This window comes from Anolis sagrei, chromosome 1 (assembly GCF_037176765.1).
Source record: "Anolis sagrei isolate rAnoSag1 chromosome 1, rAnoSag1.mat, whole genome shotgun sequence".
Taxonomy (NCBI): domain Eukaryota; kingdom Metazoa; phylum Chordata; class Lepidosauria; order Squamata; family Dactyloidae; genus Anolis; species Anolis sagrei.
In genome coordinates this window covers 84,812,750-84,956,928 of record NC_090021.1, presented here as the reverse complement: position 1 = coordinate 84,956,928, position 144,179 = coordinate 84,812,750, and the positions used below count along the sequence as shown (strand labels likewise).

Here is a 144,179-nt window from a genome sequence, read left to right as displayed (position 1 = left end):
TTACATTTTACAGTTTTTTAAATGGATTCCACTTTCTTGCTGAATAAGCAAAATGGACATTATTTTAGAAAGTTGGAATAACAAAACAAATTTGAACATGAGCATTTCGACTAAGGTTTTAAATCTCTAAACCAGCAGAAGTCAAGGTTCAGTTATCAGTACATTATCTTAACCTCATATAGTGAATAAGCAGTAGTTTTGGTGAAGATGGGGAGAGCATTGTCATAATGAGATAGATTACTTAGGGCATCAAAATAAGGCCCACATCTTTATTGCAACTAGATGAAGAAAGCTGATTTGGGATTATATAAAGAGCTTCACTAATGCTAAGCAATACATAGCCCAGCTCTAGGTGGCTGATGCTTTATAATGAACAGTGTTGTTCTTGGGCAGAAGCTGGGTGAAGGCAACTTGCCAAGATGATCCACGTGCCTTTGTTAATTGAGAAGCTTCCTTGCCCTAGCTCTTTTAACTAAAAATGAGTGTGTGTCTCCAGAGGCGGTCCTAGGTAATTTTCAATGGTAAGCAAACAGTATTTTGGTGCCCCCCCCCCCAAAACCAATCACTATCTATCTATCTATCTATCTATCTATCTATCTATCTATCTATCTATTAGGCCTGGGTAACAACGCAAAAATTTGTTTCTAAAATCGTTTTGTAATTGGGGTTTTTTTTTGTTTCGATATTTAAAATAATTACAAAATTTTCAAAAAAAAAGTTCGGTATTTACGAAATTTCGTAAATATTTACAAAACATTTTGTAAAGATGGCGCCCTTTTTTTCAATATTTTTTAAATTTAATTATTAATTTAGTAGAATAGGGAGGAGAAATTAAAATTATTATTAAGGAGGGAAGGCAGGCACTCACTCTGGCGGGCCCTCTAATCAAGGTGGTCAGTTGAAACATTCACACCTCGCTCCAGCAGACAAGAGTCCTTTGTCCCACCCTGGTCATTATTCCACATAAATATATAAACCCTTTTTCCTACTTCCAACAGACCTCACTAGTAGAGGATGCTTGCCATAGATGCAGGCAAAACGTCAGGAGAGAATGCCTCGCTCGCCCCTCTCGCTCGCCGCTCGCTCGCCCCTCTCGCTCGCCGCTCGCTCGCCCCTCTCACTCGCCATAGATGCAGGCGAAAAGTCAGGAGAAAATGCCTCTAGGCCATGGCCATATGGCCTGAAAAAACCTACAACAACCCAATCAGGGACATCTGTAATCACCTCTCAACAAAAGATTGCTCCAGGCACTGCCAGGCCATCAAATGCTAATCAAGGTGGTCAGTTGAAACATTCACACCTCGCTCCAGCAGACAAGAGTCCTTTGTCCCACCCTGGTCATTATTCCACATAAATATAAACCCTTATAGATATAGACTTCACTACCTCTGAGGATGCTGCTTGCCATAGATGCAGGCAAAACGTCAGGAGAGAATGCCTCGCTCGCCCCTCTCGCTCGCCATAGATGCAGGCGAAAAGTCAGGAGAAAATGCCTCTAGGCCATGGCCATATGGCCTGAAAAAACCTACAACAACCCAATCAGGGACATCTAATCACCTCTCAACAAAAGATTGCTCCAGGCACTGCCAGGCCATCAAATGCTAATCAAGGTGGTCAGTTGAAACATTCACACCTCGCTCCAGCAGACAAGAGTCCTTTGTCCCACCCTGGTCATTATTCCACATAAATATAAACCCTTATAGATATAGACTTCACTACCTCTGAGGATGCTGCTTGCCATAGATGCAGGCAAAACGTCAGGAGAGAATGCCTCGCTCGCCCCTCTCGCTCGCCATAGATGCAGGCGAAAAGTCAGGAGAAAATGCCTCTAGGCCATGGCCATATGGCCTGAAAAAACCTACAACAACCCAATCAGGGACATCTGTAATCACCTCTCAACAAAAGATTGCTCCAGGCACTGCCAGGCCATCAAATGCTAATCAAGGTGGTCAGTTGAAACATTCACACCTCGCTCCAGCAGACAAGAGTCCTTTGTCCCACCCTGGTCATTATTCCACATAAATATAAACCCTTATAATTATAGACTTCACTACCTCTGAGGATGCTGCTTGCCATAGATGCAGGCAAAACGTCAGGAGAGAATGCCTCGCTCGCCCCTCTCGCTCGCCATAGATGCAGGCGAAAAGTCAGGAGAAAATGCCTCTAGGCCATGGCCATATGGCCTGAAAAAACCTACAACAACCCAATCAGGGACATCTAATCACCTCTCAACAAAAGATTGCTCCAGGCACTGCCAGGCCATCAAGTGCTAATCAAGGTGGTCAGTTGAAACATTCACACCTCGCTCCAGCAGACAAGAGTCCTTTGTCCCACCCTGGTCATTATTCCACATAAATATAAACCCTTATAATTATAGACTTCACTACCTCTGAGGATGCTGCTTGCCATAGATGCAGGCAAAACGTCAGGAGAGAATGCCTCGCTCGCCCCTCTCGCTCGCCATAGATGCAGGCGAAAGGTCAGGAGAAAATGCCTCTAGGCCATGGCCATATGGCCTGAAAAAACCTACAACCACCCAATCAGGGACATCTAATCACCTCTCAACAAAAGATTGCTCCAGGCACTGCCAGGCCATCAAGTGCTAATCAAGGTGGTCAGTTGAAACATTCACACCTCGCTCCAGCAGACAAGAGTCCTTTGTCCCACCCTGGTCATTATTCCACATAAATATAAACCCTTATAAATATAGACTTCACTACCTCTGAGGATGCTGCTTGCCATAGATGCAGGCAAAACGTCAGGAGAGAATGCCTCGCTCGCCCCTCGCCCAAAATCTGGCTACCAGTACCCTCTAAAATAACCCTCTAAAATCAGAACAATAAATAAAGAGCAACACTAAAAAAGGGGGGGAATTCCTGACATGAAGCAATCAGGGCCAGTTAACCGCTCTCAACAAAGGATTCCTGGGCAGCAACTAGCTCGGCTTCGAAGCTGCAAGGCCATTAAATACTCATCAAGATGACCAATTGCAACATTCACACTTACCTCAAGCAGACATGAGTTCTTTTTCCCACCCTGGACATTCCACAGATATACAAACCCCACTTGCCTAGTTACAAACAGACCTCACAGCCTCTTGAGGATGCCTGCCATAGATGTGGGTGAAACATCAGGTGAGAATGCTTCACCAAGCACCAAAGAGCATTCTGAACCCCACCAATAATAGAACTGAACCAAACTTGGCATACAGGACTTTCATGACTAACAGAAAATACTGGAGAGGGGGTTGGGAAAAATAGACCCTGACATTTGGGAATTGCAGTTTACCAAGCACCAAAGAACATTCTGAGCTCCACCAACAATAGAATTGAACCAAGCTTGGCATATAGGACTTCCATTACCAAATACTAGAGGGGTTTGGGGGAGGCATGTACAGAAGATGACATTTGCAGTACCTTTTGACCAGGCCTCCTTGCTGCCCTGAGAGGGGTCCAGGCTCAGATGCAGGGAAGGAAAGGGAAAGCGAAAGAAAGAGCCTGGCTGGCTGGCTGGCTGCCTCCCTCCTGGCAGCACGTGGAGGGAGGGAGGACTTCCCTCTCGCCTAGTGGGCGGGGCCTGCGCTTCTCCATTAGAAGAAGGCTGTGGAGGGCGCATGGGGCCTGCAGGAGGAGGCGTGGCCTAAGGACAGAACAGCGCCCCCTGGCAAAAAAAGTATTCCGCCACCGCTTACTTCGAGTAATGGACGGGCCGCCCCTGTGTGTCGCCATGCAACTTGTGGATTCACTTGCTGCAACTGTTGCTGCATTTGACCTAATATTAAGTATTTTAACTACTCTTTGACCAAAATAATGAAAGTATTTTATGCTACAACCACAGTTCCCCTTTAATGAATTAATGGTTTGCACTGGAATCTCCTCTTCAGATTCACAGAACAGCCTATTGATGTGTCTAGTGAGTTTTCTGGCTGCATGGTAAACCATAGAGCTCACCGGACATATTATATTTTAATCTACCTCAGGAAATTGTTCTGTTGTTAAAAAGAAGATATCACAATGAGAACAATAAATTACACAAACAGGAATGTTGGTACTTGAGGACCAAAAAAGGGGATCCAAATATATGTTCTCATTTATACGTCTAGCTACAGATGTGAATGATAATTCACATGATCAGGCATGGTGGCAATTAACCAGCATAGTGACCTGTATTATCACACTGCTGCTATTGTTGTGCAATTGCATTGCTTCGACAGTATGAGGATATATGGGCAGGTCACCCATTCAGGTAAGAGCTCTAACTCTGGCCATTCACTGTGCTGCTTCTCCTGTGGGTTTTTTAAAAAAATATTTTAAAGTCACTGTACAATTCTGCAAAGTGGAATTAAAGAGAAAATGAAATCTTTCATTCAACAATGATGGAAGAATGGGAGAGGACAAGGATCCTTTATTTCCCCTGGCATGCTGTCACAGAAGTGCCTGGGACTATTGCACCATGTAAATTGCAGCTAGGCAGGAGGGTATTTTTCCCTAGAGAAAAGGGGATAGTAATATATGCTAAAGCCAACAGTATTCAGTTATTTAAAAGACAGTAGAAGAGGGATATAGTCCTCCAACATCATAACTGAAGCTTGGCCCAGAGACTACCATAACAAGCATGGGATATTTATGTAGGTGAAAAATAGATCTATGCAAGAGAGCTGAGAAATGTTTCTCTTGGAGCCACTAGTGGACCAGCTCCACTTGGCAGATCTAAACATTCCTGCAGCCCCACAAGTCCCTTCTGCCTGCTGTTTTAGTGATTTGTGATGGCTCAAGCCTAAGTGCCACACCATGTGCCTACCAGAAAAAGAAAAAAGACAGTTGTGACACCATCAAGGTAATGAGGAAAGAGTTTCCTGGCTGGGAGACCCTGGAGAGTCTGTGCTGAATTAGAGTATACTGCAAACTGCTGACCTAGATACATAGATGTTTATGGTCACCACCACCATCTCCTCATATGAAAATGGGGAACTGCCTCATTCTGAATCAGACTGTCTACTTAGCCAAATATTGTTGATGACCATTCATTCTCCATGATTTAAAACAGAAGTTTTTTTTATGCTTTTGATTCCAACCTTTGCTCCTCTTCCTTCCAGAGGGAAGAAGCAACTATAGTAATGAAGCTGTCGGCAGTCACTCTTCAGTGCTGAACTCTCTTGTGTACTACAATAAGGATCTTGATAGTGCAGTTCTATCCTTGCCATCTCAAAAACATCCAGAAGTATGATACCAGGAAAATGCTCAGAGGGTTGTCATCTCTAGTAAGTTTATCTGAAATTAGAACATTCCTTAACTTCAAGGTGTTACAACAAAGCATATGGGACAGAACAATGACAGGCTCTTATATTACTGATTGGTCAATTGATTCACACACTTTTCAGTCATCTATCCTTATCAATGTCCAGCGGATATACAAATATATTTTACCTTATATAACTGACTGGCTTATTGGTTTGTTGCTTGCTTGCTTCAAACAATTTCAATTTCCCATTCATATGGATATAATTTAAAAAACAATGGCCAGGTAGGAGTCTCTTGCTAATCTGGTATATCCAGAAATCTTATGCCTTTTCAAATTTTGATGAGGCTTTGTTTAGATGAGAGGGGAAATATAAAACTTTCATAGAAATAGACAAGATAGTTTCTCACTTTAAATTGAAATTGAAAGGAGCTTTAACTAGGTTTTCCTATTGATCTACCCTCCTAGTAGCCAACTAATATAACTTAGCTGGGATCTTCATATTCTTCCAGTACAAAAACAAAAATACAGACATTCCACCAGTCTCTCCTACAACATCTGTGGGCTTACTGCCAATGCTAGTAATGTTCCCTCAGTAGCCAAGTGTATGAGAAACAAACCTGTATGCAATGATAGTAAAAGTTAAACAACATTACTCTAACTCAATATGGACCAAGTATAAGTTTTCAACATCAAGCTATGGGGTATAGCTATGGCAAGAAATGCAAAAGAGAATATTGGCCCCCAATATGAATTCTGCCCCCTCACCATGAAGGCATGAATTGTATATCAGCTTATACTTAACTATGTAAAATCTCCTGACCTGTCCCCACAAATCCTGATAGCAATATTATTATGGTTAGGTAACTATTTCAGGCCATATTTATCACTGCTTTGTCATGATTATGCCACAGTTTTAACTCATCCCCCAACCTACATTTACCAGGCATCAGCTGCATGGGGGAAAGGAAGACCATCATGTCTAGGCTGGACTATTGCAACGCCCTGTATGTTGGCCTTCCTATGTCTACAACCCGAAAGCTCCGTATTGTTCAGAATGCGGCAGCCAGGTTACTCACAAGAACGCCCATGAAATGCCACATAACACCAGTGCTGCAACATTTACATTGGCTTCCAATTGAGAACCGTGGCCTGTATAAGATGTTAGTTCTGACCTTTAAAATTCTTTATGGCCAGGGTCCATCGTACCTTAGGGACCGCCTCTCCTCCCATCATCGGAGGTCGCAACGACCAGCCCAACGTGACTTACTCTATATTTAGTTAAATATGAGGTAATACAGGCTTCCAGATAAAATGTTCCCTTATTCTCCAAATATCTAGCATTGCAATAATAATAAAACTTCACTTTAGTATTTTAGAAATACAGTTTAGATATCCTAAAGGGGGTGGAGGAGGGGGTAGGTAAGCAAAACAACACAAACAGAATTCCAGGTGTGAACAAGTTTCTGCAGTTATAGAACTACACGAACTAAGAAAATTTCATTTAGGAGGGCTTGCATCCTCTCTTTCTTTTTTTTTACTATACATTTTCCCCTCCTTCATTTACATTCACCCCTGTGCTCCCTTTCTCCAGAGCCACCTCTTCTTCTAAAGTCCCACCAAAAGTTCAGTTCTTCATTTGGAGGTAAATTCCTGTCTTCTTTTTCTAATACTTTTTCTAGAATTTTTCTCCAGATACTTTCAAAGTCATTTTTACGTAATCCCTTCTTTACTTTTAAGTTTGATGTTAGCTTCAGTGCCATTTTCCAGATTTCTTTATACCATTAATTAATCTGTATTTTCATTTCCCCTATCCAATATTTTGCAATTAATAATCTAGCTGCTGTTAATAGCATGTCTGTTAATTTTTCCCTTTTATCTTTCCCATTCTCTTTTTTTAATTAAAAGTAATATTTCTACTGGATTCCTCCTAATTAGGAGGGCTTGCATCCTCAAACCCACTGTGTACAATCCACTGTGACTTCCTCCCTAAATATGATTGAATTGATTGAATTCCCTCATCATAACACTAACACAAGTATTCTTCTGAATTTGAGGATTGTTCTTCCATTCCAGATTCCAGCCTTTTTCTGCTTCCCCTGGGAAATTTACATTACACACAATTATAGTGCTATGATTCCATTTTAACTCCCATTACAAGATCCTATGGAATTATGAAGTTTGTGGTTTGCAGAGGGACATTTAGATAGTCAAGATAGTCACCAGGGATATGAAATTGACCCAGCAATTGCTTTCTTCTAATGTAGTGTAACAGGGCCCTGTTCCTGTGACTTTATAGATGTCTTCACACACTTTTATTTGCCATTGTGCAACACACAGCAGGCCCTGCCCACATTCCTCTCAAAGTGGAGAAGAAGCATCAAAAGGCACTTTCTCCACCACTACAGGGAGGAAAGTGTAGTTTGTGTAGTCCCATCTTCCCCTTTCTCCTTCTCTTTCTGCCATGTGTTGCCACCCTTTTGCCATCTGATAGGGACAGGGTGCCAACACACTCTATCTTGTTCCCACCATGTAATGGATGAAGGAGCCCTGCATGCCTTCCATTTTTCTGCACAATTGCATGGCAATCTCCCTGGGGAGATTAGATTGGCAACGTCCCTTCTTTCATTTAGGAAAAAGTTGAAAACCTGGATATGGGACCAGGCATTTGGTCATTCTGGCAGCTAAAGAAAGACTTGATGACAAGCTGGAACTTGACGAGACGGAATGGATCTACGGAACTCCGCTGAGCTCAGGATTAGCCTACTACTGTGTTTATTGTATTGTTTTGTATTGATGATTTAATTTTTAATTTGTAATTGTTTAATTGCTTTTATATATGTATGTATATGTGACAAGGCATCGAATTGTGCCTTTCTCTGTAAGCCGCCCTGAGTCCCCCCTTGGGGGTGAGAAGGGCGGGGTAAAAGTGACGGAAATAAATAAATAAATGGCTCAATACAGCTGTGTGAATAGGTCCTATGTTTGTCCACACCCTGCATCCCATTACATGACTGGGCATGCACTCTTGAAAGCTCTGTAGTGACACTGTCCACCCCAATAAAGATTGCAGGTGCATTTGCAAGTATGGGAAATAAATGTAACTGGAATTTGGAGACAGCCTTGGTACCAGAGGGATCTCTAAGGGATCTTCTCATTCAATTCCATCCTGAGCACAGGTGAAGAGAAAACTAAGGTGTATATGCTCTGGGTCTCCAACTTCCACCATCAAAACAACAATGACAGTGGCATGAAAGTAAAAAAGTCAATGCTCTTAACAAAGAAACAGTTTTTAAAGGAATGAGTTTATGAATAGTTGTATTTTTTCTGAATGAAAAAGCCAACGATGCACATCTCTGTTGGGATTATTTACTTTTTGGAGAGACATCAGGAATGTACTTTCCGAAGTACTGGAAGAAGATGTACAAAAGACAGTATTGGTGATGATATTCCATTCATACTCATATTTATTTTATTGCAAAATATGAAAATCTAAGTTATATTGGAGCGCAGGCAGTTAGCACTTAAATGCTAAGATTCTGCTAGACAAAGAATGGAAAAACAATACCATTGGCCAAATATGGAAATGCAGAAATGTAAGTACTGAAATACTATGCTGATGTGCAAGTTGGCCTACTTAAAACATTTTGAAAGAAAGAAAGGCTGATTCAAATGAGAATCTTGTTGACACAATAGGCTCCTTTCATACCTTACTGAAAAAGACCATGGCTCAAAAAAGTGTTGTGGTTTGTGACTGATTGGCAGAACTGGATATAATTAACCATTAAATATATGCACTTTGAAGTGGGATATTTTTGTATGTTGTACCTTCTAGAGTTATTGTAAAAGATTCATATGTGGGACACATAGCTCAGTAGCTAGCTCAGTATATAACTGACAAATGCTGTAGTTAAGTTCTATTATATAAATTATTATAGTCTACCAAAATCTTTTTAAAGACCTTGCTGCCACCTTGTATGTTCACTGCTTTTCATTTGAAGGCAAACAGCAACAGTCCCCATTCGGGGGTTGAGAAGGGCAGGGTACAAATGTTGGAAATAAATAAATACCTGGAACAAGAAAAAATGTTTTTCATGAATGTGCTCTAATTTGCCTTTTTATGGAGCTTGGGAAAGTTGCTTTATCAGAATACAGCTCCTGGGATTCCAGTAATAAAAGTTCATGCTAGTTAGGGGTTTCTGGGCAGGCATGTAGCCAGGGGGGGGGGGCTCGGGGGGCTTCAGCCCCCCCCGAAATTCTCATGGTGGTTTGCGAAAAGGCCTTACTGGTGCATTATTTAAACTGTTATGTTTATTAATATCATGATTTGATCACCATTCTCAATATATCCCATATGTTTGGGGGTACTGGGGTAATGATACAAAAGGTTTGCTAGGCTAGACCCTCTTTCACTCAGACTCAGCCCACCCCGAAACTCAGCCCCCCCCCCCGAAACCCCCCCTGAAAATTTTTTAGCCCCCCCCGAAACGAAATCCTGGCTACGGGCCTGTTTCTGGGCATTGTGATCCAAAAAAGTAAATTCTCTAGATTGTAGTTTCTGGACAAACCAGCTCATCCAACTTTTTCAGCTACTTTTGAAAACTTCTGCCTCTCGATTTTCAACTGCTTTTAAAATTGCCCAGGTTTTATCTCTACCTCCGACTTTCCTCCTTTATTCTCATCTTACTTCAGTTACTTGAAAATTAGGCAGCTTCTACATAGTCACATAATCCAGTTCAGAATGTGGATTAAAGAAATCCAGGTCCACTCTGGAGAGTCTCCACACATCCCTCAATGACAGTGAAAAAGCTCCTGCGGTGCCCACAAAGCTCCCCTTGCTCAAAACAAAATATCTTTTTTTTCTTCCCCCATTTGGAGAAAGGCACTGGAATCAGCAGCTCATCAGATGAGAATCAGCAGTGAAGTTCATCTTGTAACAAAAGCAAAAAGGGGAAAGCAATTTTTCCCAGGGAGGGAGGGAAAAGGTGTTTGTTTACCTTCCCGAGATAATTATATCTGGTTCTTTTATTTGAATTTTCCAGAAGTGGTGCTGTTTACATGAGTGTTGCACATGTTCCTCCCAAATGTCTGCTCTGCAGCATCCATATATTGATTACTAATTTCTGATTTTCTCCTGACTTTTTTAAACATGTGCTTTCCATGTGGATGCACATGTAAGGGCATGCATTTTCTATCTTTCCCCTCCCTCCCAATCCATCTCATTCTGTATTTTGCAGCATGTGTAGATGGGACCTCAGTTCCAAGGCAAAAGTAAGTTTGAACTCAATTAACTCAGCGGGGGATACAGGAGAGAAGGGGATGGGATTTTGCGCTTTCTGGTAAACAAAAGCAAAACTGCTGCAGCGTTATCTACCTTGTATGTTCTTTCTCATTAGTAACTTCTGCTATCTTCATGCTGATACACCTTGGCCACATGTGTCTTGGTTTTCATCTGTGAAATGTTGGAGGGTATGGTGCTTTACTGTTTGTGAATTCTTTAACATGCTTTCTTGACAGGTCCCATTAGAAAGAGATCACCGCAATCAATTCCCCATCTAAGGAAACATAAATCATAAAGCAAAGCAGGATAGTCATCTAGGTATCATTGGGCTACAATTCATATCCTTTTTTACCATTGGCAAAGCTGCCTAAGAACCTCATCATACTGATGAATCCTTTCCTCCTGTTGCACCAGCAATCACCGGTGAAACAGAAGTTGCGTGTGGCACCTTGGGGCAAGCTGCTCACCCTCTCTTCTTCCCGTTATCTGTGTTATCTGATGAGGTGCATCTAGATCTGTCACCAAAGAGAAGCCCCATCATGGTAAGAGGGGGGGAAAACCCTGTGTGATGAGCTGGCAAGCCTGTTTTAGTTTACTTTAGTTATTGATAAGTTATTTAGTTTAGTGGTTTTTACTACATTTACGCTTGCTAAAAACCTAAATTGTCAGTATCACCAACAATACCCTTGACATGGAAATGCCTTGTTAAAAGTAACTTTAGTTGCTGATAAATTATTTAATATGAGACAAACAATCAATATGTGTGTGTGTGTGTGTGTGTGTGTGTATAATTTACTCATTATTTCAAAGTGTTATTTCAGGGAGTGTTACTGGGGATATTTTTGAAGTGATCCTTTTTAAAATATATATATAATCAGTTTAACAGTAATGGATAGTGGTACATTACTTAGGAATGATCAACAAAGTGTTGTCAGTATGTTGGCTTCTTCAGTAACACCTCCAAGTCCTCAAATAGCTATCATTCATCTATATCAAATTGGTGACTTTGGGGAGAATTTGAAGCTTTGCTTACATATCCAGACATTCTTAATACCACAGTGCTGATAGATTTCCCCACATACTTCAAATGGAATTTGCCTGCTCAAGCCTTGGTATGGCCTATTCAAATTGTTTTATCGAGTGTGAGATTAAGTTGTTGTGGCAATCATGCTTTTAGCTTCAGAGTTACACTCCCCCCACCCCCCAAAATTGGACTTATCAGAAAAAGCTTTTGAGGTATGTGTGTTTTACTTTAAGCTCACTTAATACATACACTCGCATACACAGAGTTCCTTATCACAGCCTTTGTTTGTGTTTGGGCAAATTCAAGCCTTGTTGAACTTTGGATAGGGAACCTAACATATTAAAACTCAATGAAAAGAAAGGGCTGAAATAAATAGGAACGACCTCAATTTCTATGTTTAGACAATGAGATTCTTGAGACTAAGGGTGCTTTCACACTACCCAATCACAGCACTACAATTCCACCTTAACTTTAACGGCTCTATCCTAAGGAATCCTGAAATTAGCAATTTAGGGAGGAGCACTTAAAATTTTAGCCAGACATTTCTAGTGATTCTACAAACCACAAGCTCCTGGATTCCATAGGATAGCTGTCAATTGTGACTATAATTGTGTGACATTAAAAGGTCCCAAGACTGCTTACAACACAAAGAATTTTATTGCAGGATGTCTCATCACAATCACATTCTTTAAGGACATAGAAATACATCAATATTGGAATATCATACCTTGCTGCAATTATGCAGTTGTTGATCCAAGGGCCTTTCCACACAGCCATATAACCCAGAATATCAAGGCGGAAAATCCCACAATATCTTCTTTGAACTGGATTATCTAAGTCCACACTGCCATATATTCCAGTTCAAAGCAGATAATGTGGGATTTTATTCACCTGTGTGGAAGGGACCCAAATTCCACAATTAGTCTAATACATTGCCTCACTTCCTTTTAATCTGCTGTAATAGAGTTTTTATTAGTCTCATGTAATAAAGTCCTGGGTCAATTTTTTTTATCCCTTCCCTTTCTCCAACTAATACCTCTACTTTTCTTAATGTTATACTATGACTAAAACAAAGATACAGCTCTTTGTTTTTGTGAAAATCAACCACGTGTGAATTTTGCACAGAATAGGTCCCAAATTGTGAATATTATTGCCATTACAGAATTCTTATCAGAGCTTCACTCCAGCAATCTCACCTAAATTGTTTATAACATCTTTTATTTAAAAAATCCTCTGGCAACCCTTTTGCCTTTTTTGTAACAATGGGCCCTTCCACACAGCCCTATATCCCAGAATATCAAGGCAGAAAATCCCACATATCAGTGTGTGGCCTCAGTAACCCAGTTCAAAGCAGATATTGTGGGATTTTCCGTCTTGATTTTCTGAGATACAGGGTGTAATAGATTCTAACCTTTGCTGGCTAGGCTGAAGCCTGAGAGTCAGTGGGCTGGGTCTCCATCTTGGTAGGGCAGCTTAGAAATAGCTGACATCTTAGTATAGGCAAGGAGGCAAGGGGAGGAGTCAGCCAACTCCTGATTGCACCAAGGGGAGGAGTTGGGTGAGAGTGAAAAAGGCTGTCACTTCTGACAGGAGGGGGAGATGGGTTCTGTCAGAACAGGGAGAAGGGTTCTGACAGAAGAGAGAGAGGGATTCTAAGAGAGACAGGGAAAGATTCTAACAGAGCAGGGAGAAGGATTTCAACAGAAAAGAAGTATTATAGGCAGGGAGAAGGAAGCTTTTGAGTGAGTTGATCTGATAGGGAATAAAGAAAGGGACAAGGGCTTCAGTAAAGCTTGACTAGGAGAGTCAGTGAGAAGACTTGTCAGCTTGTATTTAGGAGAAAATACAAGTAGCCTTATTGCCCTATAGTGGAGAGGAGACTAGAGGAAGTCTGGTTACTCTGTAAGACAGTCAGGGTGACTGATCTTAGAAACACACTGTTTCAGAGGGTTGAATAGTGTGAAGGAGGTAACTCACTTCAAATAAAAGCTACTCCTTCTGTAGAAACCTTATGTCTAGTAAGCCTGAGCCTCAGTAACAAAAATACGCGTGTGTACCTCTCATTTCATGAGTTGTCATCTTCTTAAAGTTAAATAAACCTGTTATTAGTTCATCGTTAACTTGTCTCTGCCTCGGTCTGTCATACTTAGTGAAACCAAGTCAGCCTAAACATCTTTATAGCCCAGTCAGCAAGCAAAGGAGCCCAAAAAGAAGAACCAGAAGCCTAGGCACATATTACCTCAAATACATTCACACCTTGTTTCCTCAAACAGTAAAATTGAGGTGGTGGCGGCAAAAATCTACCAGTATCATCGGTCTCTTACATCAGTAGTAATTCCCTCACTCAAATCCCTGTCACACAGGTGTGATAAGGGACCCCTCGCCTCACGTTCATCCTTACATTGGTGTCAGCGGTGGGATTGAAAGGTTCCCCCCTGTCACACACATGCATTGAGGGTCCCCTCGCCTTTCTCATTCTTGTTTACACAGGGCTGTGTGGAAGGGCCCTAAGTTAGCTTCCAAGGTAATTTCCCAGGACAGCAAATTCTATGGGGATTTTTTTAGGATAACAAAATCCTAAAAAGTAAAGATATTTCCATGGGCACAGAATACAGGCTTTTGACCAAGCTTCCATTAGCAAAGACTCTAACAAAGAGATGTGGTGGCATGTCTGCAGGACAATGCAATAAAACTTGAGGTAGGTAAGAATGGGATTCTGCTCTAACCAATCCTACTATAGCTCTGTGTACTTGCTTTTAACAGGCAAGGTAAACAGCTGCTGCCCCCAGAATCCCTGACTGAGTGTGTGTGAACAGCAAAACAGAAAGAAGAGGGGAAAGCAGTAAGTGTGATTCATCAGTTGCTCTCAGTATGGTTTTTTTTTTAAGGAGATCTACAGATCTGAATACCAAACTGGAAATAACAGGAAAAGTGGATGCTGATGAAAGAAACAAAGAAATATTGTTGCATACATTTTGAAGGAAATATTCAAGTGATCTCTAGAAGGTTTGAAATAAATTTAATGGCTTATGAAAGGTTTATCTAACCTGATTGTTTCACATCACATGTTTATATTGTTTCTTGAGATTTTAAAAATTTCTGAAACATGTTGTCTTGCTCCTCTTTTTGGGTGAGGAGGCAGGGAGAAACTGAGTCCTAATTTTTCAGTGTTATTTCCGAAAACCCTACCTGAAATAATAACAGGAAATTTTATTTATACCAGCTTTTCCATGTGCACAGAGAACCACTGGACTGGAACAGATTCAGGAGAAAACAGTAGCATTTCATTAAAAACATGTATACTTTGCAACTTGTTATTTTAATGATTAAAAAATCACAGCAGTTTCCATTGTCTGGTGAAACAATATTATAAAATTCACTCTCTTCCCTTAATGAAAAGGGGCTGGAATTTTTGGCTAATTTCACTGCTGTAATGATTTATCTTTGATTTACTTATATGGTTGGGGTAAACAGTAGTGTGATGATGTTTCTGTCTAGATTGGATGATGAGATTCATATGCTGCAAATATTTTTAGCTTTAAAGTGGGTTTGCTGCCAGCATATAGGCTATATCTGAGACATTGATGTTCTCATAAATTGTCTTGAGCTTTCTGATTAATTCATTTGCACATAGTTTATGTTTACCATCACAAAACAGTCATGTTTCCTGAGTCAACCAGGCTCTGCTGCTTTGATACAGGACTTTTTACATCATCTTAATTAATTCACATTTTATTTCAAAGTTTTTGTTGCTACTTTAAAGATATGTGAGTTTGCTTTGTTCATATGGGATTTTTTAAATGAAACACATACTGTAACTGTAGCAAACATTTTAATGTATTTGAACTAACACAGGTTCTTAAGAGCACAGTAAGACAAAAATAAATTATTTTATTAAATAGCACAAAAGCAGCCACTGCTAATTGATAAAGAATTCATAAAGCCTTGCTATAAGAAATAACTGTAACTAAGCCCTTTCCATGCACCTGTATAAATAATAGGAAGCATTGGACCTCCCCACAGACTCCCCATAGAAACTTAGGCCTGCAAGTCAGCTGCAGCCTCTTGGGCTCCTTCCTCTGGCCTTCCCCGTCTCCCCATTCTCTAAGCATGAGGATACAGTGGTGGAGAGCATGAGGGACCCCACGCAGTTGCATGTCATGCTCTCCACACCCTCCTGTTATGCTATGCTGGCTATGCTGGGAGGCTCTCCCCAGTTTCACCATCCCCCTGTGAACTTCCATCAGCCTTCCCCCATGCCACCCCTGGCCTCCCCCTCTGTGCCAACTGCCCCTGGACTCCCCCCATGCCTCTCCCTCCTGGCCCAGCCTGGCATGTGGCCCCCATGCTAAAAGGTTTGCTCACAGCTGCTTTGGTGTATAAAAAGTTATTTTTCCATATTTGCAGGTTTAACTTTTATGGATTTGCTTATTCATTGATTTGATTTGTGGGGTCTCTTTAAGAATCTCTAGGTCCTCTAGTTTAACACTCTGGTCACTTTCTAGTAGAACATGATCCTAAAATCACTCTGAGGACCTACAGATTCTTAGGTATTCTTAGGTTTAAAAGTTAACAATTTCTAATTCACGTTTTCCCATTTTTGTGGGGTCCTGCACTGTAATCCCAGTGAATGTGGAGGGAAGATATCATCAGGTCTAGGGCTGAAATCCTGTGGGTGTAATACACATGTGCAAATTCCTCATATGTTCAGTTGTGATTTTAAAGGTGTTCTGTAATGGACCGTAGTGCCTTTTGATTGCATGCCCCTGCCCACAGGATGGCTGTATGAAGGTTCTTAGAAGGTTCTTGCTTACACTTTTGGTGAATTGAAAGTTGGAAATGCTACTTTTTGTGGCTACAATTTAGCAAATCCTAGAAACTCCTCAGCTAAAAGTAACCACAGGCCACGTGGTTGGGAAACAATAACTCCCAAAAGTGATATTTTCAACTTCAGCCCTCCATATTATCTGACTCCTGACTTTTTCAACAAATCACAGTTAAATTGTTCAAAATTTAGGATTTACATAACAGTGAATGTGAATTGTCCCTGAAAGGAATATTCTTATTCATCCTAATACACCACAGAGAAAGATGTCATTGCTAGTGAGTTTCATGAGATGCTATAAGACATATTGGGGGCTACCACCATGATTCATTGGCAGTTAATAATCAGTAGTTACTGTCTTTTCTATTCCTTTATTTGCTTTCTCATGCTATTTGTACAGGAGAAGCTTAGGACAGCATACCAAGAGCTGAGTTTAGGCAATGTGAGAGTTCAACCTGTATTATTTCACATATCAGAAGGAAAACAATGAGATTATGTTAATAATGTGTCCATAGTTGTTTTGTTCTGCTGATTTTTCAAAAGTGTATGGTGCATACTGCATATTCCAATGTTTGAATGCATTTTACAGAGGGGAACATTTATTCCTTTTGTAATAATACACGTACTCAAGGTCATAATGTATTTTATTTTAAACCTCTTTTTTACAGATATTTTTTAAAAAAATGTTCCACCTTTTGTGCAGATACCCAAATATATCCTTGAGTAAGAAACAATATTCCCACCTAATTGCCTTTGTTTCAGTGTTAAGCAGAAACTTGAACAGTTTCAGGCAATAATTCCCAGGATACTGATTAGGCAAAGTGTGCAAATGGTCCCATAAGGACAATGGAATGTACTAGACTGCCATTATTAGGTCTCTTTGGGTTTCGCAGCTGCATTGGTCTGTAACTAAAAGCAATGTCACTTGGAGTGTGGTATGAATCATTTTCCATCTGCTACCATTGCACGACCAGGTGGATCCAATGCCCCCCTTTTTTTGTCTTAATTCTAGCCATGGAAACTATTGAGTCGCAAGTAGTGACAAACTTAAGTGCAATTATTTGGTGTTATTGCTATTGTTTTATGCCTTCAAGTTATTATCAACTTTTGGTAACCCTATCATTGGGGTATTTTGGCAAGATTTGTTCAAAGGAGGGTTGTTTTTGTCTTCTCTGAGGTTTAGAGAGTGTAACTTGTCCATTGGGTTTCAATCCTTGAGCAGGAATCCAAACCCTAGTCTCCAAGAATAATAGTATTGACAAAGTGGAATGTATCCAGAGGAAGATGACGGAAATTATTAAATGTCTGGAGATCATGCCTTATGAGGAGCGACTTCAAGAGTTGGCTCACCATCTTGTCCATGTATAAATATTTGAAAGGATGTCATAAGGAAGAGGACACACTTACCAAATTTGTAAATGGCAGCAAATTAAATGAAATAGCTAATACCCAAGAAGACAGGATTAAAACAAACTTAATGGTTTGGAGAGCTGGTCTAAATTGGACATGGGGAAGATATTACTTGAAGGCAATCCCTCTTAATATATATAAAATTATAAAAATAATGAAGCCTATCAAAAGTCAATAAATAAAAAATGTATCATGCCAGCATTTGAGTTTGTTGACTTTCAGTGCCAGGGAAATATCGCTGTAAATGTTTCTTCTGTCTCTTTCCTGGGTAAATAAGAGCATGGACCTAGTGAAATTAGGTGAATGAACTTATCTGATCAATTACAACTTGAGGGGAACTGTAAAACAGCTTCAACCTTTGCCATGTAATAAATTGGATGGTTATAGTCATTTCTATAGATAATAATGAGAAAAATGGCCTGCATTAATATCAAGTATCCTGCTTCCACTGAAGAAAGAGAAAATTGCTATACCTGCCATTTCATATTAATTTCTGTCATGTTTTTATTTCTCCTCTCCAGGGAAGTTAAAAAACTAGAAGAAATATTTGTGTGCTCTTAAAATATTTCCTGAAGTCAGTCAGTACCATATGTTCTTAAGCAACAAGTTGTTCTCTCTCCCTGGGTCACTTCTGATGGTATTCGAGCTTTCTCATTAGTGTATTTGGACACCATATACTTTGCATTTTCCTTACCTCCAATGAAATAGCCGTTTGTCTTTTCTCCCTGTAAAATGTATAGTGTCTGAGATATAATACTTTCACTGACTTTCCCTTATAATGTTGTTTTTGTTTGAAGATCTTTCACTAGGGGTTTCTGCATAAAGCCTCTAAATGTATTGACCATAGTGGTCAGCATTTTTAAAGGGGAGGTGGAAGAGAAAAGGGGAATGATTTTCTTCAGTCTGTTAACCCAAATCAAATCGATACTGTGCTATGTATTTACTTTTGCAACTTGCATTTTGTCTAACGCCCCCAGAGCTTGGTAGGTTTTAATGATCAGAGGAAACAACAGTGGATACCGACACACCTGCATTTTTAAACAGCGGTTGCTGGTAAACAGTTGTCAAAAGAGGGGGGGGTCTGCATTAGGGGAGGAATCAACAAGATTAGACCCCAACAGGCTGTGTCCCTTACACCAAACGATCAGGCAAAACTTGTGGCCTGCCCCAATGTTGTGACTCAGACTGATTGGCGTCCATAAAGTATGTTATGCTCATTGTCACTTGCTAGTATTCTGCAGTAATTCAATAATTAGGTTGTGCAGGACTGCTTACAGAAATGAGAGGGATTTCCATTTTTAGTTGCTCTTTGCTGAGATCAGATTCAAAGCTTTTCTTCTGCATAAGCTATATTTTTCTATATTTTTATTATTTGTATTTGGTTTTCAAAATTTCTTTCAGAAGCTTATAGGAGTTTTCGTTATGATCCAGGCTCTGGGCTAATATAACAACATGCTGGGGAAGACAAAGAAATATCTAGTCCAACATTCCGTTTGCACTATGACTAACCAGTTGTCTGTAAGTGAAATCCATCTGAGGGATTTCAACTGCTTCCTCCTTCTTGCACTCTACAGGAACTGATACACAGAGGCATACTGCCCCTATAGTGACAATGACATATAGCCATTTTGACTAAGGACTTTATTGCACATAGCTGCCATTCCATGGCAGCTATACAAGCAATGATAGTAGCTCCATAACAGTATACGCACCCTCGTTATCACACACCACTCTATTTGCCCAACTGTACAAGTTCACCAGTCCGTGGTCCCAGATTTGTATTTCTGCATAGCCTCATAACCTGCCTTCTCACAATTCTGTTTTGTGAAATTTGATTAATTTTTCAAAACAATTTTACAATTAAAATTTTAAAGCCAAATATTACTGATTTTTTTTTTAAAAAAAAAAACAAACAACTTGGTACTGGAGATGGGGTAAGGGCAGAGGAGGAGGGGAGGAGATATCCAGCCCTTGCCATCACTTCAGTGCTTTCATGTCAACACAGACGTGGAACAGCCTCATCAGACAAGGTGGGTGAGAGGAATGTTGTGGGATTGGAAGCTATTGTTGGGTTTTATTGGTCAGTAGTGGAGCACAGGTTACTGTGGGGAGGAGGCAGACCGGCAAAGTCTATCAAGGCATATAGGGGAGTTGTTCCAATCTTTAGTCATTTTGCTTTTTTAGGTGTGATGATCAGAATTGTATACATTATTCTACAGATGCTCACACCATACATTTCTATAGGGACAGTGTAGAATCAGTAGCTTGATTTCTAATGCTTTTTCTATTTATGCCCAACTTTGAATTGGCCTTTTTTCACCTTGCAGCAGCAAGACATTGGGTTGATATTTTCATAAAGATGTCACCACTAAAATCCTTGCTCAGTCCTTGCTAGCTCAGATACCATCATCCTATATGGAGAGTTGGGATTTTGATCCCTCAAAATGTACACTTTTTTTCACTGAATGTTCATTTAACATTTTAATGTCGGAAACTCTTTAAAGTTTTTGTTTGTATCACCCCAAAATATTTGTTTTCATAAGTAAATATGACCACAATATGGTACCCAACTTACTCTAGAGCCCTTTTACGCTATACAATGATAACATTATAATTCCATATCAACTGCAGTGGTTCCCCCGACACCTCTCCAAGTCCATGTGAAAGTCCCTTCCACATTAACAACAGGAATGGATTTCCTATCACATTCTGTCTTCATTTTGAGAGGGACTGCAGAGGAAAATGGAGACATTTGGGGTAGTATAAAATTCTGGGGTGCAGGGCAGAATGGGTGGCTATATGGGGTATTCAGTTTGGTATAGTTTAGGACAAGTACAGGAATCATATAGGTTCTCAGATGTTGTTTAGGTCCCTACAGCTCTTGCAAACATGCCAACTGAAGAGAAATTCTAGGCGTTGTGACTGAACAACAGTTGGGGGGGGGGGGATCCCCACCTGATTTGAGCCTTCAGCATTAATATGGTCCTGCAGCTCAAATAGACTTCCAGCATAATCATGCCATTTTCAGACAAATCCAAAAGAGCTGCTTGTTTTCTAGCTTCTGCCACACTGATTTTGAAAATACTGTGGTCAAGATAATATATTAATAAAATATGTCCACTATGTGTGTGTCCAGTGTTGACATTGCAGAAACCACCACCCATTATGTCAGCTAATCTTTACAGGCTTTCTGTCTCATAAGCAACATGCTTTGTTTACCCAGGGCTCAGCTGAAATATTAATAATTTTCAACAGGATATGAAATGTGTCCATAAATCTGAAAGCCTGTGGTCTGACAAGTCTCCTGCTCTTCATAGCACAAAAAGTGATGGAGGCCCCTTCAAAGGCAATAGGAAATTATGGCTCTCTATATAAAAACTGTCCTGCAGTGATAGTCGAAGGTTACAAAATCTTAGCCCAGAATCTTATATAACAGATTGGGCAATGGAAGTGAAAAGGGTTCCTGCTCCAATTTGGGAAAGTAAACCTCTTTTTTACTACATGGAAAGCTCTCTTACTTAATAATAGGCTAAACTTCAGTAATATGTTTTAAATAGCTGGATTTCTGATCCTTTTACACACCAGATGATTAGAACTAAATGGGGGAAACAGAAGACATGCCTGATATCCTCCTCTCTTATGCGACTACACTCCCATGACCCATCTACCTACTGAAGAGTTAATGTCTTTGGTGGAAATTATTTGGTTTGTAAAAGGACTCCAAATGTCATTTACAATTCTGTACAATCAGGGTGATAAATTACACAGAGAACTTAAAGGTTGTATATTAATTAATTAATTAATATATTAATTATATAGTTATATCAATTTGATACATCTTTTACTGTCATGGTCTCATCCTAAGGATTCCTCTGATTCCTAGTTTACCTTGGCATTTTGAATTTCTTAAATTGTTATGTAAGTGGGTAGAACTAGCTATTATTTTCTCCCTCCTCACATTATTTGAATTGCATGAGGAAAACATCTCAATTGAGTTATGAACAATGCTGAATGTATTTATATATAACTCTCCCTCGCCTGTTTTAAATGTGAGGAACAGTAGTGAATCTCTCAGGTACAGTAATCGAATTGGCACGGCAGAAGCTGAACAGTTACCAGCCCCACTTTTATACCTACAAATAAATAATCTAGCAGAGAAAAGAAATAATTTAGTCCTTTTTAAATAGCATATAATAGTAGTAGCATTATTTACAACTTACAGTGTAGAGAATAAGTGTAAACTAGCAAACAATGAGAATAAGTATGCAAAGGTTACTAACTCTAACATATAGTCATCATCATCTTTAATTACTTATTAATCGCCCTCCATCCGAGATGCTCCAGGTGATTTACATTGCAGAAATTATACAGGATAAAACACATACATACAAATATTAAAATTAACATGGGTCAAATGCTCTCATAAAAAGCCAGGTCTTAAGTGCTAGGATAAAATGCCCTAAGTCACACATGGCTCTCAAATAGGAAGGCAAGGAATTCCATAAGGCAGGAGCAGAAATAGAGAAGGCCCTGTATCTGGTGCTTTCCAAGTGCACTTCCCTAGGACCTGGTATATAGAGCAAATCGCGTTGGGATGGTCGTGGCGACCTCCGATGATGGTAGAAGGAGAGATGGTCTCTAAGATACAATGGACCCTGGCCATATAAAGTTTTAAAGGTCAGGAGCAGCATCTTATACAAACCACGATACTCAATTGGGAGCCAGTGTAGATGCCGCAGCACTGGTGTTATATGGCATTTCATGGGTGTTTTTATGAGTAACCTGGCTGCAGGCCAACATACAAGGCGTTACAATAGTCTAGTCTAGATGTGACCGTGGCATGGATTATTGTTGCCAGAGCCTCATCTGACAGGTAAGGTGCCAGTTGCCTCGCTTGTTGTAGATGGAAAAAGGCCTGTTGGCTGGCAGCAGCGACCTGAGCCTCCATCGTCAGCTGCGAATCCAAAACGACACCTAGGCTCTTGACGGTAGGTGATGGAGAAAGAACAGCGCTATCAAAGGTGGCAACAGATGGGTCGGACCTATCGGGCGGCCATGCCACAGGATCTCAGTCTTCGCCAGATTCACCTTCAGTCTGCTAGCACGTAGCCAGTTCGACAGAGCCTGCAGGCATAAGGTGAAATTTTCAGGTATTGACGTTACTCCAGGCTCCAAGCGCAACAGGAATTGGGTGTCATCCGCATATTGATAGCAGTCCAGGCCGAATCTCCGAGCCAAACTGGCAAGGGGTCTAACGTAGAGGTTGAAAAGAAGAGGGGAGAGAATTGCCCCTTGGGGTACCCCGCATAGGAGGGGGGAACTTTCGGAGACTTGGTCCATATATTCCATGCACTGACTCCGATTTCGAAGGAATGAATTGTTATATATACTGACTCCGATTTCGAAGGAATGAATTGTTATATATACTGATGTAATAAAATGATGTCCCTTATTTTTTTTAAATTGCAAAACCAAGGTCTGCTTGTTGGATTTTAAAATATTTTAAAACTATGAATAGTTGATTCCATTAATACGAAATCCGTGGATACAGACGGCCAACTTTACATGCCGTTATATTGTTGGTAGTATAAATAAGATAATAACTGAGATTACTAAACACTTTCCCTCAAAGTACCTATATCACATCAACCTGAGACTACAGTGCACCCTCCAAACTGGTTCAGTACACTTCTAACTAAATTAGAACACATGTGCATTAGATTTTGAGATGCAGAGAAAAATCCAATTTCTTTTTATTACCCTTATACAAAATTTCAACGAGTTTTCGGAGGTGATAGGCTTGACCCATCAGGATTCAGCTTATGCACAAGAGTTGACTCAGCAAGTATGAGTTTCCTTCAGTGAATGCCACTGGCAGGCTTCTGTGTCCTTGTCTCTCACGTTTACTCCAGATTTGCTGTTTTAACACAACTTTGCTCACTCTTATACAGTTCATCAGGAATGATCCCATTCCATGCAATTTTCATTCAACATTCCTTTTCATTCAACAACTCCCATTTCCATTTGTTGGAGGCAGGTTGTTTATACGCAAATTGCAAACACTTAAGAGAATTAGTATAATTTTGCTCACTGTCAGTTTATAACAATTCAGTCAATCAGCCTTCGCCTTCACTCTGCTCATACTGTATATCATGTATTACTAAGAAAGGAATGAAAGTCAGGAGTCTTCTGTCTAAACCAGAGACAGACTTGATGTCGATTAGTGATTCAATTTCATCTATCCCACATTAACCTTACCAGCTCCATCTGGTTTTCCTCCTTTTCAGTAGTCCAGAGCAGCTAAAGATTTGCTTTTAATGTATTGTCGAAGGCTTTCATGGCCGGAATCACTCAGTTCTTGTGGGTTTTTTCGGGCTATATGGCCATGTTCTAGAGGCATTTCTCCTGACGTTTCGCCTGCATCTATGGCAGGCATCCTCAGAGGTCTGCTGGAGCTGGGAAAAAAGGGGTTTATATATCTGTGGAATGACCAGGGTGAGACAAAAGGCTTTTGTAAGTTGGGCTAGGTGTGAATCTTTTCAACTGACCACCTTGATTAGCATACAATGGGCTGACAGGAACATGAAAGGCATTGCAGACTACTCCAACCAGAGAAGTCAGCCATAGCAGAGCACCTGATGAACCAACCTGGACACAGCATCTTATTTGAGAACACCAAAATGCTGGACCACTCTCACAACCACCATGTCAGACTACACAGAGAAGCCATTGAAATCCACAAACATGTGGACAATTTCAACAGAAAGGAAGAAACCATGAAAATGAACAAAATCTGGCTACCAGTATTAAAAAATTCTAAAATTAAAACAGCAGAGAGAAAAACAGGCAGGGACATCTAATCACCTTTCAAGAAGAGTTTGCTCCAGGCACTGTCAGCCCATTGTATGCTAATCAAGGTGGTCAGTTGAAAAGATTCACACCTAGCCCAACTTACAAAAGCCTTTTGTCTCACCCTGGTCATTCCACAGATATATAAACCCCTTTTTTCCCAGCTCCAGCAGACCTCTGAGGATGCCTGCCATAGATGCAGGCGAAACGTCAGGAGAAATGCCTCTAGAACATGGCCATATAGCCCGAAAAAACCCACAAGAACTAAAGATTTGCTCTTTGTGTTGCCTCTACAAATTTAGAATCAATAGGTCAAGGGAGATAGCAAGAGTTTCACTGCACAGCCATTTGAGAATAGTCACTTGGGGCAAAGCAGGGGCTTTAAGCAGGTGTGACAAGAACCTGAGTACAGAGCTGTGCTCAGAACTGACTTCCACAATATCCAACTGCAGGGATTTGCTTCTTGGCTGCAGAGATGCCACTGGCCAAGATGGGGTAATTCCATTTATAGCATACTTCTTTTCAACAGTGAAGAAAATGAATCTAAATCTATTTAACAAATATGCTGAAGATGGGAATTGTGTAAACTTCCAGGAGCTGTTACTGTGGCCCCATCTACATAGCCATATAAATGCAGTTTCATAACACAATTTAACTACATTGAACTGTATTATGTAGCAGTGTAGATTCATATAATGCAGTTAAATTGGATTATGAAACTGCATTATAAAGCAGTGCAGATGAGGCTTGTGATTCTCACCATCCTTGCCATTAGTGATATAAGATAGGGCTGCAAGAGCCTGCAGCTCAATAATATAATCTGAACCAAATTATTCTCACCCTGATCAAGATTTTAAAGATGTTCTTCGTTCAACTTTTTCTGTAAATAATTACCTATCACTATACTAAACATAAATAAATAATAAACATTGTGGTTTATTGACTGCTGATTAAAGTTCATCAAATATATATACCCAGTATACTCCTATAATCTACTACATTGTGTGCTGTTGCTATGTAGTTTCCAAAATTACTGTAAATGTGTGTTTTAGTTCAATAACAGATTGCCTATCGGGAATGCTGATACCTGAACTACTACGTTCTTAAGTGAACTATTTCCTTCATTTCACCAATGCCCTCTTTCTTGTGTCACACACAATTTTTCTACTCTCATCCTCCCCTCATTTTAAGAAAAGGGGCAGTTGCTTGCTTAAGATGGTGGGAAGGACCCTTATTAGGTGCATTTAAGGCTGTTGAAGCCTTGAGTTGTCCAGACTTGATTTAAGCCACGGGGCATGGCGCCTAGAACACTAATGAATCTGAATTATGATTGGATAGCTTTTTTCTTTCTTTCATTAGTTATCTCATTTTTGTATCAAAGCCAGTCTAGAAATGAAGCAAAACATGCCACTAGCAATTTTAGCAGCATCAATAAAACTTTCTAAGGCAAAGCCACTAGCTATCTTTCTCATGTCATATTGCAGGTGTAGCAGAACTGAGGTTGGAGAAATCTCAGCCTAAGGCCACCCAGAGTACAGGAGGCTGACGGGGGAAGTGGGATCCTGTGCCACACCAACTCTTATAACAAGAATAATTACTACTTTGAATGAGCCAAAACCACATACTAACATTGCCAATCCAAGTCAAGAAATTAGGTTTCCATGGTTAACAGGACTTCTTATTTTTATGGGTGTTTTTAAAAATAAAACAGAGAACATACTGGCCTGATTCTTATGGCACAGCTATCTGCTTAAGCCAGTATTGTTACCCGCTAATGGGGGTACTTTTTTGAAGAATATTTTGACTCCAGCTTGCAAAAGTAACTTTTTTTAACTATAGGGAGCTGTAATTCCAACAAGTAATATTTCCCAAGCTCCACTTCTAATTAACAGTGCAAATTAATGCTGTTCAATGTAGTAAAACATTCCCGAAAAACAATTCAGTTAAATTAAACATTCTTTAGTTAAATGATAATTTAAATGCAATTTTCAATGGAGAAATTGTGCTTGACTCAGTATAAATAAACTTCTTAGATAAGAGCATGAAATGGACCATGCTGAATGACACCAAAAGGAAGCATTCTGTTTCTGTAGTGGCGAGTCTGATGTTTGTGTGAAGATCATGAGGAGATAGCAATAACTTGTGTTCTCTAGTCTCCGGCAATAGTGGCTGGTGGTTATTTTTCATGCCTGTGAGGCATGAAAAGTTAGAGTGAACTTTAATGGCACTATCCAAGACATTCGGCCCTATTCTCAGCATCTTTGATAACTTCTTAAATATCTGACAAAAAGATAGGTTGCAACCCCTGCTTCAATGATATAGCAGCCACCATCCATCACTGGCAGGCAATAATTGCTATTTGCCAAGTGACATTTCCTTTTGGTGGAATATAAATTACATATTGAGAATGGTAATACTCATGTGTGAGAGATAACTTGGTTTTTTAGTAAATAAAGAAAAATAATGAAAGCCAGGCATTCCTAGAAAGGAAACCATCATCCAACTATTGGCCCGTTCACCAGTACAGAAATATAGCACAACTGCCATGGTTCCATTCTATGGAATATTGGAATCTGCAGCTTAGGTGGCAATGTACTTTACCTTTCTAAGCCACACAAAACTATAACTCCCAAAATTCCATATGAACCTTGGCAATTAAAGCAGAATCATAATGTTGTTTGAAGGAGACTGATAGAACTCAGAGGCACATCATGTGCCTCAGAACCATCATGAAAAATGCCAGTTCTTAGCCACATTGAGGCCATACAAGGGTGTCCTGAGTCACCTCAGCAGTGGGACACTTCCTCACAGACCAGCTGTGTCAAAGCTGATTCGATGGGGCTGTGCATGGGGGAGGTTTCCACCCCCCCCCCCAATTCCCCAATTCCCCCATTCCCTGCTGTCTCTTCTTGTTTCTTCATCATTCAGCGAGTAAATCAGCTTGAGCAGTGTGAGCCCCCTTCCTTTCTTACTGAATGATAAAGAAACAGGAAAGGAAGAGCAGGCAGCACCAATAAGTAGAGATTTCCTTGCCTTTGGGTATGGGATTGGGGGGCAGGAAGAGACTATCTGAGCCCGGAGGAGTGCAGGGTAGCTGTGGGGACACAATCCTGGATCTTGCATAGGGATTGGGATGGTTGTCCAAATGGCCCAAACATAGCAGAGGGTTCGAATCCTGCTGCAGAATTCTGACTTTCTCTGGAGTTTTTAACCCGGGTCCAGTCATATTAAGTGGTTTACACCAAATTCGTATTAGCCTGTGTGTATTGTATGGATGAACCAGGCTAAAGTGATTCCCACACTGCATTATATGGCAGTAAGGATGTGTTTTTTGGATAAAGTTAATTTGCACAGCAAAACTATTTCATATTATTGCAATTGTGATTTCATCTCGAACCTTGTAGAGCAGTGGTTCTCAATCTGTTGGTCCCCAAGTGTTTTGCCCCACAACTCCCAGAAATCCCAGACAGTTTACCAGCTGTTAGGATTTCTGGGAGTTGAAGGCCAAAACATCTGGGGCCCACAGGTTGAGAACCACTGTTGTAGGGCTTCACACAGAATTGCCAGAAATGAAACTCTTCTACTTCATATCAATGTTATATTATTTTTGTACCATTTTCCTCCTGGTATTTGCTGCTTATGTCACATATTATATAATCCATCTATGTAAGGATAGAAGTTTATACTCTTTATAAGATAGAAAGTAATTCATAAAAAATATGCTGCAACAAAATCTGACACAACTTTCTTGTTTTGCTTTTCTAAAAGCTTTTAGACGTATATTTTTCTTGGCTACAATAGACATGTACAGTCCCATAATGTGGATCACACAATAAAGGGGACATCAAAACATCTCTCCTTTAATATAGAGAAATTTAATTCATTTTTTTAAAAAAAATCCCAAAACATAGAAAGAAAAAAGAATACTAATCTAATTTACTTGTGGAAAGAAAAATCACTGCATTGTGTTCCTGCCAGTTTTGCTCCTGATTTTGCCTGTATATCCCAGAGAGAGAAAGAGAGTAATTTTGTTGGAAGGTCTGTGTGGAAGACCTTATGTGCTGCAACTCAAACCATGTTTTTAAAGTTATTTTTTAAAAAAATAATGCAATTGAGACTACACTATGATTTTATTGGAACTGTAAAAGAAATATGATTTTCGCCTTCAAAAGACTGTGAAGGGGGGAGAATAATTCTGTTGTTTTTCAGAAGATCCTATGCATAACCGAGCTCAGGCATATATGATAATGTGCTAAGAGACTTACTGCTGGTGAGAAAGGACCCTTTGTCACTAGGCTCAAACCAGCTGCCCCGCCAGCCCTAGAATACAGCTTCTCAAAAGCAGTGTATAGTGAGAAGAGAAGGGGAAAATCTTGAAGTCCATGCTAGTGCCCTTCCACTTTATTTATTTATCGTGTCAGAAGCAAATTGAGAAGACAGGTATAATATATAAAAAACCACAAAGTTAAAAACTTGGCATTATGCTAGATTTCCTTTGACCAGAAGCTGGCCACTTCGAGTCCCTCTAGTGTGGCTGTAAGGAGGTCCTGCATTGTGCATGTGGCAGGGCTCAGGTGGTCTGTGGTTTTCTTTTTTCCACACTCACATATCATGGACTTCATTTTGTAGCCCCATTTCTTAAGCTTGGCTCTACATCTTGTGGCGTTAAAGCGCAGTCTGTTCTGTAGCTTCCAAGTTGCCCAGTCTTCTGTGTACTCAGGGGGACAGGAAAGAAGCCTTGCTGCAGGTTAGTGACACATCTGGGTATCCCCTGGGCAATGTCTTCATAGATGGCTGATTCTCTCACACCAGAAGAGACTTGCAGGATGCAGCCCTTCCACTGTACATCATTATAGTACTATGGTTTTGTGTTAACTGTTGTAACTGCATCCTATGGAATTGTGAGTTTCAGTGTAGGAAGGACCTTTACCATTCTAAGACAGTAAATGCTAGTTTCTTACCAAGCTAACAAGCCCAGGTTTCCAAAGGACACAACCATGATAGTTAAAATAGAATCATAGTGCTATAACACTATACTGTGGAAAGACCCTTAGTTTCTCACTCTGTTGCCTCCATGCTCCTCTACCCACAATCCCCATCTTGCAAACTTAAGTTTGACACAGTTCTTGTGGGTTTTTTCGGGCTATATGGCCATGTTCTAGAGGCATTTCTCCTGACGTTTCGCCTGCATCTATGGCAGGCATCCTCAGAGGTCTGCTGGAGCTGGGAAAAAGGGGTTTATATATCTGTGGAATGACCAGGGTGAGACAAAAGGCTTTTGTAAGTTGGGCTAGGTGTGAATCTTTTCAATTGACCACCTTGATTAGCATACAATGGGCTGACTGTGCCTGGAGCAAACTCTTCTTGAAAGGTGATTAGATGTCCCTGCCTGTTTTTCTCTCTGCTGTTTTAATTTTAGAATTTTTTAATACTGGTAGCCAGATTTTGTTCATTTTCATGGTTTCTTCCTTTCTGTTGAAATTGTCCACATGTTTGTGGATTTCAATGGCTTCTCTGTGTAGTCTGACATGGTGGTTGTGAGAGTGGTCCAGCATTTTTGTGTTCTCAAATAAAATGCTATGTCCAGGTTGGTTCATCAGGTGCTCTGCTATGGCTGACTTCTCTGGTTGAAGTAGTCTGCAGTGCCTTTCATGTTCCTGGATTCTTGTTTGGGCGCTGCGTTTGGTGGTCCCTATGTAGACTTGTCCACAGCTGCATGGTATACGGTAGACTCCTGCAGAGGTGAGAGGATCCCTCTTGTCCTTTGCTGAACGTAGCATTTGTTGGATTTTTCTGGTGGGTTTGTAGATTGTTTGTATGTTGTGTTTCCTCATCAGCTTCCCTATGCGATCAGTGGTTCCCTTGATGTATGGCAGGAACACTTTTCCTCTGGGTGGATCTTCATCTTTACTCTTGTGGCTTGTTCTTGGTGTTGCAGCTCTTCTGATGTCTGAGGTGGAGTATCCATTGGCCTGTAGAGCCCAGTTGAGGTGGTTCAGTTCAACTTGGAGGAGGTGGGGTTCGCAGATTCTCACCCTGGTCATTCCACAGATATATAAACCCCTTTTTCCCAGCTCCAGCAGACCTCTGAGGATGCCTGCCATAGATGCAGGCGAAACGTCAGGAGAAATGCCTCTAGAACATGGCCATATAGCCCGAAAAAACCCACAAGAACTGAGTGATTCCGGCCATGAAAGCCTTCGACAATACATTAAGTTTGACAGTTTTTAAGTACACAATTTAATCCCAAAATAATGTAAATGTAAATTAACCATTCACCATTAACACACATTTTGAGTGGAAACAAGTTTCATTTCCTTCAAATGAAAAAATGATGCCACTGTATCAGCTTAGATTAGGAAAGACCTTTTCTCAATCCAAAAAAGTCAATGTGAACTGTTTCTCATTATTTTATTCCAAATATTTTCATATGTTTATTACATTTCTATTTCTCATTTGTCTTTTAAGTATACATCCACATTGGTCTTCATGAATAAAATCCCGAAGAAAGGTTTGCAATCAATAAACAACTTATAATTGTTATTTAGCAGCAATATTGGTCTATAGTTGTTTTTTTATCATAGACAAACCCACCCCAATTTTGGTTGCTGGCAATTTTTCCCACAGGGAGCAGGGTTTAAGCTGGCTAATCCCACATCCTCCCACTGACCTTTATGGGCTCTTCTAGTTGTATGATTCTGTGATCTCTACTGTGTCTCCTTTTTTGTGAACCTACAGTATATTCTGGCGTATAAGACTACTTTTTAACCCAAGAAAATCTTCTCAAAAGTCAGGGGTCGTCTTATATGTGGGTGTAGTCTTATGCATGGGAGTTGTCTTAACTCTATATTTTAACTGGAAAAGTTGGGGGTCGTCTTATACGCCCAGTCGTCTTATATGCCGGAATATACGGTAACTTGGATGTCTGACATTCCTCGCTTCATATATGGTAAAAAAATTATTGTAATTCTGAGTATCTCTTCATTTCTTTGTGAGATTAAAATGATAGTCTGATGGTTACTGTATTCCCTGAGGTCCCCATTCTTGGGGACTGAAATTCCTACCAAGTGCTTCCAGTCTGTGGTTTGCATTCCATATTTCTTGACGGTTTTTTCTGTCTTTATAGCTTGAAGTACCTTTGTCAGTATGCCAACTGGTCCTAGTGATTTGTTTTTCCCTAGAGCTTTGAGAGCACTGTCCACTTCCCTGTCTATAATTCTGGGTTCATTTTTAAAAGAGTTTCTCTTGAGGGAATATGCCTTACTTTCAACTGGATATAATTCTTGAGTGTGTTGCTTCAATTGTCTTTTTATTTCTTCTTGATAATGTCTCCAGTTTCATTCCTGAGTTCATCTGGTTACCTGCCTACATAGTAGTGTGCTTTGTTCCTTTACAAGATCTTCAAATTTTATAGATTGTAGATATTATTTTGTGCTATGTATGTATGTAGATATTATTTTAGTGCTATTGTTGATTTAGTGTCCTTAGCTTTACTTTAATCTTTAAAAATAGCATTTTAATATCTGCTATTATTACATCTTAATATCTGTGCTACAATCCACTCCTTGTCTTGTTACAGAGCGAATGGAGCTTTCTGCTTTGTTATTTAGTTATATATTGGCCAACCAGTGATGTCCACACATAACGTCATCTGTTCAGTTGCCTGAAGAGTGAGTTTGCAATTTTGTGCTCTCAGAAAATTTGATATGTTGTTCTCCTGCTTCAGTCCTTCATCTTAGACCTAACTCTGAAATGTTCTGTTTCTGCCCTGTTTCTTGCTTTTGATTTCCTATTACTTATGATTATCAACATATCCTTTTTTTATTTGTTTTTAGGGTTTTTTTTCCTGATCGCTCACTTCTTTCTTTATCACTTCTGTGGTGGAAGCATAAACTTGGATTTCATTATATTGGTTGGTTATACTGATAAGTACCATGACTCTGCATTGGGAGATATAGCTACCATGATGAATACTGTCTCCAAAAACCTGGAGAGCAGGACAGTATGACTTAGTGCCCTCAGTCCTCTCCTTGTAGTGAAGTACTTTTCAATAGGACACTGCAATAGGACCTCACATGGTTTGTGAGTGAGGGGGGGGGGAGAGAAAATATGTTTCAGGATATCGGCCACTATTGCGTCTGCAAAAAACCGTCCGGCGGAGCTGTTTCGGGTTGTCAGAGGTCTTTTAACTCCCCCTACTCCAGGTGGGAGCCCTGACAATTCGGCAGCGCGCTGTGAAGCATTTGCTCGGTTCTTTGCAGACAAAGTCGCTTTGATCCGCGCTGGGCTGGACACCACATTGGATGCAGTCTCTGTGGATGTGACACAAGCACCTGCTTGTCCGATTTTGTTGGATTCTTTTCAGTTTGTGAAACCCGAGGATGTGGACAAGGTACTTGGAGGAATGAGACCCACCACGTCCATCCTAGACCCCTGCCCATCCTGGCTTCTGAAGGAGGCCAGAGGGGGATTGGCCGAGTGGGTAACGGTGGTGGTTAATGCCTCCCTTCGGGAAGGCAAGATTCCAGCGAGCCTAAAACAGGCTGTTATAAAGCCGCTGTTGAAGAAACCATCACTTGACCCCACTAAATTGGACAACTTTCGGCCTGTTTCCAATCTTCCCTTCTTGGGCAAAGTCATGGAAAGCGTGGTGGCCTCACAACTCCAGGTATTCTTGAGAGACACGGATTATCTGGATCCGGCACAGTCTGGTTTCAGACCGGGACATGGTACCGAGACGGTCTTGGTCGCCTTAGTGGATGATCTGCGCCGGGAGCTAGACAGGGGGAGTGTGTCCCTGTTGGTGCTCCTGGACCTCTCAGCGGCCTTCGATACCGTCGACCACGGTATTCTTCTGGGGCGCCTTGCAGAGATGGGTCTTGGGGGCACTGCTCTGCAGTGGCTCCGGTCATTTCTGGAGGGTCGTACTCAGAAGGTGTTGCTGGGGGACTCCTGTTCAACACCACAGCCGTTGACCTGTGGCGTTCCTCAGGGTTCCATCTTGTCCCCCTTGCTGTTTAACATCTACATGAAGCCGCTGGGTGAGATCATCCGGAGTTTCGGGGTGCGGTGTCACCTGTACGCAGATGACGTCCAACTCTGTCACTCCTTCCCACCTGCTACTAAGGAGGCTGTCGAAGTCCTGAACCGGTGCCTGGCCGCTGTAATGGTCTGGATGAGGGCGAACAAACTGAAACTAAATCCAGACAAGACAGAGGTACTCCTGGTCAGTCGCAAGGCCGAACAGGGTATAGGGTTACAGCCTGTGCTGGACGGGGTCGCACTCCCCTTGAAGGCGCAGGTTCGCAGCTTGGGTGTGACCCTGGATTCATCGCTGAGCCTGGAGCCTCAGGTTTCAGCGGTGACCAGGGGAGCATTTGCACAGCTTCGGCTCGTGCGCCAGCTGCGCCCGTATCTTGGGAAGTCTGACTTGGCCACGGTGGTACACGCTTTGGTCACATCCCGCCTCGACTACTGCAACGCTCTCTACGTGGGGCTGCCCTTGAAGACGGCCCGGAAGCTTCAGCTAGTCCAACGCGCGGCAGCCATGTTGTTAACGGGAGCTGGACGCAGAGAGCATACAACGCCCCTGCTGTCTCAGCTCCACTGGCTGCCGATCCGCTACCGGGCCCAATTTAAGGTGCTGGTGTTATCCTACAAAGCCCTAAACGGTTCCGGCCCAAAATACCTTGCAGACCGCATCTCGGCCTACGAGCCCACGAGGGCCTTGAGATCATCCGGGGAGGCCCTTCTCTCGGTCCCGCCTGCCTCACAGGCACGTCTGGCGGGGACGAGAGAGCGGGCCTTCTCGGTGGTGGCCCCCCGGCTGTGGAACACTCTCCCTGTTGAAGTTAGACAGGCGCCCTCCTTGATGGCCTTTCGTAGGGGCCTGAAAACATGGCTCTTCGAGCAGGCCTTCAACTGAGTGTATCTTGGAACGACACTGGAATGAACTAGGACTATGAATTTTGGCTATGACCCCAGGACTTGACGAAGCGGATTTTTAGTATAAGTATATGTTATGTCGTATTGTCTGGTTTGTATTGTCCTGATTTATTGTACACTGTCTTTTTCTGTTGTTGTTCACCGCCCCGAGTCGCCCTCGGGCTGAGAGGGGCGGTCAATAAATGCAAAAAATAAATAAAATAAATAAAAATAAATATCATGCTTTTTGAAATAGTACAGCAGCCACAATGTACTCCAAAATGTACAGTGGCATAAATATGGTTTATGACATTATAAATACTGAACAGGATACTAGCCAGGGATTCCATGAAATCTCATTAATTTTTGCTCAGACTTCACATTATATCCCCTGACTGTTTTTGCTATTTTTACCCCACTATTCATGTGACTCCATTCCTTCACAGATTGCCATTTCCAGAATTAAACATAATGTAATTATCAGACTGAAATTATCCCATTCCTGAGGACTTGGCTGTCTCACTCTACATATTGCAAAATTTTGATGCTCAATTTCTTGAGTTACAATGTCCAAATTTCTCTGATTCATGATTTCTACATTGTGTGTTTTTATTTAATGCTTTGTACATTTTGGGGCTTTCATTTACCCTCTAAGCATGTCACCAGCTTAACATCCTTTTTAAGTCCTCTTAGAATTAGCAGTCATTGTCCTTTCCTCTCCCCCAGTAGCTGGTTAAGTGCCTTCTGACCCAGATATCCCATTTTCCAGCACTATCATTTTCATTACTTTGGTTTGTGTTATCATAGGATTTTCAAAGTAAAATACATTAAGAAGTGGTTTACTGTTTTCTCCTTCTACACAACATACTAACAAATGTTAGCTGACCTTTTCTAACATATTAGATTGATCTCACATTTCTTCCTGCATCAACTAGGTTGGACAATAAAGAAAGAATGATGTATTATTTCTATAAATAGAAAGAAAAAGTTGATTTAAACTCCCTTTCCAAACACCTTCGAGATCTAAACATTTGTTTTCATAACATCCTAAAATTATACAAAATGCCCAGGGGAATGACCCAGCTTGAAAATAATGTGTCCCTTTATTTATTTAGTTTATCCGAGTTCTTCAATCTTAGTTTTCAGTTGACAAAAGTTATGTTTAGTTAAAATAAAATAAAAATCCTTATTTTTTTAGACTATTTAATCTTATGACACAGATATACAACTTTAAATAATGCCTTTTTGAGTACCATTAGTATTTGTCCAATACAAGTACAAATATGCACAAACAAAGGCTACTTATTAATAAGCAGGGATAAACTAGATAAACAGGAAGCACACAGAATGTTTTTAGAAAGGCACATGGCTGAAATGCATGAAACATAAATAAACTTTCTTAGATTTGACTCCCTCTAGAGTATTTTTCAGGGAAAAGCTTCATAACAGAGGTTTCATTTTCATTAGAGAAACATTCTAGCAGAAATCCCACAAAAATGTCCTGGTTTTGGCTTTCCTGAACATTCCTTTTGAAGAAAAAAAACCTTTGACTTCTGAAAAAATTATATGGTGACAGTATATTTTAATTACAAGGGTAACGTGCAAAAAGTACTAGAAGTAAAATCTGTAAAATGTTTTTAACAAGCATTGGTAAAGGCTCATGTAGGTCCAGCAAATCATTCCACACAAACCAGTATGTTGTATCATTACAACTCATTATGTCACCTTTCTCTGGCATCTGAGATTGCCCTTGCCCAATGAACATGCTCAGAATGTGTAGACCATCAGTAGAGGTCAATTGACAAACTAATTAGGTCCACCTAATTAGTTTGCCGGGCTGGGTTTCAGATGAAAACCTAGACAAAGAAAAATAAGGTGGGGTTAGTTCATGTATTGAGGTAGAAGGGTGAAGAGACCATCCACATTACAGAATTATAACAGTTTGACACCACTTTAACTGCCTGGCTCTGTCCTATGGAATCCTAGAATTTGTAGTTTGACACCAGAGTTCTGCGATGAAAAAGGGTAAATATCTCAAAGAATTATAAATCCCAGGATCGCATAGTATGACAGTTAATGTGATACCAAACTGCTATAATTTTACAATGTGGAAACAGTCAAAGTTTGGCTTCTTCAAAACCATTTTTATGGTTTTCGACTCCGTCTGACATTTTGAACTGTCTTTTATCTGGCTCAAAAGGATAAGGTGATTTTATTTTCCCCAGAAATGGCAACTAGTCATTTGCAGAAGGTGGGGCTGTTCACCATTTAACATTTTAATAACATTTTTTTTCAAAACAAGAACAGTTCCCTCATCCCTTAGCATCAAGGCAGCCAATGGACTGAAAATTGCTCCACAGTTGTCCATCCTTGAAGCTCTATGGCATTATATCTCAGACAAATATCCCCACATGTCCCTCAAGAATTACAGAGGTAAAACACACAAGAAGACTAATTGAGTATACCGGTTTCAGTGGCTTCATGACATGATTCAACAATATACCAAATCACATCTTACATCTCATACTGATCAGCATGATTACAATTTCCCATAGTCACAAACCAGCTGAATCAACAAGCTACCAAGCTACCATTTTTTTTATTTTAAAATGTTTTTCAACCGAACCTTAATTAACAGCTTCCATGCATTATTTAGGAATAAACATATCATTAAGATTACATTGGCCAACACACATTTTTGTTCCTCAAACGTTAGGCCATTTCTGGATATATTTGGCCTGCTAATTCCAAAAATGGTACCAGTTCCACCCTTTCAGCTCTAGTTTATTGAGATACAGAACATATGCTATCTACCCATTTTTATCTGCTCATTCATAGAAAAACATGGTAACCATATCTAGGAAATTAGAATTGATGTAGTCTATCCAATGCAATTTTCTGAATCAGGGCCCCAAGTAACCCTATGAGCAAGCCTAAAAACCAAGACACCAAGGTTGTTGGTTTTTTTGGGGGTGGGGGGTGGGGGGTGGTGGACTATGTTATAGATGTAAGGTTGAGAAATATATGTATTAACAGCCAGAGACTATTGATACAATGCTTGATCTAGCAGCAACATTTAAAAAGAAAATAATATTTGGGTGACCAGTAGTATTTCAGCTAAATTTCATTAAAGAGAAAGAAATAATTGAGGAACCAAAATATACACATGTTTGAGATAAAATATCTGTTGTTAAATTTAAGGAACCTATCTGTAATGCAATTAGTCCTAAGCCTAGATACTTTATTATGCTGGTTGTTAAATTACAGTTACTATAACTGTAAAAAAATACTGATTACTGTAAAAAAATGTTCATGTGTATAAGAGCATTCAAGTCACTTGTTAACTTATAGAATTTCATAAGATTTTCTAAGGTGAGGAATACTCAGAAGTGGATGTTCATGGGTGGTCTCCCATCTGAGTACTAACCAGAGGTTATCCTGCTTATTTGTCAAGATTGGATGTGATCTGGTGCCTTTGGGATATTTAGGTCATGCTGATATACTGATGTACTTTAACAAATGTTTAAAATATATGTCAAGGGAAGGGGGGTTTGTTTTTGGTCTGATATATCTCGTAATAAAAAGAAACCCAATAGACAATGAGAATAAAAAATTCCAGCAGCTGCTAGGAATTGTTGAAAAATAGTGTGGGGAAACTGAAAAACATTGTTTTAGGAGCTACAGCAACACAGATGCTACCTTTAACCTGCTTCAAGGGAGAAAATACTATTATGTATCCAAACTAAGTTCTTAAGTAGTAAGACTTCACAGGTTCCAATGTTTCTTTGGAATGTAGTTTCCTTGGGATGAGGTTACTGGAGACTAACATATCTTCTGTTTTGTAATGTTTATTACCAAATATACAGATTGAGCATAAACATTAACACTCCTGTGTCCTAAAACTCTGGACTTCTGAGAAATGCAATTTGGTGCCATAAAAATCCTTTCCACTTTCAATTTTGACCTTTCCTCAGATTAGCTCAGAATCTGATTCTGACCACAACAGCTGCCTTGTCCCTGTCAAAAGCTAAACTTGCTCCTTCTTAAGAAACTGCCTGATGAGCTCATCTTCCAGAGGGAAGGGGGGACCTAAGCCCTGCTTTTTCTTTTCTTTTTTTTCTTTTCTTTTTAAAGATATCTCCTTCTTGATCAACCCTACTAGAGAGAACAATATCTATAGTATTGTTTTAAACAAGAAAAGAAGAAGCTGGTTCTGGCAAGCTTGACTAAGCTGGTATGGGTGGCTTTTTTGGAGGGGTGGTCATGGACTTATTGACTCTGAAGCATTCTGGTTAGAGCATAAATGGCCCTTTTTTTAAAAAAAAGAGAGAGATTCCTCAAGGTCCACATCTGGATTTGAAAAAAAAATGCATTTTAAAACAGTGCAGGGGGCTGTAAAAAGATACGTTTCATTTTCCAGGAGATTCCTGCAGAGATAATTCATCTCTCCTGTCTTTTAACAGAAAAGAAATGATCCAAGGAAGTGGGAATGGATTTCAATGGCTACAAAACAAAACAACCTTGATGAAGCCCCAGAACCACGATTTCTCTAAACCTGCTTTAAGGATTCGACCCTTTATCCATTTATCCACACTGGGGAACTTCCTGCATGCTGAATGTATTTCAACTACTGCTATTCTCCTTATGAACACTGGCAAGTGCAGAAGGAAAGGGTCTCAAACACAGATGCACCAACTAAAAAAAAAAGACAATCACAAATGCATCAACAAAAGACATTTGGAAATAAAAATAAGTAATAAGTAAGAATAAAAAAACCTATAGAAAAAAATGAACACCCCAAAATTAATGAGGCCTTATGCTGGCTCAAGCATACCACCTCATCACTAATATGGCCTTAAACCTTATTAGAGAGAAGAGAAGAAAACTTCACAAACAGCATAACAGAATGTATGATATCTTTCCCATGCTATGATTTTCTGACATGTGTAAGAACTTGCATCACTTTCAGTTAATTGGCAATAATGCCTTAAAATTATGAATTCAATATTTCTCACAAGCAGAATGTCACTCTGAAAGTACCTTCTAGTTCTATGGATTTTGGCTGGAATTTTTAAAATTTTATGCCATTCTCTTAAGGTTTTTATTACCCTAAAAAAAAGCAACAGAAAGCATTGAAAATGAAGGCAGTCCCCAAGTTACAAAAAGGATAGGTTCTGTAGGTTTGTTCTTGTTGAATTTGTATGTAAGTCAGAACATGTACTTTTTAAGGTGTAACTCCAGCCAAAAACATAAATGTTTTAGCTTTGGATTGTATAGGGAGGGGTCACCACCCCTTTGATGTTTGTTTTGCTGTATATGCTCCTGTTCAGAAATCTCACTTCATGTTCTGTCCCTGTGATAATTTGATTTTTTTTAAAAAATGACTTGCTGTGGAAACAAGGATTAATGATAAAGCTTCAGTTGAGATACCTTTTCACCATGATAACTCTTTCAGGACTGAATTTCCATTCCAAGGGGTAGCTTTACCTCATTTTCTGTTATCTCACCCCCATTCTTAACTATGAGATATTTGTTAGTTGGTTGTTTGTAACTCAGGCACTGCTTCTGTGTAACAAACTGTGTAACAAATGAATGTAACTTTTCAGCACTGTAACCAATGTAAAATATGATAATGAGAGGGTTATGATTCTAGATCTGGGACATAGCCTAACTGAGCAGTGGTTATTGTGAAGATTAGTTCTTGTGAACCAAATGAGTTACAAAAAATGTAACTCAGAGCACTTTTGAAAAGTTATTTGTTTATTTATGGCATTTCTACCCTGTCTTTCTCACCTCGGAAGGGACACAAAGTTACATGACTTCTAGACTCCCCCAGTCAACAGAAACACTGACTATTGTGGCCAGGCCCATAGCCAGGATTTCGATTCGGGGGGGGGGGGGGCTGAGTTTTTTTTGGGGGGGGGGTTGGGGGGGGTGAGTTTCGGGAGGGGCTAAGTCTGAGTGAAAGAGGGTCTACCCTAGCAACCTTTTGTATCATATCCCCCATGCACATGGGATATATTGAGTATGGTGATCAGATCATGATATGAATAAACATAACAGTTTAAATAATGCACCAGTAAGGCCTTTTTGCGAACCACCATGAGAATTTCGGGGGGGGGGGGGTGAAGCCCCTCAAGCCCCCCCCCCCCCCCCCCCCGGCTACATGCCTGATTGTGGCTAGTGGAGTTCTAGTCCAAACAGTAATTTTTCCAAGCCCTGCCTCAAAGTGAGACTTGGTTTCATGGATAGTAGCAGAACTTTGAGCAGAAAACCAAGGCTGAATGGCAAAAAGATTAGCAAGATATTGCTGAGTAGTTTTTCTCTAGAGATTCCTCTTAGGGCCTGTTTGCCTAGGGGAAGAGTTTTCTTAAACAATAGAACAATAGCCAAGAAGATCAACACCTTGTCTCTGATAAGGGTGTTCTTGTGTTTGACAGCTTTTAATGAGGGCAGCTTAGGATCTGAAAGTCGGGACACTCAAAAGTCTGGTAGGATTTGCCTCAAGGGCTGCCATTTGCCACCCAGTCCAGCTCCGGATTGGGAAGAAGTTAATTTGGGGATATAATGCCCAGAATTTCCCAGCCAACATGGTATAGAAGATAGTGTGGTCTTTCAGAGTATAGAAGTGGCCACCACTGTTAAATAGAATACAATGAGAGGCTGATCAGGCTTTGTCCCACATTGTTCACATTTTTGGGGTTTGGATTCCATTCAAATTCTGCTTTTCTGCCTTAGTAACAGGAAGGGAAAGTTAGTTCTTAGTGACAGAATGGACAAAGGAACGTGAATGTTGTTATACCAGCTAGTTTAGGACTTGCAGTGCTATCTTCTTATGCTAATAGACCCTCCAAACCAACCAGGTCCAGCAACTGCTTGCCCTTTTTGTTTATTTAAATGACTCTGTTGTTTGAAATGATTGGAAGAGGGTTCTTCTTATCTTGAGCCATGCAGTCTCTGACTAGGATGCTTTACTTAGCTGTTCTTAGCACCTCATTAATTAGCAATCTGACCAAAGTCAAGCTGTTTTGCAATTCTGGGGCCTTTGTCAAAAATGATCACAATCCTGTGCTGGAATGTCAAAAAGCAAGATCTACCACATGCAATATTTATTTCCAAGGAACACAATTGGCATTTTAATCACAATCAGTATAAATACGATTCTGCCTATCATGACTTCACCCATATCAGGCAATTCAAACATTTTTATCTTGGTGCAATATTCCCTTTTTCCAAGTCATATCAATGATATCCCTAACAAATGGGTGAAAAAACACTCACAGATAGAAAAGGACATAAATAAATCATTTTGTTGATGAGTGCATACCTCTGGAGATAGCTCAGCTGCTAAGAATAGCCATGCCATTAAACAAAAGTAAATAAGAACAAAATATAAGTGGGATCAATGCAAACCCAACAGTCATTAGGGCAAGGGAAACCAGTGTAAATCCTTCAGTAGAACAGTGCTGGGTTTTATCTAATTAAAGGCATCACAAATATAATTTAAGAGATGTCTGCAGTGCCCCCAAACCCATATTGTACAGCTGTCCCAGTAGCAATATATTGTACTATCTGGGGGAGGTATTACATTTCCTTTGTAATTTGAGTCTAATGAGCAGTTTTTGCACAATGCCTCTGATAGTGTAGAATAGCCAAATCATGTCAGAATGAACTGTTACTGAAGGATAAGAATTGCATGAGAAAAAAATGGTCTGCATTGAAACTTACTATTGCTTTGGTCCTGAGGTATCTTGACCTCCTTGTTGATATGCCATTCTGTGGGTAGCCCATTTCCTGTCATTTACCTGTCTGTGGAAAGCTGCATTATATGTGGCCTTTAAAATTGAAGATCAGGGGGCACTTTTTTATTCTGCTATTTTTCTGCCTCTTGTGATCCAATAGTTTAGAAATATGTGCTATGTTTTTATTTCATTATTTATTTATTTACCCCAATTATACCCTGCCTTTCTCAATCCTGTAGGTGACTCTAAGCAGCTTACATATATAAGCAACAATTCAATGGCATGTTTTATGCTTATAAGACCTGTTCAGTACTTTTTGGTTATTTAGCATTCATCTGTCCTTCCTAATAATGATTACTGTTGTCTGCTCAAAAGGTTGATGCTGTCCAGGTTTTAAAAACATAATTAAGGGACAGTCAAAATTAATGACATGCCTAACTGACTATCAGGAAGCACTTATTAACGAGTTTGCTTTCTACTAAACACCAAAGAAAGTATTGATTGCAATCATGCAAGTTTTTCTCTGTAAAGTTAGCATACTGTCCACACACATAAATTACATGATATACATTTTTCTGTCTTTATGAAGGTCCTGCACTCAAAAACATCGGGGTTCTTTTCCACACATCTTGTTCAGTCTACATAAAAGGAATTTCTTCCCATCCATCAAACAAGACATCTCTTATAATAAGGGATATCTGCCAGTCTACCAGGGTAAACATGGGAAGAATTTCCAAGGACCTCATCATGCTTACCTCTGGAAGTGTTGTACAATGTTTCCACTCCAGCTGGAAGATGGATGGGCATGCCGCCCATCACATGACACAAAGGTAATTTGACACTTCACTCTCAATATGGGAGGCTTCCTGTGCCGTGCTGGATCCAATAGAGACAGCACACTTCTGCGCTGCCTGCACAACGCTTCCCCTATGTGATGAGGAAAGCGCCTCTGTGATGCAGCATTGCATGATGCAATGGATTCACCCTAGCTGTCCTCATTTCCACAACGAAGCCAGGCAAAGCAGGACACTTTGCCTGTCTAATATGATGAGATCCCAAGAGGGATGCCAACAAGAACTAGTATTCTGCTCACACTCCTCTTTTGCAAAGACATTGCAACACAGAAAAGTCATAGTTTGAACTAACCAATAGAAATCTGTTGCAAAAGATTCACACTACACAATCATTATATTATGATTTTACTTTAAATGCCGTGGCAACATCCCAGAAAACTCAAAGTGACTGTCCCTAAATAATAAAAACCAGAATTCATATGATGGCAGTTAAAGTGGAATCATAGTGGTACACTCATGGAGTATGAAATAAAACCCATCATTTCAACATACCAATGCAACAGGTGCATGTGCAGATGTTTATACAAGTGATCTGAAACTGATAGGAAAGCTGAAAAGCAGCTTCAACATTTTACAGATGAAGCTGGGAGATATATCGCTAAGCAGCAACAGAGTGTGGTCAAAACAGAAAATGTTCTTAATGTGAAAGAAAACATAAACTAGTGACCTTGCCACACAGCCGTCGGAGGTGTTCCACATCATAGAGGGCTGTGATGAACCCAGCACCCCTCCCCAGCTGAGGAGAAGCATGAGTGCCTCCCGTGTTGCCCTGGTAGCGGCATGCACCAACTCTGCCCTCCACAGAGCCATGCTGGTGTCATCTGATGGGAACCAGCTGGCTTGGTGACTAACCAGGGCTAAATCGGTGCATGCTGTTGAATTTAGCCCCATGTGAAGAGGTCATTGGAGATGCTGCAGTTTGCCTTTGCTTGAGCCTATTGGGAAGGGCAAGATTTTGAGCCTACTCTCTCTCACTGAGTTAACAGAGTGCAAACTACTTTTATACTTTGAACTCCGTTTGTAGCCATTGAGTCAGCCAAGAACAAAGGGGAGAAGAAGGAGTATGATAGAAAAAGTGTTCCACCTTAAAAGCAGGCTCAAGACTGTGCCTGCCAAACTGGGACAGTTGGATTGTATGAGATTTTGGAATTCATGAGATCATTGCCAAATTTGGAAAGATCAAATGGAAAAAATAGGGAAGGTTAATACCTGAAGTGCACACTTCCTTTCTTTGTGCTATCTCTTTGTCTTTGGGCCCTTCCACCCTATATCTCACAATACCAAGGCAGAAAATCCTATATTATCTGAGTGTGGACTCAGATAACCCAGTTCAAAGCAGATATTGTGGGATTTTTTGCCTTGATATTCTGGGATATAGGGCTGTGTGGAAGGGCCCAAAGTTTTTTCCCCCCTCCTCTACAGACAGTCCCTACGTTATGAACAAGACAAGTTCTGTGGCTTGTTCTTAAGGCCAATTTGTTTGTAAGTCAGACCAGTTACATATATATGTATTTATATAAACATACATATATACACACATACATATACATACACATATAAGCTTTGGCTAGCATAGGGAAAGGTTAACATCCCCATCACGTTTGTTTTGCTGTCTTTGCCCCTGTTCAGAAGATTTCACCTCATTTTCTGTCCCTGTGATCATTGGAGGTTAAAAAATTTGGCTTGTTGTGAAAACAAGGATTGTTTTTGTTTTTTTCTCATGCCAGGAGCAACTTGAGAAACTGAAAGTTTTTTCTGTTGTGAGAGACTTGGCCGTCTGCAAGGATGTTGCCCAGGAGACGCCCAGATGTTTTGATATTTTACCATCCTTGTGGGAGGCTTCTCTCATGTCCCCACATTTATTTATTTATTTATTTATTTATTTATTTATTATATTTATATACCGCTTTTCTCAGTGGTTAACAGTACCAAAATTCAATGCTCAAAACATCATGGGAGCTCACCCACGCTCTCTCCGGATTCGAACCTCTGACCTGTTGGTCTTCAATTCTGGCAGCACAAGGGTTTAACCCATTGCACCACCGGGGGCTCCTACACAAGGATTGGTGATAAATTTTCAATGGAGACACCTTTTCTCCATGATAACTCTTTCAGGAGTGAATATCTCTGCCATGAGAGTAGATTCCTCTCACCCCTATTCTTAACTATGTGTCTTTGTAAGTCAAATCTTTTTAACTTGGGCACTGCCTGTATATTAAAGCTCCCAATTTCCTCCAGACTGTTTTAGCAACTGCATCACCCCAACACATTTATTAATGTCATTCATTTATAATCGTTCTTTCCCCCTTTTTCTAATAATGGAACTCAGGGTGGCTTACAAATTATAGAAATATATATATGCAAATGTTATTGTAAATGAATTGAACCATTTGTAGAGTGAAAAACATTTATAATTAATCAAAAGACAATATATAAAATCAACAGAATAGTACCTCCTGAAAGCATGTCACAATAAATCCTAAAAACCTAACAGAATAGTCTTTTCTTACTTGCAAAGAGGGTGTCCTTCTAGCCTCTATAAGTAGGGAGGTCCAAAATCTGGGATCAACCACTGAGAAAGCTTTCTCCCGTTTCCATCAAAGAAACCTGAAAAGGCCATGAGGAGAGAGAAGGGCTTCTCTCAAAGATCTTTCAGCTAATAAGTTCCTATTCTTTTATAGAGTCATGGCATAGAATCAGCTTTCTGTTTGACAAATAGAAGTAATCCTTACTAGTACTATTGTCTTCATAAATCAACTGGTATTATTTATTCTTACCCTTGACAAAACGGTGTCATAAAACTTTCCCAACACCTTGTTCCATTTATGGGCAGAGAATTGCACAACTATCTTTATCTGGTCTCACATTACAGAAAAGATGACCGAAAGGGACGAAATCGTGTCTCCCCAGCATGATAGATTCAAGTTTGCTCATGAAGTAATCTTAGCTTGTTTCACTTATCACTTGAGGGGATTCAATCAGGTGACAGCATTCGTCTGGCATGTATTTCAGTTTTAGAATACAGCAAATATTTTAAACTCCAGTTTCCTTTTCAGTTCCATGAAACTACAATACGCCAATAGAATCCAGTGATGTTTTTTTTAAAAAGAAAAAATAGGTGGAATTGACTGTAATATTGATAAAAGTTTTAACTCCTTGAGTAGAACAGTTAATATGATCCATATTTACTCAGTGTAAATTTCACTGGTTACAATGGAAATTGCTTCCTAGAGTATATTCACTGCACAATTAAAGTTTCGGTTTGTGGAATCCTGGGATTTGTAGTACAGAGAAGCACTTGACATTCCATAGTGCAGAGCTTCTTTAATCGTGGGGTCCCCTTAGCTCAATGTTGGGGTTGCAAAAGGATTATTCCCCCCTCCCCCTCCAGAGCAGTAGCAGTAGTGCCATTTGCTGCTATCAAAGGGGGGAAAGAAGAAGCCCAGTTTCAGCTGCTAAAGCAGGGGTCCTCAAACTTTTTAAACAGAGGGCCAGGTCACAGTCCCTCAAACTGTTGGAAGGCCAGATTATAATTTGAAAAAAACATGAATTAATTCCAATTCACACTGCACATATATTTTTGGTAGTGAAAAAAGCACCTAAAACAATACAATAATTAAAATGAAGAACAATTTTAACAAATATAAACTTATTAGTATTTCAATGGGAAGTATGGGCCTGCTTTTGGCTGATGAGATAGATTGGCCGATGAGATTGTTGTTGTTATTGATACGTGCTTTCAAGTCATTTCAGACTTAGGTTGACCCTGAGCGAGGGCCGGGTAAATGACCTTGGAGGGCCGTATTTGGCCCCCGGGCCATAGTGTGAGGACCCTGTGCTAAAGGAAGGGAAATGAGGCCAATCAAGGCAACTGATCATGTGAATGGATAAGGGATAAAGGAATGACCAGGCAACAGAGGAAAGGGAGAGGAGAAATAGGAAATGGGATGAGAAAAGGCAAAGAAGGCATGTAAGAGTGAAGGAGGGGGAGAAGAAACCCCACCAGCCTCTCCTTTCCCCCAACTGCACCCTTGTTTTGCTTTCGGGTTTTGTTTTGTTTTTGTTTTTTGGTATTTTAAGGGCTGCACTTTAATCTTCCTGCAGAATTTGGCTCTCAATAGGATGGGGCCTCTGCATTCACAAATTCAACCACCCACAGCATGCACCCCTCCACACACACATACTTAAGGGGTTTGATTTTTATATATTTAGAAGTTAGTCATGCTCTAATTGATATATCCATAGTACAATTGGTCCTCCATATCCATGGATTTAACTATCCGACATTAAAAAAATTGATTTGTACACCAATTTTACATACCTATATACCCGGGGTCACATAAAAAAGGGATTGCAAGTTGAAAAAAATTAAGGAACCCTGAATACAGCTTTAGAGCAGTCTGGAGTCCATGCCTCAGTGCAATGGAATTATGGGAGTTGTAGCTTTGTACAATCTGTAGCAAACTTGACCAAAGCTGGTCACTTGCCAGCTATAAAACCCAGTATTCCATAGCATTGAGTATGACAAAGTTGTGTCAAACTGCATTAATCTACAGTGTAGAATGATGAACCCTAAAGTTTTGGAGACCAGAGTTCAAATCTTTGCCTAGCTAAGAAGACTCATTAGATAGCTCTAGTCAAGTCACATTTTCTCAGTCTCAGATAGTGGCAAAAACAACAAATCTTGTCAAGAAAACCTTGTTACCTTAGGGTTGCCAAAAATCAGAAATCACACAACAAGAACAACAACAACACCACATGAACATCTAAACACTAGGAAGAAACTCCTGGTGGTAAGAACTGTTTGACAGTAAAATATACTGCCTCGGTGTGTAGTGGAACCTTCTTTGGAAGTTTTTCCTAAACAGAATGGATGGTCATCCATCAAAAATGTTTTAATTGTGTATTCTTTACTGACAGTGGGTTGTATTGGATGGTCCTTCTAGTATCTTCCAACTCAATGATTCTATTACAGCTCAAAAGTGATATGAGATTATGGAAATTGGGGGTGCCACCCTGCCCAGCACTGTATTGTCTACTAAAGCCTACAAGATTTTAAGGCAATCTACAGACACTTTCATCTACAAAGAACATCAGACACAACCTCATCCCCTCCACTGAAAGTTACACAGTTCTGTTCTTTGAGTTCATTCAGACGATGATATCATGCCTTAATCCTTTGTTTGCAGCATGAAATTAACATCTATTGATACCTATCCCAATATTACAGCAGATTTATTTCAAAAGCTGAATGTCAGAAACAAAAGATGTATGTTCCAAAACATGTGGGAATAGAAGAGAATAAAGAATATGTGAAAGAACTGTTAGTTTTAGATTTAAATCATTGTACCTATGGTATCTCAGAGTTCAAAGACTGCTATTAGCAATAATAGCTAAATGAAACCTGTTTGGAGATGGAATGCCTCTGAACTCCAGATGTTGGGGACAAACAGCAGGAGAAATCTGTTGCCTTTATTAGACCCTTCTTGTGCTTGTAAGTTTCCCAAAAAGCATCTGGCTAGCAATTGTTAGAATGCTGGATTAGAAGGAACTTGGGTCTTATCCACTGGGAATTTCTTGTATTTTAAACACTCAAACAGTCAGAATAATGGGTTTATATTAGCATTGTCTCGCCTGCTGAACATTTATAAAGTGATAGTTGTTTTTGTTTTTCTGATTCTTAAGTGCTATGAGTTAATTTTAAGATCTCCTCTATCCTTCTCATTATCAGTTTTTGGCAGAACTTGAAAAGTTACACTTTTGAGACTACAATTTTCAGTCTATGCTGGCCAGGAATTTTAGGAGTTTTATTTATTTATCTATTTATTTATTTATTTATTTTGACACAGCTTTTCTCAACCCCTGGGGGGACTCAAAGCAGTTCACAACAAAGTAAATGGCAAAATTCAATGCCTCACAAAATATGAAATACGTCACATGACTAAATTAGCATATAACAATAGATTAAAACCATAACATCTAACAATAGATTAAAACTATTAGCATATAACAATAGATTAAAACAATAGATTATAAACTATAAACTACTTCAAAAATAAACAAACTGAAAGTAATATTTTCAGTTTTGTACTATTGTATTCTGATATCTTGTCATATTTAACTTTTTTTTTTTTGTCATGTCAGGAGCGACCTGAGAAACTGCAAGTCACTTCTGAACTGCATAAGAATTCCCCTAATAATTTCTGCCCCACCAAATACAAACACTATGGTTTCTTAGATATTTCTTTTCCTTCTTCAGTCTACAATTTAAAGGAGTATTTCTATCAGGACATTAATTACTACACTGGCACATCATCACTATCTTTCCAGAATACCCTTGGACTACACACTCACACTCACACATACAAACACAAACACAACATATATCCCAATTACAGAAAGATCTGCATGAACCCCTTTCCAGATGACCTATACCCTTGTATAGATAGTCCCCTCTAACAACCTGAACCAGAAGTCACCAGCAATATAATTTACCTAGTGTGTGTCACAGTGAACATGTCATCTACAGAAACAATGGGACAAATAAGAGGAAATGTCAAAATGCGCACGTTGGCCTACTACAGGGGACTATGGGCCCTTTCACATAGCCTTATATCTCAGAATATCATGGCAGAAAATCCCACATTATCTGAGTATTGACTCAGATAACCCAGTTCAAAGCAGATACTGTGGGATTTTCTGCCTTGATATTTTGGGATATAGGGCTGTGTGAAAGGGCCCCAGGAGATAAATCTATAATATTGTGTTTTATAAGTGTCAACCCTCAGATCCCACCCTGGAATACTAGAAAGAACTATATAGCTTCACAGAAGACTTCCCTATAGATTTGTGATATCTATGTAGTCATTCCTCAAGATCCTCCATCAGGCATTTAGTATTTTTTGAGAGAAAAACCCAAACATAGCAACACTAGCAGCAGCCCTATTGGGTGGGGATGCTGATGTCAACTCAGTTGGGATATTGTAGTACATGGATTAAATTCTCAGAAAATATGCCACCAATACTACTATACAAGGAAAGCCACTAATTACCCGAGAAAGCGCTATGATTTTCCAAATAACATCATTTCAACCACTATAGATTCTCCTTTATTATACATAATATGGAAATTCACATCCAGCCACTGAGCTCTGTTACTTTGTATTCATACAAAAGTACTTTAGTGCTAGTGAGAACATATATCTCTTGATAAAGGGTGTTGCCATCTGCACATGTTTGGCCACAGTATGCCAAAATCCTTGTGGCTGATCAGAAACAATTCCTTATCTGCAAGGCCTTTTCTCTCTCTGAGATTTCATGATGTTCATGATGGACTCATAGAAAAGAGTCACTGATGAAATTCCACCAGAAGTTTAATACTTCTTACTGTACCATCAACCTCACACAAGATCACCTTGGTCAAAACATTAACTTTCTAGACAACACTGTACAACTATATAATGGACATATAAAAACCACCTTAAAGCAGACACTTACTGGCAGGCACACATCCTTACATGCTTATAGCTTCTGCAGAGAGCATACCATAAAAACTATTGTCTACAGCCAAGCCCTACAATACAACCAAAGCTGCTCAAACTTGTTGGACAGAGATTCTTCACTTGAGGTTTTAGATCATGCATTTCTCAAATTACAATATTGACCCAACAAAGAGGGAAAAACAGACCAGTGAAGCTAGAAGGGTATCCAGAAAAAATCATCTACAGAACAAATCCAGATTAGCTTGCCCTTGACATCTTTCAACTATTGTGAAAAGGCATCAATTAAAATACCACCTCCTGATCCCCTTTTCATTTCCATCTCACATCTCCCATATTTATGCACATTCAAGCATATGCATAAATATCTGCCAAGCAAAGCTGTACTCCATGCTTAGCCATGTCAGTCTTGTTGCTGAAGGTGCTACCAGATATTTGTGGTTGTAATTGGCCCTATTGTTCTTGGAATTTTTACTGCAACAGAGTAATGCAGAATTGAAGTTTCCTTTCAGGTGATTTTTAGGAAGGAAAAACCCATGTACAATAGGAAGGAAGGAAGATTGGAATCTAAAGTTGTAAATTTGGGGGCAGAAGGAGGAAAAATAGTGGTCAGCATATCTATATTCATATGTCTTAAAATGTGTCTGTATCTATTCAAGTTTTTTTTAATTGTGTCAGAAGCAACTTGAGAAACTGCAAGTTGCCTCTGGTGTGAGAGAATTGGCCATCTGCAGAGATGAGGGTTTAATTCATTGTGCTACTGCAGTTCCTATCTACTCAAGTATCCAAACATAAATATATATGAATGCGGTGTGGGGTGTTACCATTTGACTTACTAGACCAGGCATAGGCAAACTTTGGCCCTCGAGGTGTTTTGGACTTCAACTCCCACAATTCCTAACAGTCTCAGCCTACCAGCTGTTAGTAATTGTGGGAGTCGAAGTCCAAAACACCTGGAGAGCCAAAGTTTGCCCATGCCTGTACTAGACACACTCTATATGGAGGTTCCCAAATCTTCTGTCCTTAGGGCTCATTTGAGAAAGCTGGAAATGACTGCCATTAACATAAGTACAGACATGAAGCCAATCACAAAATGGTGACAGATGAAAGCAGTTGAAAGTTATCAATAACTTTTTATTTTGATACATAAATATATTTGAGAGTTGCTGCTGCAGCCATTTATAGCTAGGAACAAATTCCACCATTCAGCTGATCTCAAGTTAAGTATAGCTGTTGGTGTCTCTCAGTAGCTGCCTCCAAAGCTGAGAGAGTATTACTCGTTCAAAGTAACCCACTGTATTTCCATGGCTGAGTGAGGATTAAAGCCTGGTTTACTCAAGTCTTCATGGCCTCCTACAGTGCGAATGTATTATGAAACTGCATTATATGGCAGTGTAGATGGGGCATTACTTATAAATAGAGGTATTGGTAGGTTGTTGTAGGCTTTTCAGGCTGAATGGCTATGTTCTAGAACAGTGGTTCTCAACCTGGGGTCCCCAGATGTTTTTGGCCTTCAACTCCCAGAAATCCTAACAGCTGGTAAACTGGCTGGGATTTCTGGGAGTTGTAGGCCAAAAACATCTGGGGACCGCAGGTTGAGAACCACTGTTCTAGAACATGGCCATACAGCCCCAAAAACCTACAGCAATCCAGTGATTCCAGCCATGAAAGCCTTTGACAATACAGAGGCATTGGTTCTGGAGATATACAAATTATTCTTTTATAAAGTTCTTACTACTGCAAGTTCTATGTGGACTTTTCTCAGAACATAAACAGAGTTTATTTTAATGATAATCAGATCAAAATATTTCAGATAATTGACAAGCATATAATCACCTCAGTAAAGCAAAAACATAATAAATGAATTAAACCATGTGAGTGTGATATTTAGCCTTTACTTCAAAGACCTGGGATGGGAAAATGTCAGATTTCTTCTTATATCTTCTGTTTTATGTTTGAGGCTTGGGCCTCTTGCCCCACATTCTCTCTCATCCCCCTGGTAACCAGCCACCGTCATTCCCACTCTAAACCTTCTCCCTAATAAGGCTCATTTAAGAGGCAATCCAAACTTAGCATGGGTGGAATAAAATTTATGAACCCCATAGGATAAAATGGGGCAAGAAACCACATTTTTACAATTACAAGCATCCCATGCTACTACTAATATGCTGAACTCTGAGCTAACCAACCAAACACTTTCCTTACACATATTATGCAATCAGAGAAATCAGCTGCCAAATCTAACCCCTGAAAACTCTATAGAGGAGAACCAATTCCTATGAAGAGGTTACTTTGTAGTCTCAAATTCAGCATGGGGAAACCTGAAATTGATTACATAGAGATCCTATATTGCAGTTTTGAGGCCAATGCATCTTGGCATTTTGTGTGTGTATGTGTGTAGATACGATTATATCTATTTTCCTTCCTATTTCAAAAAAATCATTTGTTGACTGTAGAATCCTAGCCCATGAGCCCAATCACACTACACAATTGTAACAATATTGCTCCATTTTAACTGCAATGGTTCCATCCTAGTGAATCTTAAAGTTTGTCACTTGGCAAGACACCACAAATATCTGCCTATTATAAATGCCACTTCTTAATCCGTCAAACCCAGGAGAGAAGCATGACAATTATGTTGGAATATATGAAATTAAAATTTTACAGTATCAATAGGTCCATCTGAGCCCCCAAAGTGTTCCTTTTATTGTTAAATGCCTTCAAATTGCCCTACACAATGACAACCATGTCTATAATATGATTTGCCAGGGTCTTCCTCAAAAGCTGAGAGAGTGTAACCTGCCCAAAGTCACCCTCTTCATTTTCCATGTTACCAGGGCACGTGGACTCTGGTCTCCTAATTGAACTAATTTCAATTCATTTTTATACTTTTGGAAAGGTTTTATCTATTTAAATGTATGTATATATTACCTCCCCATCTATAAGGATCCCCTAGGCAGTCAACAGATAAAAACAATTTAAACAATACAAAGACATTTTAAAACACATTAAATACTCTTTAAAAACTCCTGTTAGTACTCTAAATACAATCCTAGAATCTAGTTTTAAAATCTTATTGGAATAGCATTAATGTTTTATCATAGCAAAACTTTGGGAAGGGAGAACTAATTTGGTTTTCTTGGATTAAAAACAGGAATGAGAGAAAGTATTAATAGTCACAAATGCAGAAATTATATAATATTATCAGGATTACCAGCAAAAGCAGCAATAAGAAAAATAATTGCCACTATGGTTACCTCTCACAAATGCAGTCACAAATGAAGGGTCAAGATTTTATGTTATGCATGTGTCTATATTCTAAATATATCCACATAATTTATGTTAATTTGAAACATGGGTTTAAAATAAATTATTTTGAATAGGCACAAAATGTTTTTATTTAACATATTTTCATTTGGAAAATCACGACAAGTTCTTAAAACTGTAGACTTACTTCTGATCAGTTTCTTCTCATGGCAAACAAGCAGGCGTACACCAGCCAACCTAACTTTAAGATTGCTGCTAAAATTATTATTCTTTTCTTTTTATTGTAAAGCATGACTTGTTGTTTCAAGAGTAACTATTAGCGGAACATTTGTAGTGGGATACTCAATGCACCTCATCCAGTACCAAGCCATACACATCCTTAGTAATGTTTTTTATTTGGATGTCACTTGTAAATTGTAATTCCTATATGTCACTGAATGCAGTGGCAGTAATAGAGACATAAGCAACTAGCAAAACTGAAATTATATCTTTGAATTACAATATCACCTGTACAGCCTAAGTATATTTATGTTTACTGGCTCTTCATATCATGCAGATGTTCTAGAAACATGTATTCACAGAGCTGTGGTTGCTTCTTTTAAAAGGGATGGCCCAGAAGTACAGTACCTCAAAAATGAAAGGAGCTTCTTCTGTGGTCACATCTCAAAAGAGATATTTTGGAGACAAAAATGATAAGGAAAAGAGCAACCTTAATGGTCCAAGACCACTAGCTTAGGTGTGTATTTTTTTAAAAAAAAAAATGGATAATTTCATGGAGGATAAGCTATCGATTGTTCATAGTCATAACCAGGCCCGTAGCCAGGATTTTGTTTCGGGGGGGGGGGTAAAAAATTTCAGGGGGGGTTTGAGGGGGGGCTGAGTTTTGGGGGGGCTGAGTCTGAGTGAAAGAGGGTCTAGCCTAGCAAACCTTTTGTATCATTACCCCAATACCCCCATGCATATGGGATATATTGAGTATGGTGATCAAATCATGATATTAATAAACATAACAGTTTAAATAATGCACCAGTAAGGCCTTTTCGCGAACCACCATGAGAATTTCGGGGGGGGGGGGGCTGAAGCCCCCCAAGCCCCCCCCCCCCCCCGGCTACATGCCTGGTCATAACTTAAAGTTTACTTATTGTTTCAAAAAAGGCCTAAAATGTCTCTGAAGGGGGACATAGTGAAACCCCTACCCCCCATCCTATTTGGTGGCATTTTGAAAGGAAAATCTATATGAATGTCATCTGAGTTACAGATTAATTCCATGTGTCTCTAATCAGGAATAAGTTGTAGTGAATTCAATGGGCCTTGCTTGACAGATAGTTGTCCAACCTTAGGTTGCAGTCATTCAACATAATACATGTAATAATAATAATATACTTTATTTATATTCTGCTCTATCTCCCCAAGGGGGCTCAGAGCGGATTAAAGAATATATATATGGCACCCATTCAATGCCATTATACAATTAACAAAGACAGACAATACATAGACAGAGGCAAAGCTTCCCTCTTTTTCATTTCAGGCATCTGGAGGCTGTGCTTGACTAAGCCATGAGGAGGTGCTGTTGTTCCATTTTTCCATGGCTAGGAGCCTATTGTCCATGGGCACCTTCCTGATCGAATTGCCGTCATGTCTTTAGGGGTGCCTTTTACCTCCCAACCATAGTGAAACCTATTTATCTACTCACATTGCTGTTTTCAAACTGCTAGGTAAGCAGAAGCTAGGGCTGATGGCAGGAGCTCACCCCAACCCACAGCTTGAACTGCCAACCTTCCAGTCAGCAAGATTTTCTGTAGCTGGTGGTTTAACCTGCTGTCAAGAGTATGCCTCACAGAACCTAAGAGCTTACATTTTCACTAAATACATATCTTCTATTTCCCTTGCTGCAAGGCTTAAGTAAGGAATAAGGTTGAAATCAGCATAATTTCTGAATAAATGTATTTAAGATCAGGTGGCATATTATAATTCAATCCATTATAATTCAATCCATTGATAGCAATGAGTTGTCTTTTCATGCTACTTCAATTATGCTACCTGAACCCACCTAATGATAGGGCCAGTCCTCAGTTACTCTTCCCCCTCTTTCCGGATGCACCTACACCATACAATTCAGGCAGTTTGACACTACTTTTATTTCCATGACTCAATGGCATGCGATCCTGGGAGTCTTAGTTTGTGATGGCACCAGCAGCCTTTACAGAGAAGGCAAAATACATTGTAAAACTACACCTCAATGATAGCATTGAGTCATGACAGTTAAACATTCCAGTCATATCTAAGAAACTACAGCTGATATGGTCTATCCAATGCAATTTTCTGAATCAGTGCCCCAGATAACCCCAGGAACAGGCCTAAAAGCCAACACACCGAGATTTTATTTTTGGTTAGGCTATTTTATTATTGTTACTATTAATAATCCTGCCTTTAGCTTGACACACAAAGTGGCTTTGGGCATTAACAGATAACAATTGAAAACCCACACAAGACAAACCTTAAAATAGAATTAAACATACAAGCAGTCCCTGAGTTACAAACATCTGACTTACAAATGGTTCCTAGTTAAGAATATGGGGGAGGGGGGCGGGAGACAACAGCAAGTGAGAGAAAGCTACCCCTTGGAAGGGAATTTACTCCTGAAAGATTTATCATGAGGAGAAGGTGCCTCCACTGAAGCTTTCTCAGCATTCCTTGTTTCCACAGCAAACCACATTTTCCAAAATCCAATTTTCACAGGGACAGAAAGTGAGGTGAGATCTTCTGAACAGGGGCACAGACAGCAAAACAAACACCACAGAAGTGTTAATCCTTACCTATGCTCTCCAAAACTTTAAAGGAGTTACACTTCAACAATATACCTGTTCCGATTTACATACAAATTCAACTTAAGAACAAACCTACAGAACCTATCTTGTTTTGTCAATGGCTTTTTTGGTGGGAATAATTGGGCTGCTGTGAGTTTTCTGGGCTGTATGGCTATGTTCTAGAAGCATTCTCTCCTGACATTTCACTCGCACTATGACAGGCATCCTCAGGCATCCTCACCAAACTCCAAATCCCAGCATCGTCATTTCACTATAGGATGCAGCCAAAGCAAAGGGGCATGGTAATGTTACAACTGTATTGTGTGAAAACTAAGGCACCTGGCTAAGACTATTCCCTAGAGGCCAAGGGAAAGGCTGTGGAGAACATGGATTGCTGTGAGTTTTCCAGGCTATATGGCCATGTTCCAGAAGCATTCTCTCCTGAAGTTTCGCCCACATCTATGGCAGGCATCCTCAGAGGTTGAGGGGTCTGTTGGAAACTAGGCAAGTGGGGTTCATATTTGTTTATTTATTTAAACTTTTATATCCTGATCTTCTCAACCTCCATGGAGGGACTCAGACTGGTTGACAGCAAGGATTCAATGCCACATATATCTGTGGAATAACGTTCAGGGTGGGAGAAAGAACTCTTGTCTGCCTGAGGCAAGTGTGAATGCTGCAATTGGCCAGCTTGATTAGCATTAAATAGCCTTGCAGCTTCAAAGCCTGGCTGCTTCCTGCCTGGGGGAATCCTTTGTTGAGAGGTATGAACGTTCCAGAGATATATAAACCTCACTTGCCTAGTTTCCAACAGACCTCACAACCTCGGGGAATGCCTGCTACAGATGTGGGTGAAATGTTGTGAGAGAATGCTTCTGGAACATGACCATACAGCCCGGAAAACTCACAGCAGCAACCCAGTTGCTAATCTTGTTAGCAACTTGGGAACTGCCTGTGAGCAAGTCAATTAGAAAGAGTGAAAATACCCTAACATCTTCATGATGATAAGTTATGTCGGAGTGTAAGGCGCAGTCTCGCTTTCCCTTGCTTTGGAAACGAAGGCGACTTCTCACCCGGTGGTGGGTGACCCAACTCAGGCTGGGCGGCCCAGTGAGTGGATAGGTGGGCGCTCCCTCCTCCCCCTCCTCCTCTTCCCCCCTCCCTTTTTCCCTCCGGGCGGGGCTGCCCTCCCTCCCTCCCTCCTTCCTCGCGCGCTCCAGCCGGCGATTGGAAGCCGCGCGCGCGTATCCCATTGGCGAGTCGCTTTTCCCTTTCCAAAAAACTCCCTCTGGGAGGAGAAAAAGAGGCTCACGCGCTGGCCGGCTCAGCCTGGCCGGGGCAGAAGGGCCGAGGGAGAGGCAGAGAGAGAGAGAAAGAGGGAGAGAGGCGCCTCCGCTTTCCTTCACACCTTGAGCCGGTCGGGGTGTTTTTCCTCTTTGGCGCCTAGTGGGATGAAGCTCCTGCGCTGAGTGCCCTTGCCCTCCAGAGATGCTGCCGCCTCCACCCCCAGCGCTTCCCGCGGCCCCATGGGCTTCTCTGGGAGCTTGAGGAAGAGGCGGAGGAGGACGGGGAAAGGGGAAAGGGGGCGAGGACGGCAGCCTTCCCCGGGAGCGGCGCGTGCGGCCCTCCTCCCTCGCGCACCATGCGCCCGCGCGCCGGGCCCTTCCTGGCTCCAGGCCGCCGCCTGCGCCCCTTCCCCGCCGCCCCTCGGCCCCAGAGGCTCCCGCTGCTCCTGCCAGGAGGACGTCCCTGGGACGGGTTGACAGGGCAATAAGAAGAAGACGAAGGCGAAGGCGAAGGCGAAGAAGGACCCGCGTCGGCGCTGAGGGACTTCGCTTGGGAGAAAGAGGAGGGCGCCTTTCTCCCCTTCCTCGGACAGGCTTCTCCTCCTCCTCCTCTTCTCTCTCCTCCTTCCTCTTCCCCCCAAAAAGGACCCCGCGGGAGGTGAACTTTTCACAGGGTTACTATGCAATTGCGACTGGTGTCTTGGGTCTTTATCGCGTGGAACCTGATGGAATCCGTCGGCAGCCGGCAAACCCCGTCCAGAGTCCGGCGGCAAGGAAGAAGTAAGTGGGCGCCGCCTCCCTCCCTCCCTCCCTTGGGGATCCCGCCGGGATTGCATCCCTTGCTCTGGGGGCAGCTACACCAGGCACCCTCCAACTGCGGCCCTCCAGCTGCTTGGGCTTCCAGCCCCCAGGAGCCCTAATGAGGTTGTTCCGTTGTCAGGAATTCTGGGATTTGAAGGCCAAAACAGCTGGAGGGCCGCAGTTTGAGGATGCTTGATCTACCCTTCCAATGGGTGCAGTTTGAGCCATGCCTCAGTGCTATGGGATCAGGGGAGTTGTAGTTTGACAAAGGGGGCGGGTGCCTTCTCAAACTATCGCAGGATTCCGTAGCATTGGTATCCAACTGCATTCATTCCCCAGTGTAGATCAGGCCTGGGCAAACTTGGGCCCTCCCGCCAGGTGTTTTGGATTTCAACTCCCACCATTCCTAACAGCCTCGGGCTCTTTCCTTTCCCCTCTCAGGCGCTTAAGCAGAAGAAGCCTGAGGCTGTTAGGAATGGTGGGAGTTGAAGTCCAAAACACCTGGAGGAAGGCCCAAATTTGCCCATAGGCCTGAACTCGGTGCAGCCCTTGTGTGAGGAAGGTTCAAGTCCAAAACACCAGGAGGAGGACCCAAGTTTGTCCATGCCTGGTATAGATACTCACTCTCTCCCTCCCTCCCCCCCTCTCTCTTTCTGTCCGTGTGTGACATAGGAAAGGTAGTGACCCTTGGGTGCTGTTGAGCATTAGATCCTATACTATTCAGACCTTCTTGTCACCTGGCATCGGCTGAAATGCAGCACAGTCCTAAGCATTTCGCCTCGCAGCAGGTGTGTCCCACTTCTAAAGTATCTCCTAGACTTGCTCAACGAGACAGGCTCCCGAAGGGAAAGTGTTTCAAAAAGCCTCAGAGAAGGGTCGCGGTGAGAGCTTTTGCCGGTATCTCCTTCCTTAGATGCCCTTGAAATGTATCCTCAAAGAGTCCGAGCCAATTGGGCCAAGGGACTACCTCATTGTCTTGTCGAAGGCTTCCATGGCCGGAGCCACTGGGTTGTTGTAGGTTTTTCGGGCTATATGGCCATGTTCCAGAAGCATTCTCTCCTGACGTTCCGCCTGCATCTATGGCAGGCATCCTCGGAGCTTGTGAGGTCTGAGGATGCCTGTCATAGATGCAGGCGAAACGTCAGGAGAGAATGTTTCTAGAACATAGCCATATAGCTCGACAAACCTACAACAAGCGAGTCATTGTCATTCTGGATCGAGGATCTGAGAAGCCTCGCGTCCCCTTGACTTTTCCTGCTTGGGACAAGCACAAGGAAGATCTCGCTTTGGTTCCCGGGGTGTCTTGGGATGAGCAAAGGGATCTTGGGCGGGGGAAAGGATCCCACCATTCCCTCCAACTTAGTGGGGAAGTAAGGATGCGAAACATCCAGAAGAGAAACACATTTAGAAGAGGGAAACATGGGCATTACTGACGGACCCTTACAAGCCGAAGAGAGGAGAGACTCCCCCAGATTTCGGCTGCCCTGGAGACTAATAGCGGCCTCACCACACTAGAGAATGAATCCGCTTTAAATCCGGTTGCTGCCTCCTGCAGAATTCTGGGGCTTGTAGTTTAGAGAGGAGCCTTTAACAGGCTCACTAAACTACAAAGCCCAGAATTCTGCAGGAGGCGGAAACCGGATTTAAAGTGGATTCATTCTCCAATGTGATGAAGGACACTTTAGGATCAATGGCTTCAAACTATATAGGAAAGGAGATTCCACCTGAACATGATGAAGTTCCTGACTGTGAGAGCTGTTCAACAGTGGAACTCTCTGCCCCGGAGTGTGGCGGAGGCTCCTTCTTTGGAGGCTTTTACACAGAGGCTGGATGGCCATCTGTTGGGGGTGCTTTGAATGCGCTTTTCCTGCTTCTTGGCAGGGGGTTGGACTGGATGGCTCATAAGGTCTCTTCCAACTCTGTGAGTCTGTGATTCCTCCATCCGCTTAGGAAAGGAGAGGGGCAAGGCAAAGGAGGGCAAGGTGCCCATCTCCTCCACCCCCGTCCGAGTGTGTGTGTGTACTATCTGTGCCTTCCAGTCTTCCCTGACTTGTGGCAGCCCCGTTATTTCCAGCGCGGTTTCTTAAAGCCAAGGAGGTGGCTTTGCCAGTTTCTCCCTCGGAAATCCATCTTGCAGCACCTGGCGGTCACCTCTTGCTTAGCTTCCAAAATTAGGTGGAAAGGCGTAGAACCTCCTCACTTCTGAAGAGACTAGTGGCTGGAGAACTTCAGTGTATCTCCCCTTGGTTGTAGTAGGAGGCTTTCCTTGCCTTTCCTTGAAGCCTAGGAGATTTCACGCCTCTCTAGTTTCCTGAGAGAGAGTTCCTGCTCATCCTCGGAGACTTTCGGGGCTCTGTGGGGTCTGATATGCAAAACGGAGGGGGGTGGGAGAGACTCCTCTTCTCCAGCACCGTCAAAACCTAATCGGGATATAGGGAACTGGGATTTTAGAAGCAAGGCTAGAGAAACGGATGGGCGGATATGGCTGGGAACAAGAATCGAAAGAGTTGACAGAGTTGACTCTTTTTTCGTGCCAGGAGCGACTTGAGGAACTGCAAGTCGCTTTTGGTGTGAGAGAATTGGCCGTCTGCAAGGACGTTGCCCAGGGGACGCCGGGATGTTTGATGTTTCACCATCCTTGTAGGAGACTTCTGTCGTGTCCCTGCATGGGGAGCTGGAGCTCAACCCGCTCTTGGGGATTCGAACCGCTGACCTGTCCGGCTCAAGGGTTTAACCCACTGGGCCACCGGGGGTTTAGAGTTGACCGAGACCAGAGTCAAGGTTACTGGTGGGGAAACCTGTGGCAACTTGGGTCTCCTTGTAAAGTGGAGAGAAGGAGAGCGAGAGAGGAAGAGCTGATCACTAGTAGAGGTCTTCCCCACTCCATCCCCTCCTTTTTCCATCTTCATAATGGGGAAAGCTACCTTCCCCCACAATTTCGTCTCCTCCTTTTCCCTCTGAAACTGCCGCGAATTGGGGGTGCGTCTCTACACTATAGAATGACACCGCTTCTTAACTGCCGTGGCTCCAGACTATGACATCAGGGGAGTTTTCAGGAGCCCCGGTGGCGCAATGGGCTAAACCCTTGTGCCGGCAGGACTGCTGATTGAAAGGTCAGCGGTTCGAATTCGGGAGAGCGGGTTGAGCTCCCTTCGTCAGCTCCATCTCCTCGTAGGGAGGGGGCATGAGAGAAACCTCCCATAAGGATGGTAAAGCATCAAACATCCGGGAGTCCCTTGGGTAACGTCCTTGCGGACCGCCAATTCTCACACACCAGAAGCGACTTGCAGTTTCTCAAGTCGCTCCTGACACGAAAAAAAAGGGGGGGGGAGTTTTAAGGTCCGCCTGATGAGTCTCCGCTGTGTTTCTATTCCGCAAGGGATCCCCGGACAAATGCCCCCCTCCCTCCCCGCTCTGCCTGTGACAGGGGAGGCTCATGATCCGAGGGACAAGCCGGCGATGTAGGGCTGATTCCTTCTCGAAAGCTCCCTCAGTCCTTTGAGTCTGGGAAGCAGGGACTTCTAGAGGCAGCCTGGCTTTGGTTTCTCAGACTTTTGGGTCGCTGAGGGATCCCTGGGAGGGGGAAATCTTCTCCACCGGCCTCTCTTCTATTCCCCCGCCGCCTCCGCCTCTCCCTCAGGGTCCCTCTTCACTGCCGAATGCATGCAGTGTGGCTGGCTCAATACTCTGGAATCCTGGAGGTTGCAGTTTAGTGAGGCACCAGCACTTTTTGGGCAAAAGACCTTGTAAAACCCCTCGGATTCCCTAACATTGACCCACTGCAGTTCAAGTGGTGTCAGTTCTGCAACCTCAGAGGCAAAGAAGAATCTGATTCAGTACAGTCACCAAGGACCTCATCACACTAGGGAAAAACTTCACTTTAAATCCGGTTTCTGTCTCCTGCAGAATTCTGGGGTTTGTAGTTTAGGGAGGAGCCTTTAACAGCTTCACTAAACAGCAAACCCCAGAATTCTGAAGGAGGCAGAAACCGGATTTTAAGTGGATTTTTTTCTCTAGTGTAAAGAATGCAAGAGGTCCTTCCCTTCTTCATAGGCCATCCAATGCTAATCAAGGTGGTCAATTGCAACATTCACACTTGCCTCAAGCAGACAAGAGGTCTTTCTCCATCCTGGACATTCCACAGATGTATAAACCCCACTTGCCTAGTTTCTAACAGACCTCATAACCTCTGAGGATGCCTGCCATAGATGTGGGCAAAATGTCAGGAGAGAATGCTTCAAGCACATGGCCATACAGGCCGGAAAACTCACAGCAACCCAGGTTCTCCACAGTCTTTCCCTTGGCCTTGGAATAGTCTCAGCCTGAACGCCTTAGTTTTCACGCCCTACAATTGTATCGCTGTGATCCTCTTTTGCTTTGGCTGCATCGCATAGTGAAATGATGATGCTGGGAGTAGGAGATTGGTGAGGTCCTGCTTCTGCCTCCGTCTCTGGTGCAGTTGGTGAGGACTAAGGAGAAGGCCTTCTTGGTGGTGGCCCCCTGGCTCTGGAAATCTCTTCCTAGCGAGATCAAACTGGCACCTACCTTGTCCTCTTTCTGCAAGAACCTAAAAACACAGATGTTCCAATGTGCCTTTGATTAGGCAATTCCAAAGAATTGGCCCTTTAATACCCAAGTTCTGGCACTTTAGCATGGCCCTCCACTCTACAATCCTGGTATTATGAAGCCCAAGGACTTTACTGTCCCATCCCTGCCACTGAATTTTGCACTTTCCCTTAGGTCTACCTAGGAATTTTGCACAAACTCAGAGCCCTCTGAACTCAGCACTTTTGTTGCTCCCATGGTACTGTTCTCATGATGTTGTGGTGTGATATGTTTCTATTTGGTTGTGTTTTGTTTTTATTTGATTGCATTACATTTTAACTCTGTGCTCTTTGGGCTTGTCCCTTTGTAAGCTGCCCCGACTCCCTTCAGAGAGATGGACGCGGGGGTATAAAAATAAATTTGTTATTATTTGAAAGACAACAAGATTAGTCCACAGCAGACACTCTGCTAGCTGTTGAATTGGATCACAAGTGTCTAGGACTCTGTGATGTATCAGCGAATGATGCGTGCAGATCCCAGTAAGGTGGCCTTCTGCAGCTGGCAGTTGGTAATTTTGTCATTGTATTTAAGTGCAGACCAAGTTCTTTAGGCACTGCACCCAGTGTGCTGATCACCACTGGGACCACCTTTACTGTCTTGTGCCAGAGTCTTTGCACTTTGATCTTTGAATCCTCATATCGTGCCAGCTTTTCCACTTGTTTCTCTTCAATCCTGCTGTCACCTGGGATTTCAACATCAACAATCAATACTTTGTTTTTTAACATGATCGTGAGGTCAGGAGTATTGTGCTCCCAAACTCTGTCTGTCTGAATTCAGAAGTCCCAGAGTAGTTTGACGTGTTCATTTTCTGTAACTTTTTCAAGCTTGTGATCCCACCAATCCTTTGTTGCAGGCAGGTGGTATTTGTGGCATAGGTTCCAATGAATCATTTGAGCAATGGTGTTATGCCTCTGCTTGTAGTGTGTCTGCGCAATCTTTTTGCGGCAGCTGAAAATGTGATCAATTGTTTCATCTGCTTCCTTGCAGAGTCTACATTTGGAATCTGTCATCAACTTTTCTATTATTATTATTATTATTATTATTATTATTATTATTATTCCTAGCATCCCTAGAATGTTGCGATGGGAGCCTAAGCAGCCTCCTTGGGTTCTTGTTTGGAGTGGGTTTCTGCGCCTTTCCCCTTTGCTTTTGCTTTCTGGCATGACATGTGGGGAGGGAACCTGGCTCTTCCACACAAGGATTGCTTAATTAATGGGGTGATGATGAACCGCACACATGTCTGGATGAGTTTCAGGAAATCCAGCCTTGAAGGCAGCCCTGGCATCTGTTCTCCAAGGCAGGATTTGTCAACATGCATTCAACCATCATATTGTACTTTTCTCCAAAACTTTTCTTAAATCCTAAAAGATTCGCTGCCCTTGAAATGGGATTGCATCCTCCTCACACAAGACCTGCACTTAGACCAGGCACATGGGCAAATTTGGGCCCTCCAGGTGTTTGGACTTCAACTCCCACCATTCCTAACAGCCTCAGGCCCTTTCCTTTTCCCCCTCAGCCACATAAGCAGCTAAGGGGAAAAAAGAAGAAGTCTGAGGTTCTTAGGAATGGTGGGAGTTGAAGTCCAAAACACCTGGAGGGCCCAAATTTGCCCATGTGTCTGGTCTAGCACCTGCACTCGTTGGCAGAGAAGTCTGAAGACCTTCTCAAACTATGACTCCGGTGATTTCATAGTATGACTATTCCTGGTGTCAATCAAACTACAACTCCCGTGATTTCATAGTATGACTATGCCTGGTGTCAATCAAACAACGACTCCCATGATTTCATAGCAATGAGCCATGCCTAGTGTTTAGACTGCGTCACTCCTACTCTGGCTGTTGAGAAGTACCTGGTGCGCATCTTTACTCTGCTAGGGTTCCAGTTCTATAAATATAGAAGCCTGTCTCCCCTATGGATTTCTCGATGGCTTTCTTTTGTCCAAAAGGATGTTCTTTTGCTCAGTTTCAAGGTGAGCTGGCTTCCTCCTGAGTCCTATGATGCTCGGAATCGCCTTACCAGTTTCTTGCCTGGCAACTTAGTTCTAAAATTGTGGGTGGAGCGCCCCCTCGTGGTTCCTGCCGCAAGCGCACGTCCCTTCCTCTTTTGCAGGTGCCGAAAGCTTGTTGCCTGATATCTATTTGCCCCAAGGCCAAGGAGGAGGTTGCAGCACTCCCCAAGGCGCCCCACTTCTCCTCTCTTCTTACCAGCAATGTTAGACTTCAAAGGCAACCTTCTGGGTCCCTAAACTTGTACTTTGAGACAGCAAAGAGAAAGGAGGATAAGGTGTGGGGATCAAATAACTATAACACAGTATTTCTTAACTTTCCTAATGCTGCAACCCCTTACTACAATTCATTCACTGGTCCGAATTTGGCACAAATACTCAATATTTCCAGATTTGAATACTGGTGGGGCTTTTTTTGGGGGGGGGGGTAGATTTTGTCATGTGGGAGTTATAGTTAATGGGATTTATAGTTCACTTAAAATCAAAGAGAATTCTGAACTCCACCAATGATGGAATTGAGCCAAACATGGTACACAGAATTCCCATGACCAACAGAAAAGACTGGGTCTGATGGGCATTGACCTTGAGTTTGGGAGCTGTAGTTCACCTACGTCCAGAGAGCGCTGTGGACTCAAACAATGATGGATCTGGACCAAACTTGGCACTAATACTCAATATGCCCAAAGGTGAACACTGGTAGAGTTGGGGGGAAATAGACCTTGGCATTTGGGAGTTGTAGTTTCTGAGATTTATAGTTCACACCAAGAATAGAATTTGGCTGAACTTCCCACACAGAACCCCCATGATCAACAGAAAATACTGTGTTTTCTGATGGTCTTTGGTGATCCCTCTGACACCTCCTCATGACCCCCAAGTTGAGAAACACTGTTATAACAGGATCAGAGAATAACTTAAGAGCAGGAGATAATGGCTTCTTATTGTTCTCAAGCAAAAGATCTACTTCAAAGGGCCTTTTTCTATGACTTTAGGTCAGAGGGGAGATAAATAATCAAAGAGAGCAATTTTCAAAGGTGACTAGAAAGCGATAGTCACATCTGCATACTTTATGCATCTAACAAGAAGTGGTGCCAGCTTTTAAAAAAACCAAAAACCCCAGGGATGCCATCAAGCCTTGTGTCTTTCTCCTGTTTGTTAGTGGATTTTTTTTTAATTCTGAAGCCTTCTTGAGTCATAGCACTATGTAACACAATATTTGTTCTTGGATTATAAATGTCATTTCTGAATTCATTCTGTTATAAAAACATGGAAGAAATTTATTAAACTGTAAAACTTTGTTTTTGTGGGACATCCTGTAGCACATCTTGCTATAGTTTTTCTGTGAATATCTCATCAAGTCTCAACCCATTCAACATAGTTTGTGGCAGCCACAAAAATGAAGTTTCTGGAGTATAACAATACTTTCAAAGCAAGTACTACACAATTAAACAGGAAATAACACTTTCAAACTAGGAACAGATTTATTTTTCAGATTTTGTTACATAGTGTAATTAAACTAATCAGTTGCAGCACATATCAATCATAAGAGAAGATTTTCGTTTAATTCACTTTTCATGTGTTTCCTTTAAACAGACAGGACTAAAATTGAGGATTCTTCTACACTGTAGACAATGCAGTTTAACAGCCATGGCTCAGTGCTATGGAATATTAGGTTCAGCGAGGCACCCCCACTCTTTGGCAGAGAAGGCTAAATAAAGACTTTGCAAAACTACACCTCCCAGGAGGCACAATGGGTTAAACCCTTGCATTGGCAGGACTGAAGGCCGATAGGTCACAGGTTCGAATCCAGGGAGAGCGCAGATAAGCTCCCTCTATCAGCTCCAGCTCCTCATTGCGGGGACATAAGAGAAGCCTCCCACAAGGATGATAAAACATCAAAATATCTGGGCATCCCCTGGGCAACATCCTTGCAAATGGCCAATTCTCTCACACCAGAAGCAACTTGCAGTTTCTCAAGTCACTCCTGACATGAAAAAAACAACTCCCAGGATTCCACAGCATTGGGCCATGGCGGTTAAAGTGTTGCCAAACTGCATTAATTCTACAGTGTGGGTGCAAGGGGCTGTAGTGTTTTTCATACTCCTCACTTCAAGCCAGAAATGGGGAATGATGGAGGAGACTATTTAGAGCAGACATGGGCAAACTTCAGCCTTCTAGGTGTTTTGGATGTCAACTCCCATAATTCGTAACAGACTGTTAGGAAATGTGGGAGTTGAAGTCCAAAATACGTGGAAGGCCGAAGTTTGCCCATGCTGGATTTAGAGAGAATGAGCATGGTCCAAGAAGTGAGTCTGATGATGAAATGATGGGGAAGCTTCTCTTGTCTCATTTTATTTATTTACAGGGTGCTCTTGGTATCTGCCCAGGTCTGGCTCCAGGACCTCCTCCATGGATACCAAATTCCATGGATGTCTAAGTTCCATTGTGTTCAATGGTGTAGTAAAATGGTGGCCCTTATATACAATGGCAAAATCAAGATTTGCTTTTTTGGATTTTTTTTGGGGGGGGGGCGGGATACATGCTGTGAATGGTTCAGTTCATGGATATAGAAGACCAACTGTATTTGAAGTCTCCCCCGGCTCTTCATAACAGCCTCATGGAATTTCTGGCATTCTTTCTTTGCCAGCTTTGGACAACAGAACCTCAGGCCTTACCACAAATGCCTTTTAAAACTCCTTTTTAGATCCGGACTTTGAGAGTTTACTTATAAGCCCAAAGGCTTGGACAACCAGGCCACAGCCAGTGGAACAATAAAGAAACAACTCTGACCACATCCCTATAAAATGATGCTATGTGGTCATCCTCTGCTCGTGAGCAGCCAGCAAAGTATGGAACAGGGGAAATGAAGTAGAATTGCCCCCTGTATTCATGGGGGGCTTGGCATTCCTATGCAAACCAACAATGCCCGGTTAACAATCAAGTTATTTTTTAAAGTTTTCCAGAGCAATTATGATGGGTATTTTGTACAAGCAGATGAATCGATGAAATAATTCCCAGAGTAAATGACAACAAACTTCTCTCGACGATCATTGTAGCTATTCCATGAATATCAGTTTTACTTTAAGGGACTTGCTTATTTTTTTTCCATCTTTACATTCTGTTTAAAATGCTGACATCATTGAAAGAAATAAATATTGTTAAACTTTTTAATTATTTTTATTGGTCAAGGACCAATGAATATCTTGTTTGCAATATGCTTATGTAGGATCTCTCCCATTTTAGCGGATAAAAGTGTACTGGTCCTTCTCCACAAAAGTTAAACTTTACTGTATTTACTTGGGTTATATACAGTACGTGAATATTATGAGTTATACATCAGTTATGGAGTGCTCTGAATGTTTGGTCACAAGTTCTGTAACATTCTATCATTTCTAAAGTGACAATAAGTAATTATAAGGATCAGGACCATTCAGCAGCAAGCATTAAGGACTTAATCACCTGGCTAGCACTGAGTAATTCATAGCCAGGGTTGGGGTAGCTGAAAGAGTAGTAAAGAAGCACAAGCTTCTCTGTTGGTTGGGCTGCTGGAGATGGAGATACAGAGAAGGAATAAATGAAGAAGATCAGAGAAAAGAGCTAATACTGAGGAGTATGAAGTGTACAAAAGAAAGGCTGAAGAGAGTCAAGAACATCTGCTAGACTTTTAAAAATACTACTGTATAAAATTTTCTACAAAAATACAAACTAGGTTTGTTAGCTCCTTAACGGAGGGGGAGTGCTTCCACTGAAAAGGGATTTACTGCAACATTTAATATATATAAAAAACTTTTAAGATTAACTTACTGTATTGTTTGTTTGTAATGATGGCAGCTGATGATTACAAGATGGTACTCAAATGTATAATCTACTTTAAAAAATAATGTTATTTACCAAAATTAATTCAGAGCACAACCCTGTACTTGTTTACTCAGGAATATAATTCTCTCGAGTTCAGCAGGATTGCTGCTAGAAACTCACCTGGCAATAATTCCAGTCAACTGCATTAGGATTTGGCTTGTTTTAGACTTTGCCACAGATTCCATGGGTTACAGTAATTATTTGAATTTAATTTATTTGCCTCATACATTATTTCTGTGCTGGTAATCATGTTGTAAGAAGGTTGAAAAGATAACACGACATTTTCTCATGTCATTTCCCTATTTCTCCTTATTGTTCTGAATATGTTTATGTTCCATTCCTCTGTTTTTATTTTAGGTTGCTTTTGTTTTGTAGCTACTGATTTGATATCTTGTTGTTTTTAAATATGTTATATATAAGTTAAAAAGTATAGTTGAAACAAGTAAATATTTTCTTCCCATCCTTTTCTCTTTCCAACCCCTCTACCAGTAGTGGGAATATATGGCTCTCCAGTTATTTGTTAAGCTCATTATTCTTAGCCACCATAGACAAAGATGGAGGCTTGAGATTTATAGTCCTGTAACACAAGCATTTACTGACAAGAATAGGCCTTTATTTAAACACACACACTTCACTGCTGTGCTATGATTCCAAACAATCCTTGGTTGTAATACTATGCTATGTATCATATCATATCATTCACATATATATAATTTGAACCAGAGATTGAGACACAAGAGCAAAGTGTGTTTCTTTTTTTTAAATCTTGAACTTAGAGCTTTTATCTCCCCTCTCCCAGTGTTGTTTCATTCATATACAGGAAGGGTTTGATGCTTTCAGTGCTAGATTTAGTGAACTATAATTGAGTATGGCTCTGAATCCATACTCAAACCATGGTTTGGGAACCTGGCGTGTTGAGGGACTTAAAGAAGGGCCACTGAAGACAATCTCATTGCCTATAGCTTCATATGAGAATATTAGTCTTAAACTATATAGGGATTTAAATATCAAAACCAAGAGTTGGAATTTGTAGAAGGAGACTGAAGGCAAATCTGTAACTAATGCAGTTCTTCAAAAGTGATGAGATGTGCCTGAAATCTGGTCCAATCTAACTGTAATATGTTACATTAATTGAGACTGCATTACCACCATCATTTAAATGAATGTTTCTAGTGCATGGATAACAATGATCAGATGACAACAACCGGTTTGACACATAAGTCAGACTGTAGTTTGTTGATTCTGGCTTGTTGTTAGGTTGGAACCTTTTCCTAGAAAGAAATCATGGTATGTTAGCCAGTTCAAATTAAAGATGCTTGCAAACTCTGATTTATATAGAATCAGAGCAATGATGTAGTGTGTCATATATCTGTCCCTGCTTTGTTTCTTCAATTGCCCATTCTAAAAATAGGACAAAATGGTAAAAAGCAAACAGGCTAGAAATAGGGAAAACAAACTACTTTGTTCGGTCACTTGTGAAAAAAATATATAGCTATTGGAATAAGACATAGCTATCAGAAACTCTTATAGCTCTGTGCCACAGAAATTGCTTGTGCCCTTGCACAAGCCTCCACAAGATCTCCACTGTAGAGATCAACAGAAAGTTTTATTTTTTCCACCACAAGAATCAGTATCTTTCCTTAATGGACTTAGCAAAATGATAGGCAACTTAGGCTAATCTGAGTGTCATTCCTTTCCTTAATGTTAGTAGGCTGTACCCACCAATTTTTCAAAACCCTATCACCCTAAAAGGTTAATGAAAAAGCTGATCAGAACCCCTTCATGCTCATTTGGCCATTTAAAGACTGTGCAGGCATAGCTTTTGGAAACCTGAAACTGACTTTAAAAAACCTGACACCATCCCTCTGTGTTCTAGTGATGCATAAAACTAAAATATTTTTTACTACTTGACAAAAGGCAGACATCCAATTCCTTGCTGAGCTCAGGCACTGGTTTAGCACTTTAGCTGCTACATCTGAATTTCTTAAAACGGAGGGCTCTTAACATTTTGTGTCATCAACATTCACTACTAATGATACTTCATGTTTTCTCATGCAGTTATTATACAGCATGAGTGAGAGATAATGTTCTATGCTATTCTTGTAACTTCTCTAGATTAAAATCTAGGCAGATTTTTTTTTGTGTGTGTCAGGAGCGGCTTGAGAAACTGCAAGTCGCTTCTGGTGTGAGATAATTGGCCATCTGCAAGGACGTTGCCCAGGGGATGCCCGGATGATTTGATGTTTTTATCATCCTTGTGGGAGGCTTCTCTCATGTCCCCATATGAGGATCTCGAGCTGATAGGGGGAGCTCATCCGCCTCTCCCCGGATTTGAACCTGCGACCTGTCGGTCTTCAGTCCTGCTGGAACAGGGGTTTAACCCACTGAGCCACCAGGGGCTCCATCTAGGCAGATGATAAATCATGAAAATCAGTGTTCACAATTCCAGTCTCTCACAGTTGTTAAGGAAGGTCATTGTGGTCTGTGGAATTACAAGCCACACACACCAACACACTCTGCTGTCCTTCTGACACAGATTCCTTCAGGGCAACAGGTTGAAAGGTTGTCAACCAAGACCAGGATTGAAATTAAATGAAGATGAAGAGAAGGAGAAATGTCATATACCACAGAAATGGTGGGTGGATTTGTTTTGTAGTTCAAAATGTGGTATAAGTTGTAGAATCAAACCAAATATCACTCCCAATACCAGTGAAGCATTCACTTACTGTAACTTAATAGTTTAATCTACAATCAATCTTCATTTCATCATCCAAGACAATGACATTATTTGAACAAATTTAAATGCATAAGAGAAGCTTTTCAGGAATTCTATATAAATAATAATAATAAAATTGTATTTGTATTCTGCCCTATCTCCCCAGGGGGACTCAAGGCAGATTCCAAAATACAATGGCAAACATTAAAGGCCTTCATAAGGCAAACAAGTACCAACATTATAACCCCAGAAAAGCCCCACATATTAAAACATTAGAATCTTATATCAATAAATTAAACCACTCATAATCAAACAAGAATTATACAATGATGTAAAATCTGAACGTAAAACATTCACATTAATTTACAAAAGCCAACCATCATTCACAAAATTGTGTAGGTTGGTTTGTGGTTATAGTGGTTGTATGACCAGTGATAGTAACTGGGCTAGCATAGACTAGAGAAGCCCGAGTACAAAATAGTTCATGTCTATTCTATACCTTAAATCCAACATTACTTTCATCTAGAATGGGCATGGTGAAATGAATGAGGCTTGGTAGCAAAACTGACTTTTTTGCAACATCAATCTAATTCCATTTATTTCTTTAACTCTGTCTAAAAGAGATATTAGGATTAGCCCTATAGAGAGTATGATATTGCCCCCAGGCAATCTAACTCCAGTTGATCCACAAATAACCCATCTTGGTCCCCATTCTAGGAGAAAGCAAGGTGGAATTTTAATCAATCAGTATTCTTCCCCATCTTCCACATCATCTCTCTTCCTTCCCTATTGTGTCTTCTTCTGTCTTCTTCCTTGCTTGTAAGATGTAAATCATTCCAAGGAAGTTCATCTTGAAGAGAAGCACTATGTAATTATCAGAAGCCCCTTTAATTCCTCATAGTTATGTACTACTCAAGAGGATGATATCTTTATTTTCAAAATGGATTCTCTTCTTTTTAGTTATTATCATTCCTGCTCCCTCTATTAGCTCCCTCTATTAGCTCCAGCTCCTCATGTGGGGACATGAGAGAAGCCTCCCACAAGGATGATAAAACATCAAAAAAAATCATCCAGGCGTCCCCTGGGCAACGTCCTTGCAGACGGCCAATTCTCTCACAACAGGAGCGGTTGCTCCTGACACAACAACAAAAAAAATCATTTCTGCTCAGATTTATTATTACTTTAAATATGCTGATAAGTCATAATAAGTCAAACTTCTCTTAAGGTTAAAAAAGCCAAAAGATTATATTAGGAAACGCTCATGCAAATAATACTAGTTAGAGCCCATATAAAATACTCAAAAACACCTGATACTATCTGATCTTGGAAGCTAAGCAGGGACATTCCTGGTCATCACTTGGATTGGAGACCACTAATGAATACCATATGCTGTAGGCTATATTCCGGAGGAAGGAATTAGTTAAGCCACCAATGAGTATTTCTTACTTAAGGGAACCCCACAAAATTAATGGGGTTGTTGTAAATTGAAAGGTTACTTGATGGTACACACGTGCATATAATCCCTGGTTAGTATAATCTATGCCATGAAAATTAAATAGACTTAGGTCTTCTTCCTAACATTATTGTCACACTACTTTTAACTGCTGTTGTGGAGCCATGAATTCACTATGAATTTTCCATTCATAGAAGAGATTAGTGTGCAGCTTATACCGGTGAAGAAATATCAAAGACTTTTGTGGAATCTTAAAGATTTAACAGACTTAACATCATAAGCTTAATGGACAAGGCGCTACAATAGCATATTCCACAATAAAGCTTCCAGAAATAGATCCTAAGAGTAATTTCTAGCACAAAATATTTATGGAAGAAATGTTTATGTCTTGTCTCCTTTAAGTCCTGTCCCTGGAAAGTGAATAAAGAAGACACGGGGATAGTCCTAAACAGCGTGGTATTCCTGAACAATGTGCTATTTACCATGAGTCTTCCGAAGATCAGAATTCTTCCAAATTGATTGGACTTCTAGCCATTGTCTTTGTAGTATAACATGTCTCCGTTGCTTTATTTACTTAACACCAATTTAATTCAGTTTTAGCAAAGGGTTCCATGTTGCTTTCTTTTGGTTTGTTACTGCCAAAAAGCTATCTTATGTAGGAAAGTCTGTACTTTGCCAAGGACAGAAACTATGTTAAAAGATTGTCATTTTTGGTAGGATTCAGCAATGTTTGCCTATTTAGTGTTACCTGGCAACATCAGGTTCTGCTTTGCTTTGGATTTTAGTGTATTTGTAATGAATCCAAATATAAATCATAATCATAATAATAACTAGCTGGTGTAGAAACACCTGCACCACATCCTTGAATCCCTGTTTGCAAATCTAAACTGCAAAACATGGCACTTTAATATATTCTATGTAATTTATGTTTGTTGCCAGGGCATTCAGTGATCCTACATAATTTACTGAAGAGAACTTTAAGAACATGATATTTGATTCCTATCTGCTCTATGGGCCAGAGAAAGGAAAACCATCCAGATTTCTTGCAACAGCTCTCCCACAGAGTGACTTAGCAACAGTAAACATAACCCCAGTGCTTGTTCCCCAAAGCGACAGGCACCAGAATCTGAAAGTACTTTATAGCTTTTACTACACCTTCTTCACATTGTCATAACTCATTTATAAACTTTGGAAGAAGAGTGGGGAGGGGGGAAAGAAACATGGAAACACTTTAGTGCCAACTGTTGTGGAATCCACTTTTTCAAATACAGTGTAGAGCAGGGGTCCTCAAACTAAGGCAGGGGGCCAGATGCAGCCCTCCAAGGTCATTTACCTGGCCCTTGCTCAGGTTCAACCTAAGTATGAAACTACTTGAAAGCACACAATAACAATGGCAATCCTATCTCATCAGCCAAAAGCAGGCCCACACTTTCCATTGAAATAGGAATAAGTTTATATTTGTGAAAATTATTCTTAATTTTAATTATTGTACTGTTTTTAAATGTTTTTGCACTATAAATAAGATATGTGCAGTATGCATAGGAATTCATTCGTATTTTTTTTCGAATTATAATCTGGCCCGCCAACAGTTTGAGGGACTGTGACCTGGCCCTCTGCTTAAAAAGTTTGTGAAATGGTGTAGAGCAATATCAAATCCTCACGATCAAAGCATGATTATACAGCTGTAGGAGTGTGATTGAATGTAAAATGATCCAGGAAGATGCAAATCCTGTCCCTTGCTCTAAATTTTTAGAGATTTGAGGAAAGTGAATAGTTAGTGTTGAGGTGTGAAAGCAATAAATTTGCTTCCCAAAAGTCAATTGCTCAAGGTTCGGTGCTTTCTCCGAGAAGATTGCTTTTGTTCTATGGGCTTTTGTGTCAATATATGTAGTATGCCATATTTTTGTTCATGCCTCAGAAGTAGAGTAGAATTTATGAATCTAATTCAATTCAACTGTTTCTTTTTCTGGACTTTCTTTGTAATTTCATTGTTTGAGGACTCAATCTGTAAATCTTTTACTGTATGTTCAGGAAGTTTGGAATGTTTTACAAATGCAATGTCATATTTGTCTCAATTTATTTCATATGTAGAGATGGTCTTGTTTATCCAATGGCAAGTGTAGAAAGGTATTGCTGGCACAGGATGACATACATCACATTGGAGTCAGAGCAAATAAATGCACCTCTGATGTTGCAAGCTATGTTATTGATGTTGTAATATTGCTTCCAAAGCAGTTGTGGGGACACACTTGGTATCTGGCTTCATGGCAGATTCTTGTCTTTATACTTATAACCATCCATATTGTGTATCCTGTTAGTTAGTGGGGAGTATTTCAGATTTGTAGGCTCTCTGTAAGCTAATAAAGGTCTGCCCATCCAGAGTTTGTGAGAACTTTGTGTTATTCTCAAGAATTGGTTGTAGAATGTTGATGATGCATTTGAGACTATAGTCTCAGCTGGGGTCTATTGGTGATAATTAGGGGTGTGCAGTCATTTTGTGATTGTGGTCTTTTTAGCCATCCACAGTATCTGTAGAACTCTATTCTAGCACTACATTTCAAATGAAATTATTCTCTTCCTGTCAGTTTTCTTGATATGTCTATTCAGAATCAAATTTACTATGTTCAAGAGGTGTTTTTTTCCCCTCCCCATTATATGGGAATGCCATGCTTCAAGCATGATTATTTGGAAATAAATTCCTTATGTTCCACTTATACTCAAATATACACAAAACTCCCAGAAGATGGGGCTGGGTTCTTGAACTCCCCTAAAAGTAGGCTATGGGCTGGCTTGTAACAAAAAGGAGCCCCACCACTATTTTGGACATTGGTTCCATTGCCAAACTTGTTAAGAAGTTCTACTGTCAAGAAGTTCTCAGAATATGTTGCAATAAAGTAAGATTTGTGCAAGTTTAGACTGTTAATTGTAGAAAAAATAAAGAACTTGAATTTCATTTTCAAATAAATACTGGAGAAGAGGATTTGGGAAATCCATTTGATTCTTTAAAATTATTATTATTATTATTATTATTATTATTATTATTATTACCCCACTTTTCTCTCCACAAAGGTATCCCAAAGTGGCTTACATTAAAAGCATTTGAATACAATTTAAAATCTACAAACACACAAATGTTAAAAAAATATTAACATTAAAACAGAAATATAGAGTATGAAAACAAAGCAAGTACAAAACTAAGGAACACAGTGCTCTTTAGTGAAGGGAGTAGCGGTAAGTTACTGAATATACAGCTTGTAGTCATCATAAAGTTAATTTATATCTATATCTATACACATAATAAAAGTGAAAAATGTGTATGTCTGTATGTGGTGGAGGCGCCCACTTACACAGACAGTTCTCCCGCCTTCACAAACAGGCGATCGTTCCAAGTGCTGAGAAGCCTCCAAAGGCAGTCCCTCAACTGACATTACAGGTTATAGCAAGCACCATGAAGATGTAGCCCAAATGCTGCCAATGTCTTCCCCAAACACTATGGCCCATCACCCAAGGAATGCTTTTATTCGGAGATAATTTCATCCTAGATTTGATGTGTTTCTGCCACCACAGGCAGGCATCCCAGGGTTCCTTGTGTGGAATTTACATGACCCTGCCCACTGCCTCACCCTTAACCCTTTCCTACCCTTTCCTATGGCACACAGCAAACACGAATTGATCAGCAACTGAACGGACAGGAGGGGTTTGGGGGACTGACTCCACATGATGGAAATTGTAGCTCACCTTGCATCAAGTCAGAGCACTATAACCCCCATTAACAGTGGATCTGGACCACATTTGGCATGCAGAACCCCCGTGACCAAACAAAACTACTAAAGAGGTTTGGGAAGAATTCCTCTTGATTTATAGGAGTTCAAGGTACTGGGATATATAGTTCACCTGCAATCAAAGAGCATGCTGAACCCCACCAACAATGGACTTGGCACTAACTTGGCACTCAGAACCCTCAGAACCAACAAAACATACTGGAGGTCTTTGGAGGGATTTATAGGAGTGGTAGTTCTCCCACATCCAGAGAGCACTGTGAACAGAAACACTGACGGATCTGCACCAAATTTGGCACACATACCCGATATGTGAACATTTGAATACTGGTTGGTTTGGGGTGGGATTGGCCTTGACATTTGTTAGTTGTAGGTACTGGGATTTATAATTCACCTGCAATCAAAGAGCACTCTGATGCCCATCAATGATGGACCTAACTTGGCACACAGAACCCCCATGACCAACTGAATGTCCTGGAGGGATTTGACGGGACTGACCCACCATGGTGGGAGTTGTCATTTATCCTGCAGCTGGAGAGCATACTGAACCCCAACAAAGATACATTTAGAGAAAATTTGCGCAACATTACAAACTTTTAAGTATTGATGGAGTTTCAGGGGGTTAATCTGGCATGATGTGAGTTTTAGTTAACCCACAACCTTACGCATTTTGTAAAATAAACAATGTATTCTTATAACCTGGGCAATGCCAGGTACCCAAGATAGTATAAGAATAAATCTTAATTGTCTAGTGTCAAGTCAGAAGTATAAATCTTAATCTAATATACCAGGTCATAAGGGAAGAATACTTGCATTGAAGGTCAGGTATCAAATAGTGTGCATGCACAGTTGAACAGGCCCGATGTGGAACAGCACTAGAAACAACGGAGCATGTAAAAGGGAAATTTCATCAGAGTTCTTTTGATTTTTACACAGGAGATATAAAGCTCAGCTTATCTCTGACTTTGGCCCCATCTCCCTTTATGTCCGTTTCCCTTTAATGTGATGTAAGGGGCACATTAGCCCGGGGTGTCCAAAAGATGCACCAGGCTAATGCAGTTTAACCAGAATAAACCAGGAAATCTAGGCTTGTTCCAGGTTAAAATAATACCTGGAAAGACTTGGACCTTTCAGGTATGGGTCCTTTGGGAACTGCCTCTTGGGACTGCCCCAGGGGAAGTTAGCACAGCCACCCCACCTCCATGGGCTCAGGTAACCCAGGAAGAAACGATAACGGTGGCACCCTCCCCTCTTTGTCCTGTTTTGCTCCAAACGTACCGCAAAAGCCTCAAAATGGAGAGGGATTGGGTAATTCCTCCTCCAAAGCTCCTGGCATGTCATTTTGATATGTCAGGAGCTCCAAAGAAGCCTTGTGCCTTGGTAATGAGGTCACCCCCCTCCCCCAATGCTGATTGTGAATTGGTATGAGTGAGGATATGACCATCACCACTTCCAGAATGGCAGAGTTTCACCCCCTTGTGTGGCTGCTAAATGTGTGTGGCTTTCGTATTTTAAAATAATGATTCCACTCAGATTTGGGCCAGTGTAGAAGGGACCTTTGGTGAGATTGTGCTTTGAGTTAGCAATTGATTGCCAATAGAAGGAACAGCCTTACTTTAAATTCAGTCGTTATTTGAACATAATGGAACTTTTGGAACCCTCTAACATTAATCAAACTGGATTTAATATTTTTTCATGTTAATGCTGAAATAACAAAAATAATATCACTCCAAAAGCTGAAGGGAGGCTATTTTCACCAATACATAGGAATCACCCTAACATATTTATACTGTTTAGTAAAATACAATTGCATTTTCTTCTACCATAAATATATCCTCTATATTATAAATAAACAGCTTGCAGGCAACATAGAGCTAATATAAAATAATAAATCTTAACAACCTAATGTCAGGTCAGATATATAAATCTTGATCCAATATCCCAGGTCAGAAGGGAAGAATACTTGCACTGAAAAAAAATAACAAGCACCTTCCAATAACAGAGGTCTTACATTTTTTAGCATTTAAAAAAAAAATACTCTGCTGCTATTAAAATGATTTGAACAATCTCTTCTTAGAATTTCCAAAAGAAAAATAAACATGTGGGACAGAATTAATTTATAAAATGCTCCAAGGTTTATCTTGGCAAATCCTTTTCCACCAGTGAGATTTTTCTCTCCCTTGCTTTATTCCAGAAATACACACAATTACTCTCTTTTATTTTTCTTATTAAAAGGGAAACATTATTCAATGTTAATATAATAGAGTAAAACTGTACATTCTATTTATAGCTACTCAGAGAAACTATTATGATTTCTTCAACACAGAAGGCTCCTATTTCAAATGAATATGTGTAACAGAGAGTCCTTCAATGAGGCATTGTAGCTGTAATCATCATTGATGTTAATGTGTGTTTTGAAATAGAATTCATGCTTTCAACTTACTAAGAAGTCATTTCTAATTGCAAGGAATACTAAGCCCATGTTTAAGGTCAGTACTCACATGTTATTACACAATGATGAAATAGTATTCAATGTATTAGCAGCTGTTTGCAGGTTCAAGTGACATTAGTAATAATAGTTGCATTTATTTATAGAGTTTGTTTCAGTATCCACAGATCTTCACATACATTTGCTATCCTTGGAGATGTTATAGTAGCTACTTTGTTCTTATAGCAACTAGGGCCCCAATCTACACTGTCATATATAATGCAGTTCAGTGCAAATAATTGTATTATATGAGTCTACACTGATAATATAATGCAGTTCCAAACCGCATTATTTGACATGGTAGATAGGACGAAAGACAATCACCAATTTTGTGCAGATAACAAACTATCTGCTTGCTTGTGTTCACTTTATCATCAGAATCAGAAATTATTTTTACGTATGTATTTGAGATGCCTGTTAAGAGTTTTTATCATTTCTTAAGTAACAGATAGTGCAAGGATCGGGGCAACAGGCAGTGGGAGCCAGGCCACCTGGCAAGCATTGAGTAGTTGCACTCAGGGTGGGGTAACTGCTGGGATAATAAAAGAATAAAAAGGGATTACTCCTTGTGGTAGATGTTGGTAGGAGTTGGTAGTGTGGGAAGGCTGGAGCTTTTGCAAAGGTATTGGAGTTCTAAGAGGGTTGTGGCTTGACGAGAAGAATTGGACTCTGTATATGTGTGTTTTTGTATAAACTCTGCTACAAAACAACCATGTGAGTTTGCTCCTTAGTCGGAGCAGGCCCGTAGCCAGGATTTTGATTCGGGGGGGGGGGGGGGGTTGGGTGTTTGATTTTAGGGGGGGGGGGCTGAGTCCTGGACCCATCTTCACATTTTATTTATTTATTTACTCCATTTCTATCCCACTCTGAAGGGGACTCAGAGCGGCCTTACAAAATTGGCAAAAATTCAATGCCACATTACAACATACATAGCAAATAAACATAAAATAATAAAAACAAATAAGCATACAATACAATTATAACAGCATAAAACATAGTGCCTAGCCCCATGACTGTCATTAGAGTTGTATTCTATATATCACTATACCCCAAATGACTGGTGGCATAGCCAGGTCTTCGGCCTTTTCCTGAATATGAGGAGAGAGGGGGCCATAGATGAGGGGCTACCACTGAGATAGCCCTGTCTCTCATCCCCACCAATCACACCTGTGAAAGGGGTGGGATTGAGAGCAGAACCTCCCTGGCTGATCTTAACACTCTACCCAGTGCATAGGTAGGGAGAGATGTGTTGCCCCAGTGAGCATCAGAAGTAGAAAAAAGCACTCCTCCCCAAAAATGGCTGCCCTGTTTATGAGGAGGATGTGATCCTTTTGTTTTGTGAAATCTGTCTCTCTGTATATGTCTCTGTTTGATTTTTTGATTGTACATTTGTTTTATTGAATAGAAAATAGTTATAAAAATGCCTGCCCTGGACAGCATTCATAAATAATTTATTGTCAAAAATAAATTTCTGTGTTAGACCTAGTACACATGAGGGAAACAAAAATCTTCTCATTTTTCTTCATTTCTGAACAAGTACCCTTTTATATATCTGAGCCTAAGTTGGAGTTACTGTGCTAGTTGCAATTCTGTGGAAGCACAGAAAATGGGCAGAAATATGTTTTTTTTTTAAAGTGACTTTCTAATTTTAAATGTAACAAAGATAAGATTTTGTAAATAAATAAATAAAGCAAATGACACAATTTTTGGTAAAATTAATCCAGATAAATTCCTGAATAAAATGTATACTGTATTTTCAGTGCTCCACAAAGTTCCTTTATCGTGGCTAGAAGATACATAATTAATATCTAGGAAATCATCTCTATGAATTGATGTAATATAAGAATATATGCTTCCTTGGTGTCATCCTATCAATGCTCGCTAAGGAGTAAATTCCATTGGGGACACCTTCTAAAAGCATGTGTATGCTGTTTAAATATAGAGTACACAGTGACCTTCAAAAGAATGGAGAAAAGATGTTGAATCACTGCTGAAGTATATTGAGTCTTAAGTCAAGAAAGTAAGACACAACTACATGAACCCACTGAAACTAACATAACCATATATGGTGGATACCAGAGGTTCACTGAGGGACCTTGTTTGGGAATTCTCTCTGTGGCTTCAGAAACAAATGGGTGTGTCAACAAGCACCTGAGAGGCTGTGATATATGGCTGGTGGGTTGTGTTGTTTGCTGGGTCACCATTTGTTCAAGTCAGCAATAAAGTTGAATGACTATGTTTCCTGTTTGGCTTTTTAAAAAATTCTGCAGCCAGCTCTATAACCCCTAAACTAGGATTGCAAGTGGTTTTTTTTGTAATATACAGGCAGTCCCTGAGGTACAAACACCTGACTTACAAATGACTTGTAATTAAGAACAGTGGCGAGACAACAGGAAGTGAGAGAAATCTACCCCTCGGAAGGGACATTCACTCCTGGAAGAGTTGTCATGGAAAAGGGTGTCTCAACCAAATTTTTATCATGAATCCTTGTTTTCACAACATGCCAAATTTTTCAAAAATGTGGTGAAATCTTCTGAGCAGACAGCAAAACAAACAAAAAAGAGGATTAACAATTCCCTGTGCTATCCAAAGCTTAAAGATATATATACTTCCAGCTTGAGTTGCACTTAAAAATGTGCATGTTCTGACTTACACACAAATTCAGCTTAAGAACAAACCTGTATATGTTCTGAGGGGGGGGGGGGAGGACTTTAAAGTAAAACATATTTTTGTTGTTCTTTCTGTGGTGTGAATTTAAAGAAGAAGAAAAATAAAAACATGCATGACAGAAGCTCTGGTTTCGGAAGGCTGTAATGTAAGGGAGACTTTCTATGGTAGTTGTGTGATGCTGATAGTGTGAATTCCATTATATCTGTAAAGTTTAAGAGCTGATGAGCAAATATGCAAGATGTGACCATTGAAGTAATTGTTACTATTAAAGTGGCTAAACTCAGCTTTTGAATACATTAGTGCACACCCAGAACATGCTAAATACTTTCCTAGAGTTATGTTCATTGGCAGTCTGCAAAATATCAGTGGTAGCTGTAAAATCATATCTGGTAAGAGACAATGTTTTACAACAGCAACAACAATAACCATATAAGCCTAATATAATTCTATATAGAACATTCATTATAAGTCTTTTGCTTCTATATTTTCATGCACTGGAAGAGGACATAAGCAGCACCTATCTCTAGTACGCAAGAAACCAGTTGCTCTTGAGGGAACTGTCCTATTTAACTATGCTTAGTGAGCCAGGACATGGGACAGACATTTGGCATGAGGGTTGGCATAAATCCAACATTTGGCATGAGTGTCCACATAAGTTCAAAACACATTTCCTTCTAATCACAAGAGAGTTGGTTGGACTTCTTAGATATTGGTTGGCCAAGATCCAAAAGAACATGGCTTCGGACAGTCCCATATCTCCAAAAATACAGATTTCATGAACCAAAATTCTTATTATAACTAGCAGACTAATGAAACTGAAATTTCAAGAATATTTTGTGATATAGCTGCTACTTCAAAAGAAACAACCTTGTTTTATGTATCAGTGCATTTGCAACCACTTAAACACACCTAAACACTTTTGGAATACCATATAGGTTATATAGGGGTTAGTTAAACTAAAAGAAATATGGAAAGATGTCATAGGATCATGCTTTACAATTCAGAACACAATACTTCTATTTTGAACACTTGTTTGTTGAAAGAGAACCAGTCAAAAGAATCGCCACTTAATTGCATCAACGTCCTTGAAAACTAGTAGTTTTTGAAACACAGTCTAAAAGGATAACATAACGAGAAATCAAGAATAATATTCTCCCTCAGAGTACAACACATATGCAGCAGTAAACTTCAGGTTTGAATGAGATTTATGTGTGGGGAAGAATACCCTATATACACAGGCAAAACGAATGCAGTTGATATTGTATTCCCCTTTCCCCCACCATACCTAGCCAGCAAAATTTTCTGAAACAGTTGTAGTAGCTGAGAAACTTATGTACTATATTTATAGACTTCTGCTATTGTGGGCTCCCTTTTCCTGGACAAAAGATAATAATACAGTCTGCAATCCTCAATTATCAAATGTATTAAATTTTATAAACATCTTATCTTCTATGACAGGATGAGATTGAAGTGAAGTGAGTCAAGGAAGTAAATTGTCTCTGCCAACGATAATTGTGATGCTTTCCTTGAAATGTCTACTAGTGTTTTTTGTGAAGTGTATTGCAATGCCATTTAGATTTCTTATCAAAGCAACCTCAAGGTACGTTGACCATGTAAAAATACCTTTAACCTGTGGTTTGTTTTCTTGCTCAAAATGACCTCCTATAATTTCTCCTATAAATTTTGGAGAAAATCCGTTGACTGCTTGAGGAGAGGGGGAAAACATATCCTTTTTCACTGGATAAAAAGAATTCTTTTCAGGGTATTTAAAAAATATCTTGGATGGTGAGTAAGCAATGGTAGTTCCTGTGGCTAATCTGGAGGTTACTTCTGTTGTGTTAAAAGAAACCTACAGACTGGGTAAATACTGCATCCATCCTTGGTGGGCTTTCTCTTTAACTTTGGAAAAGTTCTATAGAGCCAAATTTTCTGGTTTGATCTTAACCTGATTTTATAATCACCTAAATTTAATTTTGGGACTTGGTTTGTTTGTTTTTTTTCCTTTGAGTACTGCTTCTTAATTGGAGGGCATTTATGACATGATGCATATCTTTCTCTTGTGCAATTTTGTCAACTTCATTGTGCTAGGGTTCAAATGTCAAGGGGAAAGTTTAAAGTGTCATCATGCAGATGTCAGAAAATACAGTTTCAGAGTTTTTTTTTATAGACTAGCAAAATATTCACAATGTTTTGTTGAGAATTGTAAGGGGAAAAGGCAGAAACCAATGAATATACAAACATGACATCAAACCCAGTAAAACTAAGACATTGGGCAGAGGTTAGCCCCAAAGCTTTATGATGACAAGATCCAGAGCTTTCTAAGGGGTGGTAAGGTTGGGCATTCACCAGGGACCAAATATTAGTAGAAGGGCCATTGCTTTAACAAGTTATTAATTCTATTTTGCACTGAATATTTCAAAGCGGGCCTAATAATTCCCAATTTGCTTTCCTCTGACTCTTCTATGCTGTAGGGCCCCGCAATCCCTCATATAAATCTGACCATATTGTAGTAGTAGTTTATTTGTAGATTTGGCAAACACTGTGTGTATGTCTAAGCATGAAGGCTGTGAAGAATCCTTTATTTTCTTCATAGTTAAGTTGTTACCAACAGTGTTTTATTAAACCCAGTCAGTGTCTTAGATATATAAAATACATGGCTTACACACATTTGGAAAATTATACTTCCTCTTTTCCAAAGTTTCACTGAAATACTTCAACAGCCATCGTAGCATGTCTGGCATGAATGGAGCATTACAGAGGTTTCTGAGGCTAAGAGTTTGTGGGGGTTGATCAAATGGAGCTTCTAATTTTTCAGAGTTGTACTCCAGTGTTTTCTAATATATTCACCAGAGCTAATCTATATATTGGAACTAAAAGAGACTGTCAGGCCAGTCTGAAATACTACATGAAGATGCCATCTTTAGTGTGACTGATTCATAGACTTTTGACACTCATATATGGTCAAAGTTTTGGAAACTTCTTTCATATTGTTATCTCATGAAACCAGTGGTGACTAACAATGTAATGTAGAGGAAGATAGCAGGTCAACAAATCAGGATTGGGGGGTGGGTGGGAAAGTTCATGGGTGGAGTTGGTAGGGACCTCCTACCAACACCTGTCTACCAAAATCACTCAAGGAGTAATTTATAAATATTCCATATAAACCACCTTGAAGTTGGCTTGCTGCCCTTGACTGATAATGAAAAAGATACCAGTAGAACAGCAAACAGTTGGCATAGAAAGGTAAGAGACACACAAAGCCACAGTTTGCAAGAATTTGAACCCTGGGCAAAAACAAGTTAATGCGACCCAGGTAATTTATTCAAAGACAACTCTGAATGCAAAGCCACACTTTCCCATCAGATAAAACATGTTCTTTCCTCTCTAACATTCTTCCCATATGAAATGAAATGAAATAACTCTTCAAATGCTTCCTACTTGAAATTGTTTTGAAGCATAGCAGTAACATGAAAAATATATTGTAATATAATTGTATTAATTACTGTTAGAAGTACTGCTAACAGATGTGTGTGTGCCTTCAAGTCACTTGCCAACTTGTGGTGGCCCCATGAATTTCCTAAGGTTTTCTTAGGCAAAGAATACTCAGAGGTGGTTTTGCCAATGCCTTCCTCTGAAATATAGCCTACAGCACCTGGCATTCACTGGCAGAAAAACACAGCAATATCTAAACCATCTATGTCAATTTTCTTGGCGAGCCTCCAAACTAAAGTCTACAACAGGATATTTCTTATGCTAAGAGAACAAATGGAGTGGGAAAGCTGGGCTATACTTAAGGGGAAAGTGTACTTAAGGGGAAAGTGTTTAGCAATGTTAAAGAGATTGTATTTTCAAGAGCCATGGAATAAGAAAACGAAAGATACAAATGTGAAGCAGATAGCAGAAAAGGGTAAGCAATTGTGAATGCTCTCACTAATGTCTCTTTTACTGCATAGTCTCATATTAAATCTCCCTCACTATTTGCACTTACATTCTATTCAATTTCTTTCAAATCACCATGTCTTGTCCCTGTACATTCCAACTGATGTGATACTTTTCATATGGGAGTAAACTGAGGTAATCCTATCTTACTATATTCTGCCCCTTTTTTCTCCATGCTGCTTTTATTTCATAACAGCTTCACATCACTTTGTACACATTGTCCACAAAGTGGAGGACCATGTTGCTGGCCACTCCACAAATGTTAAATGAATACAAACTCTTTCCCTTGGATGGATAATGTAATGTGGCTTGCATTAAGCACATTAATTGCACTCACTACTACTTCATGCTTGCTTTAAGATTTGCTCCTTGCTATAAAGGCAGGAGATGCCTTTCATTTATTTAGAGTCATGTACTACTCGGATATCATGCAGTATCAGAAATTGTTTTTCTGCCCTAAACATTCTTTCTACCTGAGAAAAAAATATACCACAAAATCAAATGGGGTCAGGATGGGGGAGACTATGCAATTATGGACATTGTAAGTCAATGGGTGATACCTTCAGGTAAGAACAGATGCAAAAGACTGTGATGCGCACACAAGAAAACAAAGGATTAACAGATGTGCTCTGGTTTTAATGAATGATACTATAACGTTTAAGATTTTTGAATTCTAACCTCAAACCCCACAAAATACAGATGGGGTAATTATAGTTTGGATGCCATGATGATGACATAGGGAGGTGAGAGAAGTCATCACAATTTTCATAGACAAAGGATTGTGTTCATGTTTGCTCTGTGATGATCTATTGCAGACAGTAGTTGCAGTGCTAGATACAGGGGACCAGGTTAAATTCTACAGTGGTGTACAGAGATGTCTGTTGCAGTAATGAATGTACTCTCCTTCAGCAAGACAACTAACAATCCTCTACTAAAAGTTGGACAAGTGAATAGGGGGAAAGGCTGAGTTCAGCAAATGAATTGTTACCCATATACCAACTTAACGTAGTGGAAAAAATAACTGTTAAATGAATGTTTGTAATACTGGAAAGTAACTTTAGTTATTATTATTTTTTACTTTTTGCAAAAACACAGTAGTGATGATAGGGATAGGTACAGATTTATTAAGGTTGAGACACGCACTATGTGAACTGAATATTAGGAGGTTGGAAGAAGTGCATGTAATTGCTTTATGGAACTATACTATTTCCCCTTCAGAATCTGCCCAAGGCTGAAATTTAACCTTCACCTAGGACTTCATCACACACAATAAAATCAGTGCTTCTACACATTTAGGAAACAACAACTGACAGAGTTCATCACATACAATGGGTTCCAGGTATTTCACCATTTCTAAAGTATGCTTTTTCCTACACTTCCTAAGTCGAATAGCAATTGACTTCTTTTTCAATTCCCAACATAGAGATGTGTAAAAATGCCCAATTTACTGTGTGGTGGGAATTCCCCCTTGTTTGCTTGTAAACATAATGATGACTTCAACATGGATGGAGGAGCCAAGATGGGCAATATTGATCCCTTTCTTCCACTATTACCGTTTTGGGACTGAAGAGAAATGAACTGAAATTTATCTCTTTTAAAATGTAAAATAGACTTACCTTTTGAATTTAGAGCTTTCTGTACCTATAAAAAGAAATTGTAATATCCAAAGAAAATGGAAAAGGAGACAGTGGGAGGAGAAATATGTCTCCCGTGTGATGAGGATGCAAACAGATAATTAGAAAAGAAAGCGGAAAGAAGAAAAAAGTGTGATGGGGATAGGAAAATCATCGATGTAATTTCAAAATGGTGCTTTGCAAAACTTAAGAGAAAAACAACAATTCTGAACACTTTACTTATCCTGTGGGATGAAGTCCCTAAATTAAATGTAATCCTTTTTTATTTATGTGAGAAAAGAACCACTAAATGTGTCAGATTTATGCTGTTTTAAAGGGAGAAGCTTTAAGAATCTTATGTTCTAGTTTCTTTTTTCTACATGGGGTATTTTGTGTTCAGCAAGACTGAATCCACTTCAACAGTGTTGTAGCATTGATCAGCAAATGTCAAAGAGCTTTCGTCATTGTTACTGACAATTTGAGGTACTGATAATTTGAGGAAACAGGCTGTTTATGTAAGGGGGATTGCACAGGGAGGCAGAAGACCTTATGTTGCGGGATCACCATCTTGTGGATGACTAAGGCTAGGGACTATCTGTGCACTGGGAGAGGCATCTAGCAGTCATCATTTGAAACTGTATATCCCACCCTTTCAAATGGTTAGAGTTTCATTCTTGCGTGGTTCATAGTTGCAGAGATATCATGATTTGAAATCAGTTCTATCTCTTTGAAATATTCTGTTTACCTAGTGACTTCAGTTCATATGTTTTAATGGGAAATATTTGTTTTAAGTGGTTCAAGTCCAATATAAATGTTTGGGAAATCTTCTGAAAAAGAAACCTTTCCAGCGATTTTATTGGCTAATGACCCAAAGCAGAGATTTAAGTATAACCATAACTTTTAGACAGGGAAAATGAGAAACATCACACTTTGGGGGAGCTGGTTCTCTGTGGAGTTGTCAACACTCAGCTAGATGTTTCTGGAGTCAGTTTTGTAGGTCTCTCCAACTGAATATTCTGTTGGGATATTATTAGATCAGAAAAACTAACTCAGTCAGCATGGTCCATATATTATTATAAATATTTTACACAGCAAGTCTCAAAGTAGCTGTAATTTCACGGTCTTAGGGTAGCATAACATCATGAAGCAGTTCTTCCCATCAGGGATGGTGCATCAGTGAGCTGAGTCTTCAAAGAGCTCAGTGACAGTCTTATTACACCAGGGTTGCACAACTGCAGAAGACCCTCCCTGTAGGGTGTTTATAGCCACTTACAATTTGCAAAGCCAAGACCAATGGTTAAACCTTTATTTACTATTGTTGCTGCTATTATCATAACTAAAGATGATGTCATGAACCAATTTTTAGGAAGATGTTGTAGGAATCATCTTTCAGAGAGTCCATACTCAAAGGGGTACAGACCCTCTGCTTTTGGGAACAAGCCAAAATGTTGTGTTTATGTATACAAGAGAGGGAGCTGTGTATACATTTGTGAGCAAGTATATGCAGCCTTCATTGTAAGTACTCTGTGCTGAAAAGTGTTCTGCAAATCCTTTGTCTTCAAGACATTTATAACATATGGTAACCCTAAGCCAAACCTATCATGGAGTTTTCTTGGCAAGATTTATTCAGAGGGGATGTACCATTACCTTCTTCTGAAAATTGTGACTTGCCCAAAGTTACCTAGTGGGTTTCCATTAGGCATGTGCATTCAGGCTAAAGGGCATGCCGTTTTCGGGTCCGTTTCTGTCTGACCCCTCATTTTGTTTACCAGAAAGTTACCCGAAAGGAGAGGGGTGTTTTCTGTTTCATTCAGCAGAGATTCGGCCCATTGGCTACAATGGGAAATTTAAAGGCTCAATCCACAGCCATTTTAAGGTCTATCTGCATGAAACCTACCCCAGTTGTAGACCCCATTTACAAATGTAGGCCTGCCAAGTTTTCAGAAAAATTTACCAATTAACTGATTTTTAAAGAATTGTTTTAAGTTTTAACCATAACACTTGGGAATTGTAGATGCTGGTTGTGTCTATTCTCAGCCAATCAAAGCATGGACACCACCAGACTTTTTATTGGATGAGAGACACACAGAGAGAGAGAAACTTCAATTCCCATCATGCTCTGAGATGAACTTTCAATGGCCATCCTATGCTAGTGCCACTGGGAAAGTAAGTTTCCAGGACCTTCTCTGGAGGAGGAGGGAACTTTCCAAGAAAAATGGAGGAGGCTTCTTCTGCCGGGGAGAAAAAAGATGCCACAGATCCCCCTGCCTCAAGTAGTTTGTGGACTTAACTCTTTCCAAAAATATTGTCTCTCTGAATCAGTTTTGCTGGTCTTTGTGTTTCTCTCTTACTTTTTCTGTTTTCGGAAATTAAACAAAAATGGCCCTCTGAAAACTACAAATCTTTTTGTTAACAGTGATTTGGGACCAAGCCTAGTTTCCATGGCTGAGTAGGAATTCAAACCCTTGTCTTCAGAGAGGTTTGCCTTTTGTCTTTTTCTTCAGCTGAGAGATAGCAAAAGGCCACCCAGCAAATTTCCCTGGCTAAGCAAGAATTCAAACCAGTGTTCAGAGTCAATGTTCAAACCCCTTTACCCTCCTGGCTGCCATAAAAATGTATCATAGCAATATGTAGCCTTTTTAGTCTCATTGATAAAGAACTGAATCCTTTGTTTTGTCTTCTCCTGATACGTATTTCTAATTTTCTTTGACCAGTGTAAGGATAATTTCTTCCTTTCCTTACTAGTTCTAAACATTTTGAGATGACATTTGCTAAGGCAATGTATGGACTCCATGTTGCAATACAATTTCATTATAAAGAACTTTGGGTATGCTGGTAGATTCCTCATTATTACAAGGTGGGTGACATCAGGGGAATATATTGGTTACAAGATTGGTGGTCCTGCTTCTTGGCAGGGGTTGAACTGGATTGCCCACAAGGTCCCTTCCAACTCTATGATTCTAAGAGGATTTCAACACAAGCAAGAATAAAAAACTTGGTTCCAGAAGGCCAGGGATTGATTTGTTCCTACAAATGTTGGTTGTGGTGTATGACTTTATGCATAATGCATCATTCCGATATGGTCTATGTGCATTTGCAGAAATTGTGTTTCTTTGATAACTGATTGCAGAATGTGGATGTTTCTCTCTCTGCTTGTCTCCAAAGAATGAGAATTTGGTAAAGAGGATGGGGTTTATTGGGTATTTCTGTAGAGTCGATGGGTGAGTGAATTCCTGTAGTAAATTGTAACTCTCTTAGGTTTCACAAGATTTGGCCCTCAGTTAACAAACTTGCATTTTAGTGAAAGGAATAATAAACATTATGGGTCAGCAAATGCCAAATGCCCCCTAAGGCCTAAGATCTTGAGGTAGCGCACTACTAATCATTGCACTCTCTGAGGACCTCATCATATTACCAATTTTCAGCATCCTAGGACACTTCCAGGATGCTTGGAAGACAGAGCCTGCTCACCATATGATGTAGGGCTACTCCCAGTAGGGCTCTGTCCTTCTAGCATCCTGGAAGCATGCTAGGATGCTGCCCAAAGAGCACAGAAGGCTTCCCATGTTCTCATAGGATTTATTTATTTATCCATCTATCCATTTATTTTATATTCCATCTTTCTGGCAGTTGATGCCATGAAGAACATCACTGCATTGGATGCCAGTTCTTTTAGATTGGTCCAGTCTAACTTAAGTCAGATGGATATCCTTCCTCTGCACAATGTCATAAACTGCCAGAAAGATGGAGTATAAAATAAATGGATGGGTGGGTGGATGGATGGATGGAAGGAAGGATGAATACATGAATAAATAAATAAACTTGATTGGTAGATGGATTAGGCATGTAGTGAGAAGACATGGCTTAAGTAAATGTTCAGTCAAATACCAACTAACTCAGCAGAATTAAAGTGAAATGGATAATTTACCAAAACAGAAAAAAACAGAGAATCATATTACATAGATAACTTGAAGCTAATATTTTGGCTGCTTCCTTTTTTTGCCCAGACTTCTTACAGATGGGCCAAATAATTATTGGCAGATGGTCCTTGGGAAAATAATAAAGCGTGCCAAGGGGTAAATAAATTGACCACAACTGAAGTCTTTATGGATGATGGAAACCTGCACTTTTTGCAGTTCTTGGCAAGAGCTAAGATTACAGATGTGGCTGCTTTACATCGTATTGTTAGCTGAAACCAAACACAAGATTGACTTCAGTCATCTCCTAGAATCATAGAAATATAGAATTGGAAGGGACATACAGTCAAACCCTCCACCATACAGGAGTACATTCCCAACAGATGGCCATCCAGTCTCTGTTTAAAAATCTCCAGAGCATAAGATTCTGTCACACTCAGGCAGCATATCCCACTTTAAACACCTCTAACCATCAGGAAGTTCTTTCTGGTGTTTAGGTCAAATCCCTTCCTGTGGTTTTATCCATGCTCTATGTTCTAGTGTTTAGAGCAGCAAACACATGTCCATAATACATCATTTCAAATATTTTAACAATCATGTCATCTCTCAACTTTCCCTTTGCCAGGCTGAGCATACCCAACTCCTAAGCCATTCTTCATAGGGCATGGCTTCCCAACCTTTTCCGATTTCGGTCACCCTTCTGGACACATTGCAGCTTGTAAATATCTTTCTTGAATTGTGGTGCACAGAACTGAACACAGTATGCCAGGTGAATTCTGAGCAAAGCAGAACAGAGTGGGACTATTATCTCAATCGAGATACTATAGTCCTATTGATGCAGTCAAGAATTGCATTGGCTTCTCTATCCTTCCCCCCAACTCATGTTCAGCATAGCTAAGACAGAGCCCATTAACATTTATGTTGTCAAGCCAGATATCACCAATACAATATCTGTGCATTCAATTTGTTTCTCCCTAAATGTAGTACATAACATTTCTCATTGTTGAAACTCAGTTTGTTAGATTTGGCCCAGCTCTCTAGTCTGCTTAAGTCATTTTGGATTCTGATCTTGTCATCTAGGGTAGTAAGTACCTCTTCTAATTTGGGGTCATCTGCAAATTCATTAAGAATTCCTCTATCTAAGCAAGTTATAACTAATTTGAATAGCACTAGGCTCAGGACAGAGCCTGTGAGGCCGAACAAGTCACTACTTTTTCAGGATAAAGAGCAGCCATTGGTGAGCACCTCTTAGGTTTGGTCTGCCCTAATTTGATGGAAGCAGTGCTTCATATCATACGATCTACCTACCTTCCCCTGGTGGCCTTTGTTATTTTTCTGTAGCTGCATGATTTGTGTTTCCATTTTCCATTAATCAATAGGTTCTCATGGAAGTGCATCAAACCATCTTAGCTCTAACCTCCCAGTGCCTCAATGCCAAAAAGAAAAGAGCCAACACGAGAAAATTCACTACATGGGAATGATTATAGCCACCAACAATGGACATTATTCATATTCTGAAATAGACCTCATGACCTTTTCAGTACTCTGAGCCCCTGAATCAACATACTTCTGTGATCAATATTCTACCTCAGGAAACTGAAATGGCTTTATCTTCAATTGCTATCAACAATAGATTTCCAACACCACCTTCATGTCTCTATTTTTGATAACCGAAGAAATCGCTACATTGGGAGTTATCTCTGCCCCTCATAAATAACAACCAAGAGTGCAGCTAATATCAGATATAAGTCTCTTGATCTGGAAAGGTCATTGCAACTCAATATAATATGCCCACAGTAAAAACAGGTTACAATTGGTGCATCTCACTTTCAGGAATACCATCGGAGAAAGAGATGTGCTAACCAAAGCCAACAATATGTGTGCATTCTGCATCAAAAAGAGAACAAGATCTCAGTGATGAAGAAATCACTTCTGCTCCTGTTTTGAGCAGAAGCCCGCCTAAATTCTTTCATAGCAGAGTACCTTTGAGGAAAATAAAACAACCAAGCATATAGGCTCCCCCAGAAGGGTCTAGAATAGGTGAAGTTGGGCATAAACCCACAAGTTTTCAAAGAGGTCAGATAGAGAATTGACCTTTTCATTTACCTCCCTAGCAAACCCCAGTGTGTTAAAAGTTATCTCATCTGAATTTTTGAAAAAGTGCCACTTAATCTTATAAGACTTTCATTGCAAACACTTCAGCAGAAAAGGTCTTGGATTTGGAGTCTGGTCAGTAACAGTAAACCTGTATGTCTTCAATGCAGGTTGTTCACATTTTATTTAGATCCCACATTAAGATTCAGTGTTGACATTTCATCAAGCGTAGAAGATAGTTTTCCTTCTGAAAGAGATAAGCAATGCACAAGTGAAAAATAAGATATGCTGTTAAGATCAACTGATCTATAACTAACAATTTTACATTACCCGACACCGTTTTCATCTTATCTCATTTTACCTAGCCTTCATGAAACAGGAGATTTCTATGTCCAGACAGTCAAAACAACTTGGAACCTGCAGAGTCCTCTATTATGTGGAATTGTCTGTGATAGCTCACTCTTGCTTACTTCACTAAAAGTGTTAAGACTTCAGTTATGTTTTAATACCTCTGCACCATTAATTGACATATGTAAATCCTAGCCTGGTCATTGAAGTCCATATTTCCTAAGCATTATAAGATCGGCAAAAATGCCTTAATATTTTTAATTTGTTTTTAATAGAAATTTATTTAATTGCTTTTTAACTTTTAAATTAACAGGGGCTGTATTGTGCTTTTAAAAGCATTGCATGATATCTTGGATCCTGTGTTAGGAAAAAGGTGGAAGATATATGACCTCATCGCATGGGTAAATTTACCTGTCCTACAACATTTTCACCTCAGTTCAGGGACAGAGGCCACCAGATCCCGTCAAACTATGTACATCTACTTCTGGCGGGCTCTGTCCCTGACCTGTGGTGAAATTGTCATAAGAGGGAGAAACGAGAACATGGGAGGCTTCCCATGTTCTCATTGAGAAGAATAGGTGGTAAGGGCAATGTGAGGTGTGGATGACAAATTTCCCCCACTGCCCACTAGATTCACCACTGCAAGGTGGTGCACCACCCCACTGCCATTTGGACCTCAATGTGATGAGGGCCTGTGATATATATAGAGAGGTAGCGAGGAGGTATCTTTTCTTGAAGGATACTTCATAGTGTGGTGTCTCCTTAAAAAGCCACAGGATTAATTTCTTGTTACCTAGTCCAGACTACCACCTTCTGCGGCTGGAAAGTGGAAAATTGGACTTATTTTGAAATTCTCTTCTAAGAAGTAGAACAGAAGGTAGTCTGATTCTCCCTGTTGTAACTTATCATGGCAGGCTGAAAGTTTTTGGCTTGAGTGTGTATACAGTTTGGGGGAAATGAGAAAAAATTCCACTTACCTTAGCAAAGTTTGTTTCTGTTTTATGTGATTTACATTCTTATATAAGGATGCAGATTTTTATCCCATAAAATAATTTGCTGTTGTTTGCCTTCATGTAACATCTGACTTATGTCAACTGAGTGATAAGATTTTTCCTTGGCAAGTTTTGTTCAGCGGGAATTTGTCTTTGCCTTCCTTTGAGGCTGAGAGACTGTATTGGCCAAGGTCATCCAGTGGGTTTCCATGATTAAATTGGTTATAGTTCAACACTCAAGCCACCACACCATTCTGGTTTTAGCGATTTTATGGTGCTTATTTTCAAGTAAACATACCGAAAATTGTCACTGAATTCAGTCCCTATTTCACGTAGTGCTGCTTTCTTCCAAATACATGTCAAATATTAGCATATATTATTTTTCTTCTCTCTTTCAAAAAGAATTTAGAAGTATTTGCATTAAAATGTACACAATGAATCACTTACTATTAATTGCAAAATGAAAAAAAAACATAAACATGAGTTTTCAGTGTTCAATTTACAGATGTTATCCACAGTTAAAATAACTGGTATTTTTTCTTCTTAGTGTATCGCAATATGAGCCAAGATTGCCCAGTAGGATGTGCAACATGTTCTGAATACAATGGATGCATGACATGTTTTCCACGACTCTTTTTTCATCTGGAGAGGAGAGACATTAAACAGATAGGCAAGTGCGTTTCATCCTGTCCCTCTGGACATGTTGGACAACGATCCCCAGAAAGAAATGAGTGCATAAGTAAGTTGATGAGAAAGTTACTACTATTTTTTTAAAAAAAAATCTGATAAATCTAGGTATTAGAAAAGCCTTGGATTTTTTAAACTACCCAAGAAGCGTGAGAATTACCGGTAGTATTTCAGACACTGATATAATCTATTGTGATTAATTTTTGACTAGTTGGACCTAACCCTATTTTTAGGTGGAGATAATTACTCAGATAGTAACCATATGTAGTTACTAGTTTATGTTTTGCATTTCTTTTGCATCTTAGGATTTCTTGAGAGAACATTTTAATAAAACTGTGAATAGCCATATCAGCAAAAGCCAAACCCTAAATGTGAAAGACAGACTGTATTTTTAACATGAAAGAACACCTCCATAGCATTCTTTAGGTCCTCCAGCACGAGTCTATGGTCAATTTACATTGGATGTTGGCCATAGAATTACACTGAAGGAACTAAAAAATTTTTCAACAAAACTGTGAAAAATAATTATCAGCAAATATATGTAAGTATGGAAAGTATAGCAAGTATATCAAGTGTAGAAAAGATCTATGGATGTGTGCAGGATACAGGGTTTATGGTAATGTACATCGTAAGCAATCTGTACTGTGCATAACTGCTGATTTTGCCAGGACAGGTTTTTTAATCTTAGGATGCTAACCCAAACATGCCAACCCCCCCCCCCCCTTCCCAGGTTTCTAAACACTTGTAATACAGTCAGGAAATGATGTAAAATCCTGGCTATGGGATCAGACCTTTGGAGAGTAGGCTGTCCTACTGACATGCTGACTTATATAGAACTGATGGACTGCCCTTGGATAATGATTTAAATCGGTGACCGCTGACTGTTTGTTGTCTGTTTTTATATTGTTTTTTATTGTTTATACGGTTTTATACTGTTTATACTGTTTTATATTGTTGTTATTATTATATTGCCGTTAAATTGTATATTTATGTTTTGATGTGGAGGCCATGGGGTGCCGCATTGTTAGCCATCCTGAGTCCCTCTGCGGAGGTTGAGATAGGACGGGATATAAAAGCCCTAAATAATAATAATAATAATAACATAAATAAATTAATTAAATAGAAACACAATCCAGAGCAGAAGAGAAAACTGGCAAAAGAAGGCTCTCCATAGACAGTTACTGGGAAAAATTGAGAGCCAAATTGACAAAGAAAAAACATGGCTGTGGCTCACAAATGGAACTCTGAAAAAGGAGACAGAGGGCCTGATTCTGGCAGCCCAAGAACAAGCCATTAGAACCAATGCCATCAAAGCCAGAATTGAAAAGTCAACAACAGATCTCAAATGTAGACTCTGCAAGGAAGCAGATGAAACAATAGATCACATCCCGAGCTGCTGCAAGAAGATCGCGCAGACAGACTACAAGCAGAGGCACAACACCGTTGCTCAGATGATTCATTTGAACTTGTGCCACAAATACCATCTGCCTGTGACAAAGAACTGATGGAGTCACAAGCCGGAAAAAGTTACAGAGAATGTACACGCCAAACTCCTCTGGGACTTCCGGATTCAGACAGACAGAGTTTTGGAGCATAATACTCCTGACCTCACAATCGTGTTAAAAAACAAAGTATGGATCACTGATGTTGCAATTCCAGGTGACAGCAAGATTACAGAGAAACAAGTGGAAAAGTTGATACGATATGAGGATTTAAAAATCCAACTGCAAAGACTCTGTCACAAACCAGCAAAGGTGGTCCCAGTGGTGATCGGCACACTGGGTGCAGTGCCTAAAGACCTTGGCCTGCACTTAAACACATTCGGCGCTGACAAAGTTACCATCTGCCAGCTGCAGAAGGCCACCTTACTGGGATCTGCACGCATTATTGGCCAATACATCACACAGTCCTAGACACTTGGGAAGTGTCCAATATGTGATCCAATTCAACAGCCAGCAGAGTGTCTGCTGTGGACTCATCTTGTTGGGTTTCAAATAGTAGTAATGATGATGATGATGATGATGATGATGATGATGATGATGATGCAGTCCATCAGATGACACAGAACTTTCTCCCTGCATCTGTCATGTCTCATCAGGGAAGTGTTTCTGAAGTATCTGGAAAAAAGATGGGCAAAGATTGTCTTCAGAGCTCAGGAATCACTATACAACTGGAGAAACCAGGGGAAAACACATAGGATGGAATCTGTCAAATTTGCCCATATTGAATCACTTCAGTGACATGGAATAAGGAGTAGTCTCCTATCAAGCACTGACATTTCTGTTCCTGACATCTTCAATTGCTGCTCCCTAATGATCTCACACTGATTTGACAAAAATGTGTTATGTATTTAAACATGCAAGAGTACAGCTGCAGTAATTACTTATTTCTTGTGTTTTAGAATGTAAAGATGACTGTGAAGTCTGCTTCAATAAAAATTTCTGCATTAAATGTAAAAATGGGTTTTATCTACACCATGGAAAGTGCTTTGAAAACTGCCCTGACTGGCTGGAACCCAACAATCATACTATGGAGTGCGACAATATTGGTAAGTGAATTCTCTGTCTTTGGGATATATGCCCAAACAAACCCCTTCTATTTGGAGTTATGTTGGCTCTATTGGTTGTTCATACCTGTATGGACATGTAATTCAAACAGAGGCATGCACAGAATAACTATAAACCTTAAGTTTAAGACATTTTGGTTGGATAGAGAGGCAGCTTTTTCAGGTGTCAACCACAATGGGAGCTATATCAAAAATATTTTCCCCCAGATGCACCTTCAGAATTTCTCTTCCAAAAGATAGGGATCTACCTCATGACAATTCCAAGGGTTATTTCATATATTGTATTATTGGCGTGAGCACATTATTCCCTAGCTGGATATCTCTGAAAGATGAGAATCATGCTAGACTGAAGACTTGTCCAGTCCAGCATTCTAATCTGAAAATGGTCAATCAGACGCGTATGGAAATGTTCACAAGCAGGACATAAAGAAAATAGTACTCACATACTTATGTTCCCTAACAACTGGTATACAATCCACATACCCTCTGACATAGAAGATAATAAAAACCTTTTATAACATGGATTTCAGTAAGGCCTTCGACAAGGTCCCCCATGACCTTCTGGCAAGGAAACTAGTAATATGTGGACTAGGCAAAACTACGGTGAGGTGGATCTGTAATTGGTTAAGTGGACGAACACAGAGAGTGCTAACTAATGCTTCCTCTTCATCTTGGAAAGAAGTGACAAGTGGAGTGCCGCAGGGTTCCGTCCTGGGCCCGGTCCTGTTCAACATCTTTATTAATGACTTAGATGAAGGGCTAGAAGGCATGATCATCAAGTTTGCAGACGACACCAAATTGGGAGGGATAGCCAATAGTCCAGAGGACAGGAGCAGAATTCAAAACGATCTTGACAGATTAGAGAGATGGGCCAAAACTAACAAAATGAAGTTCAACAGTGACAAATGCAAGATACTCCACTTTGGCAGAAAAAATGAAATGCAAAGATACAGAATGGGTGACGCCTGGCTCGAGAGCAGTACGTGTGAAAAAGATCTTGGAGTCCTCGTGGACAACAAGTTAAACATGAGCCAACAATGTGATGTGGCGGCAAAAAAAGCCAATGGGATTTTGGCCTGCATCAATAGGAGCATAGTGTCTAGATCTAAGGAAATAATGCTACCGCTCTATTCTGCTTTGGTTAGACCACATCTGGAATATTGTGTCCAATTCTGGGCACCACGATTCAAGGGGTGATATTGACAAGCTGGAATGTGTCCAGAGGAGGGCGACTAAAATGATCAAGGGTCTGGAGAACAAGCCCTATGAGGAGCAGCTTAGGGAACTGGGCATGTTTAGCCTGAAGAAGAGAAGGCTGAGAGGAGATATGATAGCCATGTATAAATATGTGAGAGGAAGCCACAGGGAGGAGGGAGCAAGCTTGTTTTCTGCTTCCTTGGAGAGTAGGACGCGGAACAATGGCTTCAAACTACAAGAGAGGAGATTCCATCTGAACATTAGGAAGAACTTCCTGACTGTGAGAGCCGTTCAGCAGTGGAACTCTCTGCCCCGGAGTGTGGTGGAGGCTCCTTCTTTAGAAGCTTTTAAGCAGAGGCTGGATGGCCATTTGTCAGGGGTGATTTGAATGCAATATTCCTGCTTCTTGGCAGGGGGTTGGACTGGATGGCCCATGAGGTCTCTTCCAACTCTTTGATTCTATGATTCTATTCTATAACATGTTTATAATCTCAAAACCTTTTATTTATTATTATTTAGTGTACTTCTACCTCGCCCTTCTCAACCCCTGAGGGGGGACTCAGGGCGGCTTACAAAAGGTACAATTCGATACCTACACAATAATACAGATAACGTATAAAACAGCAATTAAAACAGTTATAGCAGTTAAAACAATCAATAAAACAATCAATATATAACAAACTTTTGTCTTCTATTGTTTTTTTTTCTAATTGTCTTTAAAGGCCTTCAAAGTTATGAGTCATCTTTTGATAACAAATTCCAAAATGTAGCCATAGAAGCTATATTAAAAATGATGCATTAAATTCATAATGCGCAGTGTGTGGAAAAAAGAATGTGCAATATAGCTTCTTTATATATATAAGGATATGCATCTAGACTGATTCTTGTCATATTTTTGTTACAGTGCATTGTAAAGTTCATGAGTGGAGTGCATGGAGCCCTTGCACAAGGAGAGGAAAAATATGTGGCTTCAGAAGAGGAAATGAAACAAGGGTCAGAGAAATCATTCAGCTTCCTTCTATAAGAGGCAAACTATGTCCGCATACAATCGAAACAAGAAAATGTGTTGTACAAAGAAAGAAATGCCCAAGAGAACCAGGTACTTAAGATTATTGTTGTTCCATAACTGATGAATACCAATTCCTTATAAAGACTTATTTCATCAGAATCTTTGTTGGGCCTTAATAGTAGCTTTGCTTTGATTAAAGAACAGCTTTAAAAGATCTACATGGCACGTTTGGAATTTTGACTCCTGCTTTTGCCTCTTTAAACAAAATATGTTTTGTGTTCTCCAGCAATCATAAGAGTTATATATTCTTTTTATGCTGCTTACCAAGACATGCAAGTAGGTTCATGAAATCGTTCTAGAGAATAGCTAAATATTTTGAACTTTACATTAATTGCATCCTTTACAAGTTACAAATAACTGAATATGATGTCTTGCAAACAATTCCATTTAGCCCAAGAAGAGAAATACAGCACTGCGCCATCTTCTGAGTCCCCTACACTGGTTCACACTCGAACAATGGAGGGTGTGGACACTGATCCCAAAAAAAGACAGAATGGAGCAATCATGACAGCCACACTGTAAACAAAAGCAATGGCAAGGCATGACAAGACATGATGATAATATGGTTAGGTTCCAGATATATCATGTTCTTTCATGAAGATTATGTGCTAATATCCCCACTAGCATAAACATGGAAGGGAAGTCTTCCATTACAGCAAATGTATGAGCACACCACAATATGAGCTGCCTTTGTCCAGTCAACATTGATCCATTGACAGTTTCCAAAGAGTCGTGAAGGCAGATATTTGAATCAGCCACACATGGATGTATCATACAAAGGGAAGGAAGGAGGACACACATTGCAATCCACAGAGAACAAATTCAAAGGACTCTTTTTATAGATGTTAATTTGGTAAACTTTTTGTACAAAAAGGTACTCTGCCTCAAACAGTCTGCCAACTTAATATCTGAAAAAAAGAAAACTGTTGATACCTTTCTGTATGTTTTATTTCCACCAAAGTTCTCCCTGTACTCTGAGTGTTCACAGTATGAGATCAGAGTAAGACACCCCTATGTTGCAGGTCCTGCCATCTGAGTTATAGCCTCTCTGATGCATGTTTCTGTGCAGAGATGGTCATGGTAGGAGTTACACAATTTCCTCTACTCTGTTGTGGTAATATAGACTAAACAAGAGAGCAGGAAGCATTGATTCCCACAGACTCCTCCCTGCTGAGTTATATGAATTAAGTGCCAGTTTCGTGGTCAGCATCAAGTTTGGCAACAAAAAGAAGTGAATTAAGTCTCCAAAGGGATATATAATTTGCTGTTCCTTTTCTGAACTGTGCATGAGTCCATCTCCTTTTTATGGCTTCAAAAGGGGAGCTGTGCTGACCATTACTTCAGCTCATTGCTGTGGACTGAGGTGTTTTCTGATGTTCTGGGCCTTCTGCCCTGTTGTCTGGCATGCATCCTCTTATTCTCTTCTGGAATATCTACATGGAAAATATATATAAGATGGCCAAATGATAACAGAGAACAATTGTTACACCTCTTCTGAATATCCAATATGGTCATTTGGCAAAACTATTTTTTTTTTTTGAAATCGTACTTCCAAGAAAATCTCCTATGCACTTTTACAAGGTATGGTCCATAAATCAGCTGTTTATAGCAAACTTTATCTTCTGTAGTTTCTTATTATAGCAATGTAAATGAATAGCTATTTTATTTTGCAAAAGAAGTAAATCATACCATGTCACAAACATTTTTTCATTCACATTTTTTCTTCTGTTAATACTTAATTATTTTCTTGGATATTGATGAGCGATAAAAATAATAATTTGAAAGGCCCTCTTTTACACATCTTTTCAGTACTTCTGCCTTCTTAATAAAGAGAAGGCTACAATTGGAATATTTTAATAACTAACAGAAGCAACATAGTTAGACATGTTTCCCTTGTTTTTACAATCTTGTAGCAATTTATTTTATTAATGCTTAATTTTGTACTCTCCATTGTTTTACTCTTCAAACCAATTAAGTTGTTTGTCAGATAGCATCTAGTACAACTAATAGGAGTACTAACAACACAGGATCCAAAAACAAATGTTAAAAGGCAATCATATTGCTTTTCCATAGCCAGTTAACAAACAATAAACAACACAAATAAAACAACAATGAAGGCCACATTAAAATATTAAAGTGAGCAAAAATTTTAAAAGCTGAAACAGTTCAACATGTCAAAATCCAATCTAATTTCCAACATTTTGGGGTTATGGTAGAGATAGGCTAATTGGAACATCCCATAAATTGTCCATCAGCTGGAGAAATACACTATATGTGTACATGGGGAAAGACCTTCTTAGGTGTTACATCTCATTTGAAGTAAAATTGATGTTGATATTAGTTTCATTCTATTGCCTCATTATGACTGGCCAAATTATTTTATGTGGATCTATAGGTTCAATTGTTTTGAAGTTTTAAAATTGTTTTTATTGATTGAATTTTTTCCCAATTTTAAATCAACTCAACTGATTTTCTTGTAAAATCCTCAGCCATCTCATGATTTTTGGTAGGACACAAATATTTAAATATATATGAATAAGAACTGCATAGATTACCTCAATTCCCCAGCAGTTCTGCTTCAGTATAGCAAGGTAAGCAGTAAAAATTACCGAGTTGCTCCAGTAGGTCCCTCCAGGGCTGTCAACCCATATGCCCTTACATGACATTTCCAGGCTTTGTGCTGTTGGTGGGATTTATGGAAGGCTCACTGCCCATGTTCAGGAGAAAAACGCTAGACCCAGCAGGACTGCTGCCAAGGTTTGTGTAATCTGAGGCAGCTTGAGCTGTGCCATTGACATTCAACTTCTTGCCTAACCTCAAACAGTGCAACAGTTCAAGTACACATATCCAGTTTTTCTCTGTGTATTCATCCCTCGGGGTTTTTGATGCATCAACACAGCATAAGTGCAGCACACATACCAGTATTCATGCTAACCATAGATCTTTGGTACTAATGCGGAATAGCTGGAGATGCGTGCCCAAACTTGAAATCCAGCTCACATATAAAAATCAATTACCATATATTTCTTCTCAAGTGTCTCCAACTCTGGGATTTGTTTCCCTACCTAGGAATCTAAAGAAACCTGAGACTTCAGCTAATACATTGAGACCTGGCAATCTGATTTGATCTGATCAAACATCTGCCTTCCTTCGGGGGTTAGATTTGCTTTGTTTCATTTATATCATGCATATGAATCTTCTGGGGTTTTTTGTTTTTTTGAAAAGAGGAAGGACATAATTCTGGCACCATCTAATTGTTTTCTTCAACCCTCCCACCCCATTAGTCCATGCATTCCTAATTGGTGTCCATGTAGGGCAGCCAATATATTTGTAGACTACATTTGATAACTGTTTAGTTGCCTCTTATACAGATTCCACTTGGATGTCATGATGGCTTTTGGTTAATTTTTGGTTAAATTCTATTTACCTAGAATTTTGAAAATTATTCATTGGCATTGTATAAGCTGTGTGTTTGGTTTTTTTTTTTTTTGCTGAAGACAATGTAACACAATTTAAATGGGTTTAAGTTATTAAATTATTATTTTCCTCTTACTGACACCAACTTATGCTCCCTCACAAATACATTGAAATGTAATGGGTTGAACAACAAGCAACTCATTTAGTTCTCTTCAAAAACCATTATTATATAATTTATCTGCTCAACTTCATTTGTTTGAGCAGAACCCCTTCTACACAGCCATATAACTTAGAATATCAAGACAGAAAATCCCCACAATGTCTGCTTTGAACTGGGTTATCCTGTTCACATTACCATATATTCCAGTTCAAAGCTGAAAATGTAGATTTTATTCAGCTGTGTGGAAGGGGTCTGAGTTAATATTCAATCAAATTACCCCAGTAGTCCCAATAGAAACATCAAAATTGGGTCTACTGAAGAAAGAGAAAGACAAACAGGTCTCAAGGTCTTGGCTAAAGTCGCAGGAAATTTCTGTTTCTCTAAATTTCCCCCTTTTTGGTTGTAACTGGATTTACTTCCAAGTAAATATGCATACAACTGCATTGCCTATGAAATAGATAAAACATGTGCTTCCTCTTTCCTTTCAAATATCTTGCACATTATCAAAGCCAATGTCATCCCATTGCAGTCCATTCTTTTTGTCTTTGAAGTGCTTACTGGTTATGATGACCCAACAATATGATGGATATATGAACTGAATTCATGAAGTTAATACACATTCTCAAATGTGCAGTTTTTTCTAGATAGCTTAAAGTATGTTATCTGGAAGCATGCTGTAATGTTTTACAGCTGTCTGATTTTTTGCCTATCAAGATTATTATGTCATACCTTCTTGCAGATTTGGATTTTTTTTGGTAGGTAATAAATGCCTTGCCTCTAGCATGAGGCATCATAATATTGAGGTAAATAGCTTTCACATTATTATAATCAAGGAAACAAGTTATATAACAACTCATGGAATTATTGAGGCTTACGTGAATGTTTGCTTGAAACTACTGTTGACATTTGCTCCATATTAAAGATGTCCACCAACGTCCACATTTGTGCTCCTTTTGTTTCTAGTTTCCTATCAGAGTCAATACTATCATGTTAAGTTGATTTACTACAGTGGTTGTGGTCGTGGTTATTATATTTCTAGCCTGTCTTTCCTGTATATGACTCAAAGTGGCTTAAAAACAAAAAGGTACATAGGTACGCATTCAGAAAATACAAATCAAATTATAACAAAATTAAAACCAGATTAAAACATAACGCACATACACACCAGCACAACAGTGAGCAAGATCTAGCATACTGTTAAGGAGAGACAATGTATCATTAAATGTCTTTCTAAACAGAAAAGTCTTTATCTGTTTGCACAGAGAGGTCAAAAAGGACACCAGTCTAAAGTCTCTGGGAAGGGAGTTTCAGAGCTTGGGGGTGGCCATTGAGAAGGCCCTCTAAATGTTCTAACTAAAATACAATCTAGAAGTTGGCCAGACAGAGAGATCTCAACTATGGACAGGTTCGTAAGGAAAAATGCAGTCATTCAAACAACCTTGACCTGAGCCTTAGAAGGTTTAGGATTACAATAGTAGACTTTACAATTCCCACAATTCCATAGTATTGAACCATGACGGTTAAAGTGGTGTCACAGTACATTAGTTCTACTGTGTAGATGCACCCTCCTTTAGTCTCAAAGCATGTTGCAATATCCCTTCAGTCACTGATATTTTAACAAGTACAGCTATGGCCAACAATTCCATTAGTCAGAGCAATGAAGGAGCATTAAGGGGTTGTTGCCCACTTTCTGCACTGAACTTCCCAGATGAGTGTTGTAGTACAACAGTTTAGCCTATCTGGCTAACCCTCCTCCAAACAGAACACCACCCCTCATTCAAGCAGATGTTAACTAAAGTCAGGTGAGAGCAAGGCCAAAAGTGAATGTTGGCCTTGAACTACTGTGCAAGATGTCAAAGCATAAGAGAGGTTACGTAGAACATTCAATTATCAATATTTGTATGATAGACTAATTTTTTCAATTAGGCCATAGGACATCAGTTTCAGTCCAAATAATGCTTTGCTGTAGCTCAGTATCTAGATAGGAGTGATGTTTCTAGATAGGAAGTTCATACTACTAACTAATATTGTGCATTTGTGCGGAATTGCTATCCATTTCTGAATGTTTCATTCGTATGGCCTCACTTTTGTTTTTGGGTGCCGCTTCCGAAAATGGGTGCCTATACAAATGGGAGTTTTTGGAAAAGGTCTGAAAAAACAAATATTTTCATGCCTGCCAGGGCTGCAGGCACTGGGAGGTATAGGCATTTCTATCTCTCTCTCCCCTCCCCCCTTAACTGTGTAAAGCAAAGTGGGGGAACCTTACTGTAACTCTATCGGCGTGTGTGGACACAGTGCATCTTCGGCACTTGGCACTCTGCTTCAGGACCTGCTCACCAGACACACTCTCCTTGGAAAAAGAGTGCATCTGGCGAGCAAGCAGGCCCTGAAGTGGTGGGAAAAGTGGGGAGAAGAGAGAAGTACCCATACCTCCCAGGGCCTGCAGCCCTGGCAGGCACGAAAATCTGATGACAGTTACCATTTCCACTTTTCATTCGTTTCACTGGTGTTCCCTTACCATAGGGGGGTGTACTGTTTTGTGCTTTCCGAATAAACAAAACAATCCGAAAACATGAATAAAATGGATGAAACAGTAACCGAGTCCATGTCTACTACTAACCCCTGAAAGGAATTGTGTGGCTAACCTGTCTTTTCCCCAATCATTATTTTTCTTGGTAAGGATACATGCAGAAAATGGAGTGTGAAAATATAAAAAGGATACCCGTGAAAACTAGTATTGTCTGTATTTCCAGTAAACCTCTTTGAACAAGGCAGTGTTGTTGTGAAATAAAGGCCTCACCTGGAATTACCCTTAGTGCAGGAAAACCCCAAGAGAGCAAAGACTAAAAAGTTAATACAGCTTGGGCTCCAAAGGCTCTTCCATCTACAGTGGGATGGTGGCAAGATTATAATTAGCAATGGAAAATAAGAATACTGAACTCTCAAATTAGAACTATGTGTATTGGGAAAAAGTGAAGTACTTTGCTTCAAGTTTTTCCCTATCCTCTTCTACATGAAAAAACGCATGTAGAGTTATTTGTAGTAAGCATTAAGGTGCCTGCAGCTGAAACATATTACATCAATGTGCTTCTCTAGTAATAATGTGTAAATGACACCAGTGTGGTTACATTTAATGCCTATTAGTTGTGGTTATTCTCCAGGCTGCTGAGGCATTGAAACTAACTGCCATATCTCATTGTTGACTATGTTGACATTATGCATATGCCTCTAGGTCATCTTAACTTGGATTCTTGCTTCCAGGCTACTACTGTAATTATGTGAAGAGTTTGGCTGTTTGTTTTTAATTTGTAGAGGGTTTTCTACCAAAAAAAATCCTTTCTCTTTTTGGTTTCTTTTCCTTGCAAGGAATTTTACTGAGGGAGCAGATCACAAGAGGGCACAGTGTGCTGTTATAGTTTGAGTATTGGATTTGAACCAGAAAGACATGGGTTCAAATCCCCCCCTTGGAAATCTACTGTGTGGACTTAGACAAGCTGCAATCTCTCAGGACCCATCTACATTGTCATATAAACTGTTTTCTGAATCCAGATTATCTACTTTGAATTGGATTATATGGTAGCGTACTCACATAATCCAGTTCAAAGCAGATAATCTGAATCCAGAAAGTGGATTATATGGCAGTGTAGATGGCGCCTCAGCTTTAGTGGAAGGAAATGGCAAACCTTCTCTGAACAAAACTTGTCAAGAAAATCCTATAATAGTTTTGCCTTAGCATCACTTAAAAGCACACAACAATAATCAGCAGAGCATTGTTCTGTTTCTTGTTGTCTACTGTTAAGAGATACAAACTGTGTGGTAGGCCCTCAATACAACTCTGGTGACCAAAATACAATTCCAAAGAAAGAAGCAATATTCACCACCTCTCTCTAAATTTCTCAGCGTAAAAAGCTGCCTAACTGTAACCCCATGTGCTTGAAAAATATGAAGGGAAGCCATGTAATGGCCCAAGAAGCAACAGGTGCACATGGGGTGGAAAAGTTGAATCCTTTCATAGTGGCCTTTAAAAATTCCACCCAACCAAAAGGTATTCAATGTATTGTCGAAGGCTTTCATGGCCGGAATCACTGGGTTGTTGTAGGTTTTTTCGGGCTATATGGCCATGCTCTAGAGGCATTCTCTCCTGACGTTTCACCTGTATCTATGGCAAGCATCCTCAGAGGTAGTATTCACATCAGAAGGGAAGATTTTGTTGGTGGTAACTGAGTTTAAGCACTTCGTTATCTACTGTAATAGACATTGTCTCTTTTGCACTGCTATTATTAGTGCTAAGTGGAAAGATAGTAGACATCACCAGTAGTCACTCCATGGTGATAAAAGGGTAAGTAGAATTCTGCCCACCAGTTCAAAATTATATATTGTAATTATTTGACCAATAACTATATTTTTAAAAATCATGTGTAAAATATACATGTACACTAAAGCGATGAGATGCCATTCCAAGCACCATACAGGGGTACTAATCCGATAGATACTCAGGTGCAAATACAAGTTGCGTCTCTGCCCCACCCAAGGAAATAACCACCTCCCTATTCTTTATGAGTGGGATTCCCCTACTCTCCCATTGCCACACAGGAACTGGTAGAAAACTATTTCATTGGTCAGAAAGTAGATCTTTCACCTGGAGCTGCCAGGAATTAAGCCCAGGACATATTTCATGCAAAGCACACACCATGGATGGTGTTCCAAATGAAAACGATAACCTGGCTGTTCCAATGTGCCTTCTCAGATTAGGAACCCCACCACTAAAGCCCAGAAGCACTTTAGTAGAGTTAAGATCACCCTCACCGCACACTGCACTTATATTTTAACCCCATATCCCTCCGACACTTCAGCACTTTTAATCCTGTACCCTATTCCAGGCCGGCTCAGTTTTTAATGATGTCCTGTTGTATTGCTGCTGTTGTTGTTTTCTGCTTTAACTGTTTTATTTGCTATGTATTGTACTGTTGTATTGTGTTGGGCTCCAGCCTGTTGTAAGCCACATTGAATCCCTTGGGAGATGCTAGCGGGGTACAAATAAAGTTATAATAATAATAATAATAATAATAATAATAATAAACCTCCTGTCTAATTCAGAGCACAAAACAAATGTAAATCAAGCAAACTTAACTTCTGAAAGTGAAATCATGTACAAGCAGGGAAAGTATCTGATATATAAGTGGTGAACTGGATTTGCAGTGTATTGCACCAGCTTCTGTGGTGTGAGCCAAAACCCTGCGGATCAGGAATGCTGGAGGTAAAGCAGAAGAAAATGTTAAATGGTCTAGCATTTCTGGAGCTCCTTCATATCACATTCTGCGCCAGTTGCATTGCTCCACATGGGGAAAAGTATATCTTTGCATGTGGTTTTCCAAGAGAGCTGATTGTAGTAGCACATTTTGATTTTGCACATTTTTCTTCTTCTAATTTCTTTTGTTTCTGCACTCTTTGTATAAGCTAAATGGTAACTGAGGGGTCACTTGGCATCTCTTACCTCTTCTAAGCTGCTGTTAAAAATATGCTAGAGGTAATGCAAGTAAACAGCTTTATTAACCAGGTTATAAAATCATTTGAAACACTTAAATATGCTGAATGTTCTTAGCGCTCTTCTAGAGAAAATATACAGAGGAAGGGGGAAAAGGGGTTTATATTAAAACTTGACTATATAATAGCCATACTTTATTTTTACACACTGCTAAAAAGCAAATTAATAAATTCACTCTTTTATGGACTTCGTTATACAGAGGTTTGATTTCACCATCAAGATTTGTTAAAATACAAGAGCCATATAGAAAAATGTAATGAGCTGCAGTACTGAGATTATTTTAAATACTTTAATAATTTTTTTGCATAATTACCACACCAGACTAATTGGCAGTGTATTACATTTGTTATTCTAAATAGATCTGATTGATATATGGAGATAAGGTCCAATTATCACATTGTAATGAATGCTGTACTTTTCAAACCATTTGCGAAACCATTTGTGAACTCACTTAAGTGGGTCAGTACAATTTTAATCCTGTTAGTGGAACTGCTTGTTTTCAGGTGGTTCAACTGATGTGGTGTAAAAGCAGCCCCCAATCAACAAAGGTAATGATTCACAGAAATAGCTTCCCACATCATTCAGGATTTTGATGCTCCTCCAATAATGTGAAAATTGGAGTTGCACAAACTAAGAAACCTCAGCTATGAAATCATCTGGTATTTGCCATCATAGAAAAAGATGAAGAAAAAGAAGAGCAGGATCATAGGACAATGCAAGAAAAAGTACATAGATTTTATAAGATATTTCTATCCTCATCTTTTTCACCTTCCAAGCCATTTTCTCATTCTGTACTGCTTTTCCCCCCTCAGAAATTGACACACGGATAGCTTCCATCTATAATAACCTCTTTTAGTAGTGAAATACTGGTCACACCTGTTTTGGCTAATGTACTGGGGCTAGGAGCACCAAAATCATCATATACCTTCTTGTTATGTGCCTTGAATCATCTCTGGCCTATGGCAACTCTAAGGCAAACAGAGAAAGTTTATCCTTGCCTTCTTCTAAGGATGAAATAATGTGACTTTCCCAAGATCACCCAGTAGGTTTCTATGGCTGGGTGGTCTTCTAGTGTCCTAATTCAACATTCAAACCGCTATTCCACACTGATTCACACCACATACCATGAGTAATGTTACTGGTATTTCTGGTAATAATAGAAAAATTGCATATTCACTATGGATAATGTTTCTATTGCCACCTGAAATACCAGAAATTTTGCTACTAAACATGGTGCATTGTTTCTGGATGACTGTTTATGGGGATATTTTTATAATGACCCTGGAGAATAGTTCCATACCAGAGATGCACTGGACTTCATCCAGTAAATAGTTTCTCTGGTCATTGCCAGAAGATTCCTTCTCCTCCCCTTTTCTTTTTTCAACTGGAAGCTTCAGAACTTGCTCCAGCATTCAGCATCCTTGGGCAGGTGTGTCTGTTGACAATGGCAGCTGGAAATAGCAAGGCATCACAGCATCTAATTGCTCATCGGTCATTTCCAGGAGTAATACTGATAGCACTTGCTGTTCTTCCATTTTGTTGTCTTCCTTGCCAATCTGCTCACACTCAAGCAAACAATTAATTAAGAAATGTGGCAACATCTTATAGATTAACTTTACTGGGTTTTTTAATTGACCACAAAGTCATGCTGGAGCATTTAGAAATTCCTAGGAGGGTGTAGGAAAATCAAGATTTGCTTTGTGGAATTTCTTTTGTTGTTTTCAAGCCAAGGATGGTTGAATCCATCAATGTAGAATCTGTGGATATGGAGGGCCAACTGTATACAGTATGATTATATGGACAAAATGTAACTTTTAAAATGCAATAATTAAAACTTCAGGAGTCTTATCAAACCAGAATTATATGTAATCCATTTTAGAACAAAGATTTACAGGAAGAAAAAAATAGCTTTTGTGAAGATTTAACAGCATCCTGACTGTGCCAGACAACTTGGACTTTAATCTAATGTCATATAGATTTGTGTAGACTTGAGTCAATTGAAGCAAAACAAACCAGGCATTTAAACTAACAATGTCTACTCCAGCAGTCCTCCCCATGCATTGAAGTCTCTTTACCTGGCACTTTTCCCAGATTGTTATTTACAAGGAATTCACACTGCTACAAGAAGAGATACAAGCAACCTGCTTTCTCACAGCTTGCCAGATGACTGCAATTTACCTGTAAAATACTGACACACAGTGGAGGGAAAGAGAATTGGACTGACATATGGAGATAGGCTGGCATATACAAGGACTATATACAAGCTACTCTAGATCATTTTAGTTCTTTAATGTAAAAAGCTGTGCCCTTAACACAGTTGGAATTGTGACGCACAAAGCTAACACTGTTTTCTTTGCCACCATTACATGCTTTATATCTGCTGTTCTTTTCTAGTTAAGAGAAGATGTGAAAAGGTGGCAAATACACTTAAATCCAAATTCTTAATATTTGAGCAATGCATACAGTCTCTGTATTTTTCCAATCTGATTTTAAATGAACACAATATGCATTTCATGCTCACTTAAGTCATAAAACTATTATGACTTGAATAAAATGGAATTTGGTTCTACTGCCCTATTACTAAATATCTCTTAAAGCATGGGGTTACAAAGTGGAGTCCACAACATGCGAGTGTGGGGAAGAGCAAACCACAGACCACCTATTACAATGCAGTCTAAGCCCTGCCACATGTACAATGGAGGACCTTCTTACAGCAACACTAGAAGCACTCCAAGTGGCCAACTACTAGTCAACAGACTTTTAGTATAATGCCAAGTTTTTTAAACTTTGTGTGTTTTTTTAAAAAAAATACTTTAAAACTGTACCCTCAGTTTGCTTCTGATATGATAAATAAATATTAAATATATTCTTTGGACATTAATCCTAAATCATTCTAAGTCAAAAAAGCAAAACAAAACGACCCACATCTAGATTAATGCAGATCAGGGATTCTAAAAATGCATCAGCAGAGCAAGTCAAATACTTTATTTCAGGCAGCCGAGCAGCCAATTAATGCTATAATTTTAATTGAAGCACTTTTTTTGTTGTGTCAGGAGCAACTTGAGAAACTGCAAGTCGCTTCTGATGTGAGAGAATTGGCCGTCTGCAAGGACGTTGCCCAGGATGATTTGATGTTTTTATCATCCTTTGTGGGAGGCTTCTCTCATGTCCCCGCATGAGGAGCTGGAGTTGATAGAGGGAGCTCATCTGCCTCTCCCTGGATTTGAACCTGCGACCTGTTGGTCTTCAGTCCTGCAGGCACAGGGGTTTAACCCACTGTGCCACCGGGGGCTCCAATTGAAGGACTGAGTCTGGTGTTATCAAACAACTATCATCAGTATGTTTCTCTCAGTTTTGTCCTTTAACCATAAGCATCAAGAGAGAATCAAAGAGTTGGGCAAGGAACTGTGATGGTTTTGTCATAATTCCTTCCTTCCAGGGGAAAAGAATTAGCAAGAAGTGGGTGATTGTTTACCCCTAAGCATGTGCAGAATGCTTTTCTGTCAGCAATTTGGCACACAGCACAAAAATTGTCAGTGTGTGGTCTCTCTGCTTATGTAGTGAGAGATGAAAAGAATGCTGTACCAAAAGTAAAAAGTCTGGGAAGCAGAAATGAGAAATTTGAAGGCAATGGAAAAAAGAGCAAGAACAATGCCATTAAGGGAGAGAATAACCCAAGTCTACTCACCAAGACTCATCTAAGTATGCACAGGACCAGGATGTAACAGGAGCAAAAACATAATGTAGGAGGACAAGAAACACGCAGAGGAAGGCTGAAGAGAAGAAAATGAAAGCATGTGGAGGGCAGAATGCAATGAAGGAAAGCAAAGGAGGGGGATAATAGACTCAAGGGAAGAGACATTTTCAGGAATAAAGGGAAAAAATAAGGTATTTGATGGTAGCAGGAGAACTCATGTAAAGACTTGAATATGAAGAAAAAGTATATGGGACCTGCCTACCTGCGTGACCACATCTCTGTCTACGAACCCACGTGTTCCCTTCGTTCATCCGGAGAGGCCCTGCTCGCGATCCCACCTGTGTCGCAGGCGCGTTTGGTGGGGACGAGGGACAGGGCCTTTTCTGTGGTTGCCCCCTGACTTTGGAACACCCTCCCCAAAGACATCAGACTAACACCTACGTTGGCAGTCTTTAGGAAGAGCTTGTAGACCTGGCTATTCCAATGTGCCTTTCTGGAATAGGAAAACTCCAGCATTATGTCCCAGAACCACTTTATTAGAATTTTAAGATTCTCTGCACATTGCACTTGCCCTGAAATCCAACATACCACCTGTCACACCCAGCACTTTTTAACTCTGTACCCATTACTTGGCCCGGCCCTGGTTTTTATTGTGTTACGGTGTAATGTTTTGTTGTTATTGCTTTGTTTTTGATTTTGCTTTGAGTTGTTTTGTTATGCTGTTGTTGTGTTGAGGCCTTGGCATTTGTAAGCCACATCGAGTCCTTCGGGAGATGCTAGCGGGGTACAAATAAATAATAATAATAATAATAATAATAATAATAATAATAATAATAATAATAATATAGAAACATTACAATATACTTCATAGTGAGTAGAATAGTTGCTTTAGGAAGAGGTGAGTTTTAACAGCTGCTTCTCCATTTTTTCTACCAACAGTCAGACTTCTCCAGAAGGGAACCACCCCACCATTTTTTAAAAAGAGGTGTTGAATTTTGTATCTTGCCACCAGCATTACAGCTCCCAGGCCTTCTCTCTTCCTGGTCTTCTGGAAGACTGGTTCATGCAAAGTTCAGTTGAATCTTAATGAGCCCAGCATTTGCTCCCCAAAAATGTTTTGCAGCAGCTCAGAGTATGAGTAGTGGAGACAGAGGTCCTGTTTCCCAACAAAACACTCACCCAACCAACTCTCTAGTCAGTGGGGATGGAGAGAATCCATTAACAAATATTCCAGTGAACACTTTGTCCAAGTTTTTGTCTCCCCTCCCCATTTCTTCTGCTACTATTTTTCCTGATGAGTTTTGAAGTGCTTGGAAACTCATCACATTTATGTATTACATTTTACGTTTTTAGTAGTCACAACAGATTTTTGCTGCCATGGCTCAGTTCTATGGAATCCTGGGACTTCTAGTTTTACAAGGTCTTTAGCCTTCTGTGTCAAAGAGTACTGATGTCTCACCAAACTACAACTCCCAGGATTCCTTAGAATTGAGCCATGACAGTTAAAGTGGTATCAAACTGTATTCATTCAATAGTATAGTTTTACCATACGTTTGATTTTCCCCTTCAGGAAATGAGCAAGTTTTTGTGGGTGCCAACTGGGAAGTTTCTTCTTGCATCACACTTTGGAGGCTATCCTACTAGCTGAAGGGACAAGTGTCTACCCTAAGATCTAGTATCTATGGTGCCAATGGGTATGCATGCTTTGGATCTGAAATGTCAGTCATTAAAATTTGGAAACAAAATTAATGGGGGAGAAAGGAAGGACAGCAAGGAAGAGAAGAATGAATAATTTATAAGCACCTCTAAAAAATGGCCAGAGTATGCAAAACTTTATGGAATGTCAGCCACAGCGATGTTTTTATAAGTAATTATGGCAAAACTTAGTACTGTTTAATTATTTTTCCATGGAATATTTCCATGTATAGCCACACAGTTATAGCAGTGTCAACCACAGAGCAAAGTAGTATTTACTTTCTATTGTACTATTAGCCAGCATTTTTATGGGTTGATTTCATAAGGGTACTGAATCACTGGAATCTCCTTTCTGCAGACAAAATATCACCTTAACCAAAGTTTTTATAGAGAGAAGTACTGCAAGGCATAGTCAGTTCCACTTATTAGGAAGTGGTTTAGAAAATATCCAAGTCAAAGCACATAGTTTTAAAAAAAAACTGTTTCAGCAATGTATCAGCATCTGGTCCAAAAAGGATGGTTAAATCATCATCTTGTCTAGACTCCTGCATAATACAAACCATATTTGTCAAGCAAAGTGGCACTCCTTCAAGCCAACCTGAACCATGACTTTAAAAAAGGAATCAAGTTAAATTTTAGTTTGGCTTTTTCTTCATGGGTTTCCTAATGCAAAACTAGTATGAAATCAATCTTTTATTTCATCTAAAGTAAACAATGCCTGCCGTAGGCTCTGCTTCTATAAGGATGCCAAGAGTTGTTTTTCATACTGAGTGAAATACATTTTAAATAAAGTTATTGTTCAGAAATTATAGTTAACATTTTGTGAGGCAGGGGAGAGGAGAAAGAAAATATCCATTATCCGTGATATAACATATAATAATATTTATGTGCTTGTGATGATGGCAATAAACAGACAACCTATAGAGAAATCCACACATTTCTATGAAAAAAAATATTTCTCTGAAATGTTAGGATATCGAAGTTCTTTTCTCCACATAAAACAATAGGAATAATAATAATTACAGTTCTAATGGTGGCACTTCAATTGGGTACAACAGAAGTTTGTCTCAAGACAATCTGATACATAAGCAGTCCTGGCTCAGCTTATCTGTCCGAATGTATCTTCCTTGATGAAACACCACGGAGTTTAAGATCATCTGGGGAGGCCCTGCTCTCGGTGTAATGAGTCCACTAATTTGTAAAGAGTTTGTAAAGGAGCCACCACTTTTAAGGGTTTATTAATTTGATAGCATAGCTAATAACTAGTGGTATCGACTTGGTCTTTCTTTAATGTGTAGCATGACTTAACTTGGAAAGGAATTGTAACAGAGACCAGGCTTTAGAAAAAAACGGTAACAAGTTTATTGAAATGTAGAAGGAGCGTGATGGTTTCAATGTTTCTTACTCTTAGAGGTACATATCTTCAAAGGTTACATTTATAACATTCCTTAAACAACTCTGGAAAGGACTCTTCCTTCCACTAAACAGTTTTCAAACTTATTTTTTCTTTAAACTGTGTTTCTTTCCTTAACATTTTACTTCAGTTGCAAGCTTATTCTTTCTTTTTGATGTTTCTGTTGCAATAGAGATTCTCATTGGGTTTTTCTCACCCTTTCTCTCATACACTAACTATTAATATAAATAAGTGAACTCAACTTATTTAAACTACTTAGGCAAAAAGCCAAAACCTTCCTGATTCTCACTACTATAGAATCAGCTTTTTCCTGTAGTTTTTAAACTACAGATTACTTCCCTGGTTCTCACTACTACAGAACCAGCCACTCCTACAGTTCACAGACTGTAGACTAACTTACTGGTTCTCAACACACACTAGAACCAGCCTCTCCTTTGGTTCGCTGACTACATTCTAACTGTTTTAAAATGGCTGCCCTGCCAAGTGGCAGTTGGCTCCACCCCTGTTTCCATGGCAACCCAGCTTAGTTATTTATTTATTTATTTATTTATTTGGTATGCTTGTATACCGCTAATATCTCAGCCTGTGCGGCGACTCATTGCGGTTTACAACATGTTAAAATATACAGTTCACTTTAAGCATATAAGATTAAAATTAGAAAAATATATAAAAACATACATAGTATTGGGCCACCAATACAGATCGGGACATCTCATAGTTAAAATCGTAATCCAATTCGTTATCCTTGATTGCAATCCATGGTCAGACACATCACGTCGAAGATCAATTGAAGACTTGCTCGAATATCCAGGTTTTTAGTTTTTTCCTAAATGCCATTAGCGAGGTGGCTGATCTTAATTCAGTAGGGAGGGCATTCCAAAGCCGGGGGGCCACCACAGAAAAAGCCCTATCTCTCGTTCCCACAAGCCGCACCTGTGAAGCAGGTGGGATAGAGAGAAGGGCTTCTCCTGAAGATCGCAGGGTCCTGGTGGGCTGATAGGCCGAGATACGTTCGGATAGGTATGTAGGGCCAGAACCGTTTAGGGCTTTAAAGGTCAAAACCAGCACTTTGAATTGGGCTCAGTAGCTAATCGGTAGCCAGTGGAGCTGGTACAGCAGAGGAGTTGTGTGCTCCCTGCGCCCAGCCCCTGTTAATACCATGGCTGCCGCCCGTTGGACTAGTTGGAGCTTCCGGGCCGTCTTCAAAGGCAACCCCACGTAGAGAGCGTTGCAGTAATCAAGACGGGATGTAACCAGAGCGTGGACTACCGTGGCCAAGTCAGACTTCCCAAGGTACGGTCGCAGTTGGCGCACGAGTCTTAACTGTGCGAATGCTCCCCTGGTCACCGCCGAAACCTGGGGCTCCAGGCTCAGCGATGAGTCCAGGATCACACCCAAACTGTGAACCTGTGTCTTCAGGGGGAGTGCGACCCCGTCTAACACAGGCTGTAACCCTATACCCTGTTCGGCCTTGCGACTGACCAGGAGCACCTCTGTCTTGTCTGGATTCAATTTCAATTTGTTCGCCCCCATCCAGACCGTCACAGCGGCCAAGCACCGGTTCAGGACTTCGACAGCCTCCTTAGTAGCGGGTGGGAAGGAGTGACAGAGTTGGACATCATCTGCGTACAGATGACACCGCACCCCGAAACTCCGGATGATCTCACCCAGCGGCTTCATGTAGATGTTAAACAACATGGGGGACAGTATTGAACCCTGCGGAACCCCACAAGACAAAGGTTGTGGGGTAGAGCAGGAGTCCCCCAGTGACACCTTCTGAGACCGACCCTCGAGGAATGACCGGAGCCACTGCAGAGCAGTACCTCCGAGACCCATTCCCGCGAGGCGTCCCAGAAGGATACCGTGGTCGACGGTATCGAAGGCCGCTGAGAGGTCGAGTAGCACCAACAGGGACACACTCCCCCTGTCGAGCTCCCGACGGAGATCATCCACTAAGGCGACCAAGGCTGTCTCGGTACCATGTCCCGGCCTAAAGCCAGACTGTGCCGGATCTAGATAATCCGTGTCTACCAAGAATGCCTGGAGTTGTGAGGCCACCACACGTTCCATGACTTTGCCCAGAAAGGGAAGATTGGAAACAGGCCGATAGTTTACCAATTGAGTGGGGTCTAGTGATGGCTTCTTCAACAGCGGTTTTATCACAGCTTTTATGCAACTTTAAACATCTATCTATAATTACACATAACTACAAGTTAAAAATTTACACTTCACCACACTCGGTCCCACCTCTCTCGCAGACGTGATTGGCGGACACGAGAGATAGGGCCTTTTCAGTGGTGGCCTCTCAGCTGCGGAACTCCCTCACCAGGGATATTAGATCAACCCCCTCCCTCCTGACCTTCTGGAAGAGAGGGAAAACATGGCTTTGTAACCAAGCTTTTAGAGAACTTGTGCAATGACCAATGGAACAGCTCAGATTACACTTCTGGATTGCATATTTAACTCTGAATGAATTGTTTTTGAATGTTTTCATTGTTTTTAATGTACTTTTCAATTCTTTTTTAAATATTTATTTAAGTGTACATTGTGTTTCAAGGCATCGAATCATTGCATGTAAAGCTGCCTTGAGTCCCCTCCAGGGTGAGAAAGGTGGGCTAGAAATGTGATAAATAAAGAAGACTGACTCAGGGTCCCATACAATGCAGGAGCTGTTTGGATAGTACCTTTTGTGGTCTTCCCATGATATTTGAATTACGTAAGCTGTGTTTTGGCTCATAAAGTGTTATGTCATGACATATATATCAATTCTTCATCGTATTATTTGAACTGTTTGTTAAAAAAAAAAACCAGAATAAATTAATGACAATGTGTAATCCTAAGTGCATGATTTGATGTGGAATAATAAGTTAAATGAACAAAGTCTTAAAACCCAAACATATCCAGGAACTGCTTTTTCCATTGTATGTTCCAAACCACCTCACATAACCTTTTATTGTAGTACCACATAATGGATGGCATGCTGTTACTATGGACAATATCTGTTGATGTTTTTAAGCAAACATACCAGGTCAAGAAGTTCAAACCTCCCACTATATTTCCTTCCTTCCTCCTTTTCCTTTCTACTGCTCTTACTGATGACACTTGATTTCTTGCTCCAAACTCCACTTATTGTTGGCTAGGAGTAGAAGTCGCCCATATAACAGAACCCTTTCTATACAAACTCTGACAGGGTCAGATTGTGGAAAAATCTCAGCTGCTGGACTTGGATCCTCCAAACATGTAAGCATTTATAATTAATATTAATGAATGGCAGATGACAGATGTTTATTGCCTAAGTAGAAATGTGTATTGCAAAACCAAGAGGATTTAGTTTAAACTCCCAGGAATTGACTTCACTATTTGGACAGCTGAATGGAGATTGGGGAGAGGGGAGATTCCCAGTGGTGAATCCAAGTACTGGAATACCAAAATATATACAAATGCAATGTAATTTATTCACCCTTTCTTATACTTCAGAAATTATTATTGCACTTAAGATGTTATGCTTCCTCATACAGGGATAATGCTGACACTGTCTTAAGAATCCATTGTAGTCTTGCTACTGATTTGCAAAGATTCATGGCATTAAATGATGTGTCCAGTGGCCAGTTTTCTCCCTTCTGGAGGCCACATGGAGCATCCAAAATACCAAACAACACACAACCAAATAAAAACAAAATCAAAATGGTTAAAATTTGCTTCTGCTTTACATAAAAAACCAGGGGAGCCCCAAAACCCATTTAAAGTAAATTGTTGATTCTGCAAGTTTCTTGGTAGAAAAATGTTATTCAAATAGTATTGTCGAAGACTTTCATGGCTGGAATCACTAGGTTCTTGTGGGGTTTTTTCGGGCTATAGGGCCATGTTCTAGAGGCATTTCTCCTGGGGTCAGGATAAATGCCTCTAGAACATGGCCCTATAGCCCGAAAAAACCCACAAGAACCTAGTTATTCAAATAGGTTTTGGGGAGGGTCAGGGTTGCAAAAACTGGCTTTCAGGTGGCATGCTGCTCCAGGTTTAAGCTTGACCACCTCTACAAAGATAGTGTTGCTAGCTGAAGTCTTGAAAAGGCACTTATAATCATCATAGCATATGATAGGTGCAATACAAACACACCCATATTTGCACTAAGTGATAATAGGTCAACTTAATTTTACTGTTTGTGAGTTTATTTATTATGTTTGTAGCAGCACTGAATGTTTGCCATATTACTTTAGAAGCCGCCCTGAGTCCCCTTGATGAGAGAGAGTGGGTTAAAAGTAAAGTTTATTATTAGTCATAGTTGGTAATTTTCATGATAGTTGGGTGATTAATCCTCCACAGATTTAAATCTAGGGCTTAAAATGTTATTTTATATGATTTATCTCTAGTATTTGTATCCCCCACCCCACCCCGCCTCTCTCAAGGAGACTCAAAGGTGCTGGTTTCCTGACATTGTATTCAGCGCACCTTAGGTAGTCTCACCCTTTTCTGAGATCAGCCTGACTAACAACAAGGTCATATGATGCACATCTCCCAGTTCCTCCAGTTGCAATATTTCTTTTTTTCTGATCTTTTTGGGCAAGCTAATCTCAGTCTTTGGTTTCTTTCTCCTTGAAATAATAGATCTATCCTCTGTAGTGGCCTGGTTACTGTTTTCACATCAGTTGCATTAGAAATTAGCTAAGCTAGAGGGATCAACCATCATTTGTGGCTGAAGGGAAAATGAAACATCAGCATGAGACATTTTCATGTGATCCAATCATAACTACTACTAGAATTGCAAATGTGCAGCACGACCCATATTGCAAAAATAAAATGTGCCATCTAAAACGAGCTAGCAATCAGATAGATATCATTTTTGCTACCACTTCCTGAAATATCACATATACTATTTCAAGGGGGCAGCAACCCAGGTTTTTTGCACATATTTTTGACTAAAATATCTAGTTTTGTACATGAATATGTCTATATATACAGATAGACATAGAATGAAATATAGTAATATACCCTTTTCACTCCTTATTGCTACTTATAATTGTTCTTAAGTGAAGAGAAGTGGTTTGATGGGAACACCAAAGCTCCAGTACAAAGAAAATAAAATTATGATTCTGAAAGAATGTTAACTTATATCAGGGGTAAAGGTGTGATTAAACTGTTGCTTGTAATCATCCTAAGTCAGCCTGTATAGATCCAAGTTGCTGCTGATCCTCAGCTAAAGAGCACCAACATTCCTTATTAGCAAAATGTAAGTTAGGATGTGTATGTTAGTAAAGGTAAAGGGTTCCCATGATGTTAAGTCTAGTCGTGTCCAACTCTGGGGGGTGGTGCTCATCTCCATTTCTAAGTCAAAGAGCCACCATTTTCCATTGACACCTCCAAGGTCATGTGGCCAGCATGACTGCAAGGAGCACTGTTAGCTTCCCACAGAAGCTATACCTATTGATCTCACATTTGCAGGTTTTCGAACTGTTATGTTGTCAGAAGCTGGGGCTAACAGTGGGAGCTCACCCTGTTTCCCGGATTTGAACCTCTGACCTTTCGGTCAACAAGTTGAGCAGTTCAATGGTTTAACCTGCTGTGCCACCAGAGGGCCCTGATATGTATGTTGGTATATCTAAAATAGATTGCGGACTGTTAATACCAGGTAAAATGTGGAAAAAAAACACCAGTTGATTCATGATTTATAAATATGAAAGATGCCAGTAAGCCACAAGTTTTTAACAGCAAGCAGACCATCTGCTCACTAAAAGATGTTGAAAAGTTAATTTTAAAATGAACTTCATTAAGTGGTGGTAGTGTTACATTTGGATTTCACTTGTGCAAATCACATTGCCTAATGATCATAAATAAGTCACGCTGGATCAGACAAGTGATTTATGTAAAGGAGCAAACAATGACCAAGTAGATGCTTATGGCAAATCCATAAACTGGACAACATAACTCTACTGATTGATATCCACCAGCAAGTGAAATTCAGTGGCATAATATATCTGATGCTACATAAAATGTATAGTCAACAACAGTATCAGGTACTAACAGCTATTCCAGTATCTCTATTTATGTCTCATCTCCTTCTGAAGTCATCACTCTAAATGTGTGGTCATCTCCACATCACATTTTCATATGTATTGTATGAAAAAAATTGTCTTTTATCTGACCTGCATCTCCAAACATCAAATTATGACTATTTCATCCCATGATGTTTTCTCAAAAGTGATTATGAATCACATGAGTTATTAAGACATGAAATGAAAATGTTAGTAATTAAGAAAATAAGGACAAGACAGATTGTCTTTCAGCATATTGTTAAAACGCCCACATAATGCCACCTACTGAATAACAGGCTTCAGTCATCTCATGAATGAATCAGAGAAGTAATCTGTTACATTCCTTCAGTCTGTTTATAAAAAATCTGGCTGCCAATTTCAGCTAATTTAAAAGCTGTGGGATTACAATCAACTATAAATTCACTGCAAGTTCTTTTGGGGATTTAAAAAGAATAAACTTACTTCATTCTTGCAAAAGTCAAAGAGAATGAAATCTACCTTTGTAAAAGTCATATAAAAGGTAAAGTTACATTAAAACAAATAAATGCAATGTATTGTTTCATGATATCTTATCTTATGAAATCAATGTGGGACATGGCACTACACAGTTTTGCTCATGTATAGTACAGCTGTAATTTGGGGAGAAGCAAAAAGGAAGTATAGTGCAGCTGAAGTATTTGCAGGGAGAGAAGTTAATGTCAAAATTAATGTCACTCATAAGGATTGCAAGGTTTCTTTAGCAGAGTCATAATGCAGAAAGCACAACTATTTACTCATTGAGTGGTCTGTTCTCACTCTTCAGTAAATTTGCTTCAAGCAAACATTTTATGGGACAGCAGGAGGTGACCAACTATATTATACCATACTATCCTGTATTTCCTCCTGCAATTAATACCAGTTCTGTCACATCTGATATTTCTTAGAAGTACAGGTTAAACATCTCTTATACAGAATGCTGAAATCCAACGTCCTCCAAAATTGTCCACATGGGTGGTTGAGGTAGACACCTTGTCTTTCTAATGGTTCATAGTACACAAGCTTATTTTCACGCCCCAAATTATTAAAATATTGTATAAAAGTACCTTTTCAGGCTATGTGAACAAGGTATACAAGGAACCTCTCCTTTCAAATATTTAAACATGGCTATCATATCCCCTCAACCACCTTTTCTCCAAGCTAAACATAGTTAAGCTGCTGCTTATAGGACTTGGCTTCCCTAAACTGCTGTTCATAGGACTTGATTTCCAGACCTTTGATTAGCCCCCCAATCTCAAAGGATTTGGGCAAGGCACATAACAAGACCAAGCCATTCCAAGTACCTCATCAGACTATCATTTATTTATTTATTTAGTAAATTAATTTATTAATGTATTAATTATTTTTCTAAATTAATTAATTAATAATGTTTTGATGTATTTTAATCCAGTGTTTTATCTCTTGTATAATGTTGCTGTAATGTGTTTTGTATGTTCTCAGCATCAAATTGCTGCTGTTGTAAGTCTCCCTGAGTCTCCCTTCGGGGGTTGAGAAGGACAGGGTAGAAATGTTGGAAATAAATAAATAAATGTACATTGTGTTTAGACTTGGATCCGATCTCCAAGCTATTTCATTATATATATGTATATACACACACACATACATACATACACACAAAGCAACTTCATGTATCACTCAATGGCATGCTGAGGTTTAGATATTACCCAAGAATAAGTTGAAGGTCAGTGCCTCTTTCAGATTCTCTGAAATAATAATAATAATTGTATTTCTTTTCCACTTCTCTTCATGACTCTCCTTAATGGATTAAACTCTTGCCTTTTGCCCTCTACTCTGAGAAAAGTATGGCTGTTTTTTGAGAAGTACAGTACCCACACTACCAGCGAAAAAAGTCAACCCAGGGTTTTTTTTATTTTTAGACTAAAATTTCTAGACTTATACATTAGTATATACAGTATGTATATGTAGTTTCAGGTTTGACAAATCTACCATCACCCCAAAATCCCATATGCAAGCTGGATGTGAGGACAATCTGGCTGCAACATCTGTCACCCCATTTATTTATTTTTATTTATCGTGTCAGGAGCAACCAGACAGTTGCCCCAGACAGTCACCCCATTGATCGCCAGGGTTGATTTGGCTGATCTGGCTGGCTAGGGGGGTATCCCCTTTCTCTCTCACTGTTCCACATGTGTCCCTCCTGAAGCTGCGAGCTTGGTGGAAGAGAACGACGTCCCAGGTATAGAAGGAGTGTACCGAGGTCTCCAGTCTTCAATCCTGAGTATATGATAGCTGCGCTCCCCTGCCAAAACCTCCATATGCATGCAGTTTGGATAAGAGATACTCAACCTGTAACACCAAGCAGCTGGAACTTTAAACAAACTTTCCAGAGTGCTAAACCCTATCACTGAAAAAAGTTTGGCAACTTCAGCTATTTAAAAGTTTGAGATATAATCCAGAATGGATTCATTGTGCCATATAAGGGGGCTGCCAGCCATGCTGGCTAATGCTGAACTGAATCATAATATGAACAATTCCCAATTATAGCATTTTTATTTCCTCAAATTCTATTTATGTCATCAGTTAACTTTTCTGCTTATATTTTGGCATCACTTGCAGAAGCCAATTTAATATTCAGATCAAGGCATTTCAAAGAATAAAACTCAGAAACTTCTGCACCCCAGAAAATATTTGGCAGGTCCATTTCAGAAATGACTGCCAAAACCACTCGCCTCTACAGGGGGATGCTCATACATCCATTAGCCAGCCCTAGTATCCTCAAGAAAGTAAGTCATGGTGCAGAGTTCTGCCTGCAAATTCTTGATACAAATAGTGTGATTTTATCATTTTGGTTTTTGATGGCTTTGAAGCATGCTTGTTTCAATTTTTCTAATAATTGTGTTTTACTGCTGTTGTTTTATTCTTCTTGTATTCAGCTTCAGATAATCCCTTTTGGCAGAAAAGACAGTATTTAAGGCTTGAAATAAATATAATAAATACATTCTTCTAGCCAAAAATGGTAAGAAAATTAGGGAATTTCAAAAGCTCTGTTTTAATAATAATAATAATACTTTATTTATAACCCACCCTATCCCCCCAAGACTCAGGGTGATTGTAATGTAATGTCTTTCAAGACAATGAGTTTTTCTCCTTTCACTGGTGCTCATATGAACCAGTAACAATTGATCTTGACTTAAGCTAATTACTTGTGCATTATTTTTTAAAAAGAGAAGGAAGAGATCCAAATAACCAAACCATCTTGAATTCACATTGCAATATAATTTTAATCAAATTATAATTTGATTATAAAGATGATTGGATCTGGTTAGTATGTGGATAGGGGACCAACAGGGATTATCAGGAATCTCCAAGTAGAACTATAATCCAACTATTTGACAATACTGTGCTTGATGAACCAAACATCAGTTCAGCATAAGGCAGTTTTCATTTATTCTAAAATTTGCATATGTTTATTTACATGCATGGTTGCCAATATCTAAGTGACTACTATAGTAAGTCAAAGAGGAGTACAATGAGTCCTCTACATTTATGGGGGGTGGGAGTAGAGGAACAAGACCCCTGTCAAATGAAAAACCACAAATAAAGACATTGCTATTATTTTAACCTGAGAGAACACATCTCAAAGATTTCTAGGTCTTCCAGCATTACTCTATGTGGTCATCCTCCACTGGAAGCTGACCACATAATTGCATAGGACAGTCGTTCTCAACCTGTAGGTCCCCAGGTGTCTTGGCCTATAACTCCCAGAAATTCCAGCCAGTTTACCAGCTGTTAGGATTTCTGGGAGTTGAGGACCAAAACATCTAGGAACCCACAGGTTGAGAACTACTGGCATAGGAGGATTTAGAGATTCCTAGATAGGTATTCTCTCTGCAAATCTCTGGGTCTTTCAGCATGTCTGGAGGAAGTTAATGATAGAGGCACACTGTAGGACCTAGAGATTCCTAGAAAGAACATTTTAATCAAATCTGGGAATCATCAAATCCTCAAAAGCCCAACCATAACAATGGAGGCAGGAGTGTACAATATTAACTCACCATAGAAGAAAAGGTAGTAATAGAGTGATCTCAGTACCTGCTCAGTTTGCTGGCCTGGAACAAATTGTTCAAGGCTTCTTTCTCTCTTTACAGTTCTTCATTTTCAAACTGTCTTGAAAGTCCTTCAGATAGAGAACATTTTCATTTAGAGGTCTGTTCTCAGGCATTTCTTCAAATGCAGGGCTATCCTCTGGTAGTAGGACATGGCCCTATGCCTCTTTCCTAATAGGAAGCATTTTGCTTTTTTACTGTGCTTTTCTTTCTGTATTGGATTTCAGGAAGCACTGCCACATTGATGAGGAAAGAATAGCTTTCTCCTTCTCCGCCCAAGTTAACACTGGGCTTGGCTTACTTTTCTAAGTCAGATGGGAACCATCTGCTTTACAAATCCCTTGATATATATTAGAACTTCACTGTTTCTTTTCTCTTTTTTACTGTAGTCCACATTGTGTGTTAATTTGCAGAGGAAGGGGGCAGGGAGAGAGGGAGGGCGAGGGGGAGAGAGAGAAAGAAAGGGAGGGAGGTGAATATGCATTGATTCTTTTTCTGGGACAAATGTGCTGGTCTTTGTACTTTCAGATCGATTGTAGCCCTGTGATTAATGGAATAAAGGAAATAAATTACACTGAGATAAGAAAAATCTATGTTACATTACACACTACTTCAAACCTATGTGTTACTTGTTGGCTTATTGCGGTTATTTTAAGTGGGAGTTTCTGGACTAATCCAATGCTGTTCCTTTAAAAGTTATTGGATCAAAAAATGGATTAACATGAAATCCAATACTTCCTTTCGTTGCTTTTCTATCATAATGTAGAAAAAGTTCAGGTATCTTGTAGGTGGAAGCATCTGTGTCTTATCGTGTAAAACGTTTCTTGATTATCTCTTGAAAGGCAGACTAAACATGCAGCTCTGACATAATGCAGCATTACAGTTGTATTTCTGGTTCAGTCTGTTGCCTCCACCAGATGAACTAATGTCTCTGCATGACCTCAAGGGAATCTAATGGGGTGGGCGGTGGGGATTAAGTTGTCAATGGCCAAGAACAAGCTTTTCCAATACAGGTATTTCTACTAATAGCACAGATTCTCATTGGGACTTGTCTTGACTTTTTATAAGTTTCATCTTCAGTTACAAGAAAAAGTTAAATTTAAGGAACAATCTAATTAATCCATGTCTAATAGCCTTAACAGTCACTGAATGGTCGTTTAATACATGTTCCAACCAAAATTTCTCTTTAGTACTATTACTGATTATTCAGACAATAATATAGTTTATGTTAATTTATATGTCTGGGTTTCTGTGTGGAAGAAAATAAGCTTGCTATAACCAAGGAGAGCTGGATGGGGCTTCCACGAAAGGACTTTGCAAAAAGGAGCTTCTTTGTAAAACTGTTGATAACTGTATTGCCATTTCTGGTATCAGATGCCTATTGATGTGACACTGAGACAAGAGGGTTCATCCTTTGTTGAGGGATGTAGGACATTGTAGGGAAATGATGGAATATATCACATTGGAAGATGAACAGTTGACTCCTGGTGTTGTAGATGACACTATTAGGTCAATAATAGATTAGCCAAACAAGATGTGTGTGCATATTTTGCTTCTGAATTTGCTCTATCTGGTTGCTGTATCTATAATCTTTGTTTTTGCTGGTGAATATATCTTTTAGATTCGAGAGCTATGTACATTTGTAGTTTTGACTTTCGAGGATTTGATTACAAATGTTCTCTAAACATTTGATTACAAATGTTTGATTACAAATGTTGGGAATCTCTAGGTCCTGTACTGTGACTCTTTTCCTTCAGTCATTTTCCTTCAGTCATTTTCCTTCAGTCATCCTGGAGGACCTAGAGATTTCTAGAGAGAACACCCCTCTATCAATCTCTGAGGCCTCCGATGCAATTCTGTGGTCACCTTCCAGTAGAAGTTGACAGTAGAATAATTTCTTTATTTATAGTTTTTTACTTTTACAGGGGGTCTGTGCCTTGAATCCCAGCAAATGTGGAGGGTTGACTGTATATAACCAAGGACAGGTCAGGTGCAAGTATGTGAAATGAAGGTCTAGACTGGGTTTAGAGCACTGATTTGAATTGTTCTAGAAGTGACTGTAGAAATTTTCTTTCAAGGCAACGAGTAGTCTGCTTGACCTCCTTCAGTCATAGAACAAAGCTATTGTGCACCTGAAATATTGGAGGAGAAATCTATCTCTTAAATTAGAACAATGATAACAATAAAGCCTGGCAAATGAAAATGCAATCTATTTTGTTCTTGATAGGAGCCTTGGGAGTGGGATCCTTAAAATTATGTTTTTGGCAGAGAGCTGTAGAGTTCAGTCTGAGTGTATTTGGAAGCTGGCCTCTCTCCAGAAAATTGGTCATGCTTCTTGGAAATGAGAAAGGAGCCCAGGATTTATGTAACATTGCATTAATGGACTATAGGTGGTGCAAAGCTGACCCAGGAGCAAAACAAGAATCACTTCAGAGGTTGTATGTTTTGGTTATGTTTTAAGAAGCTGACCCTTCCAGATGGCTCTCTTTTTCTAAAAATTGAGCATGGCTGTTTTAACCAGAGTTACAAATATTTCTCCCTTTTTGTGCCACACTGACTAATGGATTTTACAGAGGTAAGAATAAGATAGCACAAGTCCTATATGCTAAGCTTTCCCTCTAGAGACATTATGGACTAAATTTCCAGCTGATCATGCTAGGATGGAAGAAAACTCATTGGATGTAAAATGAAATGACTATTTTGCTTTTCTTTTGTAAACAAATAAGAAATTCACTGTGGATAAATTAGCTGGGAAAGCAAATGTATTGATCTTATCAATACAATGCTTCCCCTTTACATGGTTTAGATTATTGAGAGAGATAGCCAAACAGCAAAACGCTCCAATCTGTAATTAAAAAATTTGGATCAGTGTCTCGCTGTCTATAAGAGTTTATTCATCACATCTCTTCCATGTTGGTCCATATATTATCTTGATATCATATCTGTTTATTCTTAGATTCATGTTTTTATTCTCTGTGGGTTAAGCAATAAGACCTAGTAAGTCATCTGGCATCAGTGCTTCTGCAACTAAATACCACCACTGATCATAAGGCATACGCTGGCACAAGTCCATCCTTGTAAACTTTCAGTGTAGTAAACCAGACTGATCCCGCAAACATAAACAATGGGAGAAAGAGGGAATATGTATGTAGAATGTATACAGTCAGAACAAGTGTAATTCTGGGCTTCACTTTCCTTTAATCTTTCTCTTAAAGAATTCCAGTTTGTGCAAATTGCAAGAGACTGTAGCTCAATTGCGCCTCTTAGTGGATCTCAATTGTTAGTTCATGTAAAGCAATGTAAACTGTTCAGGTTGTTTTGAATCAGAGCAATTATTTGTTTGTCAAAATTTGTTCTCTAATTACTAAGGGAAAAAAAATCTACCTTGTAGGAATTTTATTATTTTAAGCTATATCTGTAAAGATTCATCACAACCAGTACACTATAAATAATTTTCTAACTCCTAAACTTTCTATGCACATTTCTTTCCATAGTTTGTACACGTAAGTGGCTCAAGCTCCAAATAAACACACAACTTTAATAGCTAATTGTAATTAGTCGAAGAGTGTGCCTGTGAGTACGTACAGGTGTGAACAGATGTGAGTTAGTTAATCTGTGTTACTCATTACTAACTCTAGCATAAAATATAAGGTTGGATCAATCATAACAGTCTTTTTTTAAAATGAATGCTGACTAAAAAGGATGCGAAGTTTCAGATATGGAAATATTGAGGAAAAATACATTGTTTTTATTATATTTTTAAGAACAAAATAAGGATAGTTTGTCAAGGGCCAAGGCTATCTTCTTTCAGTTTCTGCTATCGCACTTTATTTATTTGGTATCTCTTCAAATTAGATCCATGTCATGGTTGGTTTGCCTCCTTTTTTCTGAACTAAGAATGCAAAATTTTATCACCTCTGGTTTATGGGGGGAAATAACTATACTTTCTGAGAAAAATTACCTCTTATTGTGTACTATAACTATCTATTGCAGGGAGAAGAAAGGAAAGGAGGAAAAAGCCAAAGAGGGGAGAAAGCAAGGAAACCAGTCAGGAAAACAGAGGCCGGGAAGCAAGGAGGCAAAACCGAGAACGGGAAAACAAAAGTAAAACACAACCCAAGAAAAGAAGAACACAGGATAAAGAGATGAAACTAGCACCCATAAGCACTGCACACTAACCGCCTAACACCACTGTTTTAAAGACTTTTGCTGCTGCTATCTCCACCAGGTCCCTGGGCCTGGTGCTCCCCAGTTAAGCCACAAATGGACTATATTACCAGTTTTAGTAAATCTTAACCAACATTCCAAATAATTTCTATTATATTCATCATGCAGTCACATTTTATTCAAGAGACTGGCATGAGCCAAGATTTTGGTGGAAAATGGGATACTTTCAAACTGTTATATTAAATGCTTCCATGCATCTCTAAGAGACAACTTAAAGTTTTGTATATAAGTATCAATATGGTATAAGTCATAGCAATATATTGAACGACATCTGGAAAAAAACATCTTTTTCCTTTGTAAAAATATTTCCCCAATCTATTGTTTATGAAGCAAGAGATATCTAAGTAAAAGATGCAATATCCCTATGCACATACTTATATATGTTACATACAAATCAAAGGAGGAAATCTCTCGAGAAGTTGTGGGAATCGAAAGTTTGATAACCCACAGTCTATTGGAACTTTGTGGTTGGCTGGATTTCATCCCAGAGTGAAGTCAGAAACTCCAGAACAAACTGCTCCAGGACTCTGAAAGCAAAGGGAGAAAAGAAGTAGAAGCAACAGTAAACACGTTAAGGGCTCTTCTGAAAGACCAGCAATAGCGCTTAGCTATGCAGCGCTCCTATCTGCAGGACAGCACAATTTTTTTCTGGTCTAAACTATACCTATACAGAGTGTGCTGTTCTATGCTTTGTGTAACTCTGTGTAACTCAAATCTAAAAATTTCAGATCCTCCAGTGACTGACAAATTATATTTGTAGAAAACAGACAAAAACACTGAGTGAATAAAGAACAGAGAAAAATAGACCACATATATAATGTCATTTGCACTGTTCATTCTTCCCTCTCCCTCCCACTTTAATTAAAAATTCTCTTACAATCTACTTTGTAGCCAAGGAAAAAAGATGCTGATCTTTAGAAATGGTACTGGTAAATGTTGCTAAATACATATATAAGGCAATATCCAAGTAAGTCTTTCCATTCATGGAGCACTTTCTGTCAACGGAACATAGAGAGTGGCAATGTTCCTTCCCTTTGCAGCTTCCCAGACCCTCCATGACAGATTTTATGGTGGGATGAGGCTCCTGGGAATTGAGGGAGATGGAAGTCACATTGCTGAAATGGAAGTCTGCCTGTGTAAAGTATATATGTGTATATTTGTGGTAGAATATATTAAACTTAAAAGAAAGTGAGGCTTTGCTTTTAACCAGGACTTTGGTCACATCAATAGCAGGCAAAGATGTTGAAAAGTGTAACAGGTATGATGAAGTCAGCATGGTATAATGTTTTAGCATTGGACTAAGGACTTAATCATATTAAGACCGGGATTTGCCCTTGGGGAAGCCGGGGTTCCTCAGCATGGCCCAGATGGAGGCCCAGGGAACCCCAGCTTCCCCCATACCCCATCCCATGGGGGAAGAGTCCACCAGTTGGCTTCCCCCCATTGTTGCCTATGCAGCACAGGAAGCCGCATGTGTTGCCGACACACCATGGAACTCCACCGGAAGTAGATAGCGGCTGAGGGGGGGAAAGGAAGGGGCCTGAGGCTGTTAGGAATTGTGGGAGTTGAAGTCCAAAACATCTGGAGGGCCAAGTTTGCCCATGCCTGATATAGACACACACATACAGTGTCTCTTTACATATCTTACTGGCTCTGGCAGGTCCCGTGCCGCAAGTGAAGAGGGAGTGCCATACAAGAGGCAACTTTGTAATAAGACTTTGGAGAATAGGGTTTGAATCCCTGATCAGCTATGAAAATCCACTGGGTGAACTTGGGGAAATCCCAAACGCTTAGCCTCAGAAACCCCAATGATGGAGTTGCCTTAGGGTCAAGATAAATCAGAAATGACTTGAAGGAACACATCAACAATAATAATAACAACAACATATTGCAACTGTTCACAGGTTAACCTGTTTATCCAGCCAAGTAAAGATACTTTTCAAGGGGCAAACGCTAGATTGAGTGACTCAAGTTCAAATTTCAATAAACCAATCTTTTATTCATCCAGTATGGTGAAACTAATTCTATGGTTGGGCAAAGCAACAATAATAACATGTTTGTACTTTTGAACTTACACTACAGGCAATGTGGCAGGACTCATTTTGTTTCTCTCACTTGCTGTAATTTTACCAGGAGCAAATGTGATTAAAGTGAGGCCCATCAACATATTTCAGAATGCAGATTAATTGCATCAGATTGCATTATATGACAGTATAGACTCATATAATCCAGTTTAATGCAGTTAATCTGCATTCTAAAACTGAATTATATGGCAGTGTAGATCCAGCTTGAGTTACAGATAGACAAGTCTCCTGAATATATAGGGTTACTTGGAGGTCTCTCATTCATAGACAAAGCTGAAGTTCATGGCAGTAACCAAGAAGACACCAAAAACTGGAGAAATCAAAGTCAGTGTTAACTTTTTGTAAAGTTGAAGAGTTAATTACAACTTACCTCTGAAACCAAGTTCAAAGTTTTCCTAAGGTAAAACAGAGCAAGATGATGTTATAGCAGCAGAGTTTGATGGTAGTTTTATTATTGTGCAGATTTTTCAGACTTTTATAAGCAACCAACTTGAACTCTGCAAAAAACTACTTTTAAGCTAGACATTGGCACAACTTCAAACTAGCTTGCCTTATGATGTTGCTACTGCTAGCAATCAAAATGGCTATGTCCATACATTCTTTTTTACACATTTTTCTTTTTCAGTTCAAAATATTTGTGCTTTTCCTACCTAGATCATCATCACTTATATGAATACAGAGTCCTTGGAACCTTTTACAACCTTCTGTAACAACACAAATTCACTGTGCGCTGATGTTTAGTGAAGTCAAAGTGATGACACACATTTCTCCTTCCCTGAAATAGTAAGGTGGGATGGCCTTCACTGAATTAAAATACAGGCACTCTTGTCTGCACTTATATTTTCAAGAAGTGATTTATGCTGCTCATGCTTGGAATGATAGAGAGGTTAGCAATGGCTGTCTTGGTGTGAAAATATGATTAACAATTTTAAAAATAAAGTACAAAAACATTTCTTTGCACATGATGTCACCTATCAGCTAATCATTGCTCATTGCTTCATTTGTTAATTAACAAAGTAGTAAGACACAACAGAAAGCAGAATTTAATTAATAATTTAATGCCTCAGGTATGTTGAAATGAAAAATTTGATTAATTTTGGAATTGGTGTTGCCAGACAGTTAACCTTTCTGTACCTCAGAGCAGCACCAAACAAAATGCCTGTGATTTAAAAAGAAGAAAGAATATAGAAGGAGAAACTGTTGTTGTTGTTCTTGTTGTTGTTGTTATATTAAAATCACAATTTTAAGCAGAAAAATGCCACTTTTTCTAATCAGGAAACTTACAGTCTGTAACTTTTAAAAATTGCTTACAATTACTATGTTAACATACCATGTGTGGGCTGTATAACTTTTGAGCTTAGCAAAAAGTAGTCGGATTTATGTTGTGGCTTATCACTTCAAAATTGCCTGGTATCTTTCTCCACTCATTGACAGTTGTTCTCCAGTTCCATGTACGATTCCATATCTGGATGTGGAGAGAAGATCATATCAACAGATGTACTTCCATGTATATCTATCTACAGAAGCCAACATGGGGAAATAATCACAGCTTTATTTGGAGATGTGCAGAGCTAATTTTAACTGCAAATTCTTAGTGCAAACATTTCAGAATCAAATTAATTGGTAGAAAATGAGTCCTCTGGGGTAAATATTTCTGCTACATTTTGTAGAACTATATATCCTTATGCCTCACCTCCCAAAGCAGACAGCGTAGTTGTGGCCATCCGAAAAAATCTAATACAGATTTGAGATTCCATGGTTTAATGTACCCATTCTCCAAAAAATATTGCTCCCTTCAAAAGTGTTTGTGGGTCTCTCTAGTTCCTCCAGTGTGTTTCTATGGTGTATTTCCAGTCCGAATAGAGTTGAAATTAATGGTTTCAGGGTATTCAGGAGGGGTCCTGGAAAGTATCTCCAGCAGATACAGGGATAATAATGAACTCTAATTGAGGGATTACAAAATCAAATGGGAAAGTTTATTTTAGTTATCATTTTGTTACAGAGCAGCACTTTACTGAATATTATATGCAAAAGAGAAATGTTTTTGATCCCAAGAAGACTGTAATATCTATTTTGACAAAAATGGAGACAACAAAAGAGGATTAGAAGAGATGTGGTTGGAGATGAGACCAGCATAACCACTTGATGAAAAATAGGAGCATCAAAAAAGAAAATCCAAACTTCCTATCCTTATTTTAAAAAATACATTGATTCGGCCATACCCTATAAACAGTAGGGATCAGCTGCCAAATAAAACACTTCAAACAGGAAGCCTTGGGATTTCTACAGTACTGACACACCCCATGAAAATGAGATAGTGACAGTGAGACACTAAAAAGCATTACCACAGTGCCATAAATGTGGGGATTAAAGGAAATTCTCATTTGGAGGGAGCTCAATTCTTATTTGGGGCATCAATGTCCCTGCTGAACAGCATGATGAATTTGGCAGCAAATTAATCTCAGCTACCAAAAAACCCAAAACCCAGGATGTTTTATAAACAAACAGGACTCCAAAACATGGTTGGCTTACTGAAGGAGAATCCTGTACTCCTTTTTCCCAACATGTGACTTCTGAGTCTGTGTGCCTTTATAAGGAAGGTAAAGATTCCATTGTGACGTTATGGGCATTGGTGCCATAATCCCCATGTTTCCAACTAGACACTGTCTTAGAATACAAATAGTTTACTGATGGAAAGATAAAATGGGTGCACCCCACAAGAGGATTGGGTAATTGACAGCAGTCCATTCTTGTCAATGTAAATATGAATTATTAATGCCATATTAATTTGCCACAGTAGATGCAAGGGGGCGGGGGTGGGAAGGCCTAATTAAGGTCTGGTGCCCTATTGTGCGACGCAATGCATATGCATGGGTGCACCCTAATTAGTCCCAGTGAAGTCAGCATAATAAAAAGACAGAGGCCCCAAGTCCTCCCTGAAAACAATCTCAGGAGCAGCCACAGATGTTTTCCATTTTTAATTATAGCCCTTCCAAGCAACAACACATCATTGTCGTGGTTACATTCTGCCTTATTACTTTTAAAAACAAGAGCCTCTGGAATTGTGAATAAAGAACCCAGATAACCTTGGATTTTACTCAATAGTTGCCAATTGGCATTTGGGAGGAAATGGGGAGAAGGAGAAGGGATGGAGTTCAGGTGTTTTACTAAGTTGCTTTGTGCCTTGCAAAGCAACCCGCATGGCACCCGCAGCACCAAGTGTTAACTAGCACTCTAGAGACTGAAACCCCTTTAATATTTCTAGTCAGCGCGTCAAGGTTTGGTTTTATAATTGAAAGGATCTCTTTCTCATTCTCCCTTTTCTTTTCTTTTAAGAAAAGTTGAAAGCCATAGCTTTCTTTGAAAAATGCAAACAGAAAGGAGATATTCTTGTTAGGGCATTAGGCTACTAGAAAAATCATTGCACATGAGGTTGCTTGTTTCCTTAGAGGTTATGGAAAGTGTAGTGTAGTCAATCATTCTTGCAAGCATGTACATGTTCTCTCTCTCTCTCTCTCTCTCTCTCTCACACACACACACACACACACTCACAAACACACTTTCAACAATTGGGTAGGGAACTAATCCGCCATTGTGCAATTCAAGGCACTTGCTGCACAACTGTGAGATTAAATATAAATATTTGTTTGTTTTTGTGTGCCTGCAAGTCATTTCTGGCTTATGGCAAACCAAAGGCAAATCCATCACGAGGTTTTCTTGGCAAGATTTGTTCAGGGGGGGATTGCCACTGACTTCATTTAAGGCTGAGAGTCTGTGACCTGATCTTAGCCATACTTTTAATCTTTTAACATACATTGTAACATAAATAAAGAACATTGCATAATTCCTACCAGATAGCAAAACAGAACCACCTTGTTTTGACCATTGGGTTGGGGGATATTATTTGCTGGAAAACCTAATGATAATGAAGTTATTGAATTCTTTTGTTGTGAGTTTCCAACTCTTTTCCTGCCAAGAATAGGGCACCTGAAGAGATTTAGCTCGGGGACCAGAGCCATTCCCAATCACTGTGTCACCAAATGTGCTTGAAGCCCAAGCCAAACATGGCCAGTCGAAACAGCAGTCTCAAATGTCAGGACTGGAGTCCACTGTCATACTTTATTGTCCAAGTAACACATCTCCTAAAGATGTGGTGCTTAACAACATTTATTCCCTCCAATTTTGAAGCTTGAATGAATATGGAAATTCTTGTTAAAGCAGAAGATATTATGATAATCAATTAATACCTATTTCTAAAAATAATCTCATTGAGCTTGTTCATCTTCTAAGAGCTCCCAGGTCCCTTTCACTGTTGGTACTTTTCTAAGAATCCTAACACAACCTCTTTATTTCCTCTAAACATAAATACTGGGGACCACCATATTTATGCAAATCTAAAGCAGACTTTTTTTGGCTAAATAGCTTAGCCAAACTTGGGATGTGCATTACATTTGATAGCACATTAGAATTGCACCAAAAATGCCCCTCTCCTGCTAGCGTCCCTCTAAATGGAGACGCTTCTCTCCTCCTTCTTGCCAAACCATGTAGCCTTCACTCATTGCTGCTTCCACAGCACCAGACCTGAGCTCTTCTTAGTCACAACCGGCAGAGTGACACAGTCCACAGTGCTTCGACATATTTTTGCTCTCTAGCCGGAAGCCCTACCCACTGCTCTATACACATGGGCATGCAAAGAGCCACACCGTAGAAGGGAGGGTCAGAACAGGCATAGCAACATGGCATGCAGTGCCTCAGTGCTACTGTCACTGCCCTTCCGGACACATCTTCACAATACCCAGCTACACCCGCACTCCAGCTCCTCCATCCCTCCTTTTCTGGAGACAACTGGGTTGCCTGCCCTGACCCTCCCTTCTACCAGTGTGGCCCTTTGCATGTCTGTGTGTGAAGGGCAGGCCAAGGCTTCCAGTTGAACAAGAGCTGAAGCAACGCGCCTTGCTCTGCCTGCCTTGACTAAGAGGTGGTGCAATGACAGGCTGCCTGCTTTGGCAAGAGGGAGGAAAGCAGTGTCTGAAGTTAGTCTGTCGTCCGTCCCCCCCCCCCCCCCCCCACACACACAACTGCAGCTTTTTGCTACGGTGCATAGCTTGCCCCTCCACCATCCCTGGTGGCTTTTGCTCCCCCCTTCTGGCAAGGTTTGGGGGTTTAGTTTGGGACTAGCTGAGGGAAATCCATTTTTTAGAAACTAGCACTTCAAAACTGAGGTGCGCATTAAGATTCAATGGCTCATTAGACTTGAGTAAATATGGTATATTCAGGCATTACCTCACTTTCTTCAACACACAAGCAGGGAAGTGCCTCACACCTTGTCCACAGCCACTTTCCTCACATTCAAAGCAATATTTCTGAAGATAAGAGATTCATATGAAGTATGGCATTGTTGGATTCATGTTCAAATAAGAGAGCTTCAATACAAACATGACTGTCTCTCCTATTAAGAGGTGTCACTTGCTGTATAATTTCATAGAATCACAAAACCAAAGAGTTGGAAAAAAAATCACAAGGGCCTTCCCATCTAGCCCTCTGCCAGGCAGGAAAAGCACAATCAAGCATCCCCAGCCTCTGTTTAAAAGCCTCCAAAGAAGGAGCCTCCACCACACTCCAATGAAGAGGGCTCCACTGTTGCACAGCTCCTATGGTCAGGAAGTTCTTCCTAATGTTCAGGTGGAATCTCCTTTCCTGTAATTTGACCCCACTGTTCCGAGTCCTAGTCTCCAAGGCAGCAGAAAACAAGCCTGCTCCCTCTGCCTTATGACAGCCTTTCAAATATTTATTCATGGCTATCGTGTCTCCTCCCAACCTTCTCTTTTGCAGGCTAAACATAGCCAGCTCTTTAAGCCGCCCCTCAGAGGACATAGTCTGTCTCCAGACTTTTGATCATGTTATCGCCCTCCTCTGGACACATTCCAGCTTGTTAATATCCCTCTTGAATTGTGGTGCCCAGAATTGGGCACAGTATATATATTTCCTCTGTTTGAATGTTGTAGAAAGCAAGGCAAGTTACACTTGAATGCAGTTCTGATCAGTCTGTTTTACAACTTTCATTTTTTAAGACTTCACTCACATTTCTTTAACAGTAATTTGCCCTACATAAATTTTAAAAACGCAATGTTCTCATTGCTAGGAAATGAAAAGTAATCATATTAAAAAGTGATAGCCTAAATACCCTAAAGGCACAGATCTCATGCAATCTTCAAAGCTAAACAGGACTAGTCCTTTTTAGTACCAGGAGCTGTAGGCTATATTTGAGAGTAAGGGACTGGGAAACCACCTCTGAGTATTCCTTGCCTCATGAGATCACCATAAGTTGACAAGCAACTTTCTACACACAGAGAGAGGAATGATCCTATAAATAAACTCAATTACAGTTACAAGGTCCCTGATGGGCAGTCCCACCAACCTCATGAAGATATAGATATTGGGGGGGGGGGGGGAGCACACACACAGGCACTCTGTAGTGCAAATTAATGAATTGTCCATTGATATTTGAACACAAGTATATTTGAACACAAGCAGAAGCCTACATGTAGACAACTGAAATGATATCATAACCAGGGTGCCCTCCTCAGGGATAATTCTTATGCCTTTTATTTCCAGCAAGATTGTTCATAATTCAGCTGCAGGCTCCAGAATTATACATTCCAACAGGAATATGACATGAGTACATGAAAGAATTTGCTATATGAATGGCAAAAGATCCTTAGGAGAGAGAATGATAAATGAGTGGGTTTTTTAAATGTTACCAACTTGAAGGAAATTAGCATACCTGAAACAAAACTATAATTGGCAATAAGTGGGAAATACCTGCTGAGGGGGAAGAAAAGAAAAATGGGTAAGCATATAGCAAGGACATTAATAGCATTACTAGTTCAAAGGGATAGTTTGCTGATGTTTCATGCTGTGACCCTGCTTTGGTTTTTTGGGAGGAGTGGGGCAGGATTTTGACTGGTCAAGCTTGAAATGCAACATTCTAGTGTTAGGTAAAGGTTTTCCCCTGACATTAAGTCCAATTGTGTCTGACTTTGGGGGGTGGTGCTCATCTCCATTTCTAAGCCGGCATTGTCCATAGACACCTCCAAGGTCATGTGGCTGGCATGACTGCATGGAGTGCCATTACCTTTCCTCCAAAGCAGTACCTATTGATCTACTCACATTGGCATGTTTTCAAATTCCTAGGTTGGCAGAAGCTGAGGCTGACAGCAGAAGCTCACACTGCTCCCGGATTCTGGTGTTAGTCAAAGGAAATTGGAAGTCAAATGTCAGGATATTATCACACCCTGTTGTTATACTTTCATACCTTGGGGCCATGGCCAATATCTCTTAGAAATTCCATCCATCTGTTCAGTGTAGTTTACTTCTAAGCAGCAATGCATGGGAGAGATCCCATGTAGCCTTCATTGATCCTAAAAGGACTCCATTACAATAGTGATCTTAATAAGCACTTCTAGTACACAAGAGCCGTGGTCATCAAATTTTGTCTGATCTTTTCAGGGGATTTCATTCTGAGGTCCATCATACTAATATTTCCTATAAGTATATTACCTGCCTGCTGCCCTTCTGATATATTATGTACTGTCTGATGTATGGTGTAGTGGTTGGAACAATGGATTATAACTCTGGAGAACAGGGTTCAAATCCCTGCTTGGCCAGTGGATGGCCTTGAGGCATGCATGATCTTAGCCTCAGAAAACCCAGTGAAAAGGTTCACATTAGGGTTGCCGTAAGTTAGAAACTACTTGAAGGGACACAGTAATTATCATTATATTTGCTCTGCAGCAGAAGACTTTTATGCAATTATCTTTGGAGAGTTAGGGCCTCGCATTTATTAATGAAGCACATTTAAAAGCCAATGTTTCTAATGTCATTAGGCCAAAGAGCAGGAGTGCAATTAGTACATTTAAGCGTGTTAAAGTATTTGTTCTCTTAGCAGTACAGTTCTCTGCTTCACTAAGGTAGGAGTGGACAAAGTAGAACTGCAACTCCCGACATCATCTTTAGCCATGTTTGCAAGCATTGTTGAGAGTTGCAATCCAACATCTTGAAGGCCATAGTTGGCACCCCATTGGGACCTCCAATGGATACCAAAGCCACGATATACAAAATAGTGTCCCTTAGGCCCCAACTACATTATATGATCAGTGTAGACCCATATAAGCTGAAGCTGGTGCAAAATGCGGCGGCTCGTCTTCTCGCCGGGGTGCCGGCGAGGTGTCGTATCACCCCAATTCTACAACTGCACTGGCTTCCGATAGAGTACCGGATCACTTTCAAGGTGCTGGTACTAACCTTTAAGGCCTTATATGGTCTGGGGACGGCGTACCTGAGGGCCCACTTATCCCTCTACCAACCCCAGAGATTACTTCAGTCCGAAGACCAAAATTTGCTTGAAGTCCCCAACATCTGGACTTATCATCTGTCCTCTACTAGGCAGAGAGCCTTTTCGATTGTAGCCCCTTATTTATGGAATGCCTTGCCAGTTGAAACCCGAACCATCCGAGAGCTACTTGCTTTTCGGAAAGCCTGTAAAACCTTTCTTTTCCGACAAACTTTCGATGGGTGAATAACTCGGGACTATGTCTGTTCTCGTTTTTATTGTATTTTAAAGTTGGGTGTATTGTTTTTGATCTACTGCTGTAAACCGCTCCGAGCCAAACTGGGAGTGGCGGTATACAAGTCAAATAAATAAATAAATAAATAAACAAATAAATAAATAATGCAGTCAAATGCAGTTAAACTTCACTGTAGATAGGGCCTTACATAAAATGGCAACATCAAGGTTTGTTTGGGCTTTTTAAAAATTTATTTTAAATATTTTCTATCAATGAATGGTTGAATCGATGGATACAAAATCCATGGAGATGGAGGGCTGACTGTTACATTGTGCTGTGCAACCCTGCAGTAAGGGCTGCCCAGCTGGCAGATCACATTTAAGTGGTCTCTTGGCACAATACAGATATGATAATACCAGCTTGTGTTCTGAATGAAAAGCTATACTGTTCCAGCAAAAGACTATGCAACTATGGCAGCTGAATTGTGATTAAGAGAAGCAGGGGCATAGAGGCAGGTCCAAAAGGATGAATACTAGCTTCTTAAATATCCCATTCACGCTCTGGTTACATCCCAAATAGATTACTGCAATGCACTCTATGTGGGGTTGCCTCTGAATACTGCTCGGAAGCTTCAACTAGTCCAACGCTCAGCGGCCAGGTTGCTCACAGGGTACAGGGAACGTACAACTCTCGTTACGCCAGTTCTACTGGCTGCCTATTAGCTTCTGGGCACAATTCAAAGTGCTGGTCTTAACCTATAAAAACCCTAAATGGCTCTAGCCCTGTTTACCTGTCCCAACGTATCTCCCTCTACAAACCCCCAAGGACCTTAAGATCATCCAGCGAGGCTCTCGGTCCCACCACCTTCACAGTCATGTTTGATGGGGATGAGAGACAGGCCCTTCTCTGTGGTGCCCTTTTGGCTGTGGATCTCCCTCCCAAATGAGATTAGATCTGCCCCATCTCTCCTGACCTTCCGGAAGAAACTCGAATCCTGGCTTTGGGATCAAGCATTTGCAGAACAGACTGATTTACTGGTGAAGATAAGGTTTTAGTGGACTGGCCAACTGTTTAAATGCATATTTATAACTGTTTTTAATGTATTCTAATTGTATTTTATATTGTATTATTATAATGTGTCAGCATCAAATAGCTGCCTGTTGGAAGCCGTCCTGAGTCCCTTTTCAGAGGTTGAGAAGGACGGGGTATAAATGTCCTAAATAAATAAATTCAGAGCATTCCAGGAGTAGGCTATTTGGCCAAAAACTATGGAAATGTGTTTTTCATACCCTCATTAAATAAGCATGATTTAATACATTTATGGTTGAAATACCCAAATGGTACCAAACCTTGTTGGAAACTAAGCAGGATCAGCCCTTGCTAGTACTTGGATGGGAAATCACAATTGAACACTATATTTCAGAGGAAGAATCTGACTAATCAGAGGATGAATCTGTTGAGGTCAATAAGTGACTTGAAAGCACACATAATATTCCTGAGAAGGGCAAGCAAAAAAAAAAGTGATTTGTCAGTTTCATCTTCTGATAACACACATTTATTCCAGATTCTGTGAGGTATTCCTAAAAGAAATATCCAAATACTTCTGGTTCCAAGCATTTTGGGTCATGCACAAAACTGTGTAAAATATTGTGTATAAAATTACCTTCTGGTTCTATGGATAAGGTGTACCTGAAACAGAAATCAATTTCACATTTTGATTTAGATCCCAGCTCCAAGGGCACATCTACACTGTAGAATGAATGCATCGTGATACCACTTTAACTGCTGTGGCTCAATGCTGGGAGTTGTAGTTTGATGAGGCATGAGAACTTTTAGGCAGAGAAGTCTAAAGACCTTGCACAGCTACAAGTTACTCCCCATGACTTCATAGCACTGAACCACAGCAATTAGAGTGGTGTCAAACTGCATTCATTCCACAGTGTAGATAAGGGCTGGGCAAACTTGGGCCCTCCCCTCCAGGTGGTTGGGACTTCAGTTCCCACAATTCCTAACAGCCTCAGGCCCTTTCCTTTTCTCCCTTAGTTGCTTAAAACAGTGTCTCTCAACCTTCCTAATGCTGCAACCCCTTAATACAGTTCCTCAGATTGTGGTGACCCCCAACCATAAAACTATTGCTGTTACTCCTTCATAACTGCTATTTTGCTACTGTTATGAATTGTAATATAAATATCTGATATGCAAGATGTATTTTCAGTGACAGGCACCCAATAAATACCCGATACACCCAAATTTGAATACTGGTGGGGTTGGTTTTGTCATTTGGGAGTTGCAGTTGATGGGATTTATAGTTCACCTACAATCAAAGAGGATTTTGAACTCCACCAATGATGAAATTGAACCAATCTTGGCACACAGAACTCCCTTGACCAATAGAAAATATTTGAAGGGTTTGGTGGGCATTGCCCTTGAGTTTTGAAGTT

The 144,179-nt window shown here is 39.9% G+C and overlaps 1 protein-coding gene across 1 annotated transcript; it reads left to right on the top strand.

Annotated features, from left to right (window-relative positions):
• The first annotated feature begins 57,990 nt into the window (after positions 1–57,990).
• On the top strand, positions 57,991–131,905 carry RSPO3 (R-spondin 3). The gene is made up of 5 exons (XM_060753305.2): positions 57,991–58,786; positions 95,829–96,020; positions 98,370–98,516; positions 100,636–100,830; positions 130,854–131,905. The coding sequence occupies exons 1-5, from the start codon at positions 58,687–58,689 to the stop codon at positions 131,036–131,038; spliced, it is 819 nt and encodes a 272-aa protein (XP_060609288.1). The 5' UTR covers positions 57,991–58,686; the 3' UTR covers positions 131,039–131,905.
• The last annotated feature ends 12,274 nt before the right edge of the window (positions 131,906–144,179 follow it).

What these genes read in the sequence shown, in the direction of transcription:
- RSPO3 (XM_060753305.2), top strand. Translation starts at nt 58,687, where the DNA reads ATGCAATTGCGACTGGTGTCTTGGGTCTTTATCGCGTGGAACCTGATG. An exon ending in AGTCCGGCGGCAAGGAAGAA is followed by an intron (nt 58,787 to 95,828) that starts GTAAGTGGGCGC and finishes TTTTCTTCTTAG; the next exon opens with TGTATCGCAATATGAGCCAA. An exon ending in AGAAAGAAATGAGTGCATAA is followed by an intron (nt 96,021 to 98,369) that starts GTAAGTTGATGA and finishes CTTGTGTTTTAG; the next exon opens with AATGTAAAGATGACTGTGAA.